The 144,179-nt window shown below is 45.1% G+C and overlaps 4 protein-coding genes across 5 annotated transcripts; 1 reads left to right on the top strand and 3 right to left on the bottom strand.

Moving 5' to 3' along the window:
- Positions 1-32,283: 32,283 nt before the first annotated feature.
- Positions 32,284-77,858, bottom strand: LOC135916214 (uncharacterized). Its single transcript, XM_070525671.1, has 6 exons — positions 77,716-77,858; positions 58,114-58,172; positions 57,299-57,435; positions 46,866-47,006; positions 39,589-39,764; positions 32,284-34,248 (listed from the first exon to the last, which is right to left on the bottom strand). The coding sequence occupies exons 2-6, from the start codon at positions 58,130-58,132 to the stop codon at positions 34,077-34,079; spliced, it is 645 nt and encodes a 214-aa protein (XP_070381772.1). The 5' UTR covers positions 58,133-58,172; positions 77,716-77,858; the 3' UTR covers positions 32,284-34,076.
- A 1,397-nt stretch (positions 77,859-79,255) lies between these two features.
- Positions 79,256-103,518, bottom strand: LOC135916213 (uncharacterized). Of its 2 annotated transcripts, none has more exons than XM_065449504.1 (6): positions 103,275-103,518; positions 102,659-102,824; positions 100,475-100,697; positions 98,283-98,583; positions 97,453-97,733; positions 79,256-80,039 (listed from the first exon to the last, which is right to left on the bottom strand). In XM_065449504.1, exons 1-5 carry the CDS (start codon positions 103,440-103,442, stop codon positions 97,458-97,460), a joined length of 1,134 nt encoding a protein of 377 aa, XP_065305576.1. In that variant the 5' UTR covers positions 103,443-103,518; the 3' UTR covers positions 79,256-80,039; positions 97,453-97,457. The 2 variants fall into 2 exon arrangements, with proteins under 2 accessions (XP_065305576.1, XP_065305575.1); XM_065449503.1 differs by lacking the exon at positions 79,256-80,039 and adding an exon at positions 95,218-96,702.
- LOC135916168 (ubiquitin-conjugating enzyme E2 Z-like) lies at positions 83,693-91,884 on the bottom strand. Its single transcript, XM_065449431.1, has 2 exons — positions 91,415-91,884; positions 83,693-84,427 (listed from the first exon to the last, which is right to left on the bottom strand). Exons 1-2 carry the CDS (start codon positions 91,727-91,729, stop codon positions 83,891-83,893), a joined length of 852 nt encoding a protein of 283 aa, XP_065305503.1. The 5' UTR covers positions 91,730-91,884; the 3' UTR covers positions 83,693-83,890.
- Positions 103,519-114,391: 10,873 nt separating the features above from the next.
- LOC135916212 (uncharacterized) lies at positions 114,392-117,099 on the top strand. The gene is made up of 2 exons (XM_065449502.1): positions 114,392-115,837; positions 116,356-117,099. Exons 1-2 carry the CDS (start codon positions 114,458-114,460, stop codon positions 116,653-116,655), a joined length of 1,680 nt encoding a protein of 559 aa, XP_065305574.1. The 5' UTR covers positions 114,392-114,457; the 3' UTR covers positions 116,656-117,099.
- Positions 117,100-144,179: the final 27,080 nt, after the last annotated feature.

The following is a 144,179-nucleotide window of genomic DNA, read 5'->3' as shown; positions in this document are numbered from 1 at the left end:
ACTAATTTGTACAAATAATTTTATCAATCGTTTAGGTTAATTTCATTATATGTGAATGTGCATTCGGGTTAATGTATGCGTCGATATTCAGGTTTCTAAAGAAGTAAGGGAAGAGGAACACGTCGAGGATCTAATCGTCTTTAGGCTAGTGTTTTTTTGCCACAACTCATTTTGCCAAATTGGTTTTTAATCATGTAAGTTACCGCGGGGGTAATTGCCTTTCTTGAGTCATTGTTGTATACATATAATTAGAGCTTTTCAGATTTTTGATTGAACAACGGTGCGCTGAGATTCGAACAAGCTATAGCGCTGCTCTTTTCTTTTCCGCGGTAACTAACTTGTACAAATTATTTTATCAATTGTTTAAGTTAGTCTCAATATATGTGCATATGCAGGGGGCTTAATGTATAGGTCGATATTCAGGTTTTTAAAGAAGTAAGGGAACAGGAACGCGTCGACGTTCTAATAGACTATACGGTGATGTTTTTTTACCATAACAACTCATTTTAGGAAATGGGTTTTTCAATCATATAAGTTACCGTGAGTGTAATTGCCTTCGCTGATGCGCTGTTGTATGAATATAATTAGAGCTCTTGGGAGATTTGGGTGAACGGTAGTGCGTTTAGATTCGGGCAGGCTATACCTTCGCGTTTTTTACGCGGTAACTAATTTGCATCAAATTTGTTATCAATCATTTAAGTTAGTATCAGCATATGTTCATTTGCAGTGGTCTTAATGTATGCGTCGATATTAAGGCTTTTCAGAGAAGTGAGTAAACAGGAGTGCGTTGAGGTTCTTGTGTGCTATAGGCTGATGTTTTTTACGCCATCACATTTTGTCATATTGGTTTTTCATTCATGTAAGTTACCGTGAGTGTAATTTCGTTTGCTGAGGCAGTGTTTAAGCATCCAATTTGAGATTTTCATAGTTGTCAGTGTACAGCCGAGCGTTGCGATTGGAACATGCTATAGCCTTGCGTTTTTTGCGCGGTAACTAACTTGCCCAAATTCGTTTATCAATCGTTTATTTTAGTTTCTTTATATGCGCATATTCAAGGGGCTTGATATATGGTTCGATATTCAGGTTTTCAGAGAAGCGAGTGAACATGAGCACGCTAAGGTTCTAATTAACTATGGACTGATGTTTTTAACCAGAACAACTCGTTTGAACAAATTGGTTTTTCAATCATGTAATTCCCTGTGAGTGTAATTGCGTCACTGAGGCAGTATTGTATGCATCCAATTTGAGCTTTTCAGAGATGTCAGTGAACAGCAGTGCGTTGAGATTCGAACAGGCTATAGCTTTGCGTTTTTTTGCGCGGTAAATGATTTGTTCAAATTCGTTTATATATCATTTAAGTTGGTGTCAGCCTATGTCATATGGAAGCGGCTTAATGTATGCGTTGATATTAAGGGAACAGGAGCGCGTCGAGGTTCGAATGGGCTGTAGGCTGATGTATTTTCCCACAACTCATTTGAGCAAATTTGTTTTTTCGATCAAGTAAGTTACCGTGAGTGTAATGGCACTTGCTGAGGTAGTATTTTATGCATCCGATTTCCGCTTTCCATAGACGTGAGTGAACAGCAGTGTGTTGAGATTCGAACAGGATATGACTTAATGTTTTTCTCCTCGAGAACTATTGGTGCAAATTCGTTCATCAATCGTGTCAATTTCAGTAGACGTGCATTTTCAGGGGGCGTGATCGATGCCTAGGATTTGAGCTTTTCAGACATGTGAATGAGCACGACTGGGCTGAGGTTCTGACGGGCTACAGGTTGATCACGGTGCCTATGACATTAGCGCTCTTGGAAAGTCCATATAATCTCCTTTGCGAATAAAAGAAAGGGTACGGCGCAATATTTGAACAAGGTAGAGTTCGAGGAGTGGCCCGACTAGCAACCCAGTGTCTCGTAGCAGATTTATTTTGCCGTTTCTCTCGCGTACGCAAAGCATATATTGTTTTTGTTTTATTTTGTTCGTCGTGGCTGTGGACGGTCGGCACGAGATGTACCTGGTCATGACGTGCACCCAGATTTCGGGCAAGGACGATGCCTGCGTTTTTATTTATATATAGATACTAGATAGATAGATTATAGATTGATAGATTATAGATAGATCGATAAAGTCGCGCTTGATCGCAAGTCAAGCATGGGAAGAAGCACCACAGGCAGCTATACGAACCAGAGCAGTAAGGCGAGTTCTTGGAAAGCGAGAATTGTTCCCCGTTTTTTCCAATGACCTTTTGTCTTGAAAGTTAACTTCCTGTAATATTATTTCACAAACTCAATCCTCGAGCAGCCAGCCCAGTGTCACCAAGTCGATTGCGGTGTTCAAGGTCTACTGTACGATCCGTTATGCATCGTTGCTTCACCCTAGCGTCTTTCAAGGGTCTTGTCATTTCTTTATGAACATGCAATAAACTGCTCATGTACTCCTAGTGCCTCATATTTGTATTTATTAAACTTGGAAACGAGCAATATAGTCAGAGAAATTTATCTATGCTGTGACTACAGTGGGATGTAAGGAGCGCTTTATATTGACGGTCCACACGGAAGTTCCTCTACTGAGAGGTCTTCGGAAAGTACTGCATATTCAATTCATTTCGCTTCTGACACCATTCGATTCATATCTGATTCAGATTTTTAAATTGCTGCTCCCATTCCACTTGTTCAATGGAAACACAAACAAAATAGTGAATGAGAAAGATGAAGACGGTTGTTATGATCATCGCCCAAAAGATAGGAGGTGCCTACCGGGCTCACTCAAAGCTAGTGCATGGACTCCATGTGACCTGTTGCGCCATTTGTGGCGCTCGTTTTTAGAGGCATATATTTGAACAGCAGGAAGCAACGTAGTTGTACGGCAGTTGTAAGAGCGATTCTTGAATGATGGACGAATGGCGGGCAATCGCATAAGACATGTTTGGTGGTTTCCTCAAGAACATATGTGCAACAATGGACACTCTCCACCATTCCAAGGAGAAATAAGTATGCGTTTGTAAAAAGAAACTATACACAGGTGGCATATAATTGCATCGTCCCGTCGGTTAAAACCTGGTGGACTCTAACTTCATATCTGGCTCCAATGCATATAGGCGCAGATGAGTGAAGGCGGATAAAATCCGGCGTATTCCAATTCCGGGCAGGAAGACCGCCTAGGTGCCACTCTGCGTCCGTTCTTTACGGTGGTATCAGGCCTCTCCTGGAGCGAATGTGCCTCACGGGCAGCTTTCTCGGCACATTCATTGCAGTGGTGCTGCAGTGCCCAGGCAGCCACTGAAATAAAATACCGTGGTGTCTGTGCACCGCTGGATTGTAGCTTGGGAGCTCTCTCACACACACACACACACACACAAATATAAATATAAATATATATATATATATATGTATATATATATATATATATATATATATATATATATATATATATATATATATATATATATATATATATGTATGATATATGTATATATATGTATGTATACATATATGGACAGGAAGCGAGCTTGTACGCTTGTACACCAACGTTTTTCTTTTTCGGAAAGATTGTAAGAGAATTTCAACATCACAGTTATAACTCTGTGCCTCGGCAATTAAACTATCACAATATTGTAAACTAAACATGAGAGTACATTGACAGCGGACGAAATGTATCTACTATTCACTACTTTCAAATATACCACTAAATTGTAGTGGTCCGCGAATAGTAATGTGTGAGACCGAATAGAATACTAATTAGATATTGTGGAAAGCGAGTCGAATCGAACAGTTTTCGCATAATGAACAGCCGTTATCAAAATTAGTGTAGAAGGATGTTCACATTCGAGTAGTAATGTTAGCAAGTTTCTGTCGTTACATAGTCTGTTACAAATCAGTGATTTTAAGAGCGAAAATGAAGCACTACGGGCACACAATTTGTTTCTTCGCATGCACAGAATGCGAATAATCGATGTGCTGCCTGTAATGTTTGGCTGACTAAGTGATGTAGCATGGTGCGCTACCCAATTTCTCAGGTTTTATTTCTACACTATGCTACCGTTCTGCACCGTGGGATGCCGGTTACTGCGTAGCTCGCTGGGGATTAAGATCGGAGCCCGACAGCTCAGGAGGTCGAAGACAGGAGAGAGAGCTCGCGTATTGGCCCGCGTCACGACGGACGTTAGTCGGAAGGAGAAGTGTATCAGAGACGGAAGAGGGCCCCGGGGGGGAGAGGAGCACGTGCGTTGCAATGCTCATGTGTTGCCGAACTTCCACGTGCTCTCGCGCGAGAACTTTGTGGCGTTCCAAGGTTGAGACATTGCGGCCAGTTACCTAATTTATATGAAGTGTGCTGTAGATCAGCTGCAGTGGTGGGTGCTAGGAACCGGCGTCGGTAAATTTCGCCTTCCAGCGTTCCGTAGCCTTGACTCTACATCAAACTGTGCGCACATTCTCAAAAACTGAGTAAAACATGTGACAAGCGTTTATTTGTGCCGGAAGGACTTGCCAGCTCTTTCAAATTTTTTTTTGACAGTTACAGAGCAGCGTGCTCACCGCAAGTGGCGATGATCACGAGGATGTCCCCATCAAGGACTTCGAACGACAGTCCCTCGACCAGGAGGAGCAAGTTGGTTGTGGTCCGCCGCACAGTCACTGACCCAGGCCCGACCGCTTCTGCTCAAACGGATGTTCTCGAATTTTTGTCAAAGCGGCCACATTTGCGGTCTCGATGTGGCCATTCACACAATTCCCCACAATTGTGGACAACGCGCGACTACACACGCACACGCACACACACAGGCGCGAACGCACACGCACACACACACGCGCGCGCGCGCGAGCGCACACGCACACGAAAAAAGAACTGTAAACAGCGCTGGCCATGAGGACAGAAGACGACAATGACGTGTATCGCCGATGACATGCACGACGACTCTCATTTCAAATGCCGTGAGTCGAACCAATTCACTCTTGGCAGGCCAAAGTTCTGGCACTTCTAAGGAGAGCTAGAGGTAGGGGAAGGGGAGTTCATCAAAATAGAGCACCGATAGGACCAGGGCTTACCTAGCTGTAAAATTGGTAAAGGCATAGGAAAGTCAAGGAGTAGAATGCTGGTGGATTGCCGTAGCTGGGATGGACAGCTGATGGAACGGAAAACTTGAAGTTTCAGGAAAGTGTCTCTAAGCATGACATGACCGCCCCGCCTTCTTCTGCCTAGGAAAGCACTTCTGTTGTCCTTGTTGTTCGCTATACGTTCGTTCTTCAGCTAACGTGACGTCGCCTAATAGAATCTTAACCTGCTATAATTACCCGCTCGTTATAGTTGTGCGTTCTGGCGCTGCTTACAGCGTGGAAATGTATTAATCAAGTATAAAATATTTGCGCATAAAGGCAGGCTTTGTTTAACTGGGCACGTTGCAGTGTTCCAAGTTGCCCGCTGCGCGCAGTAGCGTCAGCTGCGCATCGTTACGAAGGCCTGGAGCGGAAACAGGAAGGGAGAAATCTGTAGCAAGTTTCCACGCTGCCGCCACCGCCGAAGCACAAATCTGTATCTCTTGCATGTTACTGATGGCGTTAACTAATAAACTTGTGCAATTCTTCGCAACTCTTATTACTAACTGCGTTCCTAGACGAAAGAAGGCGGGGAAGTATTGAGGTATTCTAAAGCGCGCAATTTGGGTGTTGTTACTATCGACTGGTCAAGCTGGTGTAGCGAAGTCTGCCGAGGCGTCCAGCCTGGAGTGGCCAGGAACGATCGGCATTGCGCACACGTGGTCTTTCCTCGAGTTTCGCTTGGTTGAAGGCTCGTTGAGTGTCCACACAAATAAAGATTAGTGAGGCCCGACGGCTACAACGCTGGTAATCGGTGTGGCCAGTGTTGCATTCCTGCGCGAGCATTTGCCGGAAGTACGTAATTTCTCTGAAGTTTAAAATGAACTGTTTCCCCAACTTCAGCCTGTTTATTAAAGTGCTTCGATATCTATATAGACACTAGCAGGAGGAAGGACCGCACTCATTCAAGCACCGTTGTTGACAGATGTTACGCTACTGGCCGCGCATGGGGATATCCTATTTGACGAAATAAAGCAATATGAAAACAGTCTAAATTATGTTTCAGGAAAAGATGACCTCGCACTCCGTTAGCGAGTTTCACCCACCCCGCAGCAGTGCAAAATTTTTGATATTCGCAAGGGTGTTTGCTATCCGCATATTGTTTTTCTCACCCAGTTAGTTATGGGGCCGTTTAACCCAGTAATGCCTAACGCAACTGCTGTAAACTGGGCTGTTTGAGACAGCGAAGGTCGAATTGTCGCAAGTGAATCACTAGTAGCGACAGTATTAGGCTGGAGCCCCGTGTGAATAAGGTAATTGAATAGTTTGACTTCACTTACTACCTTGAGTGTTAATTATCGTCGTTCACACATTTGATTGTGTTTAGTATAAATGTACCCTCCATGCCGCGAAATAAAGGTGGAAAAATTCTGTGAGTTTTCTGTGATGTACAACTGTGCTTGGGCATTACAGGATTAAATACTCCCCAAACTGTGCTTGTCAGTGTTATTGGATGCTTCGAAAAAAAATGCACGAAGTAAGCATCGGAAAACGTCAGGAACGGGTGGCCTCATGAACGCACAAGGAATCTTAGTGGCACCTGACTTCAAGGGGCCTTGCTAAAATCGCACTCTAAGACGCCACAGGTAGAGTTCACTCGGTATATCTGGATGACTCAATACGCGGACTCCTGTTCAGACGCGCGTCTTGATTCTGTAGCCGGCAGGGGTACACGTACTAGTGGAATTTTCCATAGGCTAAGCAATGGCCGTACAGGAATGAACCACTTAATGTTCTATCGCATACAGGTTAGTGCTGTTTTGCAGTTTGGTCGAGCACTTTTCTCTGCATGGGGCTTTATTCTACAAGCTTCACGCTTTTTTTCTGTCTTGAAACGGCAAGCTGTGCACTCGATGCTAGCCTAATCGTGATCAGCCTATTTATGTCCGTTGTAGGACGAAAGCCTCTCCCTGCGATCTCCAATTACCCCTGTCCGGCGCTAACCGACTCCAACTTGCGCCAGCGCATTTCCTGATTTCATCTCCCCGCATAATTTTCTGGCGTCCTCGACGGCCCTTTCCTTCTCTTTGTACCCATTCTGTAACTTTCAGGGTATGCCGGTTATCCATCATATGCATTACATGCGCTGCACAGCCCCACTTTCTTCCTCTTAGTGTCGATTGGTACGTCGGCTATCGCCGTTCACTGCTCCGTATTACTAGTTTCGTGTCTGAACGTTACGCCTAAGATATATAGTTCCATTGCTTTTTGCGGGGTCTTCAACTACTTCTCGAGCATTTTTGTTACCCACAAAGTTTCTGCCCCATATGTTAGCATCGTTAGAATGCACTGATTATTCACTTTTGTTTTCAGTGATAGTGGTAAGCCTCCAGTCAGGATCTGTCAGTGCCTGCCGTATGCACTCCTACCCATTTATCTATAAATGTCCTTGTTATGGTCAGGGTCCCCTGTGAGTTACTGACCGAAGTAAACATACTCTTTCACAGACTCTAGAGGCTGATTGGCGATCGTGAACTCTAGTTCTTTTGCCAGGCTATTGAACTTTGTTTTTTATTGTACGTTGACGTTTAACCCCACCCTTGCACTTTATTTCAAAGTCCTCGATTACTTGTTCTAATTTATGCATAGTGTTGCTGAACAGGATCGCGTCATCTGCAAACCAAAAGTTGCTGAGCTATTCGTCATTGATCCTCACTCTTCAGCTTTCCCAGTTTAATAGCTTCAATAATACCTCAAAGCATGCAGTGCATAGCATTGGAGCGATTGTATTTTCTTGCCTGACCCCCTTCTTGATAATTACTTTTCTGCTTCTTTTGTGCAGTATCAAGGTAATTGTGAAATCGCAGATTTCAAATGTGTTCATGTGTGCCTCCTGTACTCCTCTTCTACGCAATGCTTTTATGACTTCTGATATCTCTACAGAAATTCGTTTTCGTAATCTGCGAAATCCATATAGAGGGGTTGATTGTAGGCTGCAGAATTCTCGATTACATGATTGACGACATGGATATGATCCATTGTATAACGTGCATTCCTGAAGGAAGCCTGTTCTCTTGCTCGACAGAAGTGTTGTCGTTGTTCTATTCGTGTGCATTAATGTAGTGTTGGCATTCTTCCATTTCTCTGCTTCACTTGAAGTCGTGAGGCACAACGTATAAAGTGGTTTTCAAGCATGATGTCTCCTTCACCTTTGATTAAATCGACTGTTCATCGATCTTCCCCGGACGTTTTTGCCGTTTTTACTTCACCATTAGAGGAGACGCACCATCCTGTTCATTACTGCTACTAATGCAGATGGCCTGGCTGCTGTGGGTGCTGTTGAAGTCGCTGTAGAATTCTTCCGCTGCTTTTAGTATATCTTCGAAATAGCTGATATTTGCTAGTCTTATGCCAAGTTTTCCTACTGATTTCAAGATGCGTCCATTTTTTACTGCTGCTTTAGTCTTTTTCACGTTATAATTTCGAATACCGCTTACTTTCTCCTCGATCAGTGGTACTTACCCAGCGGCAATATTCCTACGGTAAGTGAGCGACTGTTCTTTGCTTTAAGAGCGTTCTCTTGAGTATCTAAGGCACTGGTTCTCCGCCTATATGAGTCCCCGGGCACACGCAGAAGCCGTCTAACGGGATAAATGAACGATTAGGCAAAGAATAATTTTCCCCTTAAAATTACAAAAATGGTAAGCCTATAGCCAATGAAAACATCATTTTTCCGAGAAAAAATGAAGTGTCTCAAAGGCGCTGGTTCTCCGCATATACGAGTGCCCGGGCACACGCAGAAGCCGTTTACAGCGATAAATGAACGATCAGCCAAAGAATAATTTTCACCTCTAAATTAAAAAAATGGTAAGCCTATAGCCCATGAAAATATCACTTTTCCGGCAAAAAAAAATAAGTGTCTCTGATGCGCTGGTTCTTCGCATATACGACTCCCCGGGCACACGCAGAAGCCGTCTAACGGGATAAATGAACGATTACGCAAAGAATAATTTTCCCCTCAAAATTCAAAAAATGGTAAGCCTATAGCCCATGAAAATATCATTTTTCCGGCAAAAAAATAAGTGTCTCTGATGCGCTGGTTCTTCGCATATACGAGTCCCCGGGGACACGCAGAAGCCGTCTAACGGGATAAATGAACGATTAGGCCAAGAATAATTTTCCCCTCAAAATTAAAAAAATGGTAAGCCTATAGCCCATGAAAATATCATTTTTCCGGCAACAAAATAAGTGTCTCTAATGCGCTAGTTCTTCGCATATACGACTCCCCGGGCACACGCAGAAGCCGTCTAACGCGAGAAATGATCGATTAGGCAAAGAATAATTTTCCTCTCAAAATTGAAAAAATGGTAAGCCTATAGCCCATGAAAATATCATTTTCCGGCAAAAAAAATAAGTGTCTCTGATGCGCTGGTTCTTCGCATATACGACTCCCCGGGCACACGCAGAAGCCGTCTAACGCGAGAAATGAACGATTAGGCAAAGAATAATTTTCCTCTTAAAATTGAAAAAATGGTAAACCTATAGCCCATGAAAATATCATTTTTCCGGCAAAAAAATAAGTGTCTCTAATGCGCTGGTTCTTCGCATATACGACTCCCCGGGCACACGCAGAAGCCGTCTAACGGGATAAATGAACGATTAGGCAAAGAATAATTTTCCTCTCAAAATTGAAAAAATGGTAAACCTATAGCCCATGAAAATATAATTTTTTCGGCAAAAAAAATAAGTGTCTCTGATGCGCTGGTTCTTCGCATATACGACTCCCCGGGCACACGCAGAAGCCGTCTAACGCGAGAAATGATCGATTAGGCAAAGAATAATTTTCCTCTCAAAATAGAAAAAATGGTAAGCCTATAGCCCATGAAAATATCATTTTTCCGGCAAAAAAATAAGTGTCTCTAATGCGCTCGTTCTTCGCATATACGACTCCCCGGGCACACGCAGAAGCCGTCTAACGCGAGAAATGATCGATTAGGCAAAGAATAATTTTCCTCTCAAAATTGAAAAAATGGTAAACCTATAGCCCATGAAAATATCATTTTTCCGGCAAAAAAATAAGTGTCTCTAATGCGCTGGTTCTTCGCATATACGACTCCCCGGGCACACGCAGAAGCCGTCCAACGGGATAAATGAACGATTAGGCAAAGAATAATTTTCCTCTCAAAATTGAAAAAATGGTAAACCTATAGCCCATGAAAATATAATTTTTCCGGCAAAAAAAATAAGTGTCTCTGATGCGCTGGTTCTTCGCATATACGACTCCCCGGGCACACGCAGAAGCCGTCTAACGCGAGAAATGATCGATTAGGCAAAGAATAATTTTCCTCTCAAAATAGACAAAATGGTAAGCCATTATGAAAATATCATTTTTCCGGCAAAAAAATAAGTGTCTCTAATGCGCTGGTTCTTCGCATATACGACTCCCCGGGAACACGCAGAAGCCGTCTAACGCGAGAAATGATCGATTAGGCAAAGAATAATTTTCCTCTCAAAATTGAAAAAATGGTAAGCCTATAGCCCATGAAAATATAATTTTTTCGGCAAAAAAATAAGTGGCTCTAATGCGCTGGTTCTTCGCATATATGACTCCCCGGGCACACGCAGAAGCCGTCTAACGCGAGAAATGATCGATTAGGCAAAGAATAATTTTCCTCTCAAAATAGAAAAAATGGTAAGCCTATAGCCCATGAAAATATCATTTTTCCGGCAAAAAAATAAGTGTCTCTAATGCGCTGGTTCTTCGCATATACGACCCCCCGGGCACACGCAGAAGCCGTCTAACGCGAGAAATGATCGATTAGGCAAACAATAATTTTCCTCTCAAAATTGAAAAAATGGTAAGCCTATAGCCCATGAAAATATCATTTTTCCGGCAAAAAAAATAAGTGTCTCTGATGCGCTGGTTCTTCGCATATACCACTCCCCGGGCACACGCAGAAGCCGTCTAACGGGATAAATGAACGATTAGGCAAAGAATAATTTTCCCCTCAAAATTCAAAAAATGGTGAAAATATCATTTTTCCGGCAAAAAAATAGGTGTCTCTGATGCGCTGGTTCTTCGCATATACGACTCCCCGGGCACACGCAGAAGCCGTCTAACGCGAGAAATGATCGATAAGGCAAAGAAAAATTTTCCTCTCAAAATTGAAAAAATGGTAAGCCTATAGCCCATGAAAATATCATTTTTCTGGCAAAAAAATAAGTGTCTCTAATGCGCTGGTTCTTCGCATATACGACTCCCCGGGCACACGCAGAAGCCGTCTAACGGGATAAATGAACGATTAGACAAAGAATAATTTTCCCCTCAAAATTCAAAAAATGGTAAGCCTATAGCCCATGAAAATATCATTTTTCCAGCAAAATTTTCCTCTCAAAATAGAAAAAATGGTAAGCCTATAGCCCATGAAAATATCATTTTTCCGGCAAAAAAATAAGTGTCTCTAATGCGCTGGTTCTTCGCATATAGGACTCCCCGGGCACACGCAGAAGCCGTCTAACGCGAGAAATGATCGATTAGGCAAAGAATAATTTTCCTCTCAAAATAGAAAAAATGGTAAGCCTATAGCCCATAAAAATATCATTTTTCCGGCAAAAAAATAAGTGTCTCTAATGCGCTGGTTCTTCGCATATACGACTCCCCGGGCACACGCAGAAGCCGTCTAACGCGAGAAATGATCGATTAGGCAAACAATAATTTTCCTCTCAAAATTGAAAAAATGGTAAGCCTATAGCCCATGAAAATATCATTTTTCCGGCAAAAAAAATAAGTGTCTCTGATGCGCTGGTTCTTCGCATATACCACTCCCCGGGCACACGCAGAAGCCGTCTAACGGGATAAATGAACGATTAGGCAAAGAATAATTTTCCCCTCAAAATTCAAAAAATGGTGAAAATATCATTTTTCCGGCAAAAAAATAGGTGTCTCTGATGCGCTGGTTCTTCGCATATACGACTCCCCGGGCACACGCAGAAGCCGTCTAACGCGAGAAATGATCGATTAGGCAAAGAAAAATTTTCCTCTCAAAATTGAAAAAATGGTAAGCCTATAGCCCATGAAAATATCATTTTTCTGGCAAAAAAATAAGTGTCTCTAATGCGCTGGTTCTTCGCATATACGACTCCCCGGGCACACGCAGAAGCCGTCTAACGGGATAAATGAACGATTAGACAAAGAATAATTTTCCCCTCAAAATTCAAAAAATGGTAAGCCTATAGCCCATGAAAATATCATTTTTCCGGCAAAAAAATAAAGTGTCTCTAATGCATTGGTTCTTCGCATATACGACTCCCCGGGCACACACAGAAGCCATCTAACGATAGAAATGATCGATTAGGCAAAGAATAATTTTCCTCTCAAAATTGAAAAAATGGTAAGCCTATAGCCCATGAAAATATCATTTTTCCGGCAAAACAAAATAAGTGTCTCTGATGGGCTGGTTCTTCGCATATACGACTCCCCGGGCACACGCAGAAGCCGTCTAACGGGATAAATGAACGATTAGGCAAAGAATAATTTTCCCCTCAAAATTCAAAAAATGGTAAGCCTATAGCCCATGAGAATATCATTTTTCCGGCAAAAAAAATAAAGTGTCTCTAATGCGCTGGTTCTTCGCATATACGACTCCCCGGGCACACGCAGAAGCCGTCTAACGCGAGAAATGATCGATTAGGCAAAGAATAATTTTCCTCTCAAAATTGAAAAAATGGTAAGCCTATAGCCCATGAAAATGTCATTTTTCCGGCAAAAAAATAAGTGCCTCTAATGCGCTGGTTCTTCACATATACGACTCCCCAGGCACACGCAGAAGCCGTCTAACGCGAGAAATGATCAATTAGGCAAAGAATAATTTTCCTCTCAAAATAGAAAAAATGGTAAGCCTATAGCCCATGAAAATATCATTTTTCCGGCAAAAAAAATAATTGTCTCTGATGCGCTGGTTCTTCGCTTATACAACTCCCCGGGCACACGCAGAAGCCGTCTAACGGGATAAATGAACGATTAGGCAAAGAATAATTTTCCCCTCAAAATTCAAAAAATGGTAAGCCTATAGCCCATGAAAATATCATTTTTCTGGCAAAAAAATAAAGTGTCTCTAATGCGCTGGTTCTTCGTATATACGACTCCCCGGGCACACGCAGAAGCCGTCTAACGCGAGAAATGATCGATTAGGCAAAGAATAATTTTCCTCTCAAAATAGAAAAAATGGTAAGCCTATAGCCCATGAAAATATCATTTTTCCGGCAAAAAAAATAAGTGTCTCTGATGCGCTGGTTCTTCGCATATACCACTCCCCGGGCACACGCAGAAGCCGTCTAACGGGATAAATGAACGATTAGGCAAAGAATAATTTTCCCCTCAAAATTCAAAAAATGGTAAGCCTATAGCCCATGAAAATATCATTTTTCCGGCAAAAAAATAAAGTGTCTCTAATGCGCTGGTTCTTCGCATATACGACTCCCCGGGCACACGCAGAAGCCGTCTAACGCGAGAAATGATCGATTAGGCAAAGAATAATTTTCCTCTCAAAATTGAAAAAATGGTAAGCCTATAGCCCATGAAAATGTCATTTTTCCGGCAAAAAAATAAGTGTCTCTAATGCGCTGGTTCTTCGCATATACGACTCCCCGGGCACACGCAGAAGCCGTCTAACGCGAGAAATGATCGATTAGGCAAAGAATAATTTTCCTTTCAAAATTGAAAAAATGGTAAGCCTATAGCCCATGAAAACATCATTTTTCCGGCAAAAAAAATAAGTGCCTCTGATGCGCTGGTTCTTCGCTTATACGACTCCCCGGGCACACGCAGAAGCCGTCTAACGGGATAAATGAACGATTAGGCAAAGAATAATTTTCCCCTCAAAATTCAAAAAATGGTAAGCCTATAGCCCATGAAAATATCATTTTTCCGGCAAAAAAAAATAAGAGTCTCTAATGCGCTGGTTCTTCGCATATACGACTCCCCGGGCACACGCAGAAGCCGTCTAACGGGATAAATGAACGATTAGGCAAAGAATAATTTTCCTCTCAAAATTGAAAAAATGGTAAGCCTATAACCCATGAAAATATCATTTTTCCGGCAAAAAAATAAGTGTCTCTAATGCGCTGGTTCTTCGCATATACGACTCCCCGGGCACACGCAGAAGCCGTCTAACGCGAGAAATGATCGATTAGGCAAAGAATAATTTTCCTCTCAAAATAGAAAAAATGGTAAGCCTATATCCCATGAAAATATCATTTTTCAGGCAAAAAAAAATAAGTGTCTCTGATGCGCTGGTTCTTCGCATATACGACTCCCCGGGCACACGCAGAAGCCGTCTAACGGGATAAATGAATGATTAGGCAAAGAATAATTTTCCTCTCACAATTGAAAAAATGGTAAACCTATAGCCCAAGAAAATATCATTTTTCCGGCAAAAAATAAGTGTCTCTAATGCGCTAGTTCTTCGCATATACGAGTCCCCGGGCACACGCAGAAGCCGTCTAACGCGAGAAATGAACGATTAGGCAAAGAATAATTTTCCTCTCAAAATTGAAAAAATGGTAAACCTATAGCCCATGAAAATATCATTTTTCCGGCAAAAAAAATAAGTGTCTCTGATGCGCTGGTTCTTCGCATATACGACTCCCCGGGCACACGCAGAAGCCGTCTAAGGGAAGAAATGATCGATTAGGCAAAGAATAATTTTCCTCTCAAAATTGAAAAAATGGTAAGCCTATAGCCCATGAAAATATCATTTTTCCGGCAAAAAAAATAAGTGCCTCTGATGCGCTGGTTCTTCGCTTATACGACTCCCCGGGCACACGCAGAAGCCGTCAAACGGGATAAATGAACGATTAGGCAAAGAATAATTTTCCCCTAAAAATTCAAAAAATGGTAAGCCTATAGCCCATGAAAATGTCATTTTTCCGGCAAAAAAATAAGTGTCTCTAATGCGCTGGTTCTTCGCATATACGACTCCCCGGGCACACGCAGAAGCCGTCTAACGCGAGAAATGATCGATTAGGCAAAGAATAATTTTCCTTTCAAAATTGAAAAAATGGTAAGCCTATAGCCCATGAAAATATCATTTTTCCGGCAAAAAAAATAAGTGCCTCTGATGCGCTGGTTCTTCGCATATACGACTCCCCGGGCACACGCAGAAGCCGTCTAACGGGATAAATGAACGATTAGACAAAGAATAATTTTCCTCTCAAAATTGAAAAAATGGTAAGCCTATAGCCCATGAAAATATCATTTTTCCGGCAAAAAAAATAAGTGTCTCTGATCCGCTGGTTCTTCGCATATACCACTCTCCGGGCACACGCAGAAGCCGTCTAACGGGATAAATGAACGATTAGGCAAAGAATAATTTTCCCCTCAAAATTCAAAAAATGGTAAGCCTATAGCCCATGAAAATATCATTCTTCCGGCAAAAAAATAAAGTGTCTCTAATGCGCTGGTTCTTCGCATATACGACTCCCCGGGCACACGCAGAAGCCGTCTAACGCGAGAAATGATCGCTTAGGCAAAGAATAATTTTCCTTTCAAAATTGAAAAAATGGTAAGCCTATAGCCCATGAAAATATCATTTTTCCGGCAAAAAAAATAAGTGCCTCTGATGCGCTGGTTCTTCGCTTATACGACTCCCCGGGCACACGCAGAAGCCGTCTAACGGGATAAATGAACGATTAGGCAAAGAATAATTTTCCCCTCAAAATTCAAAAAATGGTAAGCCTATAGCCCATGAAAATATCATTTTTCCGGCAAAAAAAATAAGTGTCTCTAATGCGCTGGTTCTTCGCATATACGACTCCCCGGGCACACGCAGAAGCCGTCTAACGGGATAAATGAACGATTAGGCAAAGAATAATTTTCCCCTCAAAATTGAAAAAATGGTAAGCCTATAACCCATGAAAATATCATTTTTCCGGCAAAAAAATAGGTGTCTCTAATGCGCTGGTTCTTCGCATATACGACTCCCCGGGCACACGCAGAAGCCGTCTAACGCGAGAAATGATCGATTAGGCAAAGAATAATTTTCCTCTCAAAATAGAAAAAATGGTAAGCCTATAGCCCATGAAAATATCATTTTTCAGGCAAAAAAAATAAGTGTCTCTGATGCGCTGGTTCTTCGCATATACGACTCTCCGGGCACACGCAGAAGCCGTCTAACGGGATAAATGAACGATTAGGCAAAGAATAATTTTCCTCTCAAAATTGAAAAAACGGTAAACCTATAGCCCAAGAAAATATCATTTTTCCGGCAAAAAATAAGTGTCTCTAATGCGCTAGTTCTTCGCATATACGAGTCCCCGGGGACACGCAGAAGCCGTCTAACGCGAGAAATGAACGATTAGGCAAAGAATAATTTTCCTCTCAAAATTGAAAAAATGGTAAACCTATAGCACATGAAAATATCATTTTTCCGGCAAAAAAAATAAGTGTCTCTGATGCGCTGGTTCTTCGCATATACGACTCCCCGGGCACACGCAGAAGCCGTCTAAGGGAAGAAATGATCGATTAGGCAAAGAATAATTTTCCTCTCAAAATTGAAAAAATGGTAAGCCTATAGCCCATGAAAATATCATTTTTCCGGCAAAAAAAAATAAGTGTCTCTGATGCGCTGGTTCTTCGCATATACGACTCCCCGGGCACACGCAGAAGCCGTCTAACGCGAGAAATGATCGATTAGGCAAAGAATAATTTTCCTCTCAAAATTGCAAAAATGGTAAACCTATAGCCCATGAAAATATCATTTTTCCGGCAAAAAAATAAGTGTCTCTAATGCGCTGGTTCTTCGCATATACGACTCCCCGGGCACACGCAGAAGCCGTCTAACGCGAGAAATGATCGATTAGGCAAAGAATAATTTTCCTCTCAAAATAGAAAAAATGGTAAGCCTATATCCCATGAAAATATCATTTTTCAGGCAAAAAAAAATAAGTGTCTCTGATGCGCTGGTTCTTCGCATATACGACTCCCCGGGCACACGCAGAAGCCGTCTAACGGGATAAATGAATGATTAGGCAAAGAATAATTTTCCTCTCACAATTGAAAAAATGGTAAACCTATAGCCCAAGAAAATATCATTTTTCCGGCAAAAAATAAGTGTCTCTAATGCGCTAGTTCTTCGCATATACGAGTCCCCGGGCACACGCAGAAGCCGTCTAACGCGAGAAATGAACGATTAGGCAAAGAATAATTTTCCTCTCAAAATTGAAAAAATGGTAAACCTATAGCCCATGAAAATATCATTTTTCCGGCAAAAAAAATAAGTGTCTCTGATGCGCTGGTTCTTCGCATATACGACTCCCCGGGCACACGCAGAAGCCGTCTAACGCGAGAAATGATCGATTAGGCAAAGAATAATTTTCCTCTCAAAATAGAAAAAATGGTAAGCCTATAGCCCATGAAAATATCATTTTTCCGGCAAAAAAAATAAGTGTCTCTGATGCGCTGGTTCTTCGCATATACCACTCCCCGGGCACACGCAGAAGCCGTCTAACGGGATAAATGAACGATTAGGCAAAGAATAATTTTCCCCTCAAAATTCAAAAAATGGTAAGCCTATAGCCCATGAAAATATCATTTTTCCGGCAAAAAAATAAAGTGTCTCTAATGCGCTGGTTCTTCGCATATACGACTCCCCGGGCACACGCAGAAGCCGTCTAACGCGAGAAATGATCGATTAGGCAAAGAATAATTTTCCTCTCAAAATTGAAAAAATGGTAAGCCTATAGCCCATGAAAATGTCATTTTTCCGGCAAAAAAATAAGTGTCTCTAATGCGCTGGTTCTTCGCATATACGACTCCCCGGGCACACGCAGAAGCCGTCTAACGCGAGAAATGATCGATTAGGCAAAGAATAATTTTCCTTTCAAAATTGAAAAAATGGTAAGCCTATAGCCCATGAAAACATCATTTTTCCGGCAAAAAAAATAAGTGCCTCTGATGCGCTGGTTCTTCGCTTATACGACTCCCCGGGCACACGCAGAAGCCGTCTAACGGGATAAATGAACGATTAGGCAAAGAATAATTTTCCCCTCAAAATTCAAAAAATGGTAAGCCTATAGCCCATGAAAATATCACTTTTCCGGCAAAAAAAAATAAGAGTCTCTAATGCGCTGGTTCTTCGCATATACGACTCCCCGGGCACACGCAGAAGCCGTCTAACGGGATAAATGAACGATTAGGCAAAGAATAATTTTCCTCTCAAAATTGAAAAAATGGTAAGCCTATAACCCATGAAAATATCATTTTTCCGGCAAAAAAATAAGTGTCTCTAATGCGCTGGTTCTTCGCATATACGACTCCCCGGGCACACGCAGAAGCCGTCTAACGCGAGAAATGATCGATTAGGCAAAGAATAATTTTCCTCTCAAAATAGAAAAAATGGTAAGCCTATATCCCATGAAAATATCATTTTTCAGGCAAAAAAAAATAAGTGTCTCTGATGCGCTGGTTCTTCGCATATACGACTCCCCGGGCACACGCAGAAGCCGTCTAACGGGATAAATGAATGATTAGGCAAAGAATAATTTTCCTCTCACAATTGAAAAAATGGTAAACCTATAGCCCAAGAAAATATCATTTTTCCGGCAAAAAATAAGTGTCTCTAATGCGCTAGTTCTTCGCATATACGAGTCCCCGGGCACACGCAGAAGCCGTCTAACGCGAGAAATGAACGATTAGGCAAAGAATAATTTTCCTCTCAAAATTGAAAAAATGGTAAACCTATAGCCCATGAAAATATCATTTTTCCGGCAAAAAAATTAAGTGTCTCTGATGCGCTGGTTCTTCGCATATACGACTCCCCGGGCACACGCAGAAGCCGTCTAAGGGAAGAAATGATCGATTAGGCAAAGAATAATTTTCCTCTCAAAATTGAAAAAATGGTAAGCCTATAGCCCATGAAAATATCATTTTTCCGGCAAAAAAAATAAGTGCCTCTGATGCGCTGGTTCTTCGCTTATACGACTCCCCGGGCACACGCAGAAGCCGTCAAACGGGATAAATGAACGATTAGGCAAAGAATAATTTTCCCCTAAAAATTCAAAAAATGGTAAGCCTATAGCCCATGAAAATGTCATTTTTCCGGCAAAAAAATAAGTGTCTCTAATGCGCTGGTTCTTCGCATATACGACTCCCCGGGCACACGCAGAAGCCGTCTAACGCGAGAAATGATCGATTAGGCAAAGAATAATTTTCCTTTCAAAATTGAAAAAATGGTAAGCCTATAGCCCATGAAAATATCATTTTTCCGGCAAAAAAAATAAGTGCCTCTGATGCGCTGGTTCTTCGCATATACGACTCCCCGGGCACACGCAGAAGCCGTCTAACGGGATAAATGAACGATTAGACAAAGAATAATTTTCCTCTCAAAATTGAAAAAATGGTAAGCCTATAGCCCATGAAAATATCATTTTTCCGGCAAAAAAAATAAGTGTCTCTGATGCGCTGGTTCTTCGCATATACCACTCTCCGGGCACACGCAGAAGCCGTCTAACGGGATAAATGAACGATTAGGCAAAGAATAATTTTCCCCTCAAAATTCAAAAAATGGTAAGCCTATAGCCCATGAAAATATCATTCTTCCGGCAAAAAAATAAAGTGTCTCTAATGCGCTGGTTCTTCGCATATACGACTCCCCGGGCACACGCAGAAGCCGTCTAACGCGAGAAATGATCGCTTAGGCAAAGAATAATTTTCCTTTCAAAATTGAAAAAATGGTAAGCCTATAGCCCATGAAAATATCATTTTTCCGGCAAAAAAAATAAGTGCCTCTGATGCGCTGGTTCTTCGCTTATACGACTCCCCGGGCACACGCAGAAGCCGTCTAACGGGATAAATGAACGATTAGGCAAAGAATAATTTTCCCCTCAAAATTCAAAAAATGGTAAGCCTATAGCCCATGAAAATATCATTTTTCCGGCAAAAAAAATAAGTGTCTCTAATGCGCTGGTTCTTCGCATATACGACTCCCCGGGCACACGCAGAAGCCGTCTAACGGGATAAATGAACGATTAGGCAAAGAATAATTTTCCCCTCAAAATTGAAAAAATGGTAAGCCTATAACCCATGACAATATCATTTTTCCGGCAAAAAAATAGGTGTCTCTAATGCGCTGGTTCTTCGCATATACGACTCCCCGGGCACACGCAGAAGCCGTCTAACGCGAGAAATGATCGATTAGGCAAAGAATAATTTTCCTCTCAAAATAGAAAAAATGGTAAGCCTATAGCCCATGAAAATATCATTTTTCAGGCAAAAAAAATAAGTGTCTCTGATGCGCTGGTTCTTCGCATATACGACTCTCCGGGCACACGCAGAAGCCGTCTAACGGGATAAATGAACGATTAGGCAAAGAATAATTTTCCTCTCAAAATTGAAAAAACGGTAAACCTATAGACCAAGAAAATATCATTTTTCCGGCAAAAAATAAGTGTCTCTAATGCGCTAGTTCTTCGCATATACGAGTCCCCGGGGACACGCAGAAGCCGTCTAACGCGAGAAATGAACGATTAGGCAAAGAATAATTTTCCTCTCAAAATTGAAAAAATGGTAAACCTATAGCCCATGAAAATATCATTTTTCCGGCAAAAAAAATAAGTGTCTCTGATGCGCTGGTTCTTCGCATATACGACTCCCCGGGCACACGCAGAAGCCGTCTAAGGGAAGAAATGATCGATTAGGCAAAGAATAATTTTCCTCTCAAAATTGAAAAAATGGTAAGCCTATAGCCCATGAAAATATCATTTTTCCGGCAAAAAAAAATAAGTGTCTCTGATGCGCTGGTTCTTCGCATATACGACTCCCCGGGCACACGCAGAAGCCGTCTAACGCGAGAAATGATCGATTAGGCAAAGAATAATTTTCCTCTCAAAATTGAAAAAATGGTAAGCCTATAGCCCATGAAAATATCATTTTTCCGGCAAAAAAATAAGTGTCTCTAATGCGCTGGTTCTTCGCATATACGAGTCCCCCGGGGACACGCAGAAGCCGTCTAACGCGAGAAATGAACGATTAGGCAAAGAATAATTTTCCTCTCAAAATTGCAAAAATGGTAAACCTATAGCCCATGAAAATATCATTTTTCCGGCAAAAAAAATAAGTGTCTCTGATGCGCTGGTTCTTCGCATATACGACTCCCCGGGCACACGCAGAAGCCGTCTAACGCGAGAAATGAACGATTAGGCAAAGAATAATTTTCCTCTCAAAATTGAAAAAATGGTAAGCCTATAGCCCATGAAAATATCATTTTTCCGGCAAAAAAATAAGTGTCTCTAATGCGCTGGTTCTTCGCATATACGACTCCCCGGGCACACGGAGAAGCAGAAATTATCGATTAGGCAAACAATAATTTTCCTCTCAAAATTGAAAAAATGGTAAGCCTATAGCCCATGAAAATATCATTTTTCCGGCAAAAAAATAAGTGTCTCTGATGCGCTGGTTCTTCGCATATACCACTCCCCGGGCACACGCAGAAGCCGTCTAACGGGATAAGTGAACGATTAGGCAAAGAATAATTTTCCCCTCAAAATTCAAAAAATGGTAAGCCTATAGCCCATGAAAATATCATTTTTCCAGCAAAAAAATAAGTGTCTCTGATGCGCTGGTTCTTCGCGTATACGACTCCCCGGGCACACGCAGAAGCGGTCTAACGCGAGAAATGATCGATTAGGCAAAGAATAATTTTCCTCTCATAATTGAAAAAATGGTAAGCCTATAGCCCATGAAAATATCATTTTTCTGGCAAAAAAATAAGTGTCTCTAATGCGCTGGTTCTTCGCATATACGACTCCCCGGGCACACGCAGAAGCCGTCTAACGGGATAAATGAACGATTAGGCAAAGAATAATTTTCCCCTCAAAATTCAAAAAATGGTAAGCCTATAGCCCATGAAAATATCATTTTTCCGGCAAAAAAAATAAGTGTCTCTAATGCGCTGGTTCTTCGCATATACGACTCCCCGGGCACACGCAGAAGCCGTCTAACGGGATAAATGAACGATTAGGCAAAGAATAATTTTCCCCTCAAAATTCAAAAAATGGTAAGCCTATAGGCCATGAAAATATCATTTTTCCGGAAAAAAAATAAGTGTCTCTAATGCGCTGGTTCTTCGCATATACGACTCCCCGGGCACACGCAGAAGCCGTCTAACGCGAGAAATGATCGATTAGGCAAAGAATAATTTTCCTCTCAAAATTGAAAAAATGGTAAGCCTATAGCCCATGAAAATATCATTTTTCCGGCAAAAAAATAAGTGTCTCTAATGCGCTGGTTCTTCGCATATACGACTCCCCGGGCACACGCAGAAGCAGAAATGATCGATTAGGCAAACAATAATTTTCCTCTCAAAATTGAAAAAATGGTAAGCCTATAGCCCATGAAAATATCATTTTTCCGGCAAAAAAATACGTGTCTCTGATGCGCTGGTTCTTCGCATATACCACTCCCCGGGCACACGCAGAAGCCGTCTAACGGGATAAATGAACGATTAGGCAAAGAATAATTTTCCTCTCAAAATTGAAAAAATGGTAAGCCTATAGCCCATGAAAATATCATTTTTCCGGCAAAAAAAATAAGTGTCTCTGATGCGCTGGTTCTTCGCATATACGACTCTCCGGGCACACGCAGAAGCCGTCTAACGGGATAAATGAACGATTAGGCAAAGAATAATTTTCCTCTCAAAATTGAAAAAACGGTAAACCTATAGCCCAAGAAAATATCATTTTTCCGGCAAAAAATAAGTGTCTCTAATGCGCTAGTTCTTCGCATATACGAGTCCCCGGGGACACGCAGAAGCCGTCTAACGCGAGAAATGAACGATTAGGCAAAGAATAATTTTCCTCTCAAAATTGAAAAAATGGTAAACCTATAGCCCATGAAAATATCATTTTTCCGGCAAAAAAAATAAGTGTCTCTGATGCGCTGGTTCTTCGCATATACGACTCCCCGGGCACACGCAGAAGCCGTCTAAGGGAAGAAATGATCGATTAGGCAAAGAATAATTTTCCTCTCAAAATTGAAAAAATGGTAAGCCTATAGCCCATGAAAATATCATTTTTCCGGCAAAAAAAAATAAGTGTCTCTGATGCGCTGGTTCTTCGCATATACGACTCCCCGGGCACACGCAGAAGCCGTCTAACGCGAGAAATGATCGATTAGGCAAAGAATAATTTTCCTCTCAAAATTGAAAAAATGGTAAGCCTATAGCCCATGAAAATATCATTTTTCCGGCAAAAAAATAAGTGTCTCTAATGCGCTGGTTCTTCGCATATACGAGTCCCCCGGGGACACGCAGAAGCCGTCTAACGCGAGAAATGAACGATTAGGCAAAGAATAATTTTCCTCTCAAAATTGCAAAAATGGTAAACCTATAGCCCATGAAAATATCATTTTTCCGGCAAAAAAAATAAGTGTCTCTGATGCGCTGGTTCTTCGCATATACGACTCCCCGGGCACACGCAGAAGCCGTCTAACGCGAGAAATGAACGATTAGGCAAAGAATAATTTTCCTCTCAAAATTGAAAAAATGGTAAGCCTATAGCCCATGAAAATATCATTTTTCCGGCAAAAAAATAAGTGTCTCTAATGCGCTGGTTCTTCGCATATACGACTCCCCGGGCACACGGAGAAGCAGAAATGATCGATTAGGCAAACAATAATTTTCCTCTCAAAATTGAAAAAATGGTAAGCCTATAGCCCATGAAAATATCATTTTTCCGGCAAAAAAATAAGTGTCTCTGATGCGCTGGTTCTTCGCATATACCACTCCCCGGGCACACGCAGAAGCCGTCTAACGGGATAAGTGAACGATTAGGCAAAGAATAATTTTCCCCTCAAAATTCAAAAAATGGTAAGCCTATAGCCCATGAAAATATCATTTTTCCAGCAAAAAAATAAGTGTCTCTAATGCGCTGGTTCTTCGCATATACGACTCCCCGGGCACACGCAGAAGCCGTCTAACGGGATAAATGAACTATTAGACAAAGAATAATTTTCCCCTCAAAATTCAAAAAATGGTAAGCCTATAGCCCATGAAAATATCATTTTTCCGGCAAAAAAATAAAGTGTCTCTAATGCATTGGTTCTTCGCATATACGACTCCCCGGGCACACACAGAAGCCATCTAACGATAGAAATGATCGATTAGGCAAAGAATAATTTTCCTCTCAAAATTGAAAAAATGGTAAGCCTATAGCCCATGAAAATATCATTTTTCCGGCAAAACAAAATAAGTGTCTCTGATGGGCTGGTTCTTCGCATATACGACTCCCCGGGCACACGCAGAAGCCGTCTAACGGGATAAATGAACGATTAGGCAAAGAATAATTTTCCCCTCAAAATTCAAAAAAATGGTAAGCCTATAGCCCATGAAAATATCATTTTTCCGGCAAAAAAAATAAGTGTCTCTAATGCGCTGGTTCTTCGCATATACGACTCCCCGGGCACACGCAGAAGCCGTCTAACGGGATAAATGAACGATTAGGCAAAGAATAATTTTCCCCTCAAAATTCAAAAAATGGTAAGCCTATAGGCCATGAAAATATCATTTTTCCGGAAAAAAAATAAGTGTCTCTAATGCGCTGGTTCTTCGCATATACGACTCCCCGGGCACACGCAGAAGCCGTCTAACGCGAGAAATGATCGATTAGGCAAAGAATAATTTTCCTCTCAAAATTGAAAAAATGGTAAGCCTATAGCCCATGAAAATATCATTTTTCCGGCAAAAAAATAAGTGTCTCTAATGCGCTGGTTCTTCGCATATACGACTCCCCGGGCACACGCAGAAGCAGAAATGATCGATTAGGCAAACAATAATTTTCCTCTCAAAATTGAAAAAATGGTAAGCCTATAGCCCATGAAAATATCATTTTTCCGGCAAAAAAATACGTGTCTCTGATGCGCTGGTTCTTCGCATATACCACTCCCCGGGCACACGCAGAAGCCGTCTAACGGGATAAATGAACGATTAGGCAAAGAATAATTTTCCTCTCAAAATTGAAAAAATGGTAAGCCTATAGCCCATGAAAATATCATTTTTCCGGCAAAAAAAATAAGTGTCTCTGATGCGCTGGTTCTTCGCATATACGACTCTCCGGGCACACGCAGAAGCCGTCTAACGGGATAAATGAACGATTAGGCAAAGAATAATTTTCCTCTCAAAATTGAAAAAACGGTAAACCTATAGCCCAAGAAAATATCATTTTTCCGGCAAAAAATAAGTGTCTCTAATGCGCTAGTTCTTCGCATATACGAGTCCCCGGGGACACGCAGAAGCCGTCTAACGCGAGAAATGAACGATTAGGCAAAGAATAATTTTCCTCTCAAAATTGAAAAAATGGTAAGCCTATAGCCCATGAAAATATCATTTTTCCGGCAAAAAAAAATAAGTGTCTCTGATGCGCTGGTTCTTCGTATATACGACTCCCCGGGCACATGCAGAAGCTGTCTAACGCGAGAAATGATCGATTAGGCAAAGAATAATTTTCCCCCCAAAATTCAAAAAATGATAAGCCTATAGCCCATGAAAATATCATTTTTCCGGCAAAAAAATAAGTGTGTCTAATGCGCTGGTTCTTCGCATATACGACTCCCCGGGCACACGCAGAAGGCGTCTAACGCGATAAATGAACGATTAGGCAAAGAATAATTTTCCCCTCAAAATTCAAAAAATGGTAAGCCTATAGTTGGTAGCCTAAATGGTTAGCCCATGAAAATATCATTTTTCCGGCAAAAAAATAAGTGTCTCTGATGCGCTGGTTCTTCGTATATACGAGTCCCCGGGGACACGCAGAAGCCGTCTAACGCGCCAAATGAACGATTAGGCAAAGAATAATTTTCCTCTCAAAATTGAAAAAATGGTAAGCCTATAGCCCATGAAAATATCATTTTTCCGGCAAAAAAATAAGTGTCTCTAATGCGCTGGTTCTTCGCATATACGACTCCCCGGGCACACGCAGAAGCCGTCTAACGCGAGAAATGATCGATTAGGCTGAGAATAATTTTGCTCTCAAAATTGAAAAAATGGTAAGCCTATAGCCCATGAAAATATCCTTTTTCCGGCAAAAAAATGAGTGTGTCTGATGCGCTGGTTCTTCGCATATACGAGTCCCCGGGGACACGCAGAAGCCGTCTAACGCGCCAAATTAACGATTTGGCAAAGAATCATTTTCCCCTCAAAATTCAAAAAATGGTAAGCCTATAGCCCATGAAAATATCATTTTTCCGGCAAAAAAATGAGTGTGTCTGATGCGCTGGTTCTTCGCATATACGAGTCCCCGGGGACACGCAGAAGCCGTCTAACGCGAGAAATGATCGATTAGGCAAAGAATAATTTTCCCCTCCAAATTGAAAAAATGGTAAGCCTATAGCCCATGAAAACATTCTTCCGGCAAAAAATGAGGTGCCTCTAAGGCACTGGTTCTTCGCATTTACGACTCCCCGGGCACACGCAGAAGCCGTCTAACGCGCCAAATGAACGATTAGGCAAAGAATAATTTTCCCCTCAAAATTCAAAAAATGGTAAGCCTATAGCCCATGAAAATATCATTTTTCCGGCAAAAAAATAAGTGTCTCTAATGCGCTGGTTCTTCGCATATACGAGTCCCCGGGGACACGCAGAAGCCGTCTAACGCGCCAAATTAACGATTTGGCAAAGAATAATTTTCCCCTCAAAATTCAAAAAATGGTAAGCCTATAGCCCATGAAAACATCATTTTTCCGGCAAAAAATCAAGTGTGTCTGATGCGCTGGTTCTTCGCATATACGAGTCCCCGGGGACACGCAGAAGCCGTCTAACGCGCCAAATTAACGATTTGGCAAAGAATAATTTTCCCCTCAAAATTCAAAAAATGGTAAGCCTATAGCCCATGAAAATATCATTTTTCCGGCAAAAAAAATAGGTGTCTCTAATGCGCTGGTTCTTCGCATATACGAGTCCCCGGGGACACGCAGAAGCCGTCTAACGCGCCAAATTAACGATTTGGCAAAGAATAATTTTCCCCTCAAAATTCAAAAAATGGTAAGCCTATAGCCCATGAAAACATCATTTTTCCGGCAAAAAAATAAGTGTGTCTGATGCGCTGGTTCTTCGCATATACGAGTCCCCGGGGACACGCAGAAGCCGTCTAACGCGCCAAATGAACGATTAGGCAAAGAATAATTTTCCTCTCAAAATTGAAAAAATGGTAAGCCTATAGCCCATGAAAATATCCTTTTTCCGGCAAAAAAGTAAGTGTCTCTGATGCGCTGGTTCTTCGCATATACGAGTCCCCGGGGACACGCAGAAGCCGTCTAACGCGAGAAATGATCGATTAGGCAAAGAATAATTTTCCCCTCAAAATTGAAAAAATGGTAAGCTTATAGCCCATGAAAACATTCTTCCGGCAAAAAATGAGGTGCCTCTAAGGCACTGGTTCTTCGCATATACGAGTCCCCGGGGACACGCAGAAGCCGTGTAACTCTATAAATGAACGATTAGGCATACAATAATTTTCCCCTTAAAATTGAAAAAAAAAATGGTAAGCCTATAGCCTATGAAAATATTTTTCCGGCAAAAAAATCAAGTGTCTCACAGGCGCTGGTTCTCCGCATGTATGAGTTCCCGGGCACATGCAGAAGCCGTCTAACTATAGGTCCGGATAGAGGCCGTGATTGTCGTCTGTTATCGGAACAGCCAGGCTAGTGGGCTGTTATCGCTAGCTGCTGCTTGCCTCAAGGTACTGGTCGTCTTCGTTCGCTATGCTGCTGTGCCGTTCCGGTGGCTGAGTGGTCGAAATGTTTAGCTTGGGATTCCAAGGGAATTCCAGCGGCGGTGGTTCGATTCCCGGCGCCCGCATTGCTTGAAAAAAAAAAGAACAGTTGCGATGCGGGCACCACGGCTCGAACGATCGTTAACTCATTGTGGGGCAGCTGTAACTTGGGGATGGAGGGGGTAGAGTAGGCGGGCGCGAGGAGGTAGGTAGGCTGAGGATTAGGGGAAAGGGGGTGGGGGTCGGCTAGTGCGTCAGGTCGTGTTCCGGGCTCAGGTGAGACCCGGCCTCAACTCAGCCGCCGAAATGTGGTGGACAAGTCGGAGTGGTGTGTCGTGGTGCACACCATTTCTTCTCGCTGTCCCCCGGGTATCCGAGAGGGTGGATACCTGTTGCTCCTGTTTTGGGCGTAAGTACCCACAACGGCGAACGTGACACACTGAGAAAGGACGCCGCTCGGACGTAACTGTGGGATGATACGTAACATTCGCCTGATGAACGCACCCCCCCCCCCCCCGCAAGGCATGTAAAAACCAACCGGACCGGACAGCTGGTGACTCCCCCGTCCCCTAATGCATGTAAAAACCGAACGGACGTGACAGCTGATGCCCCCCCCCCCCTCTATGCATGTAAAAACCGACCGGACCTGATAGCTGATGACCCCCCCCCCCCCCTCTATGCATGTAAAAACCGACCGGAGCTGATAGCTGATGACCCCGCCACCCCAAAAGCATGCGAAAGGCACTTCCGGAAACCTACCGGACCTCATCGCTGATGAGGTCCGGTCGGTTTTGGGCGTAAGTGCCCACAACGGCGAACGTGACATACGGAGAAAGGACGCCGCTGATACGTAACATTCGCCTGATGAACCCTCTCCCCCCCCCTCCGCAATGCATGCAAAAGCAACCGGACCTGACAACTCCCCCCTCCCCTAATGCATGTAAAAACCGACCGGACCTGACAGCTGATGCTCCCCCCCAATGCATGCGAAAACCGACCGCACCTGACTGCTGATGACCCCCCCCCCCCCCCTCAATGCATGTAAAAACCGACCGGACTTCACAGCTGATCACCGCCCCCCCCCCCAATGCATGTAAAAGCCTACCGCACTTCACAGCTGATGACCCCCCCCCCCCAATGCATGTACGAACGAACCGGACGTGACAGCTGATGACCCCCCACCCCACCGTGCATGTAAACTGATGAACCCCCCCCCCCCAGCGCATGCAAAAACAGACCGGAGCTCATCGCTGATCAACACTGCCGCAGGCGGCTGATCAGCGATGAAGTCCGGTCAGTTTCCCGAAGTGCCTTTCGCGCAGGGTGGCGGGGTCATCAGCTATCAGGTCCTGTCGGTTTTTACATGCATTAGGGGACGGGGGAGTCACCAGCTGTCCGGTCCGTTTTTACATGCCTTGCGGGGGGGGGGGGGGGGTGCGTTCATCAGGCGTACATTATGCATTATCCCACAATTACGTCCTAGCGGCGTCCTTTCTCCGTATGTCACGTTCGGCGTTGTGGGCACTTACGCCCAAAACGGGAGGAACAGGTATCCACCCTCTCGGATACCTGGGGGACAGCGAGAAGAAATGGTGTGCACCACGACACACCACTCCGACTTGTCCACCACATTCCGGCGGCTGAGTTGGGGCCGGGTCTCAACTGAGCCCGGAACACGACCTGACGCACTAGCCGACCCCCACCCCCCTTTCCCCTAATCCTCAACCTACCTACCTCCTCGCGCCCGCCTACTCGACCCCCTCCATCCCCAAGTTACAGCTGCCCCACAATGAGTTAACGATCGTTGGAGCCGTGGTGCCCGCATCGCAACTGTTCTTTTTTTTTTTTAAAGCAATGCGGGCGCCGGGAATCGAACCACCGCCGCTGGAATTCCCTTGGGATCCCAAGCTAAACATCTAAACCACTCAGTCACCGGAACGGCACAGCAGCACAGCGAACGAAGACGACCAGTACGTTGAGGCAAGCAGCAGCTAGCAATAACAGCCCACTAGCCCGGCTGTTCCGATAGCAGACGAGAATCACGGCCTCTATCCGGACCTATAGTTAGACGGCTTGTGCATGTGCCCGGGAACTCATACATGCGGAGAACCAGCGCCTTTGAAACACTTCATTTTTTTTGCCAGAAAAATTTTTGCAATTTAAGGGGAAAATTATTTTTTGCCTAATCGTTTATCTATCGCGTTAGACGGCTTCTGCGTGTGCCCGGAGACTCGTATATGCGAAGGACGAGCGCCATCTGACACTTCATTTTTTGCCAGGAAAATGATGTTTTCATGGGCTTACTATTTTTGCAATTTTGAGGGGAAAATTATTTGCCTAATCATTCATTTGCCACGTTAGACGGCTTCAGAGAACCAGCGCATCAGAGACACTTATTTTTTTGCCGGAAAAAAATATTTTCATGGGCTATAGGCTTACCATTTTTTCAATTTTGAGGGGAAAATTATTCTTGGCCTAATCATTGATTTATCGCGTTAGACGGCTTGCTGCAGGCGTGAAAACGGGTGGAAGAGAGGATAGGTATACGAGGCTACAATGCCCGAAAATGTTTCCTCTGGTCTAGCTTACGAAAGAGAAGCAAGGCGTTGAGTCTGTACGGAGATATGTACTGCAATGTTCCAAGCAAAACGGCGTAGTTTTCGCGAGGACTGTTGTAGCCTGCTAAAAAACTTACGTGGGAAATTTCGTAAAGCAAAGAATGGTCGCACAGTCACGGTAGGAATATTACCGCGGGGTATGTACCACTGATCAGCACGGAGAAAGTAAGGGGCATTAAAAAATCGTTACGTGAGAAAGCCTTATGAAGCAGTACAAAATTGACGTTCCTTGAAATCAATAATAAAACTTGGCTGGCATCGGACAAGCCAAGATGTGTGCACTAACATATAAGCAAGATAATATCAGCAATTTGAAAGATTACTGAAAGCAGTGGAGGAATCTTATACCGACTTCAGCAGCACGTAGAGCAGCCAAGCCACCTCCATTCGTAGTAGTAACGAACATTATGCAGGCTCTCCTATAGCGATGAAGTTCATCAGTCTTCTCCTTCAGCTTCGATTACAGCGACTGTTAAAACGGCAAAAACGGCCGGAGATGGCTGGCTTGAGAAATCTGCGGCCCTTCATACGCGATGCCTCACGACTTCTAGTGTACCACAGAACTGGAAGAATGCGAACACTAAATTGAATTTCGTTAGGTCTCCATTCGGGTGCATGAAAGATTTTGGGTCCTTAGTCTTGCTTTCAGCATCGTAGAAAACATTCACCAATTTCAAAGATATTACGGGCAACACTTCAGTCAAGCAAGAGAACAGGCTGCCTTCAGGAACAGACATTCCACAATAGATCACAGCCATATCCTCAATCAGGTAATCGAGAAATCTGCGATCTGCGAAAGACTACGATCAACCCCTTCTTATGGATTTGGAGATTAGGAAAACGAATACTCCACAAAAGGAGCAGAAAGTTACTTATAAAGAAGGGGGGCCAGGCAAAGAAAGGCAATCGGTCCACTGATGTACACTGCATGCTTCGAAGTATTATTGGAAGCTATTAAACTGCGAAGGCTTAAAAGGGAGGATCAACGGCGAATATATCAGCAATTTATGGTTTGCAGACGAGATCGCCCTGTTCAGCAACACTACGCATAAATTTTAAATCAGATGAAGTTGAAGTTGGAATCATTTAGCCCAAGACAGGGGTAATTGGAGATCGCAGAGAGGGAGACTTTCGTCCTACAACGGACATAAACAGGCTGATCACGATTAGGCTAAGATTAAGTACACATCTTGCCGTTTCAAGAGCAAAAAGAAAAGGCGAAGCTTGTATACCAAAGCACCACAACAATGTGCGCGACCAAACTGCGAAACAGCCCTAACCTGTAAGCGTTGTATCATTAAGAGGTTCTCCGTTCCTGTACGGCGATTGCTTAGCCAACGGAAAATACCAATAGTAGGTGTACAGGCGCCCAAATCTTTAACTGGCGTGCGGGAGCGGCGACTTTTCCGGGCGTCAGCGCCGTATTACGCGGCGAGGCCGGGAACAGCCTAGCAGACGATGGGCCCAGCTGAGCACGCTTTGTCCGCATGCGCTTAACCTGTTTCCAGCCTCGCCCCGTCAAACGGCGCTGACGCACGGAAAAGTCGTCGCTCCCGCACGCCAGTTAAAGATTTGGGCGCCTGTACGTTTCCCGGCTACAGAATCATGACGCGCGTCTGAACAGGAGTCGGCGTATTCAGTCATCCGGCTGCATTGAGTGATACCCACGTGTGGCGCCTTCGAGTGCGATTTTCGCAAGGCACCTTGAAGTCGGGTGTCACTTAGATTCGTTGTCCGTTCATGAGGCCGCCCGTTGCTGAAGTTTTCCAATACTTACTTTGGACACTTGGCTGTTCGAAGCATCCAACGACACTGACAGCAGTATTGGGGAGTATTTAATCCTGTAATGCCCAAACACAGCTGTACATCACAGAAAATTCACAGAATTTTTCCACCTTTATTTCTCGCCGTGGAGGGTACATTTGTACTAAACACACTATGTATGAGCGAAGATAATTAACAATCAACATAATTGAAATCTTAAACTATTCAATAACTACAATGGGCTCCAGCCTAATACTGTCGCTACTTGTTTTTCACTCGCGATAGTTCGAACTTTGCCGCCTCAAACAGCGCAGTATAAAGAAAGTGCGTTAGGCATTACAGGGTTAAAAAGCTCCTTAACCACCTTGGTGGCTTGGTGAAAACACTATACGGATTACAAACACTCTTGCGAATATCTCAAAAATATTGCACTGCTGTGTGGCGGGTGGAACTCACAAACGTAGTGCGAGACCACCTTTTTCTCAAACGTGATTTTCAGTTGAAACATTATTTTCACTGTTTTCAGGCTGCCTTATTTGGTCAAATGGATGATCCCCATACGCGGTCAGTAGCGGAACATCTATCAACAATGGTGCTTGAATGAGCGCGGTTTTTTCTCCTGCTACTGCCCATATTTATCGAAGCAATTTAATAAAGAGGCTGAAGTAAGCAAAACACTTCATTTTAAACTTCAGAGAAATTGCGTACTTCCGCCAAACGCTCGTGTTGGAATGAAACACTGGCCACACCGACTACCAGTGTTGCAGCCCTCGGGTCTCACTAATTTCTATTGGTATCCACACTCACCTAGCCTTCAACCAAGCCAAACTCCAGGTAAAACCACACGTTAGCAGCGCCGCTCGCTCCTGGCGACTCCTAGCTGGACGCTTCGGCAGACTTCGCTACACCAGTTTTACCAACCAATAGTAAACACACCGAAGTTGCGCGTTTTACAATAGCTCAATACTGCCCCACCATCTTTCGTCTATGAACGCAGTTAGTAGTAAGAGTTGCGAAGAATGCCACAATTTTATTAGTTTACGCCATCAGTAACATGCAAGAGATGCAGATTGGTGCTTCAGCGGCGGCAGCGTGGAAACTTGCTACAGATTTCTCCCTTCCTTTTTCCGCTCCACTCCTTGGTAACGGCGATGCGCAGCTAATGCTACTGCGCGCAGCGGGCAACTTCGAACACTTAAACGTGCCAAGTTAAACCCGGCCTGCCTTTATGCGCTAATATTTTATACTAGATCAATAAGTTTCCACGCTGAAATCAGCGCCAGAACACACAACTATAGAGAGCGGGTAATTAGAGCAGGTTAAGATTAGGTTAGACGACGTCACGTTAGCTGAAGAATGAACGTGTAGCGACCGACAAGCACAACAGAAGTGCGTCCTTAGGCAGAAGAAGGCAGGGCAGTGGCTTCAAGCTTAGAGACACTTTCCAGAAGCTCCGTCAAGTTTTCCGTTCTACTAGCTATCCATCGCAACTACGGCGTTCCACCGACATTCTACTCCTTGTCTTTCTTATGCCTTTACCATAAGAAATTCTTATTACCAATTCTTATTACCATAAGAATTCGACAGCTAGGTAAGCCCCGGTCCTATCGGTGCTCTATTTCGATGATATCTCCTCCTCTTCCCCCATCTCTCCTAAGAATAACCAGGACTTTCCCCTGCCAAGACTAAATTAGATCGAGTCACGGCACTTGACATGAGTTGTCGTGCATTTCATCGGCGATCACGTCATTGTCGCCTTCTGTCCTAATGGCCAGCGCTGTTTCTAGTCTTTTGTTTTTGTATGTGTGTTTGTGAGCGCGTGTGCGTGCGTAGCCGCGCGTTGTCCGCAATTGTGGGCAATGGTGTCAATGGCAACGTCATCAAGACCATAAAAGCGGCCGCTTTGTCACAGATTTGAGAAGTGCCGTTTGAGCAGAAGCGGTCGGGCCTGGGTCAGTGACTGTGCGGCGGGCCACACACCAACTTGCTCCTGGTCGAGGGAATGTCGTTCGAAGTCCTTGGTGGGGACATCCTGGTCATCATCGCCACTTGTGGTGAGCCCGCTGCTCTGCAACTGTCTAAAATTAAAAATAAGAGTATTTGAAAGAGCTGGCAAGTCGTTCCGGCACAAATAAACGCTTATCACATGTTTTACTCAGTTTTGGAGAATTTGCGCACAGTTTGATGTAGAGTCAAGGCTACGGAACGCGGGAAGACGAAATTTACCGACACCGGTTCCTAGCGCCGACCACTGCAGCTGATCTACAGCACACTTCATACAAATTAGGCAACCGGCCGCAATGGGTTAACCTTCAAACGGCATGAAGTTCTCGCGCGAGAGCACATGCACGTTTGGCAACACATGTGCATTGCAACGCACGCGCTCCTCTCCCCCCCCGCGGCCCTCTCCCGTCTCCGACACACTTCTCTTTCCGACTAACGTCCGTCGTGACGCGGGCCAATGCGCGAGCTCTCTCCTATCCTCGACCTCCGGTGCTGCCGTGCTCCGATCTTAATCCCCAGCGAGCTATGCAGCAACCGGCATTCGAATGTACAGAGCGGTAGTGTAGTAATAAAACCTGAGAAATTGGGTAGCGCACCAGGCTACGTCACTTTGTCAGCCAAACTTTACAGGAAGTACAACGATTATTCGCACTCTGTGCATGCGAAGAAACCAATTGAGTGCCCCCTGATGTTTCACTTTCGCTTTTAAAATCACTGGTTTATAACAGACTATGTAACGACAGAAACTTCCTAACTTTATTAGTGGAATGTGAACATCCTTACATCCTTGTATACTAATTGGGATAACGGCTGTTCATTATAAGATAACTGGTCCAAAAGTATTCGATTCGACTCGCTTTTGACATCATCTTATTCGTATTCAAGTCGGTCTCAAACATTGCTATTCGCAGACCACTACAATTTAGTATTTTAATTGAAAGTAGTGTATAGTACATACTTTGTGTCGCTGTCAATGTACTGTAATGTGCAGTTTACAATATTGTGATATTTTAATTGCCGAGGCACAGAGCTATAATTGTGATAATAAACTTTTTTAAATGTTGAAATTCTCTTATAATATTTAAGAAAAAGAAAAACGATGGCGTACATGGCAGGCTCACTTCCTGCTCATATATATATATATATATATATATATAATATATGAGCTCCCAAGCTACCATGCTGCGGTGCACAGACAACACGGCATTTTATTTCAGTGGCTGCCTGGGCGCTGCAGCACCACTGCAATGAATGTGTCGAGAAAGCTGCCCGAGAGGCACATTCGCTCGAGGTGAGGCCTGATACCACCGTAAAGAACGGACGCAGAGTTACAGTTTCCACCGGGTTTTAACCAACAGGAAGAAGCATTAATATGCCACCTGAATATAGTTTTTTTTTCACTAACGCATACTTATTCCTCGTTGGAATGGTGAAGAGTGCCAATTGCTGCAGATCTATCCTTGAGGAAACCACCAAACATATGTTATGCGACTTCCCCACATACGAAGATCAGATGACTGCGTTTCGGACAGCTTTCGGGCACTTAGATGACAGACCCTTTACAGAATTCGGCCCGTGGCCTCGTGCGCCTGCTATCTGCAGGGCTACAAAGACACTGCTGCGTTCTTTTTAATTACACCAGCCTGTATGACCACTTGTGACTATCTCGGGGATGAACACTTCTCTATAACTCCAAAAACGTGATCTTTTCTCTTCATTCTCTTTCCACCTTCTTCAGTGTGGGGTCGCCTACCAAGCTCCGTTAGGACTTCCCCTTCTCTCTCCCAATCGACATCTTCTTTTAAGGAACAAACTTTTGCTAAATGCCAAGTTCTTTTTAATCGGTTTTTTGGGGCCTACGTCATCTCCCAACGATAACCGCCATCAATCTTGCGTACACTTCTTTGCTTAACACTCTAAACACGCTACTTTTCTATCGCAAACGCTATTCCACAATAAGAAAGGGATGCTACTCATGAGCTGAATGTACCGGGCAGCATCAAAGATGAGAGAATTCCTTAAACTTCGCAACAACAAGATAAGCGGCAATGCGTGCAAGCTTTGTGTAGCGTACTGTACTCTACTGTACCGAGAAAGGAGCTGTGACGCACATCTTGCTAGATCGAATGAGTACAGTCCAAACTAAAAAGCATTCTAGGTAAGCTCCTCTAAGCTCTATGCAGGACCATTCTATCCAGAACATTTAGGCCACATATTATTATGGATACTCTTATAAGAAACAGCTCTGAATATCTGAAATATTGAAATGCGAAAGGCACACACTGCTTTGTAAAGGTAGCCAAAGTTTTCGCCGAAAGCGCAGTATGTGGTTTCTGATGCACAAACGAATGCTCCTGAGCTGCTCCTACTGCAAGGCACACATCAAGCTAGCTTAACGAAACATTTCATATGCATCTAGCAATTTGATAGCGTAAACAGAGGGCCAATATTTTTCCAAATGGGCTATAACTAATTCATATTTTAATTACTGTACGATCAGGACAAATAGAAAGGTGACCTTAACATACCTGCTTCGAACACCTGTAAAAAGCAATTGCATGGAATCTAATTGTCCTGTAGCCCCAGATTTTAAGCATGTCCCCAGTCTACGCTTTAGAGTTTCAATGGAAACCACATTTACAAATGCAATTGAACTTGAAACGGAACAATACGTCGGAGCAGTTTAAGAATTGTTCACGCTTTAATTTACGCTCATGGTACCTGAAATTGTGATTTACGAAGTTGAGTACTTGCAAAACATTGTGAAGCTCAGAATAGGACCGAGAATGACAAGCTCAGAAAAGTAGTTCACGACATTCTTTCCTAATTGCCACAGAAACATGCAGATTAGGTGTTGAAACGGTATAAATTCTGCAAGAGTGTTTTGAAAGGTATTCAGAGTCATTTGAGTGAATGCTGGAAAGTTTCAAAACAGATGCCCTCTAGCTTTGTAACCTTATATTTAGAGCAGAAGTGTGTTATTCTGAGCTCAACCTTTCATCCGACTGCAGCTATGCATCACCAGAGGGTGCTACTTAACCCAGAGCAGCTGTTTGCACTTTTTTCCTGCCACAGCTAGCCCAAAATAAACAAAAGTAAACTGCGCCTTCACGTGTAGGCACCATGAGCGAAGAAGACAGTCACGTTATGCCCTACTGAAGTACTGCGTACAGATTACAATAGGTACGCAAGTTATCCACATTGCTTGCATGAATATGACAGTGAAGCAATAAGGCGTCTTTACCAGTTCGAGTGCAAGCATGGGGTTAACGATTATTATGCAGGGCATAAAGATGATGCTAAGCAGCGTTGCAAGGAAACAAGAATTCATGATCCCCAGTCAGCCTCTAGAGTATCTACTGCGTTACGTTTATCCACGTCAGTTACTGACGGGCGAGCCTGACAATGGGAAGGAAATTTACACGAAAATAAAAATGGGTTGTGTATATGGCAGGCATTATCAAATATTAATTAGGAGGTTACCGCTGTCGTTGAAAAGAAAAATTTACAATCATTGATTTACACTGGTGCGAACATATGAGGCAGAAACTTGGAGGCTAACAAAGAAGCTCGAGAACAAGCTAAAGACCTCGCCAAGCGATGGAGCGGAATATGTTAGCCTTAACGCTAAGACGCAGGAAGAGCGCGCTGTGAATAGGAAAGCAAAATGGGATAGCCGATATTCTGGTTGACATTAAGAAACAATGGATCTAGGCATGCCTTCTAATGAGTGGAGTTGATAACTGGTGAACGATTAGAATTACAAAATGGGTGACAAAAAATGGAGCAAGGCAGCACTAATCAGAGATTCCTGGGAGATTCCTTCGCCCTGACTAGTGCACGATGAATTCAATGGTAGTATAATTGAAAACAAGTGAGAATATGCTAGCCAGTACCTCAGCATATACCGTTGAACCTGAATACAATCATCGGGGGCAAAAGGAATAAGTAAAGCTTTATTATAGCAAAAAGGGATATAACGAAACAATGGATCTAACGAAATAACTGAAATTCCCTTAGAAATCTCTGAGAGATACATGGTGCAGTATCTTCAATAATTGATAAGGCGAAGTAATGTATATGAGGAAGCAATTATGTTCCCCTCTCTAACTTTGCTATAATAGGGTTTTATTTTATTGAATAAGACTAATCAAGTCTGAATCTCACTAAACATTCTTGTTGATATTAGCATGTATGCTATAACATACATGCTAATACATACATGCCGTTCTCGCTTACATACCTACTGACTGTCTGTAGTAGCCTTGTGAATCGAACTTGGTCCTGATCACTCATAATGAGCATTCACTCTTTTGATGCAGCAGACGGCGTAAAAATGAAGTCTTCCCTCAATGTCATCATAACTTTTGGTTGAAATGTAAGGTTTGTCTACCAGCAAACTTTCTAGGTGTAAATTCAGGCTTCTCTCGCTGCACATGAAAGGCATACAGTGTATATAGATTGCGCGGAGTATTAAAACTTATAAGAATGGCGCACTGTAGTTGAATGACACAAGCACCCGGCATTATTTAGAAGGGACTAAACTTTTTCATAATTTCAATTGAGCTAAGTGGCCAAAATAAACAGATCAAGTTAAATACAAATATTTTCGATTTCCTTATTTCACTGGCCGTAATATCTACGGGTCGTTTGATGTACCACACCAAACGATGTAACCTGCTTCCATACTTCTACATGGACTTTCCTTGTCCGTCATTCAAGAAAACGTCTTACAACTACCGTACAACTGCGGTGCTTCCAATTGTTCAAAGATGTGCCTGTAAAAACGAGCGTCACTGGAAGGAAGCGGCGCAAGCGGTCACATGGAGTCCTTCCACTAGCTTTGAATGAGCACGGTAGGCGCCTCCTATGTTTTGTAGGACGATCATAACAATCGTCCTCATCTTCCTCATTCACTATTTTGCTTGTGTTTCAATTGCACAAGAGTAGTGGGAGCAGCAATTTTCATGTCTGAATCAGATACGAATGGAATTGTGTCAGAAGCGAAATTAAGTGAATACGCAATACCTTTCGAACACTTCTCAGTAAAGGAATTTCCGTGCTGACCGTTAATATAAAGCGCTCTTTACATCCCAATATAGTCACAATATTACTAAATTTCACTGATATTACCGCACGTTTGAAAGTTCATTACAAACCAAAATGAGGCACTAGGAGTACACGGGCAGTTTATTGCATGTTCAGAAAGAAAGGACATGTCCCCTTAATGAGGCTAGGGCGAAGCAAGGATGCATAGCAGACCTTACAGTAGACTTTGCACACCGCAGTAAACCTGGTGACCCTGAGCTGGCTGCGCGAGTATTGAGCTTGTGATGTTACAGGCAATTAACCTTCAAGAGAAGAGCGCATCGGAAAAAGTACCAGGAGAAAAATCCCCCGTTAGACAAGCTCACCTTTCTGCTGTATATCGTATACTTGCCTCTGGTGCTTCCTCCCATGCTTGACCTGCGATCAAGCGCCAAACGCTGGCTTCGACCTTACGGGACAGCTGGGTGCACCGTACGACCACGTACATCTCGTGCCGACCGTCCACAGCAGCGATGAACGAAATAAAACAAAAGATAACATGCTTTGCGTATGTGAGAGGAACGGCAACAAAAAATGTGCTACGACACACTGGCTTGCTAGTCGGGTCACCCTTCCAATTCCACCTGGTTCCAGCACTGCGCCGTGCCCTTTCTTTTATTTACAAGAGAGATTATATGGAGTCTCCAAGAGCGCTTATGTCATAGGCGGAACAATCGCACCGATAGAGATACTAACTTCCATGATTAATAAACAAATTTCGGGAAATTTCGCATCGTGCAAAAAAAATCAGCCTGTAGCCCGTCAGAACCTCAGCCCAGTCGTCTTCACTCACATGTCTGAAAAGCTCAAAGTCGAGGCATCCATCACGCCCCCTCAAAACGCACGTCTACTGAAACTAACACAACTGATGAACGAATTAGCACAAACTAACTATCGCGGAAAAAAAATATCAGGGTATAGTCTGTTCGAATCTAAAGGCACTGCTCTTCACTCATATCTCTAGGAAGCTCAAGTTAGATGCATAAAACACTGCCTAGCAAACGCAATTACACTCACGGTAAGTTACGTAATAGAGAAACCTGCTAGCCCAAATGAATAGTTAAGGTAAAAAACATCAGCCCATAGCCCATAGAACCTCGACTCGCTCCTGTTCCCTCACTTCTATGAAAACCAGAATATTGACGCATAAATTTAACCCCTTGGATATGGACATATGCTAAAACTAATTCAAACAATCGACAAACGAATTATTGACAAATATTATTTACCGCGGAAAAAAAGCGCAAGGCTATAAGCCTGTTCGAATTTCAACGCATTTCTATTCTTACATATCTCTGAAAAGCTCAAATTAGATGTATACAACACTGCCTCAGCAAACGCAATTACACTCACGCTAACTTACATGATTGAAAAACCAATTTCGCCAAATTAGTTGTGGTAAAAAACATCCGCCCACAGTTCATTAGAACCTCGATGCGCTCCTTTACCCTCACTTCTGTGAAAACCTTAACATCGACGCATACCTTGATCCGCTTCCATACGCACATGTACTGAAACTAACTTAAACAATTTACAAAACGATTTGGAAGAATTAGTCACCGCAGAATAAAATGCAAGGCTGTGGCCTGTTTGAATCTCAACGCATTGCTGTTCCCTCCAATCTCTGAAAAGCTCAAATTGGATCCATACAACACTGCTCCAGAAAACGCAATTACACTCACGCTAACTTACATAATTAAAAAATACCAATTTGGCCGAATTAGTTTTTGTGGTATAAAACATCAGCCCATAGTTCATTAGAACCTCGATGCGCTCGTGTACCCTCACGTCTGTTAAAATCTGCACATCGACGCATACATTGAGCCCCTTCCATACGCACCCCCATACACTGAAACTAACCTAAACGATTTATAAAAGGATTTGAATGAATTAGTTACCGCGGGATAAAACGTAATGCTATAGCCTGTTTGAATCTCTACGCACTGCTGTTCACTCAAATGTCTGAAAGGCTCAAATTGGATGGAAAGAAGACTGCCTGAGCAAACGCAATTACACTCACAGTAACTTGCACGATTGAAAAACCAATTTGGCCAAATTAGTTGCTGTGGTAAAAAACATCAGCCTACAGTTCATTACAACTTCGACGCGCTTCTGTACCCTCAATTATGTGAAAACCTGAGCATCAACGCATACATGGAGCCCCTTCCATACGCACAAATACTGAAACTAACCTAACAATTTATAAAAGGATTTGGACGAATTAGTTACCGCGCAATAAAACGCAAACAATCTCAAGACCCCTGCTGTTCAATCAAGTCTCTGAAAAGCTCGAATTGGATCCATACAGCACTGCCTCAGAAAACTCAACTTCACTCTCGCTTACATGATCGAAAAACCAATTTGGCCAAATTAGTTGTTGGGCTAAAAAATATCAGCCCACAGTTTATTAGAACCTCGATGCGCTCCAGTACCCTGACCTTCTTGAAAACCTGAACATCGACGCATACATTGCACCCCTTCCATACGCACATGTATTGAAACAAACTTAAACTATTTATAAAAGGATTTAGAGGAATTAGTTACCGCGGAATAAAACGCAAAGCTATAGCCTGCTTGCATCTCAACGCACTGCTGTTCACTCAAATCTCTGAAAAGCTCAAATTGGATCCATACAATACTGCCCCAAAAAAGCAATTACACTCACGCTAACTTACAAGATTGAAAAACAAATTTGGCCGAATTAGTTGCGTTAAAACATCAGCCCATAATTAATTAGAACCTCGACGCGCTCCCGTACCTTCATGTCTGGAAAAACCTGTACATCGACGCAAACATTGAGCCCCTTCCATACGCACATATACTAAAACTAACTTAAACGATTTATCAAAGGATTTGGACGAATTAGTTACCGCGGATTAAAACGCAAGGAATCTCAACACACTGCTGCTCAGTGAAATCCCTGAAAAGCTCAAATTAGATGAAAACAAGACTGCCAGAGCAAACTCAATTACACTAATGCTAACTAACCTGATTGAAAAAACAATTTTGGCCAAATTAGTTGTAAAACAGTTCAGGCCGTATTTCATTAGAACCTCGACGCGCTTCTGTACCCTCACTTGTGTGAAAACCTGAACATCGACGCAAACATTGAGCCCCTTCCATACGAACACATACTGAAACCAACTTAAATTATTTATAAAAGGATTTCGACGAATTAGTAGCCGCTGATAAAACGCAAGGAATCTCAACACACTGCTGTTGAATCAAAACTCTGAAAAGCTCAAATTGGATCCACACAACACTGCCTCAGGTAACGCAATTACACTCACACTACCACACAAGATTAAAAACCCAATTTGGCCAAATTAGTTGTAAAAAACATCAGCCTATAGTTCATTGGAACCTCGACGCGCTTCTGTACCCTCTCTTATGTGAAAACCTGAACATCAACTCATACATTGAGCCCCTTCCATACGCACCATATACTGAAGCTAACCTTAACGATTTATAAAAAGATTTGGACGAATTATTTACCGCGGAATAAAACGCTAGGCTATAACCTGTTTCAATGTCAATGCACTGCTGTTCACTCATATCTCTGAAAAGCTCAATTTGGATGGAAAGAAGACTGCCTGAGCAAACGCAAATACTCTCACGGTAACTTACATGATTCAAAAACCAATTTGTCCATATTAGTTTATGTGTTAATATGTGTAGTCATATTAGTTTATGTGTTAAAAACATCAGCCCATAGCTCATTAGAAACTCGACGCCCTCCTGTACCCTCACTTCTGTGAAAACCTGAACATTGACGCATACATTGAGCCCCTTCCATAGGAACCATATACTCAAACTAACCTAAACAATTTATGAAAGGATTTGGACGAATTAGTTACCGCGGATATAAACGCAAAGCTATAGCCTGTTTGAATCTCTACGCACTGCTGTTCACTCATATTTCTGAAAAGATCAAATTGGATGCGAACAAGAGTGACTGAGCAAACGCAATTACACTCACGCTAACTTACAGGATTGAAAAACCTGTTTGGCCAAATTAGTTACTGTGGTAAGAAACATCAGCCCACAGTTCATTAGAACCTCCACGCGCTTCTGTACCCTCACTTATTTGAAAACCTGAACATCGACGCATACGTGGAGCCCCTTCCATACGCAGATATATTAAAGCTAACTTAAACGATTTTAAAAAGGATTTGGACGAATTAGTTACCGCGGAATAAAACGCAAGGAATCTAAACACACCGCTGTTGAATGAAATCTCTGATAAGCTCAAATTGAATCCATACAACACAGTTGTGTTAAAAAATATCAGCCCATAGTTCTTTAGAACCTCGACGCGCTCCCATACCATCACTTTTGTGAAAACCTGAACATCGACGCATAAAGTGAGCCCCTTCATTACGCACATATACTGAAGCTAACCTAAACGATTTATAAAAGGATTTGGACGAATTAGTTACCGCGGAATAAAACGCAAAGAATCTCAACACACTGCTGTTCAGTCGAATCTCTGAAAAGCTCAAATTATATGCAAACAAAACTGCCTGAGCAAACGCAATTACACTCACGCTAAATAACCTGATTGAAAAACCAATTTGGCCAAATTAGTTGTAAAAAACTTCACCCCATAGCTCATCAGAACCTTGACGCGCTTCTGTACCCTCACTTATGTAAAAACCTGATCATCGACGCATACATTGAGCCCCTTCCCTACGCACCATATACTGAAGCTAACCTTAACGATTTATAAAAGGATTTGGACGAAATAATTACCGCGGAATAAAACGCAAAGCTATAGCCTGTTCGAATCTCAACGCACTGCTGTTCACTCTAATCTCTGAAAAGCTCAAATTGGATCCATATAACACTGCCTAAGAAAACGCAATTACACTCACGCTAACTTACAAGATTGAAAAACCAATTTGGCCAAATTAGTTGTTGTGGTAAGAACATCAGCCGATAGTTCATTAGAACTTCGACGTGCTCCTGTACCCTCACTTCTGTGAAAACCTGAACATCGACGCATACATTGGGCCCCTTCAATCGACACATATACATAAACTAATTTAAAGGATTTATAAAAGGATTTGGTCGAATTAGTTACCGTGAAATAAAACGCAAGGCTATAGGCTGTTCGAATCTCAACGCACTGGTGTTGACTCAAATCTCTGAAAAGCTCAAGTTGGATGCAAACAACACTGCCTGAGCTAACGCAATTACACTCACGCTAACTTACTCGAGTGAAAAACCAATTTGGCCAAATTAGTTGTAGAAAACATTAACCCATAGTTCTTTAGAACCTCAACGCGCTCCTGTATCCTCGTTTCTGTGAAAATCTGGATATCGACGCATGCACTGAGCCCCTTCCATACGCACCATATACTAATCTATCTTAAACGATTTATAATAGGATATCAACAAATCAGTTAGCGCGGAAAAAAACGCAAGGCCTGTTCGAATCGAAAAACCTTAGCCTGTGCGAATCTCAACGCACTGCTGTTCATTCAGATGTCTGAAAAGCTCAAATTGGATCCGTGCAACATTGCCTCAGGAAACACAATTACGCTCACGCTAACTTATACGATTGAAAAACGAATTTGGTTAAATCAGTTGTGGTTAAAAACTTCAGCCCACAATTCATTAGAACCTCGGCGCGCTCCTGTATCGTCGCTTCTGTGAAAATCTGAATATCGACGCATACAGTGAGCCTCTGCCATACGCACATATACTGAATCTAAAACAATTTATTAAAGGATTTGAACAATTTAGTTACCGCGGAAAAGAACACAAGGCTCAAAGCCTGAACAGGCTCAAGGCCTGTTCGAATCTCAATGGACTGCTGTTCAGTCAAATCAATGAAAAGCTCAAATATGATCCATACAACACTGCCTCAGCATACGCAATTACACCTACGCTAACTTACATGACTGAAAAAACTGTTTGGCCAAATGAGTTGTTGTGGTAAAAAACATCACCCTATAGTTTATTAGACCCTCGACGCGCTCATGTATCCTCACCTCTGTGAAACCCTGAATATCGACGCATACATTACGCCCCTTGCATATGCACATATACTGAAGCTAACTTAAAAGATTCATAAACGAATTTGGTCAAATAAGTTACCCCGGAAAAAAACGCCGTGCTATAGCCTGTTCAAATCTCAAGACACTTCTGTTCACTAAAATCTCTGAGACCCTCAAGCTGGATGCATGCAAAACTGCCTCAGCAAAAGCAATTGCACTTGCAATAGCTTACATGATTGAAAAACGAATTTTCCGAAACTAGGTTTTGTGTTAAGAAAAATCATCCTATAGCCCATTAGAACCAAAACGCGCTCTAATTTCTACACAAATCTGAAACCATCAATATCGACGCATACATTAAGCCCCTTGCATATGCACATATACTGAAGCTAACTTGAACGATTCATAAACGAATTTTGACAGATAAGTTAGCGCGGAAAAAAAACAGAGCTATAGCCTGTTCGAATCTCAACGCTCTAATGTTCAGTCAAATATCTGAAAAGCTAAAATTGGGTGCATACAAAACAGCCTCAGCAAACGCAATTGCACTTGTACTAGCTAACATGATTGAAAAACCAATTTTCTGAAACTAGGTTATATAGTAAGAAACATCATCCCATAGCCCACTAGAACCAGAATGCGCTCTTGCTTCCACACAAATTTGAATCCCTGAATACCAACGCATACATTAAGTCCCTACATATGCACATATACTGAAACTAATTTAAACAATTGATAAACGAATTTGGAGAAATTAGTTAACGCGGAAAAAAAACGCAAAGCTATAGCCTGTTCGATTCTCAACGCTCTGCTGTTCAATCAAATCTCTGAAAAGCTCAAATTTGATGCATACACACTGCCGCAGCAAACGCACTTACACTCACAGTGACTTACGTGATCGAAAAAAACAATTCCCTAAATGTGTTGTGGTCATATAGCCTATTAAAGCCTCACCGCGCTCATGTACCCGCACTTCTGTGAACACCTGAATATTGACGCATAAATCCGGCCCGCCGCATAAGCACATATACTGAAACCAATCTAAATGATTGATAAACGAATTCGGACAGATTTGCTACCGCGAAAAGAAAATGCAAGGTTATAGCCTTTTCCAATCTCCACGGGCTACTGTCCACTCAAATCTCGGAAAAGCTCACATGGATGCATACAACACTGCCTCAACGAACGCAATTACACTCACGGTAATTGACATGACGGAAAAACTAATTTGCCCAAATGAGTTGTTGTGGTAAAAAAACATCAGCCTATAGCGCATTAGAACCTCGACGCGCTCCTGCTCCTTCACTTTACTGAAAAGATAAATGTCGACGCATACATTACGCCCTCTGCAATTGAACATGTGCCGACACTAACTTGCACGATTGATAAAGGAATTTGCACAAATTAGCTATCGCGGAAAAAAAATATCAGGCTACAGGCTGTTCGTATCTCAACCCGCTCCTGTTCACTCAAGTCGCGTTATCAAAATCAAAATTATTCGAATTTAGTTGTGTGAAATCCTTTTATGTGCAATAACGTTGGCAGTGCAAAAGGCAATGGAAATATCACGACGCAACATGTCACGTCTGCGAAGCGCTCACCTGGCTGGCTTGACTCTTGCTGTCCGACCCAGTGCTGCCTCCCAGGTTTTGCCTCACGATGACGCACGAAACGGCAGCATCCTCTTTGCCACCGCACGTCCGTGCACGGTACGAACATGACGATCTCGTGCCGTTCGTTCCCTGTGAAAAAAAAGACAGTGATCACGTATGTGAAAAGCACGCTGGAAGAGATGAGAGCACGGAACCTTAATTTAATCTGTACGCCATCAGATAGCGAACTGGGCACACAGCCCGAAACGCTTTCGGCCGTATACTCGCACACACTGGGGGTGATCACCTCCGAAAGTTATAAACCCAGATGTTGCTTCCGAACTACTGGCCGACCGCGCCTCGATGACAGTTATACAGCTACATAGTCCCATATACAGCAAAGCCACCTCACGTGCAATGGTATGGCCCGTGGTATTTCATGGCCTGACATAATTAGTCTGATGGCCAGTGAGTTATGTACAGTAAAAGAAAAACAGGCTAGCGCAAGCGAAGCACACGAACATAGCACCAACTTTCAACAAATGAATCGTTGTGGAAAAGGCGAGTAAAAATGCTGTATGTCATCATAGTGGAGAAACGAAACGAAGTAAGCGCAGTTTTAGGATGCGCATAAGGGCCTCATCCACTCCATGATACCGTAACTCCCGACGTGACAGCACAAGCGGTGCCACACGCTACTAACGCATCTCAAACTCAACCGTAATGTTTTCTACCTCATTACTCTGGTCTAAATATATGCGTATTCATATGCAAGCTTCAAATTTTTCCTATATTACGGCGACTGGGTAAGCATGCAAACTGGACGCAACAGTATATTTTAACATTTGGTTGATTCTCATTGGACCTTTGCTTAACGCAGCCTGCAGTTTTGCTCACTTCATGTCCGATGACCGATTGTCGAATGTGATAGACTGCATCTATGCCCATGCCTGGTAAAAAAAATTAAATTATGGGGTTTTACGTGCCAAAACCACTTTCTGATTACGAGGCACGCCGTAGTGGAGGACTCCGGAAATTTCGACTGCCTGGGGTTCTTTAACGTGCACCTAAATCTAAGTACACGGGTGTTTTCGCATTTCGCCCCCATCGAAATGCGGCCGCCGTGGCCGGGATTCGATCCCGCGACCTTGTGCTCAGCAGCCTAACACCATAGCCACTGAGCAACCACGGCGGGTGCCCATGCCTGGTAGGGACTGCGGTGCTTGAGGGGAGTTTTGATACAAGGATCAATCTTTTTTTTTTATAACCCGACCAGAATTTTGGCGCCGAAATTACCATATGTATATCATTGGGCTGTGCAACTTTTTTTTTCTATAATAAGCTTTCGTGTTACTCGTTAAGTATGACATGTATGGTAAGACCGATCCGACAACATGCTACAGCATGGTTGTATTTTGATATGCAGAAGACTTAAATCATGTTTAATTGCCTAGCAACAGGATGTCTAATCCCTTTTGGTAGTCAGTCTTGAGAATCGGTGAGAGAAAACGCATATCAAGGCCAATCAAATCAGTCAATGGAAGCCGTGATCATCGGAAGACAATCCACAGGAAAATAAAATCTGCTCGAACCCATACGGCACGCATTACGATATCGTGAATGGAGAATTACCGGTATCTTTGAAATGTGTAAAATTATTTTTATTGGGGGGGGGGGGTGTTAACTTATTGGCTAAAGGCCTTAGAGCCAACTTGGAACCTTGGAAGGAAAATCTTGGAACCTTGGAAGGGAAAGGAAGTGGTATCGAGGACGGCAGGCAATTAGGTGGCGTGATAAAAATAGAACTTTGGCCGGCATAAGATAAAGTGAGCTCACAAAAATCAAGGGTGATTGGAACTTCCTGCAAGATGACATGCTCGGAAACTGCTGATGATGAGGTTGACGGCTTTATTTTTTCCTTGAGGTCGGCTACCTTTATTATTGTTGAACTTTTTACTGTCCCGTTCACTGATAGACGCAAGGAAGTGGAATAGGTAACCAGACGAACCAACGCGATAAGTTTGGGAAATAAACAACAAAGTTAACGGACAAATACTCAACAAGAAAGGACATATTTATTATCCTTTAAAGGCCCCAATGGGACGATACATTACATATGAGCCAGTTGGATTTTGTCGTGCGTGAGCGCGGCATTAGTTGCGCTACAGCGTAAAGGGTTATGGTGTCTCGAAAAGGGTGACATATAACACTATGTTTGTCCTGTTCTTGATTTATTTTGTTAGAAGATCATGATATGCTCGCGCGCTTCCTTTCTACTAGGTCTTTTACGCACAATCAGTATATATTTGCCATATTACCAACAAGCCAATGTCGTAAATTCTCTTGTCAGCAACAAGAAGGCAAGTACAAGTACACTGTAAGTACATGGAGTCCACAATTGAGCATGATAGCTTGTTATATGGTGTAGCAAGGTTAAAACCAGGAACCAATGATTGCGCAGCCCATCAGCATAAACAACGGACTTATAAAAAACCAACAGGGCATATGAAACACGATGAAGTACACGATGTCAACGGATGGACCGAAGTATAATTTTGCTTCTCGTATCACCACGCTGTAGTAGAACCTGTCTCATCTGGCCCAACTTAGCACTTCTAAATGTCTTATGTGTGTCACATAAAACAAAGTTATGCAAATGCCAGACATCTGTTGTAATTCTTCGAAGCTTAAATGAAGTATGCAAGCGAATCCTATACAACTAACGTCGATGCGTGTTCATATTGATCGTATGGAGCGTGTAAACTAACACAATGTTAATCCATTACAGATGTCATAACTTTAGTCTCATGCAATTTTTTGTATATTTGTAGACTACGCGGTTCATAAAATATGCCTAAATTCAAACACTAAATCAGAAAAATTCACACAGTCAGATGCCTACACAGCAATGACACGAGGATAAATGCAAGTTATGTTTGCCGCAGCAAGAATGGCGATGACAAGTATGTACACAGAGAAGTATGAAACATGTTTAGACACATTTAGGATTATGTAACTGATGTGTCGATAGTGGTAAATAACCATACTACAGGACTGGCGATGAATTGGCACAAACCCAGTGGAACATTCGGAATGGCTTATTCAAAGAATGTCAAGGGCACTAAAGAGTAACTTGAATATCAGGCGTTAATTCATGATGACATCTGTGTGCATCAGAGACACTTAATCATATAATAAGAAGCCAACAAACACTGACAGCAAGGAAAGCATAGGGGAAATTACTTGTGCCTAATAAATGAAATAAACGATAAATTAATGAAAATTAAAGAGGATGAAAAAACAACTTGCCGCAGGTGGGAACCGAACCCACAACCTTCGCATTTCGCGTGCGATGCTCTATTAATTGAGCTACCTTGGCGCCATTTCCCCCTCCACTTGCTTGGGTATTTGTATGTCCTAATAGAACCCTGGGAGTGTTAGCCAGCGCCGCCACTCACAGACCTTGGCGGCGGACGTGCAACGTTCCTTTATGCCGCAGGCGTCACGTGAACGTTATCTTTTTTGCGTGAAGGCAACTGGTCAATAAACCCACACATGCTACCTGAAGTCATCAATGCTGCCGGATGCGAGACCCGCGTTAAGTAATAAACGAGAAGCAAGGAGGTTAACGGAAGGGCCCGAACTCCAAGGGTTCTACTAGGACACATATATACCCAAGAAAGTGAATGGGGAAACGGTGCCGCGGTAGCTCAATTAGTAGAGCATCGCACTCTAAATTCAAAGCTTGTGGGTTCAGTTACCACCTGTGGCAAGTTGTTTTTTCATCCACTTTAATTTCCAATATTAAATCGTTTATTTCATTTATTAAGCACAAGTAATTTCCCCCATGCTGTCCGCGGTGCTAGTGTTTGTTGGCTTCTTATGATATGACTAATAAAAATCGGGCCCCTCGGTTTTCCCCTTTCTTTTCGTTTAGAGATACTTAGTCATATATGATATCTAGGAATTATTTTTTTCATTACGGGAAAAAGGGTCGCCTACTCGCACTACTTCGCCGATCCGGCTGCATGAGTAATAAGCCCAGTCACTGGTACTTGCATGCGGCGCACAGATGACCTTCGCATGCAAATTCACAAATACATGCACCGAGATACTGGCCGACCCAGCAGCAGCAGTGCTCACTCCAAGCATGGCAAGGTAGGTGAAGGAAGCTGCGCTATAAATTGTGCATGTATCTTGAGCATTGACTTGAAAAATTATAGACCGATCAGCTTACTGTCCATTCCCTACAAACATTTACTAAGGTAATTGCAAATAGAATTAGGAACACCTTAGACTTCTGTCAACCGAAGGACCAGGCAGGATTCCGTAAAGGCTATTCAACAATGGATCATATTCGCACTATCAATCAGGTGATAGAGAAATGTGCGGAATATAACCAACCATTATATATAGCTTTCATTAATTACGAGAAAGCGTTTGATTCAGTCGAAACCTCAGCAGTCATGGAGGCATTGCGGAATCAGGGTGTAGACGAGCCGTATGTAAAAATACCGAAAGATATCTATAGCGGCTCCACAGCCACCATAGTCTTCCATAAAGAAAGCAACAAAATCCCAATAAAGAAAGGCGTCAGGCAGGGAGATACGATCTCTCTAATGCTATTCACAGCGTGTTTACAGGAGGTATTCCGAGACCTGGATTGGGAAGAATTGGGGATAAGAGTAAATGGAGAATACCTTAGTAACTTGCGCTTCGCTGATGATATTGCCTTGCTTAGCAACTCAGAGGACCAACTGCAATGTGTGCTCACTAACCTGGAGAGGCAAAGCAGAAGGGTGGGGCTAAAAATTCATCTGCAGAAAACTAAAGTAATGTTTTACAGTCTCGGAAGGGAACAGCAGTTTACGATAGGTAGCGAGGCACTGGAAGTGGTAAGGGAATACATCTACTTAGGACAGGCAGTGACTGCCGATCCGGATCATGAGAGTGAAATAATCAGAAGAATAAGAATGGGCTGGGGTGCATTTGGCAGGCATTCTCAGATCATGAACAGCATGTTGCCATTATCCCTCAAGAGAAAAGTGTATAACAGCTGTGTCTTACCAGTACTCACGTACGGGGCCGAAACCTTGAGGCTTATGAAAAGGGTTCTACCTAAATCGAGGACGACGCAACGAGCTATGGAAAGAAGAACGATGGGTGTAACGTTAAGGGATAAGAAAAGAGCAGATTGGGTGAGGGAACAAACGCGGGTAAATGACATCTTAGTTGAAATCAAGAAAAAGAAATGGGCATGGGCAGGACATGTAATGAAGAGGGAATATAACCGATGGTCATTAAGGGTCGCGGACTGGATTCCAAGGGAAGGGAAGCGTAGCAGGTGGCGACAGAAAGTTAGGTGGGCAGATGAGATTAGGAAGTTTGGAGGGACAACATGGCCACAATTAGTACATGACCGGGGTAGTTGGAGAAGTATGGGAGAGGCCTTTGCCCTGCAGTGAGCATAACTAGTCTGAGGATGATGATGATCTTGAGCAAAGAGTGGCGTGTGCTCCTGAAAGCAGCTCATGTTATATTGTTTTCGTGGTTTACGTTATGGTTACGTTATTCTCTACTCTGCGGGTAGCTGCCTTTCTGGCTACCCCATCTTACATCCTAATTACTATCTCCGCACTGTGTTAGCAGATACTTCATCCTTTTTGTTAAGTAAATGCGCGCGCGTGCGTGTGTGCGTCTGTGTGTGTGTGTGCGTGTGCGTGTGCGTGTGTGAGCGCGCGCGCGCGCGCGTTTAACAGAAAGAGACAATGACAACAAAACGGAACGATAACTAGACAAGGTTGAACACTGACAAAAATGGTGCGAACGTAATGGTGCCAAAGACAACACGAATACTCCGATAATGTCACGAAGGTGACTGTGGCAAAACAGCGACACGGCCGCAACGGTTATCACTGCGACGAAGCTTGACTATGGCGCCAACATGACGGCTATGACATAACCATTACATGGTTGCGACGAAGACAGTACAACAACGAGTACATTGAGATGCGACAGCGCTGACGGCATGGTGACAGTGGCACGTAGATAATGACCACACCGGCATGATAAGCCGGAAGACTATCAAAGTATCTAAATACAGCCAAATGACGACTATGTGATGGTGACTATGACATCGGTGGCATTACTATTTAGGTGCTGTCGCAAAAAAACTGCCTAATTCTCAATGTAAGCCAAGATGGGCGAGCGAACGAAGCAAAGTACGATTTCACGAAGAACTGACGAACAAGCATTGTATATCGTGACATCAGGTTTGCCCATGATCATACAATGATCCAAAACGTTCCAGAGCTTAATCTTTAGTGTAACACTTTGCTAAGGAAGCTTAACATTTCTGAATGTAAAATTATCTATTTTAGCCGCAAGCATACAAAATTTACGTTTCTTTATCACATAAATACATCACTATTTTGCATTATACTCAATATAAATATCTTGGTCCGACTCTTTCGTGGTCAACGCACATTGCATACATATGCGCCAATGCATCGAAATCTTTAGGATACATAAGACGCAAGTTGCATAATCCTACAAATAAACGAGAAGAAAGGGGTTAACCGAGGGGCGGCCCGATTTTTAATAGTCATATTAACGTAAGGGTGCGAACTCCCAGGGTTCTACTAGGACACATAGATACCCAAGAAAGTGGATAGTGTCAGGATTGGGGGCTCAATCCCATCGTCCGTGGTCCTTTGCCAAGATTGGAGTACGGCATGAATTCGGAGGTAGCTGGCCCATGCCGTCGTCCAACTTATTTACGCTGAGATCGTTGATAAAGTGAAGAACTGCTTCTCATCGAGAACGAGGAAAAAGGGTTTATTTACAGAAATTAAATCAGTCTAACATGACTGCTTGAGAAAAACAGTAACAGTCCAACATGACTGCATGAGAGAAGTGACTCAGTCTAACATGACTGCTCAAGAGAAGTGTCCTCAGCATTCGCACAACCACAGTTTTTATACACTCGATCCGCCGGTCATACGACGCGGCGACTGTTCGTTTACTCATCACCAACTCGCCGCTGCTCTGCAGATCAGTTTACGTACACAAAGGCAACCGCGCTCTGATGCCCGACGACGGCGTTGGCGGGGTGCCGTTCCGGGAACTATCGGTGCCGATCGAGGGTCGCTCGTTGTTCCGTGCCACGCCGAAGCGTGAGAAGCACAAAAATACGTCGTTCCCGCGGCAGCTTGTCCATGCGTGTCAAATCAGCTCCGCGTTGGGGAACTCCGGAATCATTGTTCACGCACCGAACTAGTTCCGTCACAATGTCGAAGGGGCTGGAGGAAGGCGGCGGATTCCAGCGCAAAGGCCGCTTCTTCGAACGCCTCCCAGCTGCAGCGACGGAGAGGGAGAGGTGCGCGTCGTGTCGCCCTGTCGTAACTGTGTGGCAATCTTGTTTCGCAGCTCGCCATTCTTAACAATAGGGAAACGGTGCCGCGGTAGCTCAATTAGCAGAGCATCGCACGCGAATTTCGAAGGTTGTGGGTTCGGTTACCGCCTGCGGCAAGTTATTTTTGTGGCTTCTTATGATAAGTTCTTCTTAAGTTGTGGCTACTTATGATATAATCCTACTAAAGGCATTCGTAAACTAGCTTATCTAACATTTGTTCGACCTCAGCTTGAATACGTCGCTTCCGCCCGGTCTCCTCATAAGAAATACTTGATCGAAAAACTCGAATATGTTCAGAATAGGGCTGGACGTTTTATTTCACGTTGTTACGACTATACCAAAAGCTTAACACAAATTAAACTCGATCTCTCACTACAGCCATTGCACGACCGTCGTGATATAGCCCTGCTATCATTATTTTATAAATATGTCCATAATACAGCTCCATCAGTTATGCCCGTTTAAACTCCTCATTATAGGTCATACCGGTTGCACACTCAGTTCAAGTGCATCTACGGAATGACTCATTCATTTACCTACTCCGCTCTAACAAGAGCCATTCGCCTTTGGAACAATCTTTTTAACGTCGTCGCTTGTGAGATTGACCAGGAAAATTTCCGGCATCTTCTAACAACGCATTTTTCAAACTCAACATAACATAACGTGTTATGTTTCGTTGCATTTCCCTTTATCACTGCACTACTATCCCTTCAATACTGTTTTGTTATTGTCAAATATGTCGCGCCTGCTCTGTAATTCTGTTAGTTATATTGTGACTTCTCGCGTTCAAAAACGTTCAGTTTGTCCATTGTACAATTTTAACACCACATTACTGCTTGATAGCGCATTTCTTACACTGTGTTTTTGTATATATATTCACATATGTGTTATAATTATTCTGTAATGATTGAGTGTAGTCTCTCCAATTACAGAAAGACTCTAGGGACCTGTAAGGTATCTTTAAACACACAAATAAATAAATAAGCGTAATAAAACAGATTCTTTGCCGAGTCCGACCACCGAACAACCACGAAAACAGACGAGAGCAACCAAGAACCTATTCGTTCAGAAGTTTGCAGCCACGAAATTTCTACAGCGAACTGCTGCTTTCACTGCCGCTGTTGCTTAAACATCATCGTCAACGACGACGCGCGCGCAGTGCATGTTTACATAGTGTTCCAACTTTTTCCTGCCACAGCAGGTAAGTAGTCATCCTAGAAACAACATATTCAGCATCACGCCATCATGTCAACGCCGTTGTGTCGCAATCTTGTCCTTAGGATGTCGCTGTTACTATTATAATTGTTGGTCCGCAATGAACCTCTAAAATTCGAAGCGACCACGAAAGTGAGAACGGAGTTCCCGAAAGCTACAAACAGGAGTGAACAAACTATAGGCGATACGTATTGCACACACACAGGCATGGATAGAACCAATGTTGCCAGATACACTGGTCTCACTAATAATGCAGCGTGGGAAAGGACAACGCAGCTATTTCTCATTTTATAGGTTCCATTACCTACCCCAAAGAAATATTACGTCCCCATCTGATGCGATCACTCTCCGTATACTCAGGGCCATTAGCACGTAGCCGCCACAGCAGAGAGTACATAGTCCACGGTGACAGTCTACGCAAATTTGCCCAAATGCGGTTTCTCAATATTGCGATTTCCCCGGACATGTCCAGAATAGACGTGATTACAAAGGCGTCCTACTTCTCTGTGCATCCACCTGTCATCAGCGTCCTTCCCTCGACAAAAAAAGAGAGAGAAAATGCATAAAAGAAAGGTAGGGAGGTTAACCAGAACTGAGCCCGGTTGGCTACCCTACAGTGGGGAAAGGGAAAGGGGGACGGAAAAGCGTTACACATAGGCTTCGTCCTCATCGCATCGCTACGCACATGCATCACGCTGTGCTTCCTCCCGATCTGGTGTTTTCCCTTCAGAATCATTTTGAACGATGTAGCGCAAAATTCTGAAACTTTACAAGAAGTTTCAGCATAATTATTGCCTCGATTAGACGTTGCATACGATGAAATCAAACAATTGAGCACATCGTCGTTAATTGTAGAGCGTCTATTAAAGAAAGCTTCGCTACAAGTAGATTATAACATATGCATTCAGCCAGCTTTATTCTCCACTGATGCTTACATGAGAGAAAGAATGAAAAACAACGTGAACCGTCTGCAAATGTATACCTGCCTGCAGTATTCCCGGAATACTGTATCAAAGTTTTGAATTGTGTTTTGGAGAGAGGAACGAAGAGACTATTTATTTCAAGTATGCAACATCGAATTCGAGGATGTGCCGCACTGAATGAAAAGATGTAGTGCATCTGTCTAACTACAGATACGCCAACTTCACGAGCACGATAGAGAAAGCGGTTACACCAAAAAGTAGCGGAAAGTACTTCGCGTGGTTGCCTCCCCATAGACTGATTAAGTATAATCAATTGAAAACAGTCGCAAGGATTGCACTTGCCTCGTATGCTAGGAAGCGGAACTTGGCCCGGCTGTACGTCCTGTGCTCTCTGAACCAAAAGCCACCGAGATGTCCTACGTTAATAAACAGCGAGAATCGATCGATCAAACTTTTGGCATCTTCAGAAAAGTGGCACGAGTTGCATTCACGCGCTAAAGGCTAAAGTTATTCAGGAAAGCATGTGACCACTCACTCGCGCAATCACATGCACTGTTATTGGCAAAATGGCAGCCAACGCAAAATCTACCACGAAATCCATTCAGACTACATCTCCTGTTATTACACGGAAGACAATCTTTAAATACAAAGTAATGGCAGAAATTAAACAGCAAGAACGAAGTATACACAGACGCTAAAGTTGCGTATGCTAACTCGTCCAAGGTTCTTTTTCTTTTCATAAAGTAATTGCGAAAGAACTTTTGCCACCTGTGATTCCGTAACGGTAGCGTGACTTTCGGATCAGAAGCCTAGGCAGCGACAAGACGACTGGCCACAGCTGGTTAGAAGAAGAGCAGCTTAGCAGGGTGGGCATCGTGATGCCAGCTCACTAGGTCAGCAGGTAAGTTGATCCACAGGATGGGCATAAGGACACCAGGCTGCTCGAAGAACTGGCCACGAAGACAGCACGACGTGCTGCCAGACCCCATCCTACCAAAAGGCTTGGCTACCGGGTGCACAGGGCAGGCTACAAGGCAACAGGTCACTAGAACTTCCCAGTGGACCGAGGTTGTCGTCAAAGGTACTGACTGAAGTACAGCTTGTACGCAATGACACATGAAATTATTCTGTAAATAATAGAATATGTAACTCGGGCATTGTGAGGCACGCTTTAATGGGCCGATATAATTTTTACCAGAGGTTATGCGATACAAGAGCGAAGTACCTAGACAAGACTTCTTTGACTACTACTATTGACATTGTGTATAGGTAAATATAGCATTGAAACCGCACGCACAAAACAGTAAAAAAAAGACAGAAAAGCTATATATGGCAGATAACTGGAAGTTTGTTTGACAGCAGTGCCACATACATGCTGTGAATGACGGAAATGCTATCACTCTGCTTTCCCATTAACTTTCACTTGTCAGAAAGCGCTATTAATCTTCTGCTATTTTCTTCCTTCCCAGTTCTTGATGCACTGCTTCACTGGATAATTCCAGTTCATTTTTCTTGATTGTTTCTTAATAAAAGATTATGCTGAAATAAGCATTTACAGCACCTTATCCACACTTCATTGATAAGAATTACAGAAGCACTGGCGTACTCGAGCATAGTTAGCGTAAAATTGTGTCACAGGCAATGGTCACAGCGAAAGACAATGGAAAGATCACGTCGCTTGATGTCACGCTTTCTATGCGCTCACCTTCCTGGCCAGATCGCATAGTTTGGCCACCCGTTGTAGTGCTCCCTCCCACGCTTGACCTGACAATGACGCAGGAAATGGCAGCATCGTCTTTGGCCGACAGACGCGCGGAAGACACGATCACGTCGATCTCGCGCCATTCGTTCTTGGCACCGATAAAAAAAAGACATCACACACGTATGTGAGAAACACGTTGAAAGAGGACATGAAACCTTGAACGTCTACACTGTTCACCATGAGATCGCGAGCTTGCCACGGTGGCAAAAACGCTTTCGGCCGTATACATGCACAGATGCAGTGGGATCGTCTCCGCCAAAAGTGATCGCCGGAGAAATTATCGCTCCAGATATTGAACTACTGGCTGTCCACGCCTCGATGACAGTTTTTCACCTACGTTGTCGCATATACAGCATCGCCAGCTGAAATGCAAGACTCGTGGTGTTTTATGGCAAGTAATTAATAGGCTGATGGCCAACAAATGAAGGACAGTAAAAGAAAGCGCAAGCGAAGCACACAAACATAGCGCTGACTCCCAACAAACGAAGCTGTTAAGAAAAGGCGAGGCCAAATACTATGTATCATCAGAGGGGAAGAGCAAAGCGAAAGAACCGCAATTCTAGGTTGCGCAGAAGGAGATAGGCCATCCACTGCATGATACCGCAATTGTCTGCGTTATACCACAAGCGGTGTCATACGCTACTAACGCATGACAAACCCAACCGCCTTATGTTTTTTTACGTCATCTCGGTCGTCTTTGTTATTATTAATATGCAAGGGTTCAAGTTATTTTATCGTTAAGCGATTACTGTAAGCGTGAAAACTGGACGCTAAGAGTATATTCTAACATTTGGCTTATGCTCATTCGACGTTTGCTTATCGCAGCGTGCAGTCTTACCTACGTGATATCTGATGATTTACTGTCGAATGTCATAGATTTCACTTATGGAGATGCACGTAAAGAATGCTGTGCTTGAGGCGAGTTTTGCAAGAGCATTCAATTATTCGTTATAACCTTAACAGATTTTTCATTGTTATGAGATTTGGCGTTACACGTAAGTTATGACCTCTGTCGTAATACCGAGCCCGCAAAATGCAAGAGTAAGGTTCAATATTATTATGAAAAAATAAGGTAATGTTCATTTGCCTAGAAACAGCATAATTATTCGCCTGTGGAATCCAGCCACAAGAATCGGTCAAAAAATACCTATATCAAGGCCCGTAAGACAAAGGTAGCCATGAACACCGAAAGAAAATTTACAGCAAAATAAAATCGGCTGGAACGACAATGGTACACATTACGAAATCATCACTAGCAGCTTACCGGTATCATTGAAATGTGTACAATCTTTGCATTCAGTAGGTGTTAACATATTGAGTAGCTTTGGGATTAGCACGTCACGTTGAGGGACAGGAAAATGGTGATGTGTATTACAAAGCCAACAGGGTTAGCCCGATATTCTAGCTGACAGTAAAGAGAAAAAGACGGAGCTGGGCGGGCAATGTAATGCCTAGGGCAGATAAACGGTGGTTTATTAGGGTTACACAATGGGTGCCAGGAGAGGGGAAGCGCAATCGAGCACGGCACGTCATTAGGTGATGTGATAAAATTAGGAAGTTGGCAGATATAACATGGTGTTACAAGAAAGGGGTTATTGGATTAACAGGCTGCTGGCGAGGACAACTGGTTTTCCTTTCCTTTATATGTGGCTTCCTTTTCACATTTCACGGTCACTTTCGCTAATAGACACAATGGGGTGGTACGAGTAACCAAATGAACCAACTGGATAACGTTGGGCAACATTGAGCGACAAATACTCGAGAAAAAAAGGAGATATCTTTTATTTCCCCTCATAAAAGTCAATGGAGCATTACATTACAAATATTCCAGTTAGTTTTGTCGAACGTGATAGTGTCATTAGGTGCGCTATCGCATAAAGAGTTATGGTACCTCGGAATATATAACATATAGCATTATATTTCTCAATTATTATTATTTTTTATTTTTTGCTAGAAGATTGTGCTACGCTTGCATGCCTCGCTTCTATTAGACCATGTTCGCACTATCAGTATGTTTGTAGTAGATTACCAACGAGCCCCAGTCATAAATATTTCTATCAGCAATTTTACATTCCCGAGCACGTACGAACAGTGTAAGCACATGGAGTCGAAAACTGACTAGGACAACGTAGTTTCTGCAGTAGCAAGGTAAAGAGCTGATACTAAATCCTTGCGCTCCATGTCATCTGATGTGCTCTTTTTAAAGGAAAAATGTGCAGGATACATGTAATTGACTCATAAAAACCAAGAACGGATATGAGTATTAATGAAGTAGAAAATGGTATTGCATGGTCTTCAGTAGAATTTTCCTTGCCATATTGTCACGTTGCGTTACAACTTGCAATGTCTCAATTGCCTCAAATTGCCACTTCAACATGTCTGATGCATTCCACATGAACAAATTATACAGATCCTAAGCATATGCTGGAATTTATAGAAGCTTGATCGAGTGACGCGAGGAATCAAATGCCATATAAGTAACGGCGATGCGTGCAATTGTGTTTGCTTTCATCGTGTGGAGTGTGTAATCGCAGACAATGCTTATCCACCACAAAGGGGCCACTTCAATCTCACGGATCCATTTTTCTTATATTCGTACACTACATACTTCCTAACCTTCAATTCAATTCATAACATTAAAATTCAAGCACTAAATCCGACAAATACACAGTGACAGAGTTTCACGCAACGATGTCACGATGATAAGGCAACTCACGTTTGTCGATACAAGAATGGCGACATGCTGAACAAGACAACCACAAGATTCAGAAACGACAGTGATACGACCGCTATGGTCACTTTCACTTCGGCGGTATGACTGAAGTACATCGCAGAGGGAAAAAATCGTGCGTAGGTCATCGACGATAATTTCCAAAGGAAGGAAGGAAGGAAGGAAGGAAGGAAGGAAGGAAGGAACGAAAGAACGAACGAACGAAAGACTAAACGAAAAAATGACTGAACAAATGAGTGAACGGGCAAACTAAACAGAAAACGGAGGAACACACCGTCTATTTACTGAATGGATGATTGAACGAGTGAATTAAAGGACGACTGAACAATCGGACAAACGAAGGAAAATAAGAATTCACTAAAAACTAACTAACGAACGAACTAACCAATCAACGAAACAACAATTTCCTTTCCCAGTTCAACCACCGACGATTTACCCCGACACCTGCCACAAACAGCGGCAAAAGAGGCAAGAGAAGCTATTCGCTTAGAAGTTTGCAACCACGAACATTCTAATTAGCGTACCGCTGCTTTCACCAGTGCTACTGCTTGAGCATCTCCAATGACGACGCACGTGCTGGACGTGTTTAGAGTTCCAACATCTTCCTGTCACAGCAGTTAAGTAGTCACGTCACCGATAACAGACAGCATGACGTCGTTAGGTCAACGTTATTATCACATAATGTTGTCCTTAGAATGTCTCTGCCTTTGATTATAATTATTCTCATACATATAGGTTTTGACATGTAACAAGATTACTGGTGTTCACGATTGACTCCTTTAATTTGACGGGACAAAAGAGGTGGAAAAACAGTTCCCGAAAGCTGCAAAGGGAAGCGAACTTTAAAAAAAACACGTCATATTGCACACAAATAAAACTTTCAAGGATCGTAGAGAAAAGAAAAAAGGCCATGGGTAGAAACACAATGTTAGACGATAGACCCGTCTCACTAACAATGCAGCATGTGCAAGGCAAACGCAATTGTTTCATTTTAACCAGGTGTGTTGTCCAACGCCGAAAAAAGTTATTTCCCATAGTGAAACCATCGCTCTTCGGATACTCAGGGGTATAAACACGTAGCCGCCACAGCAGAGGGTACATGACCCTCATTGACCACCTTCGAAAAACTGCCAAACCATGCATGCTCAAGATTACAATTTCCCCAAATGTACTCAATGCATGCGATTACAAATGATTCCCTCTCCTCTGTGCATGCACCTGTCATCAGCACTCTTCCGCCCACAAACATCAGACAGCGCCTTCATTCTCTTGACATGGCTACAAAGACGACTACCACTGTGCACCCACCTGATTTGGTGTTCGTATTTCAGTATAGCTTCTGAATGGTGCAGTGCACGAATATAAACATTGTACGAGGTGAAGGTTGCGCATAAAGACTGAATGAATTTAGCCGTCGCATAGAATGAAATCAAACAATTGTAGTCACTGCCGCTAGTTCCATGGCATTTAAATAGAAAGCTTCGCTTCAAATATATTTGATCATGTGCGTTGGAAATCTGTTTTTTCTGTTCTTCGCAAATTTTTATCGTGGCGTATCACTGATTCGCATTTTTGTCCGCCGATGGTGCCATGACAAAAATAAAAGAAAGTGCGGAATGTCGGCAAAGAAAGATGCAAGCAGTATTCCTCGGATACACTATCAACAAGTTTTGAATTACGTTCCGCAATAACGAACGCACAGATTAATTTTTGAACGTGTTGACATGAAATTCTCTAACATGCTGCACTGAAATAGCGATGTAGTGCAATTGTCCAACCATCCATACGCCTACTTCGCGAGCAGGAAAATGAAAACGTACTAAGATAAAATGCGCGCAATGCACATCTCATACAGCTGTTACACGAAAAGTTCATTCAGAGTGCTTACTTCAAAGCAGCAGCAGCAAAAATTGTGCTCATCTAGTCTGACGGGAGGCACGTAGCCCAGCTGTCCACCCCTGCACTGGTTCAACGAAAACCCACGGGGACAAGTGAGCAGCCAGCATCCTTTCAATCACCTCGGGGTGTCTCCAAAAATGAGCTGTGAGATGCGTTCCGACACTGCAAGATAAAGCTATTCAGGAAACCAGGTAAGCAATCTCGCGTCCAACCACAGTCGACGCCAATGGCAAAATGGAAGCCTAGGATAACGCAAGCTGCGATATGGGTGCTACCTATATCGCCTGTTACTGCTGCGAAGGTGGTGTTTAAATAGAAAGAAATGGGCGAAATCAAGCAGAATGAAATGAAGTAAACAAAGGCGCCAATTCCCAGAATTTAACCTTCCAGCATACTCACCTGGCCATGTTTATAATGTAACTAGCATAAACAGAATCAAACATCCGCTACATGCTGCTCCGCAGGGGGAGAATCTAGGCACCAGGCCGCTAAACTGCCAATCACATGGTCCTCAGAGCGGCCAGCAATATATTCGGTGTTCTACAACAGCTGGACAGCAAGTCCATAGGTCAGGCAGCAAAAAGCCACCAGGTCCTACATACGGAAAGCAAGATACTAGGCCTATAGAATAGCTGGTCCTCGAGCCTGCTGCGTGGAGAGTAGCATGTCAGTTCCCAAGAACGCGTGGCTACCAGGTTCCCATGACGGGTAAAAAGACACGATGTAAGAGCTGGCCAGCAGGTCTACAGGGTGGGCAGCAAGACAGAACAAAATAACTGCTGGCTACCACGTCCGTGGGAAGGGGACCGCGATACCAGGTCACTAGAACGCAGTCAACCTAGCTGGCGTGAAAACAGTTCATTAAGCACGGCGCATACCAGCACAGGGTGCTAAGAATCTCTGGATCCGAACAGGCTGCCAATGGAAACTCACCCTGGCAATGTGCAATACGCGAACCCTCCCGAGTGATGCTAGCTTAGCAGGACTCTGAGGAATCATCAAGTATTGTTTGGGATATAAATGGCCATAGTGAGGTTAGATAAGAAGCCAGATAAGAAGCAACAGATAAGAAGATACGCGGGGTAGGATTTCTAATCCATAAGGGCATAGCGAGCAACATTGACGAATTCTACACCATTAATAAGAGGGTAGCAGTAGTCGTAATAAAGCTTAATAAAAGGTATAGAATAGAGGTATAGTACAAGCCTATGTCCAACCTCCAGTCACGATGATTGTGAAATAGATCAGTTTTATGAACATGTTGAATTAACGATGAGAACAGTGCAAACTCACTATACTGCATTCATGGGTGACTTCAATGCAAAAATTGCGGAAAAGCAGGCTGGTGAACATGTAAATGGAAACTACGGTATCGATTCTAGGAACACTAGAGGATAGATGTTGCTAGAATTAGCGAAACAAAATAAGCCGCAAATAATGAACGCCTTCTTCAGGAATTATAGCAACAGAAAGTGGACATGGAAAAGCCCTAACGAATGAATGTGTGGTTTTTATTAGCGCAAGGGCCAGGTATGGCCAAAGAGCGCCGTGCCAGTGTTACTGATTTCGCAGTGGAGTGATGCAGTCTATGGAGTTGCTGTGACATGGCTGTAAAGGGGCCTAAAAATAGTCGCTGTAAAGTGCGTAAAATCTGCGTGTAATAAGTATATGGAGATGATTATTGGCATGTACCATGTGCCTCAAAGTACATTACGAAAATATTATGATGAATTGTGAAATGGTGAAACCCTAATGGGTGAAACAAGAAATGAAATAAATTTCATGCCTTCTCCCGGTCCCTGCATAGTGCAGGGTGTAGAAATGTTAGGTAGGGTAAAGTGCAGTGATCATAGGTTAGTGAGGTCTGGGATTCAACTCAATATGAAGAGAGAGTAAAATTGGTCGAAAAGCAACAGTTCACCTTGTAATAAGAGTGGTTGCTGCACTAGAAACACATGGACAACAGAAGTAGAAGTGGACAGGATGCGCGCCTCCTGTACACTTCTACTTTTGTCCGTGTGTTTGTAGTGCAGTAACCGCCGTTATTACAAGATGAACTTCTACCAACTAGCCCAACTTGCCGCTCTACTGTAAGAAGTAACAGGCAAACCTATACGCAGTAAGGGTAAAAGCAGACCAATTCAGGCTAGTACTTGCAAACAAATATGCAGCCCTACAACAGATAGATGAAGGTGACAGTGTTAATGAATGAAACCGTAACTAGGCTAGCTTCAGAAGCAGTATTTGAAGTGGGAGGTAAGGCACGAAGGCAACCAGCAGGTAATCTCTCCCAAGTAACGAAGGACCTAATAAGCGGTGCTAACATATGGGGTATAAACTTCGAGACTGACAAAGAAGCTCGTGAACAAGGACCGCGAAAAAAGTGATGAAACGAATGTTCGGCATAACATTAAGAGACTGGAAGAGAACGTCATGGATCAGAGAGCAAACTGGGAAAGCGGATATATTTACATTATTGGAAAAAAATGTAGTTGGACCGGCCACGTAATGCCTAGGTTAAATAACCGGTGGGCCATTAGAGTTACAGAATGGGTGCCAAGAGAAGGAAGCGCAGCCGAGGACGGTAGAGGACTAGGTGGGGCAATGAAATTAGGAAATTTGCAGGCGCTATTTGGAATCGGTTGGTGCAGGATAGGTGTAATTCGAGATTGCAGGGACATGCCTTCGTCCTGCAGTAGACATAAAATAGGCTGATGATGATACCTAGTCGCACATACCGAGTTCCCCAAAATGGCATAAAGAAAGAATGTCATTGAAGAGAGGCAGATACCGTCTATCAGTGGCACAAGTTGGTCTTAAGGTTGGTAGCGAAGCCTGTTCCCTGGGCACAGCCGCCTGATGTTCTACACATTAGACCTTCGACAGAGTAAAATATGCAGGAGGGCCATTGAATTATTAAGTGTTTCTTGGTTGACGCCGCGTCGGCCTGGTTCGCCACTTGCTGCACAGAGAGCAACACTCCTGGATGCTGGACTCCCATCTCTGTAACGAAAGGATTCGCATTACATTATCGTCTGAGCGCATAAGCTTATGCGGTACGCTTTATTGCACGTTCTTAATGGAACGACAGGAGGACATAGATTTACAGACCAGTCGGCGAACATCTGTGTTGGTGCACATTGTTAGTGCCGCTGGACCTGCGAGAACAGAAACACACCGGAGAAGACATGCACCATGCGTACATTATCTTTCGCTCTTCTCATGCGTGCTCCGATTTTCACGTTCAAAGAGGTTATCACAGTGTACATAAGACACCGCCAAGTCGGTGTTTAAGTTCTGAAGCGCTTGGACGACTTTCTTTTTTTTCTAGGCGCCTTCTATGCAGGAATGCTTTCTCGTCGGCAAAACTGCCGTATTCGCGTGCGTGCTAAATAATGCAGTATGTAAACTTGAAAGAAGCTCCTCTACGCACTCTTGAAACTGGAGTCTCGGAAAAATTTACTCGATGTAGTACTTGTCAAAAACTAAGTGCTGCACTAGGTGACGCGCGCAGACTGTCCTTCATTGATAAAGACATCTTTGTCTTCTAAAACATTTACGTTTCTTGGGTCGCAGATGCCTTCGCGACGCGCGGACTGTAATCCAAGAACAAAACACTTCATCCCTCCACTAATTCACCACTGAACTTAGCTTAACCATTATCCAATGCGTGACCGGAAGTCGCCTTTAAGTTCAACGAAACGGAGCAAAATGGAAATGCACTGGCGGAAGTTTCAAATTAGCTCTGAAACAAAGCAGTGTAATGCGACGACTGCATAGCGTGACATGCGCCAATATTAGGCAGTATCCGATGTTAGCGCCGGATATCAGTTTGCAGCACTTACCAAACCACCGAACAAAGCAAAGTATTTTTTTTTTCGCATTGTGACAGTACACAGCTTGGTTCTTGTCTGCTACGCGGGCGAAGGAGCCCGCGTAAACGCCGAATTTCAAGCCGTCGGTACGTTGTTAAATTTCGACGGCACGTGGTGCTCTGCATTCGTGCTAGCAGCCTCTAGGAGAGGAGGAGGGGAGAAAGGCAAGCAAAGGCCTGTTGTAGAGAGGGTGACGACCGGAGCCAGAGAGCACGACGGCATTCTACTACGATGAGGCCGAGCGTGTTCGCTGCGTTGCTAAGGCAACAGAGCAAACGCAGTGACGAGCGGCAGAGTCGGCTCTGCTGTACTTCTTGCTCCGTGGGACTTGGATGAATCCCTGGCCCAAGCTGCCGTGCAAAAGGTTAGCTACGGGTTAACAAAATAAAACAGGCAAACATACCGTAAATTGGGCGAGGTTTACAAAGAATGCTAACCCCACCCATTGCAAGGTACAGTTGTAGCACACTGTATGGTGCACAAGACTATAATGTTTTCGTTATTGGCTTAGCGTTCCACCGTTATCTTATGTAACACTAGCAGTATTGAGTTGGTAGGCTCAGTAACTTCCGAGTCAAGTGAAAACGCATCTGTACGCCATTCGTACACAGTTCTTCGTGCGCTGCTTCGCTGGCTAAGTCCCATTTCACCCAGTTTGCAATTTTCGGCAGTGATAACATTAGTCAAGCGGAATAATTATGGGTACGCTAGTTATATTTACTTGATTATGGTGTCTTGCTCACAGTTCACTGCTAAGAATTAGATGAAGCATTGGCGTACTCAAGTTTAGTGTTCGTGCAATCGTTCGACAGTCAATTACCTTGGCAAAGCCAAGTACAATGGCAACATCACGACGCAACACGTCGCGTCTTCGATGCGCTCAGTTTGCTGGCCCGAGTCGTACAGTCAGCCACCGCGCTGCCTCTCATGCTCGACCCGCTGATGACGCACTAAAGACCAGCATCCTCTTTGCCCGACAGATGCGTGCACCAGATGACCATGTCGAACTTTGCAGCTTGTTCTCGGCACCAATGCAAAAAACAATGAGCGGCAATTTAGTGGTTAATGCGAGAGACATGCGTCAGCACTGCGTCACTTTCCTTTGAATTCCTGGAACTATGATTTAAATCGCCTACACCACATTGCAAAGTGTGCTGTCTCTGAGCTCACTCCACGCAGATCCTCCCTCCTCCGAGAGCCAAGTGCAACTGACGGTGTTGCGGAGCAGGCGCCCGTCAGCTGCACTGCATACGTAAGTGTGTGTATATATATATATATATATTAAAAGAGAAGGTGAACAGAGGTGCTCGATTTTTATTATTAGTCGCAATTCTAAGCCCACCGACAATTTCTCTACTGTTGAATGTTGTTAGCTTATGATTACACACACAAGACACACACACAACACACACACACACAACACACAACACACCACACACACACACACACACACACACACACACACACACACACACACACACACACACACACACACACACACACACACACACACACACACACATACATACATACATACATACATACATACATACATACATACATACATACATACATACATACATACATACATACATACATACATACATACATACATACATACATACATACATACATACATACATACATAGTCTTTCCACTTTCAAATTTGCAATGCTAACGGTCAAAACATGTCATACGCGTGTGTGAGAAGCACGGAGGAAAAGATGGGGACACGAAAACTTGAAGTTCTACTCTGTCCACCGTCAAGCACCGCCATGGTCTCCCTCAGCATTCCCGCAAATTATTCCTAGCAGCGTAATTAATTGTGACTTCAGGCATTCTTTATACGCGAGGGAGTGATATCGCCACTTCTATCGGCGTTTGCCTGGCGTATAGTTACGTCAGGCGCTATACAGGAACAGAAACAGCAAGAGAGCGAGCAAGCCACGCGCTCGCCGTCAGTAGCATGTTCGCTCATTTTTCCGTTTTTGTCATCTCGCAAAAGCAGGGGCGTATTATCGGGTGAACATTCACGCGGGTAGCTTTTCTTTGCCGAGACTCCGCACCGGCCTTCTTTAAGTATACGGCCGACAGCGCTTTTGCCACTGCGCGAAGGAGGCGAGCTCGGCACAGCGCCAGAAACGCTTTCGGCCGCCTACGCGCACTGTTCGGGTGTGGTCGGCTCTTAAGAATAATCCGCCCGAGAATGCATCGCCCCAGATGTTGCTTCCAAACCTTCTGGCTGCATGATACTTATTCGCCTACGTAGTCGCATTTACAGGAGCGCCAGCTGAGACGCAATTGCACGTGCCTTGCTCTTTTCTGGTAGGGCATTATTAGCATGATGAACATTAAATGGTCGTTTTGCTCTTCGCCTTCGTAAAGAAAGTGCATCTAGTCTAAAGAAAACACGCGAACGCAAGTGAAGCACGTGAACGCAATGCCAACTCCAAACAAATGAATAAATCTGGAAAACGTGAGCACAAATGCATATGTCTCAACACTGCTAAAAAGCAAAACAAAGCAATGACGCTCAAACTTATAGGTTGTGCTGAATAGCCCAAGCCATCTACTCTAATATTGCAATTTCTCACGTGAGACAACAACGGATGTCGTGCGACGGGAACGCATAACCCACCACGATGTTTTTTTTTGTTTTTACTTTTAGCTCGACTCTCTCTCTCTCGCAGTACTTGATTCTTATAAATATGCAAGATATGAGTATCCTTGAACTTTCTATGGTATCCATATGCCTGGAAGTTGGACACCACCGTCATATTCTACTGACATTATGCTTATGCGCAATGGACCAGTGCGTAATGCAACTTGCAGTTTTCCCTACGCAGTATTTGCTGGCTGATTGTCCAATGTCATAGATGTCACCTTCCACGCATGCCACCTATAGGCCACGGTGCATGCGATTTTCGCTACAAGGATCATTTCTGGGTGATAATCTTCCAGCTATATAGTGCCAAAATTTTCACGTGTATATTTATCTCTGCGGTGTGCAATCTTCATTTTTATGTTACGGGAATTGGTGTTAAACGTTAGGCATGACTGCTACAACAGAATGGCATGACTGAGCCAACAGAATGAAAGAGTAAGGTTGAATGTTAACATAAATAAGACTAAGGTAATGGTGAATTGCCTAGCAAGAAAATGGAATTGGCTGTTGGTAGCCAGAATCTAGAGTATCGTATTTCAAGGTAATTCAGTCAAATGTGATCATGATCAAGGGAATGAAATGCACTTCAATATAAAGTCGGTTGGATACCATAAGCTACGCATTTGGAAAACAGGATGGCACGGTACCACTAGCGTTGAAATCAGTTCCATCAGTGCGTTCTACGGGTATTAGTATAAAGAGCAGGAACTTAAGAATAACCAGTAACATTAAGAAAAAAATATTAAACATAACGTCAAGAGATTGGAAGACAGTACTATTGGTTAGATAGCATACAAGGGTTACTGAAATTTTAGTTAACATAAGGGGGAAAGGGTGGAGCTGGGTTGGCCATGTGATGCGCGGGGCAGATAACCAGTGGGTTATTAGAGTTACACAATGGATGCCAGGGAGAAGGAAGTGCAGCCGAAGACAGCATGAAATTAGGCGGTGTGATAAATTTAGGAGGTCTGCAGGCATAAGATGAAATCAGCCAGCCCAAGACAAGTGTTATTGGAAATCGCTAGCACAGGGTATAAATAATGTTATGGTGATGATGGTGATGATGGTGATGATAGTGATAACTCCTGTAATTTGTTTCTTGGATTTGCCCTACTATTTTTAGTGGATCACGTTTTTAAAGTCACCTCCGGTCACTGGCGTTATGAGGTAACCAGATGAACCGACGCGGTCAGTTTGGCCAGTTTTGAACAAAATCTACACATAATCAAGAATAAAGGAGATGTGCCAGTTGGTGTTGTCGTGTGTAAGCGTGGAACTAGTCGCGGTAACGTATAAGGAGTTATGCCATCTCGAAATGAACGACACAGGATTACATTTCTGCGTTTCTTTAAATAATTAGTCAGAACATTGCACTATGTTCGCGTGCTTCACTTGCATTCAGAATCAGAATTTAAGAAGTTGAGTCACATTGCAAGTATTTGATATACAGAACGAGATCCCACAGTCAGACTGTATCGGGACCTTCTGTACAAGAACACTTATGATACTTAACATCTCAAAGCAACAGTAGCATATAATAAAGTAGTACACAAGCAACAAGAACGATAGCAGAAATCAACACAGAATTGATTACAAATAACAACAAGTTTAGCATATCTAATGGCGGCAAGAAACATTCTGTGGAAAGAAAATACCAAACGTGTATGCACAAAAACAAGAAAACCACAAAAAAGCAAAAGAACCGATAGAGTGAACGCTCTTTTAGTCTGTCAATAATGAATGCATTTTAGTGTTTTTTTTTAAATTGGAGTAAAAATCTTGCGTTTCTCATTATGAAAGGGTTTTCCATATCGATATGGAAGGGAATTCTACAGTCTGTTTACCATAGTTAGTGTGCATTCTTGGCAAACGAAAATTATTATTCAACGCTAATCTGGTTGCTTTATACATCATCAGGTTATATGGCGAAAGTGTGATCGATTGTAGCTCATTGTTCAAAAATCCGCAGAAAAGTATACTTAGGTTGTATTTAGTAAGATCAGAAATGGTAAGGATTTTATTCTCATCTAGCAGGCAGTTGGCATTAGAAGCGCGTGACCTGCAAGTAATCATTCTTATTGCTTGGTTCTGAACAGTCTGGAGAGACGCCATATAAGTATTACAATTGTTTCCCAACACATTCTACCGTAAGTAATGTAAGAATGGACACAAGAGTGGTAAGGTGAGAGTAATGCGGTGTGTGAAGTAAGGGCGTGTTTTAAGATGCGTATATCGTAAGCTATTTTTTTTTATCTGAGCAATATTATTGTGATATTTCAAATTACAATCAAGTAGAATGCCAAGTAAAGATGACTATTAAGTTGGAGGAAGGCAGTGGGGATAAAAAGTGACAGGTGGAATGGATGCTATGTTTCGCTGATGGGAAGAGAATACGACAAATTTAGTCCTAGTTGCATTACTAGGTAACATGTTATCATTACACCACCTTAGACAGAATTTAGCTTATTAACGAGAGATGAAATATCTTTATGAATGGTGATATAGTGGTATCATGAGCGTACAGAATGCACTTTGGGAAAGGAAGACAATTAGGTAAATCATTACTATAAACCATAAACAAGTGGCCCTAGGATAGTGTCTTAGGGCACACCAACTAGTACTGCGATCACGAGAACTAGAAATAGAAACAACTTGAACTCTGTTATATAAGTAGCTTTTTAGTAGTGAAAGGGCAGGTCAGTTAATGCCAGTTGCTTCGAGCTTAGCGAATGGGATATTATTATTTATGCTATCAAACGCTTGCGTTAGATTGATAAAAACTGAGGCAGCGAGAAATCCTTCGACAATTATTTTTTTTTACTTGGCCAGTAACTATTCGACCATATTGCAACATTACAGGCTCGAGCGTCGAGTGTACCCTCCACCGCACCCTAAACTCGACAGAGAAGAAAGCCTTATCCTTAGACGCCTGCAAAGTAATACATAAACGCACGGAACGATAAGGCATCGCCTATACCCGACGCTCCACGGCTACCTCTGCCCACTTTGCAACGTACCCGACACTCTGGCACACTTGGTCCTGGAATGCCCGTGGCAGGAAGGCAGCGAAATGCAACCAGAAACGCACGCAAAACGAGCAATAGAAGCAAACGACCTATTCGAAACATGGGAGGCCAAGCTAACCCTTGGGGACCTGGAAGACCAACGACAACTCGTCGCCAGGGCCAAGAGGGCAGTCGACGCCAGAGGGTTCCTGGACTAAGGAGCCTTCCCACCTTAGGGTGATACCCGGCCTCGCTCGGGACACTGTTTCGTTTAATAAACGTTTCTCTCTCTCTCTCTCTTGGTCAGTAAGATGAATGAGTGCCAGCTCTGTGGGATATCCACAGCGAAAATCAAACTGGTATGCAGAAACGATATGGAATTCAAAAAAGGCATTTCGTTAGCCGTATTTCAATTAGGCTCCCAATAACTTTCCCAAAGAACGGTAGAATGCAAATAGGTCAGTAGTTATGTAATAATGAGCTATCGCCTTTTTTAATAACAAAATAAACCATTCTTGAATAACAAATTAATAATAAATGAAAATATGTCAAAGTAGGTGCCCAATTTAATGTTAGCAGAGCAGACCTGATCAATTCCAGCGCTTGTGCCTTTTAGGTTTGTTTATACGAGGGTCGTTCAACTCTATCCGGGACTTTCTTTTTTCTTTCCCGGTTTAAATGGATGTCTAGGCTGGAGCTTTTGTATGCAACAGAAATTGGCGCCTGTGTCCTGTTACTGGTAGACGGCGCTCATTTCCCGTCCTTCTGGATATACTGTTATTCAAGATGGCGGACAGCAGTGTGAGCGTCTACGTGGAACAGCGTGTTGTGATGAAGTTTTTAGTGAAAGAGGGCGTAAACCCTGCTGAAATTTACAGAAGACTTCAGGCTCATTACGGTGATGTGAAACTCAGTCGCAGTAAGACATTTGAATGGTGTGAGCATTTCAAAGATGGCCGTATGTTTACTACTGACCATCGCGATTGTTGTGAAACACAGCCCACAATATTCATTCCTGAGAACATTCAGCGCGTGGAGCAGCTGATCATGGACAATCGTCGCATAACCTGTCGTGAAATTGCAAGGGTGTGTGATCTGTCGTTAGGAACAGTGAACACAATAATTCATGCTCATTTGTTGTTCCGAAAAATGAGTGCACGCTGGGTCCCAAAGCAGCTGTCTGCTTTTGAGACAAAGAAGAGTTGAAGTCTGTAGAGAACTGAAGGAACGCTATGAAATGGAAGGCCAGTTTTTCCTGAATCGCTTCATGACATGTGACGAAAGATGGGTTCACCATTTCACCCCAGAATCCAAAAAATCATCGATACAATGGAAGCATACGGAATCACCACCTTCCAAGAAATTTCGAAGAGCTGTGTCTGCTGGTAAAGTGATATGAAATGTATTCTGGTATAAACAGGGAATCATTCAAATCAATTTTTTACCACATGGTGTCACTATAAACAGTGAGTATTCTAGCCGCGTTCTGCGTGATGTGCACAAGAGTTTACGGAAGAAACGTACGGGTTTGATCACAAAGGATGTGGTCTTTTTGCAAGACAATGCATGACTGCATACCGCTCAACGCACATTCCAAACTATCCAGGAACTTGGCTGGCAGATATTACCACAGAGCCCCTACAGTCCTGCCTTAGCAACAAGTGATTTCCATCTGTTTGGGCACATGAAGGAATTCCTTGGAGGAAAACGTTTGAGCACTGACAATGAAGTGAAGAATTTGTGCCCTACAATGGTTCCATCGTAATAATAAATCTTTCTATGCCGAAGCATTTCGGGCGTTTGTTAAACGCTGGGATAAGTGTACAACTGTACCCGAATGTTATGTGAAAAAACAAATCCACTTTCCACACTTTGAAATTTGTTCTATTTGTGTTTTTTTTAAAGTCCCGGATTGACTTAACAACCCTCGTAACAGCAGCGATTTGTTCTGGCCTTATAGGAAATAAAAAGAATTCATGAGTTGGTCGACTCATCTTGATATGTGTAAGAAAAGGTAAACTGTTATGAAAGAAAAAGCTACTAAACGCTTCAGCTATATCAGAAGTGGTATTCAGCTCTACTGCATCAATTAAAATTCTCGAAACCTGGTTTAGTCGCCTGGTTGAGTTTAAAAAGGAGTTAACAATCTCTCTTTTTTGTGTGTGCATTTGTTATTAGCCACCTGTAAAACTCTTTGCTCGAAATAGAACCGTTTAGCGTCAATCTCTACGCACCATTCCCCACGACCACTGCTACTCGTTTTACTTAAAGCTATTTGTTACGTATTATTAATATTATGGCCTGCTAAACAGCTATCCTTGTATTATGGATAGAATAGCTATAACAACTCGCTCGAAGTTCACTTCTTCTAAATGTGCCTCAGCTTCTCTTCAAATAAGAACTCGGTGAATAGTATACTTCTCCCTGCCTGCGTCCTGATGAGTCGGTCACGTGGTCTTCGGATACACGCTGAAGGGTTATGTGGGCAAAACTCATGCTGTACGCTCGTTAGCATGTACTCACAGCCTGGCGTATTGCGGGTGTTGTTCCTTTCTTTCGGGATCTTGTGCGCGTCCGCAAAGCCGGAACGTCATGACCGCGAGTTGTGTGGTTTGATGCATAAATCGCAAAAAATAACTAAGAGTCATCAGCCCTTCCACTCTGTGAAGAAGGCCAAACAGCGAAGCTGTGGTGTCTTTTGCATCAGTCGACACATATATGTATGTATGTATGTATGTATGTATGTATGTATGTATGTATGTATGTATGTATGTATGTATGTATGTATGTATGTATGTATGTATGTATGTATGTATGTATGTATGTATGTATGTATGTATGTATGTATGTATGTATATTATTATTATTATTATTATTATTACAGGACACAGACAAGGAATACGCCTTTTATCTATGGAGTGATTTAATCTCATTTTATGAAATAGTACGATGCGTAAGCGCCGCTGCATGGCAGAAGGGAATTACAGAATATTTACAACTTCACTGTGAACTACGTAATCACGAAAATAAAAACTTTGCTTACTGTTAGGGGCGTCTTAGCGGCTATTTGTGATATAATTTGTTTCGGAATATTTTTGATAAAAACAAGAGCTACAGCCGTTTTCTGTAACCATATTCCCTCCATAGACGGCCATGTATAGACAGCGGACGGGAATCCTGCAACATTTACAACTTCACTGAGAACTACCTAATTAAGACAACTAAACGAAACTCAGCGTAATGGTAGAGTCGTCTTAGAGGCCAATTTGAGTAGAACATTGTGTAGAACTACAGATCATTTGCGACAAATTGGAGACAAAAATTATTTCGCGTCGACGCGACGCAATAGACGTAGAAACATCCACCACCGCCGCAGGGTTGCTTTATGTTGCTTCACTGTAAAATGCAGTGCGGTCGTCTTAGCTTGCAATTTGAACAACAGTTTGGCACCATAGCGAACAAACATTCATACCTCCTGTCACATCGGTTGATGCCACACGGGCACTTGCGATCGCGGCAGAGCGAAACCTGTAAAGAGTGCTGCTATGTGGGTTATTCCTATAGCAATTTTACTCCATCCGGTTCCATTCCATCGTGATCGAGCTTCTTGACCGCGGTGTCAATCGTCTACTCCCTCAAAGCTCAGTGAGCTCAACCGCACATGTCCGACCATCTCCCTTCATGGCAAGGGGGCACTACGGTTTCATTCCACGACGTAAACACATGTCGCAGAATCGCACGTCGGCCTTCACTTCGTATCGTCTTTCGAGCCGCTTATAAAAAGAAAGGATCAGGAAACTGCTTGCCGCTGAAAAACAGCTTCTGGCAGCGAAACTGGGTAATCGGAGAAATCCATCGCCCATATGCCATGGTAGCCATAACACGAGGGAAATGTTTCACCCATCATCTATTTGCGCACCTCTCCCACTTCGCTTTGCGCATGGCCCGTGACGTCATGCTTTCACGCAAGGGAGAATTCGATTTAGTTCTTTTGGAACACGGTGAAAACGTGCATTATCACGTGCTTCCACACTCGCACGAACAGCTTCCGTGTAACAGCATGACACGGAAAAGTGCTGCGCTTCTTTCGTGTGGCAGACTTCGCCGGCGACTTGGTCTGGCAGATAAGCTGGCATCTGGTCAACCAGTTGGAAAAAGAGCGTCATAAAGAATCGCTGTTGCATTCAGCCATTGACGGTCCCGAACTAAATGGACGTCGCACGGAAGGATCGGGCTTCACGGAAAGCGCGACTTCAATTCTGCGCATTTTTTTTTCGTCTGCCCCGCCGCAAGCGTGAAGTGGAACTGATACCGTGCCAATACTACGTTTTACACACACGAACACATCCCTACCTATTCTTTGTACCCGCCATTTTACGCGAAATCGTCAGATTCGCTTAAAGGAAAGACTTTAGGTTCACTGCGGCAGTTTTACGTGCCCACACCACGATATCGTTATGAGGTACTCCGTATGAAGGGACGGAGGACTGACGGATTAATTTTTATCAGCTGGATTTCATTGAAGTAATGATTCTTAGTCGCACTGAACCATGGACAGCACCTCCAACTTCTTCGCTATTGCAATATTGCTGAGCACAATGATAGAGACACAATTACACCTGCTGGCGGGTTTACCAGTGTTCTTTCATAGCTAACAAACCTTACGAGAATTCGAAGTTCGCATCGACCGAAACTGTCCATTGTATTGACAATTCCTTTCCTGTCGTTTGAACATATTTGTTCAGTCGAAGGTCGGGATGCCAAAAGGACGTTTTGAACACTTCTGCGAGTTCCTCAGTGCCGGGACAACATTAAGGTTGCTACACCATTTGGTATAGTAAGCTTGTAGCGGACTAATTACTTTTAGCGGCAAATTACGATACGCATGAACTAAGTGTAGAATGACCGGTATCAGGCGACACGAGAGCGCCTGCTGTGGTCCCGATTACCGAGGCGCATAGAAAAGCTTTGCCGTCGCTAAATCTCGACCAATATTTTTGCCACTGCTTCAGCATAGAGGTTCGCACGCGCGTTGTATACTCTTTGAAAGGCAACAAAGCAAGTAGCTAGTCCAACGTACTATTTCATTCCCCCTGCTTCCGTTCAGAGTCTGACCGAACGTAGTGCGCTAACGACCGCGTGCTTTAGCTACAGACATATACACATCAGGCTTACACGGCAAGACCGTATTTTCCGCCAAATTTCGGCAATAAACGCACAATACGAAGCCTTCTTCGGGATACTCCCAGAAACACTTAAGGCGTTCCTTTTTCTCACCGCCGTACGTACGCTTTAAGAAAGTAGCCTCGCACTGACTTCTGACAAAAATATTTTAAACGTTTTTGCAAGAAAAACTGCAGTTCGGCTCACCTCGCACGCAGCCGTGGCTTCCGCAGCCAGCTCTCGATACCGTTCTGTCGCGTCTCGGTCGGAGTGCGCACGCTCGGCTGTTGCCAAGGCGACCGAGCCGAGTAGCACGCCGTATCTGCGGTCTCATCTCTCGGTCTTTTCTTCGCGAGTAGCACGTTCGTGCAATCGCGCTCCCTTATCGCCCTCGACAGTAGCATATTCGTAGACGCGTTAGTACGCTCAAGATCGGTAATCACGCTGCGGAATGCCGATTTGTGAAGCCTTGCATTGCTCTCGCAAGCACGTGTCGAATATCTTTGTGGTTCCCATCGCCGGCACGCCGCGTATTCGTGTGGCGACAGTAAAATCTTTGCAAAAAAAAAATGACATACGTACACCCGTCATAAAAAGTATAAGGACCACAGGACCATCGAAAAGAACCACAGTCTTGTTCGTGATTCGCACGTGGAAATTGAAATTGACGAGTGCTTTGACAGCTTGCAATGACAATGTTCGACTGAAGTCATCAATTTCAAGTTACATTAATTTCGGCAAACGGACGTTAGCTTAATCGCGGAATCCTTGGTCCATGTATTTTTTTTACTCACCGGACTGCATGTACCACAGCTCGCAGCATTACATGCTATTGCGAGTAAAACGAACAGCATACTCGAAGCTGGGGGTGCAATGCAAACATGTTCTATGGTAGGATGCAGGACACATTTACCCTTAATGAACAGCCAATTGTATGCGATCACCTACGAGATAAAGCGCACCAAGGGGCAATTCGCTGCCATCGTTTTGCCTGCAGCGCTTGAGAGAATGTGCAGGAACGGGTTCGAGAAGCTTTCTGGCGTTGACAAATTTTGATGGATCTGCACACGTGCTTAATTTTCGTATTCTTTCCTTACGTATCGTCCAGGTCTTTGTCGAATCCTATAGCACGAATCATTGCGCCCGTAAAAATATATTTCCTGAACACCGTGCCTTGTGCGAGCCCACGTTGTCTACCGGGACAACCTGAACTCCTTTCCTACCGAGCCTGTTGTGTGCAGGCGGCTGTCCCGCTCCTCGGAACGCGCAGAACACAACACCTCGCTGCCGCGCGACCTAGTACTCGAGCTGGTCACGGGTCAACCTGACGACCGTGTACCAGTCTCCTCGTCCGTCCAAGCGAGCCAAGTCCCCCAATACGCCGTGCGGATCGCCGTCAACACTTCTCTAGTCGAGCCTCTCCGGGGCAGGGACTGCGTCGCCGTCCTTTTGCAAATCGACAGTGCGAGCTCCGAACACGAGACCGATCTGGGCGAGTGGTACCGGTCCAGAAGAGTGCGGCAGCTGATTTCTGACGGCGCCAACGCCAGAAGAGCAGGCGCCGAGTTCAAGGTGCCTTGATTTCGGAGAACGTTCGTGTTCTGGTACGACACCGAGATGCTCATCATAGCCTTGGTACTAATGGCAGTAATGAGACAATCATGTGCAAATTACGCATTTTTGCATAATTTATTCGCACTCACACACACAGTTCCAACTATGTCGTTTTCGACGTAAGGCGTTTCTCTTCTCAGATGAGACTGAGTGGCTCTAAACACTGAGCTAAGAGGCGCCCTGCTGAATTTGGTCATTTAGCATCGGCGCTAGTAATTCGTTTAAAAAGAAAGAGCAATCACGACAAACATTCTTTCATAGCACAAACTTCGAAAGGTCCATGAATGATTCCTTACGTAGTTCACAATCAATGTACAAAGTAAACGTAACAAAATATACGAGTGTAAACGAGAATTTCATTATAGCATAGACGTCTTCCCGAAGTCTTTGTTCCGTCCAGCCCACTGCATAAGGCTGTCAGCACGAGTTTCTCTGAAACACCACTACACCTAATCAGCCTACAAAAAAAAATGATTTCGCGTGACGTTATGCTCTTCACAGCACAAGGTGTGCCGAAGATAGCGGTTAAAAAAGAAGTTTGTCACAACTACACAAATGGTGATTCAATTTTGCTCAAAGGCATATTCGTCGTATTCACTGGTGCCACTCGGTCAGAACAGCTTGCACCTATGCGCCGGGTTCATGGGCGACTCGGGAGGGCACCCGAATACGCGGGCGAACTCGTCAACGAGCTTAAGGGTGGCGTCGCACTGCGCATGCGCGAAGCCACCTGAGCGTGCGTCGCCGCCGACGCAGCGCGTGATACACGCGGCCACGAAGAACAGCTGCTCTGGAGAGAGGAACTCCAGGCCCTGGACAGGATTGTAGCTGGACGCGCCTCCACTCGAACGGTACGCGTCTAGGCTCGTCTTCAGGGAGATAGGGTCCATGTATAGAGCCCAGTTGCTTCGATCGAGCTGCACGCAGAAGCAGGATTGGCTATGAAGAGACGCGTTTGTATGGCATATCGACCGATGATAGAAGATCAAAACGATAACAAAAATTACCCGTAACCAACACGCAATTTATGTCACAACTTTATGATGTCACCAATAGTTGACTTTATGTACTGAACGCTTCTCGAGCTATGCGGAAATGGAATTGCCGGATAATGGCGTCGGCACACTGTGAGACGTTGACGCTGCGACGTCGTGTGGACGAAATCGATTCGTTGATGTTGGGCTTGCGAGCACGACAGCCATGACCACGGCGGCTTACCTGCGATGCCTTTTAACAGCGAACCTGTATACAGGGTGTCCCAGCTAACTTTAGCCAGAGTTTAAAAATATGCAAATAGCACATAGCTAGACAGTACAAAGGTAATGTTCTTTGCCGTCGCATGGAGATAGTCATTTTTTTCCATTCCGTCTTATTAGACAATTAATCCTAATTAATTAATCAACTTCTCCAATATTATAATTAGATTAGAAGTGTCGATGGTCCAGGTTGTTTAAATTATCTCGTCAACCGACATACTGTGCCGAGCGTTCGAAGTGCACGCTGCTCGTCCATTGCGCGTGAGGGTGAGAAACTCGGAGAGCTATCGAAGTACACTCCGAGGTCCTTTGTTACCGGAGCTCTTGGCAGGAGAACGTCTTTAACGCTATAGGGAAATATATTCCTGTGAGTCGACCGCGTGAACCTTACAACTTTCGTTCAAGATGCATTTATGACGAGCGCACCATGACGCAAAATTAACGATGTCCTTCTGAAGAGTGGCGCAACCATTAGCATTTTTTGCCACTTTGCAAAATTTCGCGTCAGCAGCATATAACAAAATTGAAGAGTTTTGAATGAGTGCCGCAACGTCGTTAACAGTGAGAAAAGAAAAAGGCCAAGGAAAGACTTTTGAGGAACTCAACTTGTAACCGAATAAAGTTCTGACGACTGACCCTTTTCGCTAACATAGCAGTACCGGTGGCGTATGTGGCTTCCTATCAGCGTTGTGGCGGAGTGGTGAAGATAAAGTTGCGTCAACTTGTGAAGGAGTATTATGTGGGATAGAACATCAAACGCCTTACTGAAGTCAAAATAAGTGACATCGAGCTGTCCTTTCTTATACAATGCTTGAGAGGCATGCGTCCAGTAGCAGTGTCCTAGTGCCGACGTCCAAAGAGACAGTATGACAGGAAGCGTAACGACCAATCGATTTTTTAAGTGTTGCAGCGGTGATGCATGCCGAAGCTTTTAGTATCCCCAGCACCGGGCCTTTAAGAGATTCCACCACTATGGCTTCGATGACGACGGGTGCTCGAGCATGAGATTTTTTCTGCATGTAGAGCGTGATCATGTTGCGGGATTGGTTAGATACGGATGATGTTGTTGGTGCTATCAAAAAATGGGGCGCATATTGAGTTTTTTGGCCAATGCCCCGGTGTTATGTGTAATATCTTCCCATATGAAGTAGGGGGGCTTGGCGAGGAATCGGGTCGTGTGTCTAAACGCATTAGAGGGAAAAAAAGACAATGATGCGATTGATTCTTGTGATAGATGAATGAATGCAAGTGGGTCAATGCATGTTATCTAAATATAAAACATGCCGCGTTTTCGTTTATCTTTTAACCCAGAGAAAAAGAGCGAGAGAGAAAAAAAGATGTGTTCTCAAGCCAACGAAAAATAACAGCCTGTTAAACCAGTTTGTTTTCATCTTCGTCTAGGATATGTTGCATTGTTTCAGACCTCCTGTCTAATACTTTTATGTGATTCCAAAATATTCTAGGTTCGGCTTTCTCTTCTATGTGTATTTCTGGCAACCAACACTCACTTTCACTTTCTATCTTTGCTTGGACCAGTATTTGACCCACATCTTTTTTCTCCCGGTATATTTCCCCATTTTCTGGCTACTTCATCCTGCGGCAACTGTGCTTTTTTTTTACCTACCTGTGATCTCACGAGGCCTTCTGTCGTTCGGCGATCGCTTCTCGTATTTCCTTGTTCCACCAAGTTTTCGGTTCCCTTCTTTCTTTCCAACAAGCGTGTTGGTCCTTTCCCGATTTTTCTCGTCATTACACTTTAAAGGTCGATATAATCCCATTCTTTACTTGGTGATTTGCCAAGGTATTTCCCGACCCTTGCGACTGTTTTTGTCATTTTTTCAGGGTTCAAATTTGGACTGGTCGTTCCTTGCTCCATTTCCCAACTACTTATTCCATTTTCAAAATGATACGCTTAGGGTCACTCAATATGCTGCTATAGCCTTCCTCGTCAATGACCATTTCTTTCTTTCATCATAAATTTCTTAGGTCATGAGACAGTACTGGATGACCGATTGCCTATTTCCGCCTTTCCATGTAACCTGGTCGTCACATGTAGGTCCCGCATGCACGATAACGAGGTAACGCTGCTCACAGACATCTAGCATTAACTTCCCGTTGTTGTCAGTATATCCGTCTAGGTCCTGCATGTTGGCATTCATGTCACCTAACAGGATAATTTCCAGATTATTCCCGAAACCCCTAATATCAGCACTTAGGCGTTCCACTAACTCCCGATTCTTCACTGCACTTTTCTTCCCGTCCACAAATACGGTACACCCAGCAAAGCTTTCTTTCAACTTACTGTGCCTGATAGCTTTGAATTTACTCTTTGCCATTTGGCTCCCTGATGTATGAGCGTTCAGACTTATCCTCCCTTTCTTTGGAATTTAGTTCTGTTTCACCCTTCCCAAACGTAACTGTCAACCACTGGCCGCTCTTCTAAGACTCTGACGTGCGTTTCTGCCAACGGCATACACCACTATTTGTTGTCTATTTAACTGCTCTTCAATCTCTAACAATTTGTCATTTCTTGTTCCGCCCTGCTTGTTCATGTAGCATATTGCGCGGCGAGCTCTCTTCCTCCTTCCATCATTTTCCTGTTATTGATGGTGATGCTAGTCTGCAATTCGCCTAGGGGACCTTCTTCATCAGCACCTAACCTGGCCACCTGAGCACCTCCACGCCCCCCAAGAAACGCACTGCGGTGCAAGCGAGTCACCACCCCACTTCTCGTTCAAGCCTGTCATTGAAGTGGATTCAGTCTCGTTGAAAACCACCCTACTTCCTCGCTTCCCTGCTTACTCCCACAACCTCGAAACCTTTCTCTCGGCTCTCTCTCCATATATCCTCGTTAGTGGCCGCAAGCACTCTTTGTACATCACTTTTACGTAAAGGTACCTGCGGCACCGTGCACACCGCAGCCTGCACCAGAGGGGACATCTAGGGTAAGTCGTCTGCCCCCTTTGCTAAACGCCGGACTAGTGCTGCCGCTTTTCTGTTCAGTATACGTCATTTAGCCAGCCCGCTACTACTACAAGACTGCGTGCCTGTGCACTATCCGTGAGCTTTTCTGTATCTCGCTTCGTGGCAAAGCCCCATGTCTGCACTGGAAACGTCCCTACCGCCACTCCTTATTCGCCTTTCACCCTGTCCACAATCGCCTCTGGGCACCTAGCCAGATTTGAGTAACCGGTGGTTATAACCTGCTGACAGCGCAAAAAGAAAGTCCCCTGACAATAGCTGCAAACTAAGAATAAACAGAGGTGTTCTCTCACGCAGAATGGTGCTGTAGTATTGATGGCACTCACGCTATATAAGGCTATTCGTGATCAGATCATTTAATTTAGAGGGGAGGGCACGCATATGTCCCGGGTCACTCGGCTTGGTGAACTCTTCGAGCTTGTGCTAACTTGCGTCTTTCTTTTTTTCGTGGCCGAACTTTGGTTCCCCCGGCATTCGGAAGCAGTCCAGCTTTGAATTGCTCCACGCGACGACTTCGCAACGGTAGTCCATCATTGTCCGGCGTTGGCATTAGCGTTAACAGCGACAACGTTAACATCAGCGTTGAAATCGGCGTCCATGTTAGCATTCGCTTCGGCTTCGTGTTTTTTGTCCACCCGTTCCTTCAAGTCCTTGAGTCGCGTCAGCAGTGTCTCGTACTGATACGTAATTTTCTGCGTGAATAAACCTAGAAATCCCGCCACAATGTTGGAACCAGTGACATGGATCAGGCCTTTGACTTTTTCTTCGTACATGCCGTACGACTCGGCGAACTGCTTTAAAACGGCCCCCGCCAGATCCGGCGGACACGGAGGGTCGGCCTGCAGGCAGGCTTCTACCATGTCGCAGACGGCAACCCTAATGGTCTCGTGTTGTATGTTGTCGTTGTACTTTTTAGATTGCACGGGGGACATTCCTTTTGCAAATCCAGGTTCGTTGTAGTACGGTTCCTCGTTGAGCAGCGACTGGATGGAGATCAGTACGCTGCTTATGCTCTGTACCGGGCTCCAGGCGGGTCCTGGCCATGTGCCGAGGATACTGAGGCAGACCTGCGAGAGAAAGATTGAGAGAATTAAAATAAAGAATGTTAACCAGCGTCATGTCCTTTGCACTGTCCTTGGCTATGGATGTAAGGTCAGGTTTGGGGAATGTTGGTGCGCGGGATTGTTTTCCTATACATGTGCTTAAACGCAATAAACGTTTAGTCGTCAGTCAGCGCTCGTGTTTGTCTATTCTTCGTTTGTGTTTTTTAGTGCGCGCTGTGTGTAATAGTTACGAAGATGTAGCGACTCGCCCAGCTAGCTACTGTACTCTTCTTGTATTTGGCATAAACATCCAAGATTTAGGAAAACCGTGATATCACGAGCGCTTCTCGCGCAGCGCAATTATCATGCGGAAATATGATAACGCGTGTACGGCAACATGGTTAATTGTAAACGTCCTTCTATTATCGAACGTGCTCTCTCTTCCAGGGATCCAGAAACCTTCAGGCGTGCGAACAGAACTGATTCCTGAGCGTCCATCAGGGCTAGTAGCCTACAGGTATTTGTGTGCTTACACGACTGATTAAATCAATTCAAATTACTCACTACATCTCTAGCAGCGCAATTGAATTTAGAGTTGTAATATTTATTGATGCAAATGTGGCATTTGTATCTTTACAATCTCTGTGGCCATATAGGAATAACCATGCTTATACCGAGTGTTTCACTTAATATCGAGAAATAACATATACGCTGCTAGACAATAAACGGATAAGGCCCACGGTATATTTGTCGTAGTCATTCCTATAGTTACTCAGAGTAATTCCTGAAATCCCATTAATTAGCTAACTAGTTATATCTATTACGCAAAAATTGACATATTCGTTCTCGGGCGTCAGTCATATTTCAAGATGTCTGGGGCGTACTCAGAAACCACCAACAAAGCTTTTTATTATTATTATTATTATTATTCCATTACCTTTAGCAAAGTGCTTTATTTTGAGCTCCATAAAAAAATGGCACGCAGTATGAAAAAGACAGAAATATTGAGCGTCTAAATAGCAGCGTTCTCAGTCGTGTTTTGAGAGAACGAAGCCAGCATACGTGTCGCAAAACCCACAAAAGTGATCGGCCACGGCGTCCAGCGCCCATCAGCACCTTCAACGTGAAGACTGAAGTCTGCCCCAATTCTAAATGATAAGAGATAGGCAGGCGCTGATACGCGAATTCAAACACTAATCGGCTTTACGCGTGCTTCGTTCTTCAATAACACGATTGAGGGTGCTGCTTTCCAAGTGCGCAAGAGCAAGACGTGTGATATTTTTATTCTTTTATGCGAAGCATATTACGAGAGCTCAACCCAGCTCCTCAGGCGCGGCGGTGTCGCCATGAAACCACGTGACACCGTGACGTCACGACAGAGGAGAAGTGGCTTTGGCTCAACTCTTGCAAGACGGGCTGGGTGGGAATCGAACCAGGGTCTTCGGAGTGTGGGACGGAGACGCTACCACTGAGCCACGAGTACGATGCTTCAAAGCGGTACAAAAGCGCCTCTAGTGAATGCGGTGTTGCCTTGGAAACGAGCTGTTTCTAAGGCGTGCGTCTCTTGCTCAGGCGCACATTTCGTTGCCGCGCCGAACGCTGCTTTGCTCGACGCTCACCGCGTCCAATGCGGGGCGCGTAGTCGCTGCCCTGTAGCCCATTGTCTTACACCCCTTGGCGGGTCGACGGGAACGCTGTCGCGTTCCACTCTTGAAGGCGAAGCAGTAATGCATGAGTTGTTTCTTCGTCTAGCCGAACCAAATATAGCCAAGCAACAGCAGTTCACCAGGCTAAACAGTGGTTCAACAACTAAAATAAAGGCTAGTATGCTTCGCATCCTGGGCTTAACCTTACCTAAGCCATAGCCATTTTTTTCGTAATTCGCGGGATTTCTTCAGAGATGGGGAAAAAACAGGCGCGTGAACGATAATGTATAATGAAAGCAACTTCAACGGGTATTATTGAGCTGGCTGCAAAACTTCTCAAAAACGGCCTAAGTCCTAAAAAGAGTATTGGTAGGATCTTGATCAGGGCTAATTGGTTCATATTAGGAGCTGAGGTTGAACAGCGCGAACAAGAAAATTTGTTTCCTCGTGTCCTTGTCTTATTCGCGCTGTTCAAACTCTGTTCCAAACAGAACAGTTCAAATATTGCGCAAATAAACTTAATTCATGAACTAAACGCACTTCGAAAATTCGTGCGGCCGCAACATTCGCACGGCGACGGATTTCCAGCGAAGCTGTTTAGGCTGCATTGGGGGCATTGTGTTCAGGGACTGCACGGCCCATGCAGTGCTGCGAGGCCTAAAGTGTGCAACACTTGGTTGCCAGCCCACGCAAGTGTAGCGCCGCCGCCAACATGCGTCGCACAGGGTTACCCGTCGATCAGTCCTCACTGTTATCAGTTGCGCTCGAGCTTTTTGTTGTTCATGACTTCAATGTAGTTCATGTAGTTCACGCGACGCAATCGTTGAAAGGCTTGCCTTTCTCTGAGGTGTTCCAATTTGAACTTAGCACAGTGGTTGTCACCGCAATATAAAGATCTGAATGCACTATAAAGTACTGAATTACTTTTAATTATCCAATTTTGAAATTACTCACGTCTGTGACTTATAATCAATTAACTAAATGCCATCACTTAGTTGAATGATTACCAATCAGGCAATCACAGAGTTCACTAGGTAATGAATTGATTGACCAATGAAAGTTTTCTGTTTTGCATTACTCATGTTAGCTGAACAATTGACAAATTAGGTACATATTCATTTCCTTATTTACCCTTTCTATCTCCAATAGAGTGTTGATTCTGGGACTTTTAGAAATTAAGTAGCCAATCTCTTTGCAGAATGTCCATGTATTGTTTCAGCGATATCTGCATGCGAAGGAGTAGCTTCTTATTGAGAAATTTTTTTCTTGTGTGACACATAATTGCAAGAATTGCATATGCAATTCCACAGTTCATTTTCTGCAGCCTAACGATGTATAAGGAACAATTATGGCTTCTACAGCTAACAATTGTACAACATTCCACTTCTTACTGCCAAATTTTATGTAACGAGTTGGCTCGCTCTCCTTTTCGATATATTTAGCCTTTCTTCGACCCCCTCACTAAACATTGCACCTCGGAGCATGTGAGCTCCTTGAATAATAAAAAAATAAAGCTACAAACATTGACAAGCGCAGTCGGCGCAACGAGCCGCCGTTGCAGAGCATGTAGGCAGAAACATGGCGGCTTCCACACAGCCCACGGTGAAGTGGCGCCAACACCATACTCTTCCCGCCTCTCATTATTCCTCAATATATATATATATATATATATATATATATATATATATATATATATATATATATATATATATATATATATATATATATATATATATGTAGGTGGTCAAAATTTTCGGAGTCCTCCACTACGGCGTGCCTCATAAACAGAAAGTGGTTCTGTCACGTAAAACCCCATACTTTTATTTTTAACTTCACTCCTGCGGGGACTCCCGTGCACGAGGACCGTGATTCAAATCCCGGCGCCGCGCAATTCTCCACCGGAAAATACATAAAAAAACATGTGTTGAGAAAATTGCACAAACAGGCCTGGAGTGCGGCCTGATCCCGGTGACCAGAACCGGCAACGCACTCTCTCACCAGAGCAGGATTGTCCACCCTGGTGCAGTACTTGGCCACAACCTCCTATATGAATACAACAATCAAACCCCGGCCCTCAGTTTCCAGCAGCCGCGAAGCAACTGACCACGGCGGCGGTCAGATCTGTGACGCTGCAGAGGGTGCTAAGAATACCTGGCTCCGGACAGGCCGCCATTGGAATCTGAACCTGGCAACGTTTAACGTTAGAACGCTATCTAGTGAGGCGAGTCTAGCAGTGTTATTGGAGGAATTAGAGGGTAGTAAATGCGATACAACAGGGCTCAGTGAGGTTAGGAGGACAAAAGAAGCATATACAGTGCTAAAAAGCGGGCATGTACTGTGTTACCGGGGCTTAGCGGAGAGATGAGAACTAGGAGTCGGATTCCTGATTAATAAGGAAATAGCTGATAACATACAGGACTTCTATAGCATTAACGAGAGGGTGGCAGGTCTTGTTGTGAAACTTAATAAGAGGTACAAAATGAAGGTGGTACAAGTCTATGCCCCTACATGCAGTCATGATGACCAGGAAGTCGAAAGCTTTTATGAAGACGTGGAATCGGCGATGCGTAAAGTCAAAACAAATTACACTATACTGATGGGCGACTTCAATGCCAGGGTAGGCAAGAAGCAGGCTGGAGACAAGTCAGTGGGGGAATATGGCATAGGCTCTAGGAATAGCAGAGGAGAATTATTAGTAGAGGTTGCAGAACAGAATAATATGCGGATAATGAATACCTTTTTCCGCAAGCCGGTTAGTCGAAAGTGGACGTGGAGGAGCCCGAATGGTGAGACTAGAAATGAAATCAACTTCATACTCTGCGCGAACCCTGGCATCATACAAGATGTAGACGTGCTCGACAAGGTGCACTGCAGTGACCATAGGAAGGTAAGAACTCGAATTAGCCTAGACTTCAGGAGGGAACGGAAGAAACTGGTACACAAAACGCCAATCAATGAGTTAGCGGTAAGAGAGAAACTAGAGGAATTCCGGATCAAGCTACAGAACAGGTATTCGGCTTTATCTCAGGAAGAGGACCTTAGTGTTGAAGCAATGAACGACAATCTCATGGGCATCATTAAGGAGTGCGCAATAGAAGTCGGTGGTAACGCCGTTAGACAGGAAACCAGTAAGCTATCGCAGGAGACGAAAGATCTGATCAAGAAACGCCAATGTATGAAAGCCTCTAACCCTACAGCTAGAATAGAACTGGCAGAACTTTCTAAGTTATTCAACAAGCGTAAGACAGCGGACATCAGGAACTATAATATGGATAGAATTGAACGGGCTGTCAGGAACGGAGGAAGCGTAAAAACAGTGAAGAAGAAACTAGGAATAGGCAAGAATCAGATGTGTGCGTTGAGAGACAAAGCTGACAATATCGTTACTAATATGGATGAGATAGTTCAAGTGGCTGAGGAGTTCTATAGAGATTTATACAGTACCAGTGGCACCCACGACGATAGTGGAAGAGAGAATAGCCTAGAGGAATTCAAAATCCCACAGGTAACGCCAGAAAAAGTAAAGAAAACCTTAGGAGCTATGCAAAGGGGGAAGGCAACTGGGGAGGATCAGGTAACAGCAGATTTGTTGAATGATGGTGGTCAGATTGTTCTAGAGAAACTGGCCACCCTGTATACGCAATGCCTCATAACCTCGAGCGTACCGGAATCTTGGAAGAACGCTAACATAATCCTAATCCATAAGAAAGGGGACGCCAAAGACTTGAAAAATTATAGACTGATCAGCTTACTGTCCGTTGCCCGCAAAGTAATTACTAAGGTAATCGCAAATAGAATCAGGAACACCTTAGACTTCCGTCAATCAAAGGACCAGGCAGGATTTCGTAAAGGCTACTCAACAATAGTCCATATTCACACTATCAATTAGGTGATAGAGAAATGTGCGGAATATAACGAACCCTTATATATAACTTATAACTTATATATAACTTTCATTGATTACGAAAAAGCGTTTGATTCGGTCGAAACCTCAGCAGTCATGGAGGCATTACGGAATCAGGGTGTAGATGAGCCATATGTAAAAATACTGGAAGATATCTATAGCGGCTCCACAGCCACCGTAGTCCTCCACAAAGAAAGCAACAAAATCCCTATAAAGAAAGGCGTCAGACAGGGAGATACGATCTCTCCGATGCTATTCACAGCATGTTTACAGGAGGTATTCAGAGGCCTGGAGTGGGAAGAATTGGGGATAAAAGTTGATGGAGAATACCTTAGCAACTTGCGATTCGCTGATGATATTGCCTTGCTTAGTAACTCAGGAGACCAATTGCAATGCATGCTCACTGACCTGGAGAGGCAAAGCAGAAGGGTGGGTCTGAAAATTAATCTGCAGAAAACTAAAGTATTGTTTAACAGTCTCGGAAGAGAACAGCAGTTTACGATAGGTAGCGAAGCACTGGAAGTGGTAAGATAATACATCTACTTGGGGCAGGTAGTGACCACGGATCTGGATCATGAGACTGAAATAACCAGAAGAATAAGAATGGGCTGGGGTGCGTTTGGCAGGCATTCTCAAATCATGAACAGCAGGTTGCCACTATCCCTCAAAAGGAAAGTCTATAACGGCTTTGTGTTACCAGTACTCACATATGGGGCAGAAACCTGGAGGCTTACGAAAAGGGTTCTGCTGAAATTGAGGACGACGCAACGAGCTATGGAAAGAAGAATGATGGGTGTAACGTTAAGGGATAAGAAAAGAGCAGATTGGGTGAGGCAACAAGCGCAGGTAAACGACATGTTAGTTGAAATCAAGAAAAATAAATGGGCATGGGCGGACATGTAATGAGGAGGGAAGATAACCGACGGTCACCAAGGGTTACGGACTGGATTCCAAGGGAAGGGAAGCGTAGCAGGGGGCGGCAGAAAGTTATGTGGGCGGATGACATTAGGACGCTTGCAGGGACAACATGGCCACAATTAGTGCATGACCGGGGTAGTTGGAGAAGTATGGGAGAGGCCTTTGCCCTGCAGTGGGTGTAACTAGGCTGATGATATATATATATATATATATATATATATATATATATATATATATATATATATATATATTGTGTGTGTTTGCGTGCGTGCGTGTGTGTGTGTGTGTGCGTGTGCGTGTGCGTGTGCGTGTGTGTGTGTGTGTGTGTGTGTGCGTGTGTGTGTGTGTGTGTGTGTGTGTGTGTGTGTGTGTGTGTGTGTGTGTGTGTGTGTGTGACACCCACGCCTTCCTGCCCACGCGCCGTGATGCGGACACACGTCCGCCTGGCATTGCAATCGCGTCCGCCTGCTCGTTCGCGAATGTGTTCCCTGACAGGTTGAGGACGCCTCTGGGGACACGAGCTCGGGCTCGGACGACACGTACCTTTCCGCAAGCGTAGAGGTTCGGGTTGAACCGCACGCGTCCAGCGTCCGTGGTCATCAGGCGCACGCGCGGCGGCTGCATCGGGTAGTTGGCGGGGCACTTCATGAAGAACTGGAAGAAGCCGCCCTCGTAGGGCGTGCCCGACGGCCCCACCACGATGGCGTGGAACTTGGTCAGGTCGTTCTCCTCGGGGGACACGTAGATTCCGGGCAGCGGGTTGGCCTTGATCTCCGCGATGTCCTGCTTGACCCTCAGGAGACAAGTGGCCGTGGGCTCCTGGTTCTCGATTGTCTTCGGGTCCCACTGGGTCAACATCGCGGCGTTTGCCCCGAAGGCCGGCTCAACGAGGCCAGTCTCTATCGTTTACCCGTCGCCGTTTGGCCGACGACGATTAGAACAATTTCGACATCCAACCGATTGCTCGCCCTCACCCTGACCTTCTTCTTCTTCCTCGCATTTGTGGAGCGTGGGCACGAGGGGTAGGGGGAGGGGGGGGGGGGGGGGGGGTTGGCCGCAAAACGCTAATGATGTTGATGAGGCTTGCTTGCTACCTATATTATGGCGCATATCTCCTACGGCGGACTGGCCAAGAAGCTGGCGGGCAAACGGGTGGGGCTGTGGGAGAAAACGTGAGGGGGAAAAAGTATATGCGAGGGCGCAGATGAAATCGTACAATTATTTTAAGTAGACAAACTAATGCTAGAGACATCTTTTATTAGAGGAAAAGGCGTGCTTTTGGAAAGGAGAGAAAACTAGATGGTAATAAATAGAATTACAGTTAAATAAATTGGAATTTTGCAAAATATTAGATCAGTAAGTTAACCAGGTATTCTCCTTCTGTCACAAAACTCGCAACTTTTGCTATCTATAAGATTTATCTATATATCGCAGACGGACATACATACGTTACTGTAGCTAAAACCCAATGTAGCTGCCCCAAAGGAGGGAGTAATACTTGCGTCTACAGCAATGCCAATTGGCCAGTATTTTTATGGCATTACGAAATTCCAGTTACTTATAAAATGTGTAGAACTGTCAGGAAGAAGTAAAAAAAATAACACATAATGAACCAAAGAAAATATGCCCAATATAACTATACATTCCTTAACGGCTGAGCGAACAGCCCCTTGGCAGTTTCCAAGAAAGGAGGCTCCTAGAGAAGAAAATTTACAGTATGGAAACATTTAAACCAAGTTGTCTGAACCTTGATTCTAAAATGTTTTTCCTTAAATAAGAAAAACGGCGACAGAATAAGTGCTCGCGTTACTCTCTTCTCTGTTCGCGAAATGGCCAGCCCCAAAGCGGGGCATTCACGAGAATAGCCTATCGTTTTTTGTTTTTTTTTCACAGACGAACAGAAAAAAAAAATTGACAACGCCACATTGCCAATGTGTCACATGCTTCAATACTCACACATCTAGCCCAAATGAATGTCGGGAGGCGCACTTATAGCTATATTACAAGCTTTCTCAAGGATCGATCGCGCTGCAGAAATACATTTTGGGGACAATAAAAGCGGACAATTTCAGTTAGGAACAAGGGGCACCCCTCAGGGTTCGGTCCTCTCCCCCTTCCTTTTCAATGTGACCATGCGAAACCTGCCTCCATAGCTGCAAGGGATCCCGCATATCAAACACTCCATCTATGCCGATGATATCACCATCTGGACCAATAGCGGTTCCGGTGGAGAAATCACGGAAGCATTGCAAGCGGCCCCGGATACCGTACAAAATTTTGTGCGACCGAATGGTCTAGCGTGCTCGACGACAAAATCGAAGCTTCTCGTCATCCGAGGTAAATCGACCAAGCACGCCACCGAAAGGGACGGCACCTCACCTATACGAGTCAGTTTGGAAGACGGCCCAGATCCGCCCGTACTGACTATAAGAGTCCTGGGCATGCTAATTCAACATAACACCCATAATTCTGAGGCGATTGTCTGATTACAGAGGACTGCCCGCCAAATATGTGGCCTAATCAGACGAGTATTCACACGACACCGCGGTAAGAAGGAGGCCGATATCTGCCATCTGACGCAGGCTTTCCTGATCAGTCGCATCGTGTATTCCTTCCCTTACTACAACCTACGCCTTTCTGACAATAAAAGGTTAACAGCGTCATTCGCAAAGCTCATAAAGCTGCCCTTGGTTTCCCGAGGTATGCGAACACTGAACAATTACTTGAGCTAGGTATATACAATACCCTAGATTAATTCGTGGAGGCCCATAAAACAACCCAACGTGAACGACTCTCCAGCTCCGCCACTGGCAGCGTCATTCTAAGTAAACGCGAGCTGAATCCCGTTATGAATTCAGCAGGAAGAACAACATTACTCGGTGAGTCAAACGCCGTTTGGTTATAAAACCGTTACCCAAGAGCATGCTCCCTGGGAGACACGACAACAGGGGGTCTGCCAAAGCCCAGGCCCTTCAAGAAAGATACCAAACCAACCAGCACACCACTTATGTCGATGCAGCAAATCAAAATCACCAATCTTACGTAGTGAGCGTCGTGACCGGAGATGGAAGTATCCTTAACGCCGCGACCATAAAAGCAGCGTCCACCGTGGAAGCGGAAGAGACTATCATTGCTTTGGCCATCATAAATCCTTCCGTGCAAACTATCATAAGCGACTCAAAAAGGGCAATAGTCAAGTTTTCGAGCGGCAGCATAGGCGTCTGTGCAGCGCGAGTCCTAGGGGACTTCACAAATGAAAATAGTGTTGAACTCGTATGGGTCCCTGCCCATTCGGGGAATCAAGGGAATGAGGAGGCGCACTGGGTAGCCCGAGGTCTTATTACCCGGGAGGTGTTCTCATCAGACTCGGATCCCATGTATGAGGCACCGATGACATACCACGATATAACATACTACAAGCAAAAAAGGCGAATCCACCCGCCTCCAAACGCAAGCCTCCCGCGAGCGCAAGCCTCGATCCTGCGTCGAATCCAAACTAAGTCGTTCCCCTGCCCACATCGGCTGGCCATAATTACCAACGGGCAATAGAACCCAATCCGCCAAAACTGCACAAATCAAACATTGGATACCCAAAATCAGATTTTTGGGTGTGCGAGGGCTTACCCCCTCCCAGGTCGCTCCTGCCAGCTCCCTCACAACAGACGCGGGAGGAGCTGCTCAGAAGGCCGGATCAAAAACTACAAAAAGCCTGGGCCGAAGGGGTCGCTCCTCGTGATGGGCCATCCTAGGGCTCGGGCCTGCCAGATCATAACTGAGAAGAAATCTCAATAAAGTTGTTACCACCCGCACTAACAGAAAAAAACATCGGTGCGAGGATGCGAATTGGATCCCAGAATTGGATAGGTTCCAAAGGATAATCAGCGACGTCTAAAAAAAACACTAATGAGAAATTTCGAGATCAAATGAAAAGTAAAAGAGGGCATTGTTTAATTTGACGAGGAAGTCTTCTTCAAATAAATAAAGTAATCGGGACAGCTGCACAGAGAACCCTATGGCAATGTCCTATAGAGGAGCTGGTGCTTGTCGACCTGACTGGTTGTGGCATATACTCCTGGGATTAGCCACAAATCGGGAGGTTAAATTAGGTGCATAAAAACAAGACAATTGAAACGCTGGAACTTAGTCAAATTTTTCAGAGAGGTAAAACGCAATGATAATTCCTAAACACACCAATCTTTTTTTTTTTTACACCAAGGGTTCTTACTCACTACGGTGGATTCCCCATGAAGCAGGTGGTTCTACAAGTTTTCTTTTTATTTTATAACTGAAACCAAAACTTACAGGAAAAATTGAACAAATGTGAATAAATTTATCCCGCTATGTTGAGATTTATTAACTTTCAAAAAATAATAAAATAGAACGCTGCATACAAAGTTAAGGCGTTTTAACTTACGCAAGTTCATAAAAAATGCTAACTTTACAAAACAATAAACGAACGCGAAAGTGACAGTAGTCAGACTTGCACGAGCACAAGAAGAAACCAAAATTCTTCGACTCCACTTCATCCTCGGACGCAATGCCGCTGCTCCGATTCGACGCACAGGCTGGATGGACGCCAGTCGCCCCAGGTTAGGCGGTGGTAAGCGCGCTACTTCAGAAAGCGCACAGATTCATGCAAGACCTGCACTCACTCTTAACCTGACCCGACACAGCGAGGGTTGCACGAATTCTTTCGCAGGCTCTCTCGATATTGTGCAAAGACGCTGGCACTTTATTGGCCAGCTGCCCATGTACTCCCGAAATTTCACGTGCACTACGCGACGCCTGGGGTTAAAAAGGATGTTCCACATCCGCTGCCACGGTCAGGAGTGGCGTTGGCTAACACTCCCAGTATCAGCTGCTGCGCACATACTAAAGAATGTGGTCGTGAACAGACGTCACTGTATCGCCCTATACAGATAAAGCACCGCACTCGCTATGCAGATGTCGGTTCGGCTCGAACCAGCAACGAGTCGCTTTTCGTCAAGAATTTAAAAATAGAAACAAATAAGCTACTTATTTACCGAACATAGGCCAAGTTACCTCGTCTTTTCTATGTAACTCACGCGCAATGGTCTCTTGCATACCCACAATTCATCCCTGTCGGCTTCCACGGGGTGAGCCGATTCTACAAGACCATAGGGTACATGCACTTGCCAACTTAAGTCTATTCCACCAGAAAACAATAGAATGCGCAGCTAAACGTTGATTGCGCCACAGTACCGTTTTGCACGAGTTCGCTCCAACACAGTTCGCAAAGACAACAGGAATGCGAGCGACTCTGTGCACCGCCTTCCGCACGTATATGCGCACAGCGCGTGGTCAGTGTCGCCTGTGTGAGATGGACGTATTACACAGCGGCATTATAGCGCCAACGTAATAGGCTCTGCTTCAACTCGGAGACGTTTCCGTGGACAAGGTTGCGTCTGTTACACCTAATCATCACCACAGCTGACACACACCATGTCAACTACAGTAAACGGACGTCTATTAGAACGGCGTTATAACCCGAGCGTGATAAGCTTAACGTCAACCTAAAGGCAACTCCACGGATATCGCCATGACTGGTTAAACTGATCCGTACTTGCAAACCACTGATACAGAATACAACTCTTTAACCAGATACATGTAAAGGTCTTTGAATTAGGTATATAATGTATCTACGAATTGTGTAAGTACACAAGCAAACAATCAATAGAACGTCGCCGATGAGCGGCGCCAATAACGCGCTCTTTATGGTAACATCTAATTCAAATGTTATATACAATTCATTTCCGATGTCGGCGGGTGGAGAAGGACCTGGTGACCGAGCTCTGGCTCACTTGCGATACCTGTAGAAAAAGGACCGTTGTTAAAAGTTTGAATGAGAAGAACCGGGAGAACTGCAGAACCACGTCTTACGTCATTAAAAGTGGGCGAAACTATATCTGAATCATCATTCGTGTTTATTCGAAAAATTACCTCCACAGCTCATCACGTTAGCCCACGAGGATATCTCAAATTTCACGACGTGAGCACACGTCAGCTACGTTATTTAAGCCGGTTCACTATGGCAGTTTATTTAACTGCTTATCACAGCAAAATATCGTTTTCTCTCGCGACGTGTACCACTTGAGAGCTTTATTAAAAAAAGTGGACAATATGGCGCAAACGTTTAACGGTTTGCATACAAGGAGAGTTTATTTGCAGAACGATAAATATTGGCAATTAATGGCAATTAATATACCCTAAATTAGGGCAGTTTGCCCGAAATAGTGTTAACATGAGGATTAAAATCATACAAATGCGAGTAAAATTGAGTAACGTTTGCTGGAGCTTACGATATGTAAATGCTGCACGAGGAGTCATGTTACGGCATGTTTAACGTAGGTGCATTTTTGCCCCGCAGATTGATATAGAATAATTACCTTACGGCACAGAAAACTGTGATAAAATCTATGTCCGTGAGGGCTATCGCCGTTGTTTGCAGTCAAAACGCGCGGTCTAACCGTAAAAGGAAAATATGAGAAATGTGCAAATGTACGCCACCACATTCAGAGCGCGACTACCTATATCTCACAGCCCGGACGTACACCACTCACCGTGCTCAGTCGAGCAGCTTGATGAGCAGCAGGATCACCTTGAGCCTGCTCATGGGCGCGTACTGGCCGTCCACGTTGAACTCGGTGGCCTGGTTCGCCAGCGCCGGCACCGAGGGGAAGTGGCGCTCGAACGCCTCCAGCTCGCCGAGCACCTCGTCCTGGTTGCGCGGGAACGCCACGGCGATGGCGTCGTCGGTCGAGCCGAACTCCTCGCTCAGCCGGCGCATGAGCGGCTCCAGCTGGCTGCTCGGCATGACGCTGAAGACAGCCGCCAACGTCACCTGCCATGAGGTAGTACAGCCGAAATGGGCCGGTTGTTTCCACTGCAACTAGCTCGCAACAACGACGACCAAGAATCCGTGTTTAATGTGTCCGTGCGCTTGAGTTAGGACGCTCAGACTAAACATCTTATCACGTTTAGGTGTGCTGTGTTTAGCGTGCTAACACAAGCACCCTTATCTGATTAACACCCTCAATAAAGGGTCAGCCGCTGAGGTAGGAACGAACTGAAAGAAAAATATCGCCCTCAGCTCGTCGTACTTTCAACCGTTTATGAGTTGTAAAATGGTAGCGATCTAGCCGGTAATGTTAGCGAGCAGCTACTCTGCAGAAATTATGAGTGAAGTCCCTGCCCTCTAGTATACCTACCCCATTAGTGCTGCGAGCTCTCCATCGTACCCACTACAAGCGATCTTGGCCCTTTGCGCGTAACTGGGTGTGACCGTCATTTGCTCATTGTTGATTAATATCTAAGGCACGTCCTTCGACCTGACTGAATGTTAGACGGAACCATTTCCTTGGAGCGCACCATTCGTCCCGATCGCCGATACCTGCACGGTCCTGCCAGTGGCCTCCTCCGTGAAGTACGAGGTGACCGCGTTGCCCTCGATGTTGGCCGCGGTCACGTGCAGCGCCTGGAACACGAGCACGCCCGGGAGCACGTTGCGAAACAACGCACCTCGCTCGCCGCCCGACGCCAGGCGCGGACGGCGAGGCCACGGGCGCAGCGGTGCCACAGCGGTGGACGGGCCGGGCAGGTCTGCAGCAAGGCCCGGTGGCGGCACGGACTGCTCGCCTTGGACCCGTGGTCGCCACCCCTCGCGGCTCGAGCCAGATGTCGAAGACGACGGCCTGCAAGAGTATTGAAACATTTGGCTATTTGGCCAGCCTACTTACTGGTCCTTTTGCAAAGTTCGTTACTAGTCTCTCGCAGAGACGACTTCAAAGTCGTATTGTAAAGTCTTTCAAGAAGGCTTGACCATCCAGGCGCACGCTGTTTACGTGGATAAAGTGAAATGGAGCGAAGTAGAGTGGAGTCAAGGAAAGTGGAGTGGAGTGAAGTGAAGCGAAGTGAAGTTTATTCTTCTCTTGAAGGAAAAGAGGGGACAGGGACAAAAGGCGGTAACGCCTGATGAAGCCCCGGTACCTGTAGTCAGTAATACATGCACATGTAGTACATGTAGTCAGACATGTTATCCATTTCGCCGCACAAATGTACCTTTCGTCGATGGAGGCTATAGCTAGCCAACTGCACCCTTAATTCTTTTGTTTTTTGACACTGCCTCCTGATGCCTGCCTGTTCCTTAATATTTTGTTTACTGTCTTAAGGCAAATAAAATAATTACATTAGCGGACAGTGAGCATCCGAGGCTAGTAACATCGGCCATTATCTGAATGTTTCAGAGAAGTCAAAGCCTCCGGCGGGCTCAAGGATTCATCGGGTTCGTGGCCGCAGGTATGGAGCGTGTTCGAACCACTACTGGCTTCTGTGCGAGTGTGGATCCTAGCCAGACATTAGTGTGCCAGACATGGAGTGCAAAAGAATCTGCATGGAGGTACATAACGCAAGTTCTCATATGCTCCTTGAAATTCTCGCAAAGATTAACAGCTGCGTTGCGGCAGATACTATTGCTGTCAATCGGAAAGGCGCACGATTTCATAGCTTGAAACATCCCGTCATACAAAGCGATGTAGCGAGGAATGGAAGCCTTGTTGCATTTCTGCTTAGTAAACACGCAATCGAAGCAGTTCGCGAATGCGTCCCATTATCGTTGTAAACTTCATTCCACTTGCTTTGCTTCCTGTATTCTGCGTTGCGAATAAACGACATTATGAGTAGCAAAATACAGCGCAAGCTTTTTCTCGCATCCTTTTCCAGCAACATTTCTGCACGTACTCTCGAATAACTAATCCCACCGTGATTTTGTCTGCTATCCTCTGAGCAGATGCATAGATGAATCAAATATCCGACACCGGTATCAGGAATACCAACTTATCTTTGGCGGTCATCTCGCGCGTCACAAGTGAGATGTGACGCGCGCTCTCGCACATTAGGCAGACGGTACAATCCCTTCAAGACTGAGATCGCTTCAGGCGACCGACTGGCTTGTACCGTACTTCCTTGATCCTAACGAGTACTTGATTCTAACGTGCCCTTAAATGTAACGCGCACATTGACCTAACTAACCAGATTTTATTGTAAAAGAGAAAGTAACAATCTTTTATAATTTGATAAAAGAAATTTTATTCCATTACAGTCATCGCGAGCAAGGGATCGGTCATCGTCGATGTGGGACTCCTTATCAATATCCCGTAGCTTCTCATGTTCAGTTCCCTCGATGGCATTTTGAATATTGCATTTCTGAAGCAACTTTCCGACGATGGCAGCCTAACGAGCTTACGGATCCAACACACATGATGCCGCCGCCACCACCACCCTCCCTTCCTTCCCTCTCTGGGTTCAGCAAACGCGTAGATTGGATTACGGCAGTTTTGAACTCTAATGGCAATAGCTTTCCACCTCACCCCCCCCCCCCTATTTCAGTTCTCGTTCTGTACCCAATTTTAACGCGCAGGCCATTATTTTAGAGGAAAAAGGTGTGCGTTAGAATCGAGTAGATACGGTACTGGTCACCTTCCGCCTGAGTAGCATCGCTGGGCTGCGAGTATTTGAAGGACATCAGGCTCAGTTATTTTGGGGGTCCCCAGTGGGCATAGCGCGGTAACTGCTATGCCTACTCACCCAGGGATGGCTCCATCCGGCTGTTGCCACAGCTGGTCATCGGCCTCTTCGGAGGTGGTGGCTGGCGCCTTGGCGGACACGTCATCCTCGACGCGGAACAGGAACTCGCCGAAGATGCCCTCGTGCGTGGCGTCCTCGGTGTCGTTCACGGTTCGGACGAGCTCCAGCTTGAAATACACGATGACTGAGTCCGGGGGCAGGAACTCGCGCAGGCGCTCCACCACTGCGCGGGGACAACAGTTCTTGCGCTTGTTGAAATGTTCGTAATTCACGTGAACTTTCCGCGTCGAGTTTTTCGTCGACTGATAAAAACTTCCCATGAAGAGCTACTCATTTCAAAGACAAATACTAGCACGCAGCTGAATGATGCGAAACGGCGAAGACGTCAAAGAAACCGCACACATGAATGGGCTGCCTGTAAATGTTTTTTTTAATTATCACGCCTGTGCACAACGTTTCTCACTGATGTGCTGGTTCCGATGGCGTACCATTCAAACGGAAATCAGTCGGTTGCGTATTCGCTTTGTTCCGTACAGATTCCCGCAACGGTTTTGCAATGATAACCGTAAATGGTTACTGCACCCGGGTTACAAGGCGTCAGTCAGATCACGAGGGTTGCAATGTGGGCTTGTTGATGACAGCAAATTGTTCATCACAATAATGATTTCTTGGCAGGCGCCGCAGCAATATAAAATGCTAATATAATATAAAAGGCCCGATACTCCTCCAATCACTAATTTACAAGCAAGCTCAGCGCCTAAGCCAAGTAAGCCAAGTAAGCAAGACGACTGAACAGGAGTTGCTCACAAGGCTGCGATGCCGGACGTGCTCTGCAACCGTCAAAGGGTGCTTCTGTAGCGCAGCACTCCACGGCTACGAAGAAACGAATCAATGCGACCACTGACCCCAGTCATCGACACCTTAAGACGCCACAAAGTTCTCGCGCGACAGCATATGCGTCTCAACGTGGTCCGTCTCAACGTCGTCCGTCTCAAAGAGGTTCGTCTCAAAGAGGTACGTCTCAAAGAGGTACGTCTCAAAGTGGTCCGTCTCAACGTGGTACGTCTCGAAGTGGTACTCGAAGTGGTACGTCTCGAAGTGGTACGTCTCGAAGTGGTACGTCTCGAAGTGGTACGTCTCGAAGTGGTACGTCTCGAAGTGGTACGTCTCGAAGTGGTACGTCTCGAAGTGGTACGTCTCGAAGTGTACATCTCGAAATGTATGTCTCGAAGTGGTACAAGTGTTGCGATTCAAAGTGGTATGTGCATATCGTCTACTACTGCTAAAAACTGCACAAAAGACCTCAAACAAGCATAGGCTCCTGTCCTATCGTGTTGTCTAAATAGCCCTCGTGTTTTGTGTCACTTCTACCAAGATAAACCTGCACCAACTATAGGCCAACAAGAAGTCCCACTCAGTCTAGTATTAATTCGATCGGATAAAGGGTTGCATGAGGGCACATGCTCGCAGCGGAATAAATCCGTTGACCAGCACGAAAACAGGCGAAAGAAACAAATAAAGCTATCCGCTTCCATACGTTACTTTTTCTCACCTAGCCTACATAGCTTGCGAGCTGTGGTGCCGTTATCATCCCTGTCGTCGAGACAGGCAACACTGTACCGCGTCAATGTCCTGATTACCATAATGAGCCAATTGGTCTTCGCAGTTGGGTAAAGCGCTCTCTAGGTTTCTTCAACTATACCCGTCTTACGTAAACTGACTCTGCTCTGTACATATAAGTTTCCCGATCACAAGGCATGTCCTAACCTTGCGTCGACCACGACAGCGTTCTTTTGCTTTAATAGGCCTGTCCAATTAACCTCGTCTTAATCTAAATAAAACACTCGCTGCATTCCCTCGCTTTCCTGTCAACACAGCTGTCTTCCTGTCTCAGGTCTACAACTAGGATTTTTCCGTTCCAAGGCTGTTATAGCGGCCCTAAGGTTTTTGCGTTCCATTGTCAACTTCGTATTAGCTCCGTACGTTGTGAAAAACAGAGTGCATTGATAGTACAACTTTTTTTGCTTATGTAGTTGCTGTATGTCTTTCCTTGGCCGACAGGCACCGCGGGAATCAGCGTGACGGCCAGATAGGGTGCCGCATTATTTAAGCACGACGCTTCCGACGGCGAGCTCCGGAGCGGTCAGAATTCCAGCTCTCTCGCGGCGCCATAATGTGGTATACCTCGCTTGTCCTCGCTGAGATCGGCGTGATGGGAGAGCAACACCAACGACGGTCGCAGTCCTGCCATGCGCGCGATGTTTCGGAAGCGCGAAAACTTGGAGCAGAAGATGTCCACGCACACGTGCGAGCTGCCCAGCGCTGAGGCGGGGGTAGCCCGCTCCGAGTCCTGCGAAAGCGTGCTCGCGTTTGTTGTGCTGCATGCCATTTTTGCGAACTTGCATACGTGCTACTAGTGCTCCAAACACAGTTACACAATATAACCTGGAATTCAGCTGTGTATCACAGATGCTGCGCTCTGAGGCTCAAAACTGACCGCTGGACGCCGTGACAAAAAAAACGCAGAAAGCGTGGGAGAGCGGCGTAATACGTTCAATACTATTCAACACTGATACTCCGACGGCCCGATACTGCTATACTACACCACATACTCTAAAACTGGCACTGACAGTAATGCTGCTATAACCAGGTACCCGAGCTACATAAGTGCAGTCGCAACCAGCTAATGGCCTCACCAGCATGACCCCTAAACGGATTCATTCTGTTATACAGATCCACAGATTGCTTCATGGCGTATCGCTGGAGAATTGGCTGCAGAAACGAAAACGACGTCGCTCACCGGCGTGCAGCAGACGGAGACCGAGACCAGCTTCCTTCGCAGCAGGGACAGGGCGACCGCCTGCCACAACCGGTTCACCTCGGCGCACGTGAAGAGCTCCTCAGTCTGCAAGTAGTTGAGGACGTTCTCCACCACAAAGTTCCTGGTGGCGAAGGGACTGTGCTCCATGGCGCGACCGCGTGCTGGGCTTCTCTAGACGTTCCAGCGGGGCAGGACGTGGCCACACTCAGCGTTGGGTTTTCTTCTTCTGTGAAGGTGAGCACGAGCCTCGCGGAATCATTCTCTCATTGCTTCTTCTTTTCAAGTCGACTGGCAGTCGTAAAAGCTTCATTATTATATGTTCTGTATAAATATATTTGTTATCTTGCTTTTCTTAATATCTTCATTTTATTTATTTGTTCTCATTTGTTTACCTTATTTCATTTCTCATTCGACTGGCGAATCTCCCTGGTGACTAGGAGCCGTGTTGAAGAAAAAAAATCAACGTCAACAAACCGGACTGTTTGCCACCGATGAAAGGCTTTATGCCTAATACTAATCAACTGCCTTGCAAAAGCAGTAAATTATAATAATTATTTACGTACCTTTTATTCAATTTAGCATGATGACTGTTGCACTTGGAACACCGAGCAGAATACGTTTTCCCTTCGTATTCGTGTTTTCAACTTTTTGCATGCATTTTCTCCTAACCGCCCCATTCTTGGCCGATCCACCACGATGTATATGTGTCGTCTGTGCAGAGGAACAACAATGTAAGGGTATTGAATCGGGGGGCGGGGGAGGGGGGGGTGGATTAACCTAGCATGTACGGCCGTCAATCGCACCACCTGATCATGCGATGCGTTGTGAACGTTGGTGTGCTGCCAAACGTCGGTGAACAGTGTCTCGGAGGAAGGCCATCAACAGGCGTAAAACTCCTTTCCTGATTACTCGGATTCTTCGGGGAACACTAAGTCTAGAAAGAGGCCTGTGAAAGTCCTTTCTTCTGTAGGCCCCGAAGCAGCGCCTTCCATTCCGTGCCGAACACTGGGCTCAACCACACGAAATATTCCACGTCACGAGTTCACCCCATAAGGTGCAATTCTGTGACGCGGGTCATTCAGCGTTTAATAACCGCGCCTATGTGTAGGCGGACATAGCTGTAACGTGATACAACGGGGTAGCTTTTTCCTGAGTAGGTCTTTTGACCAGGAAGGGTTGATGTGGATTTTGGCGAAACGTGTAAAAATGTCTGAGGATTGGTTCTTCATTTAACTATGGGGTTTTGAAAGCCAAAACCACGATCTGAATATAATGCACACCGCGGTGAAGGACTGCAGGCCAGTGTTGACAACCACGAACTCTCTAACGTGTACATAAACGCATGATCCACAAGTGCCCTTGCATTTCGCTACCATCAAAATGTGGCCGCCGTGGCCTCCATAGAACTCGCCCCCTCGAGCTCAGCAGCGCAACGCCGTAGCCATCGGACTACTACGGCAGAAAATAAATAAAAGAGCAATCGAAACTCGCATTACATTTAGTGCGATTATTATTCCTTGCCCACTTCTCTAGTCTGTCTATCTGGGGCAAGTCTATTGATCTAAACTCTTAATACGCTGACCTAGTCACCCAAGCAGGAGAAAATCTATTTGAAGGAAGGCAGAGAAGTTAACCTAGGCTGTCGTGCTCTAGCCTGCTGTTCTTCCCAGCTTCACAGGGGAAGGGTGGAACGGGGACGTGAAAGCTGTATGGGTATGGGGGATCATGTTGACATAGAAGAGAGATGCACAACTATGAAGGCAAGTTGAGCATTCTCATTCTCAACGACGTCCAATGAAGTCATTCAGCAGTGTCAACCGCCATCCTGAACTTGCCTGGAGTCACAAACCAATTGAAACTTCACCAAAAAGCGCAACGAAGGATCTTGCGTGCAAGCTGCGTGGGCAGCGCAGGTGCCGAGAAAGGTCTTTACATTATGCAAAGAGCAGCGATAAGCGGCTCCAGAATGATGAGCACATTCACGGCAATCTTAGCGGCCGGACTCCGGAGACCATAGAGAAGTACGTGTACTGATTCTAGCAGGTGCTTCAGTATTTTTTGTCAACGTTTTCCTTGTCATTCTTTTCGGCTCCTTGCTTGCCTATAAGGGTCGTCGGCTTTAATAGCCCTAGCATCCCTTTCTTGACGTAGTGGAACACTACGGCGCGCTATCGTCCCCGAGGGTCTAGAGGGCAGCAGCAAACGTCACTCCGTGTCTGTGCCACCCAGAGACGACGAATGTTCGCCTTGTGCTCTCAGTGGCGACCCTGTATTTGCAGTAGGCGCAGTTACCGTCCTCGATGCCGACGCAGGCGGAGGTATTCTGGGAGCCTGTGCCCCGCAATGTAGTTCGTCCGAAGCCACCGTGTGGCGCTTCTTACGCGAGCGTTGCCTGTCTCGGTTAACAGGTTGAGCAGTCTCTCTATGAGACGAGTTTTCTCTTGCCATCTTTCGGACAATACTAACTTCCTGTTGCATGTTCGGACAATCTTTCGACGCAGCATCACTAGAGCCATGACAGTCGAGAAATTTCATTGGAGGTGCGTCACAGCCTGGACTACAATGCTGCCCACTGCAATGCTGGTAGTCGCTTGATTTATGCCCACAGCGCTTACGTCACCTATCTTGAGACACTTCTGACACTGCAGAGGTCTCGGGACGAAGGGTCCCATGCCATTTGTTATGTACTCCGCTTTGACAGACGCTGGCGAAGTCGACGAAGCAAGCACTAACCTGATGCACTACGAGTTCGAACGGTGACTCTCAAGAATGCGCACCGATGAACAGCAGATTCTTGCGGTCCACATACTTTATTTCCAGGTCGACATCATAAATGACACCAGTCGTCGACTCCTTCCCGTAATTAATTAAGCAACCGACGGGAATTGCGCCTAATGTTGTAATGTTCTAACTTCTCCAGTATAGTTGAACTTTTTTGCGTCCACCGTCAGGATGTACTTTCGATAGTTGATCAAAATTCCGTTGATTTGACCAGGGCTCATAGTTTCAAAATATTCTGTCAGAGATTACCTGCTCAAAGAGTACAGGATTGTGACGCCGAAAGCTGCACGTAAGAAACCGTGAAGGATTCCTGCTCACTCTGGTTACTGAAGTCTGCTCACTGGACATCTCATGCATCCTCCTCTTCATACGGCAGCCCAAGGCTACCGTGCACTCGTTGTCAGAGTCCATGGCTGCCGGCGTTTAGCTCTCCCAGTAATGGAGCTGGTTCGAGCTGCCAGAGGCACGTTGTCCAAACATGAGCAATGAAGTAGGCGGCTGACCTTGTTCGGGTGGTCGTGCTGGCGTCATCTTGCTCATTCTTGATGATAGTGCGTTCTTGAAACCGTCAAAACCGTAAAAAACTGCAAATAGCGAGAGGCCCACACGACTGATGGTGATGATGATGATGCCGGTGGTGATGATGATGATGACGATGACGACGACGACGACGACGACGACGACGTGCTTATACTATGGGTCGTACCCACACTGTGGGTTTGGCCAAGATTTGTGTGCCTGAACTTTTACTTAATGTTTGGAATATCAGCCTGGGCACTTCATCCTTCTATTTTAGTGACCCAAACTGTCTACTAGCTTGAGTCACTATGATATACGCCTTTGGCCGCGCTATCTTCGTGATCATTCCATCACATTCATTTAGCTTTCGTTATCTCGCTCTCATCATGTTGATCCCGTCACGCCATCGTCATCATACGGTCGTTATCCAATTGTCGCGTTGTCGTACCATCGTCACCATTTTAGAAAAAGTCGTCCCACAGTAGTCCGGACGTCGTCATACCACCTGCATCATTCCCATCGACGTCCATGCTTATTCATCGTAATCATGGTTTCGTTATTAAATCGTGAATATTTCGCCGCTGTCATGTCATAATTATCATTTCGCCGTCGTCATGCAATTGTTGTAAAGCCATCGCCGTGAGTCTATCATGGCCATTCCATCGTCGCCGGTCCAGCTTCATCAACCGCTTCTCGTCATACCATCGTCGCCATCCCACTATCTTCACGTCGCCGTCATCACGCATCATTCCAGAATCTTCATCCCCTTGGCGTCATTCCGGGTTCGTAATACCTCCTTCGTCGTTCCATGGAACGTTATTCCATCTTCGTCATTCCATGGTCTTCATACAGTCCTCGTCCTGCCGTCATGGTAATGACAGACCCTGGCGAGCGAGTCTCTTAGCAAAGTGGGCCGAACCTGGAGTCAGTGCGTGTTGCATATAGGGTGCTTTTTAGCTATGATACACTTTTAAATATTGCCTGTGGTAGACAAAAATTCTAACCCTAAATCTAAATTACGCAATCAGGCGGCCATTACTTCTACTAGAAATCAAAATGCTTTATTCAAAAATTAGCACAATTACGCTAAATAACTATCTTACGGCACATATTTAAATCGGCGAATTGTAGCTAGTGAGTTTGCAAGCTCTCGTTAAAAAATTACGGCAGAACCCATCTCAGAATGACTGTCGACGGTAACGCGATTAGCGTTCAAGCAATGGTAGCGACGCGCCGTAGTGCGGAAGTTACCTTTACTTAAAATCAACAGTGGTCATTTTTTGTAAGGGAAAGCTTTACTAGCCGCGAAGTTGCAATTTCGCCGTAGCGGTGCTCCGAGGAGGCCCATGACGTCACAACGCGCACCTCGCCACGGATATTTCTCCCTCTCTCTCGCTCCCTAGTCACTACTGCGCATGCACCACTAGTAGCGCCGAGCCACAGGTGTTCCGCCGCCGCCGTTTGGTATGACGCCACACCGCGTTCCTCGTCGTTGCGCTCGCCTCCGCTCACTTCGCCAGCTGCGTCGCATGCCTGCTAACATGTCGGAGGATTGAAAAGGAGGGCTCGCGTGCACCGCAACCACAGTTGAGGCAGCAGTATGGACGGCTACAATTCTGATAAGCAGGAGGAGGCCTGGAATCGACATCGGAACGAGATGAAGAGGAAACGAACAGCGCGCCGAACGACTGGCTAAACGCCGCAACATAGCTAGACAACCAGACTAACCTGGACTTGCAATCAAGGTTAACCAAGACTAACCATGTTGCTACGTATGTCACTGCATAGCTGAGCTAAGCAACTGTCAATTTCTTTTCTTTTTCTGTGCTTTAACTTTTAGCAAGTGCATATCAATGTGGAGGTGTAGACCACATAAGAGCCAGCTATCCTAATACACAGTTGAGAAATACGCACACACGTTACAAACATACACAAACAATAGGTATCCAAAAATAATTACATGAGAAAAACTAACTAAGCCAAGAAAAGCGACCCGTATGTGTCCGCCTTAAGTAATATTTCATGTACAGTGTACAACAAAAGCGCTACCAACGCATAACACACGAATGCCATTTTCATGTAGGCCAGACATCAGTCAATTGACGCCCCGACCATACATATACGCAGTTCAAAGCATATTAAGATTTCTGGCTACCAGAAAATCCCGTAGGGCTGTCACCGCGGGGATGTCAAAGCTCTGTTTGGCAGGACATGACCACGGACCAAGTACTTTCGTATTGGAAAATTTACGCCTTTCCAAGTGGCTAAGCTTATCGCAAAAATGAACTCGCTGTTGGTCATACTGTCGACATGGTCATACTGTACACCATTCGTGAACAAATACTTCACAGAGGAGTCTGGGTGTCACGGTAGGGACAGTGGGTGGTGGTGTTCCTTTTTATTGGGCGTAAAAGAAGAATTAAGGTGTGTAGGCCAAGCCCAGTCCTAAACGGTGCACAAGGTTATCTAATATGCGGTCGATGTTTATGTTCGCCAAAAGCCACAGAGAAACGTCGACTCAATAAAGCAATAACGTCTTTGTACGGTCACGAAACCACGTATCTTCAGACGGCGTCCTATCTCCGATGCTCGTTCGAATTAAACCACGGCCACCAGGATCGGCGTGCGCAACCCTCCGTGCGTTTTGAACGCTAGCCGGGACGCGTTACGCAGGCTGCAGCATATCTTTCTTTTTATTCCACAGCTCAACCGCACACGGTCTTGGCGTGGAATCGCTTTATTATTAAGTAAAAATGATAGCGATTGCTATTTACAAGCATCCATCGAATATGTGCGACGTGCAATTTCATAAAGAATACGTAAGACGCCTTGTGAAATGAGTAAACGTTTGTTTTACTCTACATAAATGCTCGTTCCGCCCTTTTTGTGCATTCATCCAACGTTGTGGCACTAGGTAAGCACCAGTAGTTCCCGTACGAAGCTTCACCACACGACGTCAGTTGAAAGTAAATTACTAGCAGCGTCGTTTTGGTATTAACACCTTACACAAATAATCCGTTAGAGGCGAAACGTGCGAAAGTGGCGAGTGGGCGGCATAATCAACCAAAAGCAATTCGCTTTTACATACATGGCGTAGACAACACCCGACTCATCCCAATCCCAAGCAATACCGCACATTTCCCGAAAACATCCGATTTCCAAGCATTCCCCCATTCCCAGGCCTCCACTTTAGTAGCACAAATAAGCGGGCGAAGGCGCGTTTGCAAAAGAACTTGGCTTCAACCGACGGCGATAGCACGCTAGATATACACAGAGGTGGCCACAACACAGGCTCTCAACCAGACCATGCTGGACGCAATTCCTTCTACTTGCACTCAAGACAAATACTTGGGTGCAACGCCTGTCTTCAGTCGTTCAGAAGACAGGATTTTCGAATTACAAGTTCCTGGTGATGGGCTTCTTGGCGTTGTCTTTTCCGCGTTCTGCCGGCGCAAGCACCACACTTCCTGTTCTCACTCTTGGCAATCTCTCGTCGTGTTTCAGACAGCGGTAAGTACCGAAAGAAGGTATATGCTGTTGCGGGGCCATAAGAGGCGTCACAAATTTGTGCCATTAAGATTCAGCACACGCCAAACAATGTCACCACGGCCGAGCTGCTTTTTGCATAGTCACGACAGGCGCAAGGAGTTTGCCTTAACATTACCCCAATATGTAACGAAATTAATTACAACCATGTTGGGGGTCAGAGAAAGCGTCACGAACTTGTCCCGGTAAGGTTCTGTACACACGAAACTAAGTGCACCTCAAGGCCTTACTGCTTTTCGCTAACTGTGTCACAAAACTAGGGGCGGCGAGCACGCTCAAAAACTATCGTAATTAGTTAAAATAATGTGGAAATCAAAGAAAGCGTCGCAAACATCTCCCAGTACAAGTCACTAACTCAACGTACCTGCGGCAGGACCGCTGAGGCGGTCTTTTTTTTTTTGCAAACTGCGTCACAAGTATAGGTTCCGTCCCGTAAACCTTATTTCTCGAAATGCGTTGCAGACTGTGAAACGCAATTCGTCACCTTGCCGTAGTCCAATAGTGCAGTGGTCCCTTGTCGAAGTGCAGAAGTAGCGCAAAAATTCGCAGGGAGCCCCAAAAAACCAGGCTATAAATCCAACAGGCCAACGCCCACATGCTCAGCCGGCCTCGCTTGCTTGGGCGGCGTGGCTGATGCATGTATCGGGCGCGTCATTGGCCTGTCGCTAGGTAACGCAAGAAAAGTAAGTCGGAAATTACAATTTAAATAACGCGCAGATATATTGTAGTTTTGCCGAGAAAGAATAAAAGAAATACAAGAATATCTATTATCTTCATTTCAAAATCTTTTTTTTTTTCGATGTTCGCGGCAGCAAATGGCCGGCATTAATACTAACGTGACGTATTTCCTGCTGCCAGTTTTCGCCAAGTGTCCCCTCTTGTCGAAATCCTTTCTCTATGGGACGACGATAGCGGCGAGCGAAGTCGGCGATCGTCGAAAATCTGATCTGCCGGTCAAGCGCGACAGCTTCCTTACATGGATCATCCAAGGTTCAATAGTAATCGCTGGTACCCGCGTGCCTTCCAGAAAAATTATACACGATTCGCGTCGCACATGCAATCAGATTACACAAGCTTCGGTGACAACATACAAGGGGTGGAAACAGCGACAACATTCGAGAAACTTCCGGTACATGCGGGCGCATCCCGCGCTGAGCGTTAACATTTGTTAGACGGAGAAAAGTGGTCACCCGAAATCGATAAACAAGTATACGGGTCAATATCTAACGTGCAGCGAAGTGCACGAGCGTGTTTGCATTTCCAGCTCGCCAAATTTGTCACGGCAGGAAAACATGCCCGAAGCTTAGCTTAAATTAAAATTTAGAAAAATTAAATTATGCAGTTTAACGTGCTAAAACCACTTTCTCATAATAAGGCACGCCGTAGTGGGGGACTCTGGAAATTTCGACCACCTGGGGCTCTTTAACGTGCACCTAAATTTAAGCACACGGGTGTTTTCGCATTTCGCCCCCATCGAAACGCGGCCGCCGTGCCCGGCATTCGATCCCGCAACCTCTTGCTCAGCAGCCCATCACCATAGCCACTGAACAACCAGGGCGGGTATTAAAATTACTTATCGGGCACTACCTGGCATAACCTCGATCTGATTATGAGGCAAGCCTAGTGGGAGAAGTCCGGATAAGTTTTGACCACCCGGGGTTTTTTAACGTGCACCTAAATCTAAGTGCACGGGTGTTTTTGCACTTCGCTCCCATCGACATGCGGCCGCCGTGGCCGGGATTCGATCCCGCGACCTGGTCGTGTTCAGCAGCCCAACACCAAAGCCACTAAGCTATCACGGCAGGTCCCGCAAACTAGATCGCAGAAGTAGAATGTCATGTCCCTTGAGCAGGAACGAATAAAAATCAAGAGACATGTAAACAGCGAGCTGTTAACGAAAGCACACGAGCGGTAAGTGCCTAAATATTCACCTAAAGCATGGTCCAGTGTTCAGAACAGTCATAGCAGAATCGCATAGGCACTACGTAGGAGCTCACGCGAGCCTTTTCATGTATTTCTGGCATCACTTGACATTAGTAAGCGCATTACGAGCACTACATAAAGACATTAAAATATGCAAGTGCAATAGAAAGCAATCATATTTGAGGCAATATGCCTCATATATGGTAAATATACTTGGTAGCGAAGCGTCCATAGAAGGTCATACGTTCAACACATGGCGGTTCATCGACGGCTCATGTGGCTTAGCGCTATCTGTGTTACTAGAGAATACTTCCGGCGGAAGAAAAAATAATGTGACGCCATATCTGATAAATAAATGCAGCGCCTTTCGAATTTGTGAAGAAGGATGACCAGCGAAGCTGTGAATGTGGGTCCTTTAATGGCGAACTGCACATGCGCCGTGGGTCGGCCCGGCATTGCACTACCTTCGGGATCGACCGACGTATGAAAGAGTTCTCGGCGTACAGGCGACGGACGGGCGAATCGGCTAGACATATACATACAGCTTCGCTGTAGAACAGTGGTAACGTCTCTTTGCTCTCAAAGGCACGAAATTTGTTTTGGTGGCCTGCCATTACAGCTGTCCCTTCGACTACCCATGGGCATGTCTATAGCTTTCAACGCTGAAATCGATGCAGCAAAAGGTCAACCGAACGGGTGTCGAAGTCGCAGGCCTGTAGGAAGATCGTTTCTTTGAAAGTCGACGGAAGCTTTGGGTGTAGAGTGCTGGTCGCGTCGTCGGACGCCATGCCCGCCGCCCAGCGCAGTCGCACGAAAACAGTTAAAGTAAACAATTATCTGGCGGTCGTAATTCACTACTTTTGACCGCACACGTTAAGAAACGACGAAACCACCCGCGCCACCAGAATGCAGACAAACATTGACAAGCAAAACAACACAATGTGTGAGGGGGCCGCATTGTACCAGGTAAGCTTTACGAGCGCGCCTTTCTGCTCACTTCATTGCATTGCAAGTGATCGCAACGTAAACGCCCCCTCTTATAGTTAGCGCTGAAAAATAAAGGTATTAATTGCTATTATAGAGTATAATGGAATAGTCCTTGCTTTCCTCGCCACGCGTATATAAAATTGATGATGGATGGATGGATGGATGCGAAACTTTAATAAGGTCCTGAGGTACGCGACTCAGCGCGCTGCAGGCCGCTCCCACGTTGGGACAGTCAGGCCTTGCCCGACCGCCGCATCGTGGGCCCTCTGGACAGCCCATAGTTGCGCCCCGGCATCGGGGCTCTTGATAGTGGAGAGCCACTTGTCTTCATTGATTTCGTCTGTGCCTCGTAACGAGGGGCAACGCGAAATTGATGAGGAATTTTATTTTCGTTGACTGAATCAAGCTCCGTCTCTCTCAAATTAAAAAGAAAACGCTTTTCCCTTATGTTTGTTCTCTCCTCACATAGTCGCGCTTCAGTCGGTGCTCCGATAACCGTCTTTGCTCACGCCGGTCACAAGTGGTTCTGAACAGCTTTTCGCCCGAAGCTTCGCGACCTATTTGGTTCGACCTTGCATCAGATACAGTCACTGTATATTGTTGCTATTGAACCACCACAAGGAGGCCGCGTAATTCCACTAATAAGCTTACGCCAAAAAAAAAATAACAAAGAAAACGATTCCATTCAAACTGATGAACGCCTGCTTGCCCGTACCTTAGGGCCGCCGGTCAACAGTATAATCATTCGGCCAAAAATATTCATGACCAGTGATAGCTTCAAAAAGTTGACAGTCCCTTAAGTATCCTCTGGTTGTTTGATATCGAAAGCGTAAGGCCTTGTCGAAGTTATCACCTAGGACCTCCACCGTAATCCACCTTTTTTACCGTTAATCTACTCTGATTCACCTCAATCCACTTTAGTTAACTTTTTCCACTTTATTCAACCTCAATGCAATTTCTGGAGTGGACCAAGCCGGTGCTCTATTTCTTAGGGGGGGGGGGGGGGAGGGGAGGGCGGGCGCGGCGTCCGGCCGGCGCCGTGGGTGTTCACCGTGGAAATTCGCAGTGCGAGCATGAGAGCCGCAGCAGGCCCAGCGCCTGGATCGTGACATCATCACTTGGTCACGGGAGTTTTCTTTCGATCGGATGTCAACGCCGCACGCCGGATTTCTCGCTTCATAACGTTTCCGCCTTTGGAAAATAAAAGGACCTTATCAAAAGTGTGCGTAAACGCTCTCAGTGGCCTCTAAAGGCCACATTAACTTCTTCGATACCAACACGCTCTCCCAATCTTGGCAAGGCTGGTCTGAGATAACACAGCCTACATATAGCTGTGGCAGCCATCCGGTGCGCTCAGTATCCGACTCAAGCTTCATTGAGCTAGTTGCATCGCCCACAAGCCCACGATGACGTCATACGAGTTGCCTGCTAACGCCAGAGAGGGGATGCTTAGACTAAGAATAGAAGAACAGGGAAACAACCTCGAGGAATTGAACATCTCTAATTGCATCGTCGCGAACCCGGAAGACCTCCTGTGGTACATATCCGGCCTCCAAACGCTTAAAACTCTCAGGAGCGTCGCGTGTCCCCTAAGCGCGAGCTTTCTTCTGGACAGCCTTCTGAGATCGTTGGAGACCGTGACTCGCCTGGAATTCTCGCTCGTCGACAGCAAGGAAGATGCCGAAGAGCAACTTGCCAAGGTCAAGCATATCAACCACGTGACGAACGAGAGGAGAAATCGAGAGACCAATCTTCGCGAGGTCTTCGTCGAAGTCGAGGGCGGCGAGAACATGGACTTGCTCTCCGCGTTCTTGGCGTACTGTCCGCACGTGACGCACCTTCACATTCACGTGCTACATCCTGCTCGCTCCGACGTAGACTTGGCCAAGTGCGTGCACATCGGCGAAAAACTTAACAATATGGAGGTGTTCACGTTAACGTGCGAAGCGCTGTTACCGGCGCCGCCCGAATGCATGCAGTCCCTGAACTTGCGGAACTGCGCCGGTATCCACGGAAACCTGCTGTTCCGGGTAACGGGTAACGGCCTGAACTACGCCCTCCTACGCGATCTCTCCCACCCGTCCATCCCGGGCGAACCCGTCGTTCTGGTCGCCTTCGACGCGCCGGATCTCGAGCGGCAGTTGCACGACGCCGGCTCCCAGCACGACTGGAGCCGATTGCAGAGTCTGTGCATCGTGCTTTTTTCTCAGTGCCCCGACGACACCGCGTACCCGGCCGTCGGCGCCGCGTACGACGTCGCGCTGCGCGAATTTTTCGCCAAGTTTTCCAGCGTCACCGAGTTGAATGTCAGTTCGTTTCACTTCGGCGACGGCATCGACTTCACGGAGCTGCTGGCTACGTCCGCTCTGCAGCGGCTGCGCGCGCTGTGCCTGCCGCCGTGCGGCATGCGCCAGAGGGGAGCGGTGCGCCGTCTGTGCGCCACCATTAGCGAGATCGAGGACCTGGACATCCGCCTTAACGCGGGCGGTCGCCACCAGAGCTGCGATTCCTGCGAAAAGCAGCTGCTCATCGAGACTGCGCACACGAGCGTGTTTCGCGTCAGCCGGGGGCGAGGCCGGCTTACTTTGTGCAACGTGCCGGACCTGGCTTCTTTGAGCTTCCTCGGAAACTGCCAGGTGCCCCACCTGCGGTTCATCGACGTCAGCAACAACCCGCGCCATGATTACAACGCCCTCGCAACAGCCATATGCACCAACCTTAGCCGCTGCATACGTTCCCTTGTAGTCAAGTTTGCAAACGTCAATTTATTAGACCCGGGCTTCACGGTAAGGCTTCCTTTATTCTTCTTTTTGCACTAGCGCGTATTCTTGAGCAGGATGTTTTCGGTCACATTTTTTTGACGCGATATAGCTGACGCTTAACAAACGCGTAAGCAAAATAAGGTCTACTGAATCAAGATATTTATCAGCAACGCTGTATACGCGTCAGCTGGCACTTTGGATGGAGCGGTGCTCGTATGCGAGCGGTCATATCGCTACAAAACGGCTAGCCTTTTATTTACGCTCCGTTTTGTCATAAGTGTCAACGCACCTGAACTGTTGTCCCTAGCGGCGTCATGTGTGTGGCTATCTAAGGCCTTTCGCAAGGGCGCTTGTCAACTCTAATTTTGGCACACACGAGAAACGCTGATGTCGCAGTGAGCGTGTGCTCGGCTTGACAATCGCTGTTCATCACGCGTCCCGTATGAAGATTCGGCGTATATTCGGCTCTGAAACGCTCTTTACTCTCTCGGCTTCAGCGTCGCCAACGATTCAAAAGCTCGCATTTTTTTTTTCTTTTGCAGACTTCCCTGAACGATGCGATGTCTCTGGAGCACCTATGCCTGCTGTCCAGCGCTCGGGTGCAGTCGCAGGTTGCGGAGAGCATCATCAAATCGTTGGCCCAAAAGCTAGGTTCGATCTCCTACGTGCACATTCACTACGTGGACGAAGCGGGCAAAGAGGCTCGCTTGACGTGGATGCGCTTGCTGGACGGCATCGCTGGCCAGTCGCACCGAGGAAAAGTGATGGCTGGCAAGCCCTGCATCATGTGCTCCACCCAGTCGTTCATCGCACTCTCGAAACCACGTCGCCGCGAACTGTAGTCCAAGCAGCGGACCAGGGCGCCACTCTGGCGACAGGACCGGTGGCTCAGTCCGGGCGGGATTTGGTTCCGCCAAGCCGTGACGGCTGTCGTCGAACTGAAATATTGGTTGCCTATGTCGCAGTAATATTAATGTTGCAGCGGAATTAACAGTCCGCTAGTGACGTCGCACCTTCCTGGCTTGAAGGTAGCTTGGTGTTTGGTTGGCGTCGCGTGACGAAGGGAGCAGGGACTGTGCTGCTTCGCACTCTTCAGTGCATTCAGTGAGCTGTCGTTACTTGTTTTGTTAGTTCTGCAGAATATTCCACCTGTTAACGCGTGCTTCAAACAATCCCCTCTGCAACGAACTGCTGTCCTGGCTCAAATCCGCTTCAATTCCTACCCAAGTTTTACCACTTCTTAACGCCAAAATGTTCAATTTACGGCTAATAAATGTTACTGCCTATTCTACGTGTCCTCTTCTACGGTACTGCAGTACCTATGGAAACGCAAGTTCCGAGATGCCAGCCTCCAGACATCTGTTACGCATGCGCACGAGAAAGCTCTCCAGTGCGGGACACGAAGCGTGTGAGGCACCTTGCGCCCTCTGCCTATGGGCGCCTGCTCTAGGAAAGTTGAATGGGCACCGCAGTTAAACACCACATGTCTACAGAAAGCGCAGCTATCAATTATGATCTGACTTATGTGTGCAAAGCGCCCTTTTAGGAATATCTTCTCATTCATAGTCAGAAAAATAAATACAAATACTCAAAACTACAACATTTGGGCTTGTTGGTATATCATAAAGGGCTGCATTCGCGACGCCAGCTGACGCAGAGCACAAAAGAAAGAAGAAAGTTTTTGCCGTTGTGACAAGTGGTGGGCGTTCGAAGATAAAATCAAAAGAAGATAGGCCTACGTTGAAATATCGCCGTTGTTAGCTCTTTAAAAACAACCTGGACGGTCTGCGCGCAAAAACTACCCTAGATAGTAGACTAAAAAACGCATTTGGGAAAAAAAACACTGAAATAGGTTCGTTCGATGACGGTCGTGTGTCGTTTATCGAACATGGTTATCCAGTGGAAAAAGTTACACTGGGCAAACTGGCACATTCGTGAATGAGCGGCTGAGAGGGCGCTCTAACGAAGTGAACAAATCGTGGCCAGATGGTTCCTTAGACTCCATTGTCCTAAGTGTTGTTGTGTCGCCCGCTTTGAAGCTGCAGTTATTATTGGAAAAAAATATGTCAATTCACCCGTGTAATCATTGAAAGCACTAAGGCGAACAAAGTGTGCGCAAAACGTCCTTATCACCGGCGTATTTTTTTACGCATCCGTTAGCGACTGTAGTGACGGGCTGCGCTGTCTTCCATGCTTAATGTGTTAGCGTTTATTATTATGGTGTCACTGCGAATGGTCACGTGTCCTTGACATAAAGTGGGGACGGTACAAGAGTCCTTCGTTCTCGGAAACCAAATCGCTGGAAGTTAGCAGTGTGTATGTGTGTCTGGCTCTTCCTTGCGTGCATGCACTGGTTAAACTCCAGCGAAAGACCTTCACAATGAATGAATGTGTGTTGTTTAGTGGCGCTAGGGCCAGGTATGGCCAAAGAGCGACAAGACAGGACCTTCACAATTAAACATATATTTCGCAATAATCGACTGGTGAAGTCCTGTTACTGTTCTCAGCCAGCTATACCAAGTATAGCAATTAATCACAAATTAGAGCGTTTTTTTTGCGCTACGCGCTCGTGCAAATACGGCCGCGGCGGCCGGGAAGCGAACTTGCTATCTCGAGCGAAATCGCAGGGCACCGTAGCCCTCGGCTGTGCCGGAAAAAAAAAGTGGCGGAACGCATCTCCCGATGACTGCCGATAGTGAAGTGTTTGTCATTGAATCAGTATAGCGACACAACGTAGTTCCCGCTGTCGAAACGAGTTAAGTATGAGACGTGTACTGTAGCGGTACTCCTCTTTCGTGCTTCTTTAAGAACACCCGCAGCCCCATCTAGCGCCGCCGCCGCAAAGCCTGCACGTGGCCTTCGAAATACATGGCGCGCCGCTGCTAGCTAACGCCTAGAAACGCGTCATGCTGCAAAGGGGTTCCTTTCTCGCGCTTCTTTCTTGACACGCTGCGACATCTAACGGCACTGCCTAGAAGTCGGCGCGCGGCCTCTTAGACGATAAGCGTGGCGCGCCGGTGCCTGCGCTCGTTCATAATTCTCCTCTCGCTTGCGGTACCATCAGTGCCATATACTCGGTTTCCCAAGCTGGTGAGAGGCTCGTCGAAAGCGGCACATATCCAATGGATTTGTGGCGCAACGGATACAAAAACGCTTTTTACGGCGAAAGCTGTATATGACTAACCTTCCGTAGTTTTTTTTCGGCGTCCAGCAACAGAAACGGACTTAGCGAGTTCTAACAAACCCATACACAATTGGTTTCATCGTCTGATTTGTGTGCGGTGCGGCGACGCAGATGTCAAAATGCGGAAAAGATTAGAACACTCGCCGTAAAAAATAGCGTGACGTCAAGGTTACCGCAGTATATAAGCAGGAAAGATATCGGCGCTGAAAACAGCTGCGTTATCGATGGGGCGGGCGCGTATATTTCGTACACCCGAAGAACAACATGCGTACGAGGAGCGCCGGAAGGAACAGCAACGAGCATGTAAACTGCGCCGGCGCGAAACGACCGCCGTCGAAGAATGTTCCCGTGATGCTGGACGAACAGATGACAGCCATTCCACTCTGTGTAGATGGAACGGCAGCGAAAGCACTTTGCTTTTCGTTTGAGAGCTTTGGCTATCGTCAGTTTTCGCTGCCATTCCATCTTCACAGAGCGGAATGGTTGTCATTCTTTTTTGTGTACCCATGTTTTCACGGGTAATGCTTCACGGTGTAATTTAACGAATTTGTACATAGGGATAAGAACGTCTTGCGGATTCGCTGAAATAAGTCCGACCCCGGCAGACTGGAGAATGTAGAAAGGTAAAGAGGAGGGAGAGTATAGAGAATTGCTTCCTAAGTTGTAGAGATGCAATATGATCTTGGGATGCGCTTCAATTAACTCTTAAGAAAGACTTCATTTTGAATCAGCAAACCATCCGATACTTGATTTTACGCCACGGCCAAGACGTGCCATTTTATGTTTTTTTCCCCTAATTGGACTACATATATATTATGGAAGACGCGCATGTTGGACCGAAACGCTGAACCCGTTGTTTCGTCGAAATTTCAGTATTCTCAAATGATTAGACACTTGAAGTACATGTATGACATTAGAGCTTTTCAACCGGACTGGAACCACTTCTTGATAAGTTGCTTGTTGCTGCCACTTTTTGAAGTTCAAAGGTAGGCGTAGTTGTTGTGCGGTGCATGGTGTGCTCAAAGTGACTTATATGTCCTTCCTAAGCCATGTGTACGAAATGTACTGGATAGTGATTGCACATTTCTCGCATATAGTACGATTCTTGCGTGTACACGATGCAATAAACACCATTAAAGAAGAAAAAAAATGATTTGTGGCGCAGCCAGCTTATGCGTTGTGTTGCTGCCCTAGAGGCACCCTTCTCACTAGTGTTCGATTCCGCTCATCATCGACGAAGTAGTCTTTCTGCAATTACACAACTTTCATAATGTAAAGGGCGTTTCTTCGTTCGTTCTTTTTTTTATTACGCAAATTTTTCTAAAAGAGCTGCGAGCGTAGCGACCGTTTCAAAAAGTTAGTGTAAGCATGTTAATTACCTTTTTATAGAGCTCTGCGGGGGGGAGGGGGGGAGGGGGGAGTGTTATGGCAAATTTGTATATAGTCACATTCAATGCATTTCTGCTTTCTTTTATCTTCCAAACTGCCCCTGATTAAGTATAGTCACCATCGAAACTCAACGCTCAATCCAGGCATAGCCGCTCTATAATCCAGGCCTAGATACAGGTAAACTAGGGTGGTTGCTTGGGCTAGTTGGTAATTCATGATCAAAAATAACCTACAGCGCAAAGGACAAGGACAGCGATAGACGACATACACAGTGCTGTGTATGTCGTCTATCGCTGTCCTTGTCCTTTGCGCTGTACGTTATTTTTGTTCTAGATACAGGTAATTCCGTGACCGAGCGTGCCCCGCACCTACGTCATAAGGAAACGCTCCACGACGAAGTGTGCGACGAAGTTTCAATGATGGTATGCCGCAGAAAGTACCGATGCGGCGCCGTTACTGTTCTACACGAAAATGCCCCCTCAGCGGCAGCCGGTTCCGCCACTCAGAAGTATTCTAGTACACTCTAGTACAGCCACAGCCTAAGCTGGAGGAGCGGCTCCATTTTCGGCAGCACGCACGCGTCTTCGCGGCGAAGCCTCTTCGCGCGGTTTTCACGAGAGCGACATGAACTATCCGCCCGGCACCGACGGCGAGCTGCGACTTGTGCTGCTCTCTGCACAGCCGTATACTGAGTCCGATATTGCTTGACTGCAGCCGCGCGCGTCATTCTCCGATTCGCTTCTTCAGCAGCGGTTCGTACCTTGCGAGGAGGCGCCATAACGTGTACCGCCGAACAAACACAAGTATCCACACTATGTGGTGCACATGCCACATTCCTGGACCCGTGGCACGGTACGTTGCTGTCGTTGTTGATGACGAATGTTATTATTATTATTATTATTATTATTATTAGTAGTAGTAGTAGTAGTAGTAGTAGTAGTAGTAGTAGTAGTAGTAGTAGTAGTAGTAGTAGTAGTAGTAGTAGTATTTGATGATCGCAAATGCGCGAACAAACGATCGCAGAGAGGACAGCAGACAAGGCCAGTGGCAGACCGTATGCAAGGACGCTATCTTGTTTTAGGGCGTTCTCCAAAGGACTTTTAAAAAGTATCTTGATGTAAGTCCTCGTACGAAGCGATATCTTATGCCACCTAAATGTGAAGATGTGCCTTTTGACATGCCGCCATTATGGCGTTGCACAATTTATGGAATACTCCCATGTTAGATCGGAATGCAGAACCAGTTGTACCTTCGCAGCCACATTTCACTCAGATGATTACACAACTGAAGGACTTTTAATTCCAACAAGACTGGTATATCCATTATAGACGCAGCGTATACTTTTGCCTCCCTTTTATAGAAGCGTTTACCGTAATAATTGTACCGTGAAGTGTTTGTTTTGTTCTTGTAGACGTGGCTGTGACTGTATTGGTGGCAAATGTAAACACCTTACGGAAGTACCTATTATATACATAATAAATACCATGGCCGGAATTTCGGATTGACACTACTCATAATTCCGAGCAATAAAGAAAGAAAACGGCTCAGTGGTAGCGCAGCTGACTTCCACGCAACCGGCCCGTGTTCGATCCCGCCGGGATCTGGGTATCTTTTTATTTGCCCCATTTCCGGCGATAGCTGCTATGGACACAGGACACCGGCGGCGGAGATGGCGGCGGCGCTGGCAGACACCATCGTCAATCGAAACCGCTATTGGAACGAGCCCATAACAGCTGAAGCTATAGAATAAAAAGAAACACAGCGTAGCACCGCCGAAGGTACGTACATAATAATGAAAATAGAGCGTTTTCCCGAACAGCACTAGTGACTGTTGAAGCCAGCGCTAGTGAAAACTCGAGTAGAGTTAGAAGACCGTATGAGCACTACATTCAAGCGCATGCACTAAACATTGAGTCGCTGTAAATGCTTCGCTATTCGGGTGAAACTGCCAATTACGTGAAATGTCTTTAAAACCAGTCAGAGGAGGTCGCTTGCTAAAGGCGCATGTGAAACAAACGTGTTATACTATGTTGCGTCATTAAGCGGAATAAAAGTGGGAAGAAATGATGGGGACAGAAAGGACGTTCAACAGCGTTTTTCCACCTTTATCCCTTGGCCCAACAGTCAACGAATATACTATAGTATTATCGCTTCAATCCTCACAGCCCAAGAATCTTACTTTGGTGTGGTTGTGCATAGAGGAAAGGAACCATTAGTTGATCATGCACGTGTCGCATACACGAACGGCGCCTTTGCCACACCCAGCATGACGCGGCCAAATCTAATCTTAGTCTCTTGCTCGGCGTTCAGAGAGGCATGCGTAGCTAGGCAACAAGCTTGTCGAACCGAGCGGGGGTAGTGGAACGTGAGATAACTCACTCAGCCATGGTAGGTATAATAAGGAGGGTGCACTGAGCAAGTTGGTATTGATTCACGCTGAAAATTGAGCGCTAGAAAAGCCGAAGACAAAGGAAGAACACGCCGCGAGCGCTTGCTGACAAGTGAAAATTTATTTAAGAATAAATACAACCATACAATAACACTTGCACATGCGGGCGGAGAATAAAATTATTACAGCGATGACGCAACCGGTTCCGCTGCCTTCGCCTAGCGCTACATTTTCAGCATAGTATGTATATTCCACACCAAACTCAAGCCTGTGCTCAAAAGGAGCTATAAGGTCTGCCAGTGCAAAACAACGCCGAAATTACAACGCTCGCTCGGTTATGGCGCCCCACGTTCGACACGCAAGGTCTAAAAAAAATGGCGCAAAGAGACCCGCACAGCAAAACAGAGGGACATCCAACCCCTTGACCACGGCGTAACATGTCCGTTTTCATAGCGAGAACCAGCGCAGGCGATTGAGACAAGCACAGGAGCCCAAGCATCTACGAAGACGGCAGGCTCCAGCGGTGCAGGGCAGTCACGGGCACCACCAGTATAAAAGTGAGATCATTTCTTTACCCCATAGTGCCCACAACCCTCCGCAAAACAAACAGGCACATCACAAATAGGAAGCAAGCACGTCTACAGAATCAGACCGTAAGACCCCCACTATCTGTCACATAAGTCAAGAATGTAACCTTTCAAACGCAGGAACAAAAAGATGAAAATTAATTAAATTATCGGGTTTTACGTGCCAAAACCAAGATGTGATTATGAGGCATGTCATAGTGGGGAACACCTGAATTATTTTAATCACCTGAGGTCATAAACGTGCACACAATGCACGGTACAGAGGCGTTTTTGCATTTCGCCCCCATCGAAACACGATAGCCGCAGCCGGATTTCGATCCCGACCCTCGGGCTTAGCTGTGCAACGCCATGCACTGATTGTGCAGGGGAATGAACCAGGTCGATGAACACGAGGTTAAATAGCGTGGGGCTCAAGACCCCACTTTGTGGTACGCCAAGGTATGGGTGTTACGTTGGCTGCCACACCATCCTCTGTTTGCACGAATAATGGCCTGTTCAGCAAGTAGCTCGATAAACAAGGTCACGTAGGCTGACATCGCCCCATGTGTCAAGGATGGCTCATTGAGTTATGTTTCTGCAAGTGATTTTAATGTCAGAATTTTCTAGGGGCTATGAGTTGATTTCTGGTAGGGTGGGTGAATGTGCTGACCTGTAGAGCTCTGAGTAGTCTCTCCTCTTCCCCGGGTATAATGGCTTGTTTCCGAGAGGGTATGTTCTGCGTGTTAGCTTGTAATGCTGTGTGATCTATTGGTGCGAGTCTAGAGGATGCGCACTCTCGAGCTCGGGCTTGAATCTCGAGCCAAGAGGCTGGCGATCTCGTTGCCAGAAATGCCGTGGTCGGCGAGTGCCCAGACGATCTTGACGTGTCTCATCGGCAACTTCTGGTCGATGATTGTTCCACGCTTGTGACGCTGCTCTGCCGGAGTCCCTCCCCACACCAGCGTCGTGAGACGCCTGGTAACTTCCGGGGCGCTGTTCCTGCTGAGCAGCAGCAGCAGTTGTCCCGCGGACTGCGTCAGGCCATGTGACCTCTGCGTATTGTTATAACACCGGGTCAGGGGCTCGAACGCAACGCTAAACCTTGCTGTCGCTTTCAATGCTTCCCCTTCAAGAGAAGCTTTCAATATTTGAAACAAATTGCTTTCGTTGGGTCACTCGTCCCCTTCTCTTTGTGGCGGGTGGTGGTGGTGGTCGTACTTTCGACGTCGATACAAAGGCGCCGGTGTGAAGGGTGCGCGGCCTCACGGAGCCGAGCGACGGAGACCTACGTGTAGCTCTTCGAAATGCACGTGGTGTCGCGGGGATGCATTGAGGTGTCGGAGGATTTACGCGATACTGTAAAGCGCTCCGTAATGACAGCCTTCCTCGTCTCTCGCCGCACGCTCCTCTTGTGGTGGCCGTAAGAGAACAGGACGACAGTCGGCATTCACGGTGCCGCTCGCGCCGCCAGAGACTACAGGCACGTGTGACGAATCGGCGTGTATGTGTAGCCGTCTATACTGCCTCTGCAGATGTGAGTCAACTTTAACGTGCGGTGTTTTACGTGCCGAAACCCCGATCTGATAATGATTCACGCCGTACTGTGGCACTCCGGATGAATTTTGGCCGCCTGGGGTTCTTTAACGTGCACCTAAATCTTAAGTACATGGGTGTTTTGGCATTTCGCCCCCACTGAAACGCGGTAGCCGCTGCCAGGATTTCCGCGGCCTCGTGCTTAGCAGCACGACGCCAAAGCCGCTAAGCAACCACGGCGGCTGCAGATGCAATGATTAACGACTCAGTTCCCTGTGAGGCTAGGCGATGAAACAACAAACGCTACCAATGTGTTCTCACCGTCAGAAATACGTGCATATGCATTCAACCACGTCATTCCCCTAACAAAACGAATAACTTAATAGAAGCGTTCGGCGATCTACTGACACTGATAATCATCGTCGATAGTCCAACATTTTTTTTCGTTCTTGACATTATGTTCTTTATGAGTCAAAGCAGTGAATATCAAAAAGGCGTTCAAAGGTCTGCACTTCTGCGTGCGCAGACGTGCATGTACATAAGCCTAAGAAACGCACGTCGCGACCTTTTCGGCTGCAGCCATTTCGCGGGGAACTGCCGTCTCCAAGGGTCAACCGCATCAAAGGTCATGCAGCATCCGCTGCCGGCGTGCTTGGGTTCCAGGCCGCGTTGGTACGTAAGACCGCAAGCGCACTAAAACATGAACGCATTCACCCACTGCCACAAAGAGAAAAAGAAGAAGTTACACCGAAAAAAAGCGTACTTGCCGGGTAATCCCACCAATAAATATATTCATGAAGCGTTCGTCAACGATCTCGTGCGTCATCACATTTGCATTACCGAGCCAATGTTTGTGCGGAGCGCCTACGTGACTAGAACCTTCGTGCATGACGATGAATGGCAGGCAAGACCATTTCCCCAAAAACACCAACTCCGGATGTTTGTTCAAGAAAGCTCGATGATTTATTTATTTATTTATTTATTTATTTATTTATTTATTTATCTATTTATTTATTTATCGATCACGTTCAGCACTCTGCAATAAAGGGCAAGTGATTGTTATTAAGTTTAACGCAAACCAATAACTAGTTATCAGGGTCTTTTATTGCGACAGCAACTATATGGACACTCAAGACGAATATTCCGCCGTCGTCGTTACCGTGAGGTTACGCATATATTTAGGTATATGTACACTATATGTTTATGCGCACCGTATATGCAAGGTAGATGCTGGACTATTCAACCGCCAAATTTGCCCAACACAGGTTTCACGTTCTTGACTAAATCGTACCTCAAAATTGTTGACAATGCAGGCCCCAAACGAATTCCTTCATAGGTATCGTCCCAAGCGCATGGCTTTGATCTGGAATTTTCGCAGACTTTTAAATATTACGAACGTAAAATAATATCGCTGCTCAAATCTGAAAGTCATCTAATTTTACCGGTACGACTCTTTAGGGTGTAGCATAGTGGCGCTTGTGGGATGCCATTACTAAACTAGTTTTTATATCTGGGGGCCTTTGCCATACCGCAAGGCGCTATATACACAGCATGTTAACCGGCGTGTCCCACCGTCCGCGTTAGTCGTATTAACGTATGGCTGGAACACTTTCGAAAGAGCTCAAGCACAACGCGATACTTTGCCATGGCTGTCGGTGCTTTACTCTGCGGGCGATTCTACCATTACCCGCCGTGGTTGCTCAGTGGCTATGGTGTTGGGCTGCTGAGCACGAGGTCGCGGGATCGAATCCCGGCCACGGCGGCCGCATTTCGATGGGGGCGAAATGCGAAAACACCCGTGTACTTAGATTTAGGTGCACGTTAAAGAACCCCAGGTGGTCAAAATTTCCGGAGTCCTCCACTACGGCGTGCCTCATAATCAGAAAGTGGTTTTGGCACGTAAAACCCCAAATATTATTATTATTATTCTACCATTTATTTTTTGTGCTTTCCTCTCCCATCGATATATTGCCACCGAGCTCAAAAGCAGAACGCAACAGCCCTTGAGCAATCGCAACGGGTAAAAGTACAACGACCAGAAGCACGTTAAGGTGTCCACGTGACAAAGGATAGGGCATTGTCTACATACTGAGTGGAGGAAGAAACTCTGCTTCACTCTATTTGTGTGGCAAGACGACGTCAAGTTACGCCTTATCACGAGGTCAGGTAGACCAGGCAGATGCACGTTAAGGCGTGCACGTGACAAAGGTGTGGGCAATGTCTGCATACTGACTGGAGGCAGAAAGTCTGCTTCACTGGATTTGTACGGAAAGACGACGTCAAGTCGCGACTTATCAAGAGGTCAGGTACGCCTGACCTCTTGCGACGCTTGCGACAGCGACGCCTGACCTAGTGCACATAACGTATAGGGTATAGTTCGAACACCGTCCGATGATTTCAAGCGCAAGGCTAAAGCTTGCCGTCGCTGTCCTTCGGACGAACCTACCATTTCTTTTAAAGCGACAGCTTTAATTAAGGGCCCCGTTGCGCAGTGGGCCCGCCGTCCGCGGCGTTGAGCGCGAGTTGACCGTGAGCGAAATGCGTCTGCAAAGCACAGCGCAGCCCATGCCTCGCATCTACCAATCACAGAGCGGCACGCGCCACGTGCTTTCTAGCAGTCACAGCGCGGTGCGTCGCGTTCCTATCTACCACGCCAGCGGCGGTGCCGGGGGCGATAAAGAAAAAGAACCAGAAAGCACGCCTGCATGCATAGGGTTAGCCGCAAGCGTTTCCCGGTAAAGATTAAGGTTGCATAAGCTGTGGTTGCTGGGAAGCGTGAGCAGCAGTCAGGGACCCTTTAATGTTACGGCGCTCTACTTTCAAACGGGAAGCCCCTTAAGCGTCTGCGAAGCATTCCTTTCTTTTTTTCCTATTCAGTCACTCGTGATTTTCAGCCATCCATTCCACGCCAGGTATACGCATTGCCACGTCAGTGGATATGAAGGGCGCAATCCATAGACTTCCCTGAACTTGAGAACGTAATACTTGGGCCACCAGTCAATCAATCCACATGCCACATGATCGGTCGCGTTTCGGGGGCTTTGTCATGAGCTACAGCGGTGCCCCATCGATAGCGTTTGCCACATCGAAAGGAAAGCGAAAGCAGAGGTAAGGTAGAAATATCCCTTTGTCGGTGAAAAGCCTTGTAAGGCAGCAATACTTTTACTGATAGCGTCTTATGCAACCCCTACATGACATCTTAGAGTCTACAATATGTTGATATTGTTTTATATAATGGATGATTCTACAGGACTGTAATAAATACTTTTTTTCCGGCAGGTATTAAAAAGTGTACTTGATAACGTGCTCAGAGGCAGTGTCTGGGTTTCACTTTCCCGTATTTGACATGAAACAATTTTCAAAGATATTGAAGGCATTTTGAGAACGGCAAGGCCTGTTTTCAGGTCGAGGCGCAGGACCTCTACAGCTTTTCTGGCGCTTCGAAGTTCATACAATAGCACTGCCCCTAATAAATTCTACGTTCGATGACACTTCTACAGAGGCCACAGTTAACTGTTCCAGGAAATCTTCGGACACGTCGGGCATCTGGCCTGACAACAGTCCAACATTTCATACGCACAATGATTAAAACATGTACAGTTCTGCTTTCTCGTCACCTTCTCTATCACGCTTGTAAGCCTGAAAAAATTAGCCAATTCCGAGTGACTGAAGTGCTGTTACACCAGGCACTACCTGCTTTTTTGCGGTGGTGTTGTGCAAGGGCTTCTCCACGAGAGCACGATCTTCATTAAATTATTTCAATCAACTGGGACTCTTTTGATCTGACAGGGTAGTGAGAGTAGTCAGATTAGGGTAGTCTGTTATTTCTCCGACTATAATAAAGTTTCTCCAAAATTCTGCCGCCTTACTTATGAAGTCCCCTTATTGTCAGCCTCTCCACACCTTTAAAATTATGAATTTAACACGGTTTTCGACTTCACAGCGGGTTGATCACGATTGTCACTCCGATTTAGATTCACTAAGCAAAAACAAGCGGGTATGGACACTTGAATTAAACACACGAGATAGGCTAATAACGAATTGCCACCATCTCCTTAATCTAAAGCACGAAGAAGTGTGTGTAAGAATTCCTTTCTAGGACTGAATTTCTGAAGAAAAAAAAAGAGTGCTCTGGATCAAGCAGTTGCGACTGCTCGCCTCTCGTGAAAATAGCTTGCCTAAGGCTGAGAAGCAGTTCAATTTGCATAAACAGCATGACTCCGGACGATAGGTACCATAATTAGCAATATGCGTTCCCCGCATATATGACACAGAGCATTTGATCGACAACCATTAGCGCGGTGTCTGTTACTCCAGCACTTGAGGCATTGTAGTGGTCGTGGAAATGAGAGTTACACGCTGCAAAATAATGGTGATTACTAAAATCGCTGAAGGGCGAGCCATTTCTGTAAATGTAGCGGTGACTGTTCCTGTAGGGACCTTCTTATTGTCTACTACCCTGGAACAGTGGTACACAGAAACTACACCTGCTGCAGAAGTTATCTCTAAGGCGTCTGCTGAACTTAGTCTGCAACGCGGATCAGGCCTTTTTCCGCACGACAGTGGAAGTGGGGTGAAGCCACTCACCAGGTACATGGCAAAATTTGTGCATTCAGCAAATTCTGTACACAGGCCTGTCCGATGAACAGCGGAAAGATCTCACCTCGTCAAAACTGTCGGACCGTGGTTATTTGCTTGAAGTGGGGAGAGAATGCCCGAAGTTCTGCTTGAGTTACCTTCGGGTTTCGCATACAAATAACCCCTGCATTAGTAGGCACCAAATCCACAGGAACGCTGCTGGTTACACTGCGATGAAGCGATTCCCCTGGTAGATCCTGAGATGGAATGAAAGCAGGCCAGAGGGGAGCCCTCTGTCCCGAATATAGTACAGGCATCAAATATCAATCAAGACGCTTTCAATCAAGACGATGTGAAATAAAAGCTGACAGTCATTTTAGCATGCACTAAAGAGGATGAAGGCGAAAGCATGCACGCTCACGAGACATTAATTGAATTACTGGACATTATCATTCGGATGCGTTGTTACTTCCTATTACTTTTTTTCTCCCACTAAAGATCGTGGGTTGTAGTGTAATTAGCACTATCTTAATTAATTGTGCGTTAATTAACACCAAGGATCGTGGGTTCGACTCCCACCCATGGTCGTTGGTTCACCCATCAATGATGACACCATCAATTTTGGTGCCTTTGAATTTGCAACCAAAGGTGAAAAGGTTGACTTCCCCTAAAGGTCGTCGGTTCGACTCCCCTTAATGGCACTGGGTTCGGCTATCAGTTGTAACACCATCAATGTTGGTGCCACAATTGATAGCCATACCACAAATGTTGGTGCTGTTGAATTTTGGTCCCACCAAGGGTCCTAGTTTCGAGTACCTCAATTACCTCTGTCTTAACTTCCTGCGCCTTAACTTCACCTTAACTAACACCAACGGTCATGGGTTTGCCTTCCGCTGATGATCCTGGGTTCGACAATCAATGGTGGCACCATCAATTTTGATGCCATTGAATTTTGGTCCCACCAAAGGTGGAGCGCTCGATGCACTAGATGAGCAGAAACTTTGTGCGCGCTTTTCGTCAAACACCCTCAACTTGGCCGTGAGTTTGGATTAGAGGAATTGAAATGGGCTCTTACGTTATGCCATACAAAGGCAACTGCAGGTCCTGACGTCGTTAAGTATGTGGTATTAAAGAACCTCGGTCCAGGAGGTAGAATGGCTCTTCCGGAGATATATAACGGTATCTGGATAAGAGAGTATCTTCCAGATTCATGGAAATTAGCTTGTGTAATTCCAGTGCTGAAGCCAGCAAAGACCCCACTCTGACTTGAATCCTACCAACCCGTCAGTCTCACGGGCTGTTTTCTTGAACTAATGGAGAAAATGGTAGACAGTCGACTGCAATTGCAGTGTGAAAACACTAATGTGCTTTCGAACTACACGACAGCTTTTCTGCAAAAGCGGTGTCGAATGGATGCAGTATTACACCTTGTTACATGCGTTGAGCATGAGCGAATGTGTGGAAATGTTACAATAGCAGTATTCTTGGACATTCAGAGAGCATTCGACACTCTAAGTCCAATACACGTCCTTGCTGGTATGTTAGACCTAGGCTTATATGGCCGAAAACTACGATTCATATTTCAATAGATATAATTATATATCAATTTCTTAAGCGAAAGAAAAATATGTGTCGAAACGATAGAAGCAGAAAGTAATTATCATATCAGCACACAGTGCGTTCAGCTCGCTTTTACTGAAATGTTTCGTGCCAGCCTTACCAGAAAAAACTACCGCCTGGCCTACAGTATTTTCTGTATGTAGATGACACCTGCATATGGGTATCTGGATCCCATATACAAGACATTCAAACAACGCTGCAAGAGGAACTTGATATTATCGACACCTTTTTAAAAGAAAAAGGCATGGATCTCTAATACACAAAGACAGCCGTACTTCATTTCACTAGACGATAGCTGAATAATTTCAGACTTACGCTTGAAGGGCAAACTTTGATGTTGGTGAAAGAGCATACATTTCATGGCGTTATTCTTGATCGCCTGTTGACATGGGTATCACACATCCGCGCAATTGAAAACCAGACGAATAGTGTAATAAACGTTCTTCGGCGACTCGCTTGCTCAACACGAGGGGGGGGGGGAGGGGGGTGTCAGTCTCTTCACTTTTACAAGTTCATAACGCACTCATAAAACAAAAAAATGCTTATTCGGCACCTATTCTCCATGGTTTATCTCCAACTTCTGAGGAACGTCTTCAACGTTTACTGGCAAGGGAGCGGCGATTATGTCTTGGAGTTCCGCAGGCTACCTCGAGTTCTCTAGTAATTGATGAAGCTCGTGACCCACCAATTTCAGTCACACGAGCGGTTGAGACATGCCGACATATTTATTGCATCTTAACACGAGAAGCGGCCATTATACCTCGCGCTTAGCGAATGAAACAAAAGCAAAATTCACGATGTTGTTGAAGAATATGAAGCATTACTACCAAGATTTGAAATATGCAAAGCGGGTGTTAGTTACCCTCCTTGGAAGTCAAGATGCCCGAAAATCGAATTATCGGTCCAGGGGATTATATCTAAGGGACATATGTGCATGGTAGCCGCATAGCAACTGGCACTATTTCAAATTTACTCACTTTATCCCCAGTACATATACGCTTATTTATTCCTCGGCTTCAGCATTCGTCATTCCACATTTGGCGCGGAAGCAAACATTTATATTATCCCGGGAGGCATCTTTCACCGTGGCAGTACTGTTTGCAATCCTGTGGGCTTTGTTTTTATAACAGTAAAAAATGCGCAAATATTTGTTATCTTTAGCGATTCGCAAGCCACTATCCCATTACTACAAAGCATTAAGACAAATTCCTTGAACACTTTGCCACTGTATGAGACACTCAAAGAACACGCAAAAGCAAGCGCAATGAATCACGTAATTGCATTTTCGTGGATACCCGGGTACTGCAATATTCCCTGGTAAGACTGCAGCGGTCGCAGCTGTGAATCAGGCATGCAATAACGCAGAGACAATCAGTCTTCCTCTTTTGCGCTGTAAAGTCAATCAGTTCCTGAGACAGATATACTGTCGTATACCTGGTTTGACAGCAATCCAATAACTCGAATTTATACTTTATAGACCCATGAATAAAACTATCAATTCCATCAAATATAAGAGAAAACATAAAATTCGGCACATTCGTGCACTGTCCGCGGCTTCGTCCTGCGCTTTCGTGACACCCTTTATACGGGATAGCGCGTGCCTCTAGTCCATAGTGTTCTTGTGGCCATCCAGACGAAGGTGTGCATCATCTCTTCCTGAGTTCACTAAATATGAATCACAAACGAGTGTCCATGACCATGGTCCATGGCCAACAGCGGGCCTTCAAGAAAGGGCACTTCTTGCCTTGAAAAAGGTTTTCGTGGACACCAACGTTTTCGGGTAATATTAAATTTCAGTGCATCATACTAAGCTGAATGAGCGACATAAATGTTGTGCTGGGTTCAAGATCGATTTATGTGGCGATCCTGATTTTTACGTTATGCAAAATTACGTGTCTTCTGTGTTTTGGCTTTTCAAAGTACTTAACTTTATATATGCGTATCCGTACTGAACTCATGCGCAAAATTTTGGGACTCATGTACTATTGGACTGTATGGTTTTTATTCATCTGATCTTCGACTGAGTCCCACATTTTGTGACACTATTTTCCCTGTGCGCGCATATTTGTTTCCTTTGCCAAGTGGCAAGAAGTAGCCGGTGCCGCTATACTACGGAGCTACAATATTACAGGAACACTAACACGAAAATTAGGTTGTCCTGTATCAACAAATTACTCCTGTACAATAACATATAAAAGTCCATTTCACCGTAAGAGAAAGCTTGTAAAAGAAGCGTGAATTTCGACAACAAAACTGTTTGATCCCTCTCCCAGAGGAATCGGTCCTAACACGAAAGTAAAACGCGCAATCTATGATGCAGTGACAGCTTCCTTGCACGTCCACAAATACCAAGTAAATTAGATCAGAATTAGAATCGGTTTTTATTGAGATCACTAGAAAATTACAAGTTGTTTTTATTCGGAAGGAGGTCCCTAAGTCATAGACTGCAATGGGACCTCATTTACAAAGTAAACGTAATAAAACAAAAGTACAGCAGCTTCAACAAATTGCTAACATAGAAAAACTACAGGTTTTAGTATGAATAGCATCATTGAGGAATTACATATGCATAACTGTCCTGAAAAAAAAAAGCACTGCAACACAATCTTGTTGACAACTGATAAAGTAACAGCGTAGATGACGTGACGAACACAGTATAATTTGCTAACTCGAATGTATATGTGTCGTGTACAAACGTACGCAGTCTTTTTTTTACTAATTGCAGTTTCGCTAGAAGCGCGAAGCAGCGATAGCGACAGCAAGCACGCACGCGAAACCTGTGCTGCTGCACAGCGCTCCAGAGGGCGCCAGACGTCATAGGCCTATTTGGCGCGACAGTGAGTTCGTATGGGGCGCAGAGCTCCGGCGGCGCTGCACATCCACGCCCATACGCATGTTCAAAGGTGAGCAGGCCCACGAAAGTTTCGAAAATGCCAGGAAAGCTTCGGGAGAAAAAAGAAAACGCCAAGAAGGCGCCAGAAACGTCGTTGCCCGTAGATGCCAACTGAGTTAGACCGCAAGACTCGTCCAATCACGACCCTCTTTACTACCTTTTCAAGGTTCCGGTTTGCTGACCCTGTTTTCTACGAAATTACTCGGCGATAACCCAAACTATACCCAAATATGCCGAAATGCCCCCATTGCAGCATGTATATATAAGACATCATGAGCGCAATCCTTTTAATAAAGCGATCCCTTCCAACCTTTCTATGCCTACTTTCCTAACCACTAGATGTAAACACAAGACGAATCGCATCACGTGAATTTGCGTAGCGTACGTACACGGCACAGATTTTTCGGTGCATAAATTTTTCGAACGAAACACGAAACACTACCGTGTTAGAAACGGGCGAGGACGGCATCAGTTGGCCGTGACCTTCCGGTTTGACACGGTGTCTGCTGGAGTCTAGTTAATTTTTTTTTTCATCGGTAAATGATGCGCTACACGCTACAGTGTATTCTAAAGGTCCCGATGACTGAACTTGACAAGCTGAGAGAATTATATGCCCGTACAACAGCCAAAACACCAGCAAATACGTTGAAATCTGTGACCTCACGCTAGCGTACCCGCGTTGGGATTTCTGCACGAAAATAAAAAAAAGAAAACGTAGTAGTTAGGCCCTGTTTCCTTTGTGTGCTTATATGTTTTCGTGTATAATAACAGTATTATTAATAATAATCAGTCTAAGCTTACTTAAGCTTGCTCTTTAGTGGCCTTTTAAGTTGAACCAACAATGTCCATAGGCCAAGCACACGTCAATATACCACTGAGAAATTATTCGCACGCTGTTTTTCCTGGGATGGCAATACGCACCTTTGCGTGCCCTTTATGAAGAAGAAGCCGATGTCCAAGCTCAAACACGCACAAACGCGAGAGCCCGAGAACAAAATACGTACATATATTTTTTTTTATGTCGAGTTGGATGTAATAACAAGAGTTTACCTTTACAAGTTCTGCCGTCGTTCATTATGACCTGTCATAAAGGACAACCCACTAACGGTACCTTTTCCCGAATGGCCACTGACATTCGTTGTTCCCCAAATATTCATTTGCTGACTGAAGTTTAGGGCCCACATATTAAAAAAAATTAAAAGTGGGACTTTCTATTACATGTAGGTTTGATTTTACTTGTCAGCATTCGTGGCCGCAAGGTTTCTAAGTGGACATGGTTCAATGAACAGATCGCAGCCTTAACGGGAAAGCCACAAAGTTGTGGAAGTTGTCTGGCGACGTTCGATATAACTTACTGAGGAGGAAATGTTTATTTGAACACAAATGGCGCAACTTGATCAACCATGATGAAAAAATGTATCGAAGTTGCTCAACGATGTTGATCAGCTCAGAAATTTGTACTACAGAACTGCAGCCATGCTATTTAGGCTGGTAGTCAAGGGTTAGGTAAACGATAGTCTGACGAGAGAAGGTCACTGTTGAAGGAAGCGTACACTCGTCAAAGCTCCTCAACGAACGCGCAATTAATATGCGTGCTCATTTCCAGACACTGAAGGGTGTCAGTAAGCCCAAGGACTAGAAAATCTGAGATTACATTAAGCAATCCTTAAAAAACAAAGTGAAATATCACGCAGGATTCGAACACTAACACGACTTAATAGGGGGTCTACATAGGGCTGTAACAAATGGTACTGTAAGCACAGGCACAGCAAAATAATAATCAAATCAAACGACAGAACAACCTCACATTGCTGTGGGCAGAGGAAGTTACAACCTTTCGTTCACCACGCACACAGTTAGGGACTCACACAATGTAATGTACTGATGTAATGTAATGTAATGTACGTCACACAATGTAGACGAGCTCTCGCAAAACGAATTGCACTGATTCACCATTCACGATCAGCCCTACATCGTTTTGCGCGCCTCCTGTTAAGCATTAATCATAATAACACGAGCGCAATATTTTGGGTTTCAGCTTCATTATCTCTACATATCGTCGCCACCATGAGTCGCATTCTTTCTTTTTTTTATTTGTCGTCGTGTCTTGGGATCTGTCAGAATGAAATGGTTCCTCACAAGCTGTGGAAGTCTTCCTCCATTCCCAGGTGCTTGCAACTTTCTCTCTGGACATCTGCTCAAGTCGCCGCATAACGCCATAACGTTTGCTACCGCGTTCAGTCACGACCATCCCGGACACAATTAATACCGCTACCTTGACACAATGAATACCCCTTCCCTCTGAACCTTCTGTAGCCCGTCAGCGTGGCCTCCAAGTGCGCGCTCGCCTACGCGAGGATTACATTCATTCATTCATTCATTCATTCATTCATTCATTCATTCATTCATTCATTCATTCATTCATTCGATTTAACGATCAAACGGAACTATGAGGCTACGAAAGACGTCGTAGCGGAGCTATCGGGTATAACTTTGACCACCTGGGGTTCTTTGACGCGCACCTAAACCTAAGTGCACAAACGCTCTTGCGTTTCGCGCCCACCGCGGCCAATTGTCGAACCCCTGACATCGTGCTCACCATCAAAATGCCGTAGCCACTGAGCTATCGCGGCAGGTGATCGACGATGGCGCCGAGGAACTCGCCCAAAAACTACAACTGAGTCGGCGCCTCAAATAGCCGGACAAGTTCTCAAAACCTCCTCAGCTTGCCTTCCTGGCTCTCCAAGCTGACCTCGCTGGGCCAACTTACACATGAGCTTCGAGAGATGTTCGGCGCTTCTGCAGTTTGCACTGAAGTCACGAACGAAAAAAGAAGCCCAACGAGTGTACTCAATTTTTCAAAGAACCTGCGCGTCTTACGACGAGAACGTCCCCACCCTGTGAAGGCTCATGAACACGATGTCCCAAAACGACTTGAGGGTTGAATGGCACGTGCAATTGCAGACTTGTTAAATGCTTCAGTTTTGCCATAGATTTGCGTGAAGCTAAGGTGATTACCTACTATGTGCGACGTGTGCGATGACCTTTCTAGGTGCAGGGAGCGTTTGTTAGTGTGATGGGCGTGCTTACGAAATGGTGACGAGAGGCTATGTCGCGACGATTACTTAGCAGCTGAAGTGAAAGATGAGTTGCGCTAGAATGGTAGTCATAATTCCGGGAAATGAAACGTACGGCTCTATTTTGGATTGATTCTCGTGCTGATGACGTGTCAATATTAATTAGGCAATTCTGTTGGGGAGGCCACACCGGAGCGGCGAACTCAATTCATGGGTGAACGAATGCTTGAAATGCCAGTTTGCGGTTAAGTGCAGGTGACTTTTAAAGGTGGCGTCGCAGGTAACCCAGTGATCGAGAAGCACTGGCAAAGATGGTGGTAATGTGAGCAGTCCAGGAGAGGTCAGCTGAAAGATTTACTCTTAGATATTTTAATGATGAGGTGCGAGACATAGGGACATTTTTGATACAGTAGGAATGGTCCAATTAGTGCGTTTGTAGCTGAAAGACATCACTTTAAATTTTGATGAATTTAGAGTCATTAGTCAGGTGTCAAACCCATTAGTAATTTGCTTAAGATCATTTCGGAGTATCAGGTGCTCATTAGAGCTGTTAATAGGACGATAGATAATGCAGTCGTCAGCGAAAAATGCACATGCATGATGATACGTTACTGGGTATGTCATTAATGCATATTAGAAAAAGTAAGGAACCGAGAACGCTTCCCTGTGGTACACCGAAAGAACATCTGAAAGGGGCAAGAAGCTGTTCGCGGAAGTAAACTTCTCCCTCTTAGAAACAAAATTTCGAATCCATGATCAAGTTAGGGAATCAAGTTTTAATGATACCTTGAAAAACAGGCTAGAATGGGCTACGCGGTCAAAGGCTTTAGAAAAATCCAGAAATATGCTGTCAGTTTGAAGCTTTGAGTCCATGTTAAACCGTAAATCTGTCGTAAATTCAGGCAGTTGCCTTTCGCACGACAGACCTCTCTTGAAGCCGTGTTGATTATGAAAAAAGTTGTTAGATATTAGATTATTAAACATGCGATGCTATAACAGGTTCCATCATTTTATAGCATCTGATATCGTAATACAGTGATAACGGTCGGCAATTTTCAGCCAAGTTTTTGTCAACGTCTTTGAAGATGGATATGACTTCGGGGTTTTCCAACCTTATGGAATCTGAGCTGTCATTAAATATTGATAAGAAATATGGAATAAATACCTGCTAGATACTGAGACTGTATCTTATAGTAATTGAGAGTTAATATTGTCAGTATCTGCTGAAGACAAAACTTTCCAGTTATTATTAAGCTCGACAATACAATCAATAGTAATGTCAATAGGTTCCATGCACCGGTAATCTCGGTCTGCAATAATGGACAAATTAGTGATACTTTCTTTCGTGAATACGGATGCGAAGAATTTATCGAAAACTTGTGCGTACTCATTGTTAGGAATAAGAATATTTGTTTTCGTTTTGCAAAGAGATTTCATTACTATGGCGTTCACGAGATAAAATTTGCCAGAACTTTCTGGGGTCAGATTTTAGTAGTGATAGAAGCTCTCGGGAAAAATTTTTTGGCTAAACTGAGAGCGGAGCAATATGAATTTGAATATTAACGATACCTTTTCCAAGTTGATGTGGTGGCAGTTCGTTTTGCGGTTCAGTAAAGACGTTTATTTTTTGTTTCTGAGTAAGTGAAGGGACTTAATGAACGATGGTTGGTTTTTGTCTTCAGTCATTGCGATTAAAAGAACGTGCTGCTCAACCAGTGGGCGTAACATATCTCTGAACATGAACCAGTTATCATGAACAGACCTGGCATAGAACGAGGGTAGACATTGATGTCCGAAAAATAATTCTAGCTCTTTGTTGATTACTTCATAATTGCCCTTATTGTAGTCACGAATGGTCTTTCTTGAGACACTATACTGATGGATACATTGAGTAATCTGGAGTCACTGAAACCATCTGAGCATGTTACTTGTTCTATAGTCTCCGGGCGTTCGTTAGTATAGGGTTTAAGGCGTTAGAGCCAAGGGTACGATCTTTCATGATCTGCAACAGAGTATAATCTAATCTTAGGCTAATGAATTCTGATGAAAAACTGCAGGATGACGACAAGTTTGGCCTATTAATGAGAGAGAAATTAAAGTTGCCGATAACGTATGTGGCATGTATATTTGTGGGCCAAAAGCTAGAATAAAAATCTACTTTTATTTCAGCTCAATTAAATAAATTCCAGACCGCATAAGGCATGTGGATAGTATGTGGGACTTCACAGTGTCAGTGCAGAAGCAGCTGACCTGTAAAGATAATTACTTATCAGTAAAAAGGAAAAAAATACACTATAGCCATTTTAATTTCATTCCAATATACAGTCGCCTGCGAACGATTTCACAGCTTGAACCAGAAATGCCTACGTAATGACAGCGAAAGGCAACTTGTGAATAAAACAAGAATAATTCTAATAAAAGCAAGCACGTCGGAATCAGACAAAAATACACAAATACGAATAAAATATTCGAAAGTCGCACGTAGTGCCCAGAATGAATACACGAGCACAAAAATGCTCCGGCAGATTGCCTCATGACAGCCCACACTGAATCAAAAGCGTGCAGTGAGCAATTATTTTTCTCCCTTCCACCTCTTTTTAAAAGTCCAAGGCATAACCGATTACATTATAAAACCTAAAATATCGCTGAAATGCAATGACAGCAAAACTAGCTTGCTACCTAATGAGATAAAATGAAATGCAAAAAGTTATATTATCAGTTTTGAAGCTAGTAGAGCAGTAGTTTTTGCCTACTGCATGGGATACAAATTGTGTATATACACCAAGCACACTGAGGCAGTTCATACTGCCTACTTGATCTTCTCCACAGTCATTAAATAATTTTGGCTGTGATTTCGTTTTGAAGGGAGTTAGAAATCGGCTATGGCCCTGAACATCGCAGGCAGAAGCCCCCTTACTATTGGAGGCGACATCAATCTCCCGCACACAGGATGGGGTTACAGACACAGCTCTGCTGCAGGTCGTAACTTATGGCAAGACTCCCATGATCTCGGGCTTACACTCATTACTGACCCAGCTTTCGCCACTCGCCTCGGTGCTTCCACTGAACGCGACACGAAACCAGACTTCACTTTCACCAAAAAAAGCAGACAACGCCCATTGGCGCAACACCCAACACGACCTCGGGAGTGATCACTCTGTCAACGAAATTACTTTCCCACACCTAACAGCCGTTACGAGAAGAACAAAGGACTTTACTTGGACGAACTGGGATGCGTTCCGTAAACGCCGTGTAACAGCAACAACGGACACTCCCATTACCGACATAGAATCATGGTCATTTGATCTACAGTCTGATACTAGATCGGCCACCCACACTATCACAACAGATGCCCCGATTGAGCACCTCGACAGCAGACTCGCCCACCTTATCGAGGACAAAACATCCATCCTCTCTAGATAGAAAAGACAACGGCTAAATAGAAGACTCAGACGGAAGGTCGAACATCTCAACAAGGAAATTTTCATTTCATTTATTTGGGCAACACAAATACGAAGGCAACACACAATTGAAGTACACTGCCGCGTTCTAAGTCAACAGCAATGGACAGAGCTCTGTAAATCTCTAAACTGGCAACTCCACCCCCCCAGCTCGTAGAAAATCCTCAAACATTTGCTTGATAGCACCACCCCTCGCTCATATCAACAAGATCGTCTCACAAAGCTTTTATTCAGAGAAAGCAAGACGCATGGCCAGGACCACGTTAGCAATAGCTTATGTCAAAAGTACATCCCATCTGAGCCCGCGCAACCTCACGGGCCATACACAGGGACCTCCAACCTTGCCCCTGATGAAGATTTCAGCGTGACAGAGATTCATGCTGCCCTGCACGAGCTGAACAGCCGTTGGGCGACAGGCCCAGATATTGTTACAAATAAAACACTAAGAAATCAAGATGACCCCTAGGTGCAACAACTCGCCGAATACATCAAGTGCTGGTGCCAAGGATCCATTCCTCCGACATGGGAAACGGCCAAACTTATTCTCATCCCCGAACCCGGTAAGCCATCTAGTCTTGCCAATCTCCAGCCCATCTCGCTAACTTGATGTCTAGGCTTCATGTGTCATGGAGCACGCACTCCTAACCCGTGTAAACACTCACCTCGAAGTCACATCTGTTTACCCCCACTCGATAATTGGCTTTATACAGCATCTTTCCACCCAAGACGCTATGCTCCAACTTCAGCATGAAATACTAGACAGCAAATCCCGCCACATGAAGGCGATCTTGGGCCTCGAGCTCGAGCGCGCCTTTGATAACATCAGGCACTCCACCATCCCCGAACGCATCTCCTTGATCAACCTTGGAGAACGCACTTACAACTACGTAAGAGACTTTCTATCCAATCAGAAGGCCTTCCTGGCGGTCGGAGACATTCGATCCGAGGAACTCTCCCTCAGCAGCACGGGCACAACACAAGGCTCTGTCATTTCCCCAATACTGTTTTTTCTGGTTATGCTCGGATTAGCACAAGAACTACAAAAACTCGACGGCATTGAACACGCCATATACGCCAACGACATTACAATCTGGGCTGCAAAGGGCAGTGACGGCCAAATCGAAACAGCCCTACAAGACGTCATTGACGTTGTCGAAAATTATCTTCAAAGCACGGGACTCCGCTGTTCCCCCGAAAAGTCGGAGCTTCTCCTATACCGCCCCACACTCCGTGGACGCCCCCCATGGGGCTCCACGTATAAACGCCCATATGAGGAAATCGAACTGCACCTGAGGGATGGCAGACCCATACCCGTAGTCCCTAGCATCCGCGTTCTTGGTATGACCATAGAAACAAACGGAGCTAACTCTACGGCTATCTCCAAGATCATTCGACAGACCGCTAATACATCCAGACTGCTGAAACGAGTGACCAACCGACGAGGGGTATGAAGGAAGAAAGCCTCATCCGCCTTATCCAATCTTTTATCAACTGTCACATTACTTACGTTGCGCCCTTTCTCAACTGGTACAAAGCTTAAAAGACTAAACTGGACATCATCATCAGAGGAGCCTATAAGCAGGCCTTAGGACTACCCAACCACACCAGCAAGGAACTTTTACTACAATTAGGTATCCACAACACGCTAGATGAGTTAATCGAAGTGCAACGTCGATCCCAACTAGAGCGGTTTACCCTCACGGAAACAGGCCGCAGCATTCTAACTAAGCTTTATATGACCTACCACCGCCAACATGGAGACAAACACCTAATACCACGAGACATTCAGCAATGGATACACGCCGACAATGTGCTCGAAAACATGCACCCAGACCACAACAAAGAACGCAGGAAGGCACGAGCTACCTCTCTTATCAAAGCGTAGGCCAACACCGCGGGCGTCACCTTCGTCGACCCAGCTGAATACCAAGATGGACGGTGCTTTGCGGCGGTTACCACAGCAGACGGCTCGCTCCGACATGCTGCCAGCATCGTTACCCTAAATGCCGAGACGGCCGAGGAAGTGGCCATCGCCTTGGCGACTCTTCACCCAGCCTGTCGCATCGTACTGAGCGATTCTCGCGTAGCAATCAACAACTACATTAAATCAAGGGTCGTGTTTCTCAACAATCACTCCGTATCTTACAACAAGCCCCGCATTCATGTGAAAATCAAATCACCCTAGTCTGGATCCCCGCACACGCCGGCGTCCTCCTCCCGCACCTCACCAACCTCAACGAGGTTACACACTCCGTAGCACGAGGACTAGTCAGCCGTGCCGGAGATGGTGCAGGTGCACCCGCCGGACGTGACCATCCTACAAGATACAACGACCTTGTGAAGTCATTTTACCTCGCAAGAAGAAAATTCCCCACCGCTCACCGCAAGTTAAACAGAGCACAGGCAACCACCCTTCCCTGTCAGAGACCAATACACACCCCTCGCTCACACGCTATCACATCATATACCCCGACATCTAACCGAGCCAGACGTGCAAGGGCTCTAAAACTCAATCAGCAACACTCCCCCACATGCTATGCGAGTGCAAACATCAATACCGAGACCTTAATCCCGTGACCCCCTCGTCGAGATGGCATGCCGCCCTACGCAGCTCCCATCTCGACGACCAACTCTGGGCGACGCAGCAGACCTACGAAGCAGCGAAGACTGGGATGAGAACCAGCAGTTAGTCGGCTGGGCCTAGGCCTCCCATCATGGGAGGCCTAGGCCCAGCCGACTAACTGCTGGTTCTCATTAAAGTTCTCTCTCTCTCTCTCTCTCTCTCTCTCTCTCTCTCTCTCTCTCTCTGTGTGTGTGTGTGTGTGATTTCATTTCGTCTGCGTCCGCGTTTATCTGCTATCGACAGCGCCTCTTATCCCTCGACGACAACAGTCAACAATCTAATTCTATGGGACTGTTGACTTCGTTTTTGTCACCATCGCTGCTTCTGTGTTTTGGCCGTCTGGAAAAGAAATCATCGCCGTTCTGAAAAAAATCGTTGTCGGCAACGCATTGCTTCAGGGTAACGTACTAGAAGAGTGGACGTTGCTCCTAGGTGCTCATGGTGGCGATGGCCTGTACATGACCCCACATACAGTGTTTTTGACCGTGCTGTTAAGTTTAACTGATCTTTAAGGAAGCAGCGCTAAATGACAACACGCCCTAATAAACGTTCACACGTGCCGCATCGTCTGCACTGCGTCTGGCGTTTGTTCGCCACCGCCATCACGTACCATGCTAGAGCGGTGTAGTAAATTGGTGATGGAGTGAACAATCAGGCTTTCGTAGCGTTGCGGCCTCGCCAACGCATCGCCAGCGCTAACGTTGTGGCGTCATCTGCTAAATGGAAATCATGCCACTTCCACTGCTCGATTATACCTCTGTAGTCTTAGCCACGTAAAAACGAACAATAATGACGACAAAACATGCCCAATGCTTTCTCCTTAGCGGGAAATGAGACTAAGCGATGATGTATTTTACCATTTATTTTCTGCTGTCAGGGTGGAGAGCCAGCAACAAGTGCGAATCGGGATCGAAGTGGGCTGTCTGGGCTACATGGGGCACTGCCATGTTGCTGCGTAATCATGGTATAGGGCGACTATGAAAGTTACCAGTGGTAAACGCCACAGCAGTTCGCAGTATACGACGTGGAGCTTGGGCCTTGAAAAACAAAACC

The sequence above is a fragment of the Dermacentor albipictus genome, chromosome 9 (assembly GCF_038994185.2).
Source record: "Dermacentor albipictus isolate Rhodes 1998 colony chromosome 9, USDA_Dalb.pri_finalv2, whole genome shotgun sequence".
Lineage (NCBI taxonomy): Eukaryota > Metazoa > Arthropoda > Arachnida > Ixodida > Ixodidae > Dermacentor > Dermacentor albipictus.
The sequence above is the reverse complement of the archived record's forward strand: the minus strand, read 5'-3'. Positions and strand labels throughout refer to the sequence as shown.

Coding starts and splice junctions, on each gene's coding strand:
- LOC135916213 (XM_065449504.1), bottom strand. CDS start 103,442: ATGGAGCACAGTCCCTTCGCCACCAGGAACTTTGTGGTGGAGAACGTC. Junction 100,698..102,658: donor TCTCAGCGAGGACAAGCGAG/GTATACCACATT, acceptor GTCCCCGCGCAG/TGGTGGAGCGCCTGCGCGAG. Junction 97,734..98,282: donor CCACTGGCAGGACCGTGCAG/GTATCGGCGATC, acceptor ACCTCATGGCAG/GTGACGTTGGCGGCTGTCTT.
- LOC135916168 (XM_065449431.1), bottom strand. CDS start 91,729: ATGTTGACCCAGTGGGACCCGAAGACAATCGAGAACCAGGAGCCCACG. Junction 84,428..91,414: donor ACCTCTACGCTTGCGGAAAG/GTACGTGTCGTC, acceptor TTTCTCTCGCAG/GTCTGCCTCAGTATCCTCGG.
- LOC135916212 (XM_065449502.1), top strand. CDS start 114,458: ATGACGTCATACGAGTTGCCTGCTAACGCCAGAGAGGGGATGCTTAGA. Junction 115,838..116,355: donor TATTAGACCCGGGCTTCACG/GTAAGGCTTCCT, acceptor TTTCTTTTGCAG/ACTTCCCTGAACGATGCGAT.
- LOC135916214 (XM_070525671.1), bottom strand. Junction 39,765..46,865: donor GCAAGAGTCAAGCCAGCCAG/GTGAGCGCTTCG, acceptor ACATACGCAAAG/CATGTTATCTTTTGTTTTAT. Junction 34,249..39,588: donor ATACGATATACAGCAGAAAG/GTGAGCTTGTCT, acceptor TTTTAATTTTAG/ACAGTTGCAGAGCAGCGGGC.